The sequence below is a fragment of the Aotus nancymaae genome, unplaced genomic scaffold (genome assembly GCF_030222135.1).
Source record: "Aotus nancymaae isolate 86718 unplaced genomic scaffold, 86718_ANA_hifiasm-v0.15.2.pri h1tg000008l, whole genome shotgun sequence".
Lineage (NCBI taxonomy): Eukaryota > Metazoa > Chordata > Mammalia > Primates > Aotidae > Aotus > Aotus nancymaae.
The window spans coordinates 17,367,391-17,511,464 of record NW_026988419.1 but is presented as its reverse complement, the minus strand read 5'-3'; the positions used below and the strand labels follow the sequence as shown (position 1 = coordinate 17,511,464).

Sequence of the window (144,074 nt, the reverse complement as noted above, 5' to 3'; positions counted from 1 at the left end):
ACAGAAATGATAGTCTGGATGATGCTCCAATTAATTGCTTTCCAGCCCTGAGATGGCACCCCCATGGCCAAAGTTTTAATTAATCATGCCAGCAGATGGGCTGTCATGGGCCCCAGCAGCCTGCTAATGAACTCATTTATTATCAGGCTCTGTCAGTGGGAGGCTGTCCAGGCTTCTGGGAAAAGAAGAAAGACTTCTGACACCAGAGCCCAGGATATATGCAGTTTGGGAAAATCTCTGGAAATACCTTGGCTTTATACCTTTCATTGGTCCTTAGAAAAGAAGGGAAGGTGTGGAAAAGGATTGTGGCTTGGACTGGAAGAAGAGGTCTTGGTATCACAGTTTCTTATCTTAGATGGTGCTAGAGATAGTCTAGCTCTCTGGTACCCCTGGCACACACCTGACTCATGAAGTTAGGGTGACACATGGCATATAGTCTTAAGCAGGTACGTGGCAAGACGCTTGGACTCATTAGTTCACAGAGATCATGCATCATGCCCTATGCAAAGTTGTTGGTTTTTAAAATGATATGATATTTTATGTACTTATGGGGTACATTTGATGTTTTTTTACATGGTAGATTGTAGAATGATCAAGTCAGGAAATTTAGGGTATCTATCACTTTGAATATTTACCGAGTCAAGTATTCCCTCTGTTGTTTCCTTTGCTATGCAGAAGCCTTTTTCTTTCTAATCACTAGACAATATGGAATGCAGAAGCTAGCCTTTTGATTTGCTGAGCCCAATGTGTCTGTTTTTCTTGTCTGCTGTTGAGGTCTTAGTCATAAATTCTTTGCCTAGACCAATGTCCTGCGGTGTTTTCCCTGTTTTCTTCTGGTCGTTTTATAGTTTGGGGTCTTACATCTAAGTCTTTAATTCACCTCGAGTTTTGTATATGGTGAGAGATTGGGATCCATTTTCATTTTTCTGTCCATGGATATCCAATTTTCCCAGCACTATTTATTGAAGAGAGTATCCTTTTCCCAATGTGTATTCTTGATGCCTTTGTCAAAAATCATTTAGCTGTAAATATGTGAATTTATTTCTGGATTCTCTATTTTGTTCCTTTGGTCTGTGTGTCTGTTTTTATACCAATACCATGCTGGTCTGGTTACTACCACCTCGTAATATATTTTGAAGTGAGATAGTATGGTGCCTTCAACTTTTTTTGTTCAGGATTGCTTTGGTTATTTGGGCTATTTTTTGGTTCCATATTAACTTAGAGATGGTGTTTCTATTTCTGTGAAAAATGGTATTACTATTTTGATAGGGATTGCATTGAATCTACATTGTTTTGGGTAGAATGGTCATTTAAATAATATTCTTCTGATCCATAAGCATGGGATATCTTTCCATTTGTTTGTGTCCTCTTCAATTTATTTCATCAGTATTTTTGTGAGTTTTTCCATGTGAGATCTTTTACCTCCTTGATTAAGTATATTCTTAGGTATTTTTTGGTAGATATTTAAATGTAATTGCCTTCTTGATATCTTTCTCAGCTAACTCATTATTGGCATATTGAAGTGCTAATAATTTTTGTATGTTGATTTTGTATCCTGCAACTTTACTGAATTTATTGATCATATCTAAATGTTTGTGTGGGTTTTGTTTTTTTGCAGAGTCTTTAGGTGTTTCTAGATATAAGATAATACCATAAGTGAAAAGGGACAATTTTATTTAATTATTTATTTATTTATTTAAATTCCTTTTATTTCATTCTCTTGCCTGGCTCCTCTGGCTAGGAATGGGAGTGGTGAAAGCAGGTATCCTTGTTCAAATTCTTAGAGGCTTTCAGCATTTCCGCATTCAGTGTGATGCTAACTGTAGGTTTGTCATATATGGCCTTTATTATGTTGAGGTATGTTCCTTTTATACCTAGTTTGTTGAGACTTTTTATCATGAAGCGATGTTGGATTTTATCAAATGCTTTTTCTGTGTCTGTCCAGATATCATATGTGTTTTTCCCTTCGTTCTGTCAATGTAATGTATTATGTTTATTGTGTTGTATATCCCTTGCACTCCTGGGATAAATACCACTTTTATGGTGGGGTTTTTTTGCTTTGTGTGTGTGTGTGTGTGTGTGTGTGTGTGTGCTGTTGTATTTGGTTTGCTAGTATTTCATCGAGGACTTTTGCATCTATGTTTATCAAGAAAATTAGCCTTTTTTGTTGTGTCCTCATCTGGTTTCGACAGTAGAATAATGTTGGCCTCATGGAATGAGTTAGAAAGAATTTCCTCCTCCTCAACTTTTGGAATTTGAAGAGAATTGGTGTTAGTTCTTCTTTGAAAGTTTGGTAGAATTTGGTAGAAAAGCCATCTAGTCCTGTACTTTTCTTTGTTGGGAGACTTTATTACTGATTCAATTTCATTACTTGTTATTGTTCTGTTCAGGCCTTCCATTTCTTCTTGATTCAATCTTAGTGGTTGTATGTGTCCAGGAATGTATCTGTTTCCTCTAGTTTCCCAGTTTGTTTCTAGCACATTATGATCAACTGTTCCTAATAGTTCCTGGTGATCTTTTATATTTCTATGATGTCAATCATAATGTCTTATTTTTCATTTCTGATTTTATTTATTTGGGTTTTTCTCTTTTTTTCTTGGTTAATAAGTAGTTTATCAATTTTATCTACCTTTAAAAAATTTTTTTCATTTCATTGATCTTTGTATTTTTTTAGTCTCTATTTCATTTAGTTCTGCTATGATCTTATTTGTTTCTTTCCTTTAACAAATTTTGTTTGGTTTGTTCCTGCCTTTTCAGTTCCTTGAGATGCATTGTTAGATTGTTTACTTGAAATCTTTCTATTTTATTGATGTAAGCATTTGTTGCTATTAACGTCCCTCTTAGCAATGCTTTTTCTGTATCCCATAGGTTTTGGTATATCATGTTCCCACTGTCATTTTTTTCAAGTAATGTTTTTAATTTCCTCCTTACATTTCTTTCTTAACCCAATGGTCATTCAGAAGAAGGTATTTTAATTTCCATGTATTTGTATAGTTTCCAAAGGTCCTCTTGTTATTGATTTCTAGTTATATTCCATTGTGGTCTGAGAAGATACTTGATATGATTTCAAGTTTTAAAAAATTTTGAGACTTGTTTTGTGTCCTAACATGTGGTCTATCCTAAAGAATGTTCCATGTGCTGATGAGGAGAATATGTATTCTGTAGCTGTTGGATAAAATGTTCTGTAAATGTCTATTAGGTTCATTTGGTCTAATGTACAGTTTAAATCCAACATTTCTTTGTTAATTTTCTGCCTACATGATCTGTCTAATGCTGAGAGATGAAATCCCCAGTTATTATTGTATTGGAGTCTATCTCTCCCTTTAGATCTAATAATATTTGCTTTAAATATCTGGATACTCCAGTGTTGAGTGCATATATATTTAGAATTGTTATATGCTCTTGCTGAATTGATTCCTGTATCATTATAGAATGACCTTCTTCTCTTTTTACTATTTTTGACTTAAAATCTGTTTATTTTATGTAAAGGTAGCTACTCCTGCTTGCCATTGGTTTCTGTTTGCATGGAATATCTTTTGCTATCCCTTTACTTTCAGTCTGTATGTGTCTTTATAGGTAAGACAAGTTTCCTGTAAGTGGAATATAGTTGGGCCATGTCTTATGTGTTTTTAAATTTTTTTGTATATATTCAGCCAGTCTATATCTCTTAAGTGAAAGTTTAATCCACTTACATTCGAGGCTTTTATTGATATGTGAAGCTTATTCCTCTTATTTCATTGATTAATTTCTGATTGCTTTGCATGTCTTTTGTTCTTCCTATTATTGTTATTATTTTGAGACAGGGTCTCACACTATCACCCAGGCTGGATATTGGCTCATTACAGTCTCCACCTCCTGAATTCGAGGGATTCTCCTGCATTAGCCTCCCTAGTAGCTGGGACTTCAGGCATCTGCCACCGAGCCCAGCTAATTTTTGTATTTTGAGTAGAGACAGGGTTTCACCATGTTGGCCAGGCTGGTCTTGAGCTCCTGACCTTAGGTGATCCACCCACCTCGGCCTCCCAAAGTGCTGGGATTACAGGTATGAGCCACCACACCTGGCCTGTTCTTTCTTTCTCTCGTTGTTTATCATTGTGATTTGGTGGTTTTCTGTAGTGGTAACATTTGAGTCTGGTCTTTTCCTTGTTTTTGTGTTTCCTCTACCAGTGGCTTTTATATTTTTGTGTATTTTCATAATGGTAGATATTGTTCTTTCACTTCTGGGCATAAGACTCCCTTAAGCATTTTATTTTTGGGCCAATTTAGTGGTGATGAATTCTCTCGGGTTTTGCTTGTCTGTGAAATACTTTATTTCTCTTTTGTTTATGAAGGATAACTTTGCTGGATATGGTATTCTTGGATGACAGGTTTTTTTTTTTCTTTCAGTACTTTGAATATAGTATTTCATTCTCTCCTGGCCTATAAGGTTTCTGCCGAGAAATCCACTGTTAGTCTAATGGGGTTTCCTTTATAAGTGGCTAGGTGCTTTTCTCTTGCTGTTTTTAGAATTCTCTCTTTGCCTTTGATGTTTTACATTTTAACTATAATGTGCCGTGGAGAAGATCTTTTTGAATTGTCTCTATTTGGGTATCTCTGGGTCTCCTGTATCTGGATGTCTAAATAACCTGCTATACTTGGGAAGATTTTTATCTATTATTTCATTAAATAGGTTTCCTAGCCCTTTCATTCTCTCTTTGCCTTCTGGGACATCAAAAATTTAAAAACTTAGTTGCTTTATGATGTTCCCATATGTCATTGTAGGCTTTGTTTATTCTTTTGTTCTTTTTATTTTATTTTTGTCTGGGTTTTTCAAAAGACCTGTCTTCAAGTTCTGAGATCTTTTCTTTTGCTTGATCTAGTCTATTGTTGGAGCTTTCAAATGCATTTTGTATTTCATTCAATAAGTTCTTCAGTTTAGAATTTCTGTTTAGTTTTTTGTTTTTGTTTTTGGTATCTGTCTTTGGGTAAACTTCTCATTCAGAGCCTGAATTGTTTTTCTGATTTGTTTGTATTATTTTTCAGTATTCTTTTGTATCTTCCTGAACTTCTTTAATATCAGCATTTTAAAAATTATTTTCTGGGCTCTCACAAATTTCTTTTTGATTGGCATCTGTTACTGAAGACTTACTGTATTATTTTGGAGGTGTTTTTATTTCCTTGCTTTTTCATATTTCCTGTGTCCTTACATTGATATCTGCACATCTGATATAACAGTCACTTCTTCCCACTTTTTGAATTTGCTTTTGTGGGGGAAGACTTTTTCATGAAGATGTATCTATGGTATTGATTGGGAAGGGTACTTTGCCTTTGATTTTGTGTGCATGCAGTAGTGTAGTCTCTGTATGTTTTCTTTAGCTACAAATAGCATTAGTGGCACTGTGATTTCCTTGGTAGCTTAGGGTGTGGTTGTTAGTAGAGGCTGTGGTGAAATTTTGCTCGGGACTGGGATGCCTGGTAGGCCAGTCTTCAGGCCCCAGTGGCACCAGCAGTGGGATGAGCATACCTGTCCTTGAGTCCTAGAGTGTCATACACTGGCACCAGTGTGAGCAGGTTCAGGCAGGTCAATTCTTGGGCCTTGAGGTGGCTTGTGCACGTGTCAGGAATAGCAGCAGTGGGCTAGGTGGGTGGGCAGTTCTTGAGCCCCTGAGGAGCAGGTGTGGTATGGATGATGGCAATAACGGTGGTCTCCTCTTTTTTAAAAAAATGATCTATAATTCATATGCCATAAATTTTATCCTGTTGAAGTGTTCATTGGTTAGAATGGTCTTTTTCTCTTCACAGGTGTTCTCTTTACCTAACCCACTATTTTTGCGGAATGAAGTCTGTATATTTTAAAAGTAAGCATACATGGGATTGCTTGAGGTCATGCAGAAACGATTAACAGGTGTATCTAGCTATTTTTGAACTCTTGACAACTGTTTTTTACATTGTACATTGTCAAACACTGAAACCTTTTCCAAAGAGACATGTGGTGGGTTTCTTCACAGTTTTCTAGGTAACAGTGAAGGTTCTGATTTTTTTACCTTGTGAGTTCTGGCAATGTAAACTGTATTTTCTATAAAATTTGACTTGATACACAAAATTTACTCAGCTATTTGTGAAAGTTTGATCTGCAGAATAGGCAATATAAAGGAAATTAATAGTTCACATTTGTATCTTTGCTTTAAAGATTGCACAGCTTTAAAAGTTTTTTTTAGTTTCTTGTTGTTTCCAGAATTACCTTTAGTTATTTGTAATGCAAATAAAACTCTCCCTGTGGGGGAAAAGAAAAAACAGAACATTTTATCCAGTTTGGTTCTGAGATTCTAAGCAGCATCTGATATAGGAACCTAGATCTTGTTATAGACAAATTCTTGCTTTGGAGGATTGCAATATGCCTCTGACATCACTGAATTCTTCCTTTGGAGGATTGTAGTATGTCTCTAAGAGCACTGGGACAAACAGAACCTATCACAAGAATGGTCACCCAAGTATGAGGCAGGCAATGGCCAAAGGGCATCATAGCTAGAAAAGACTGTGGAGAATGTCTGATCCTGTCCCCTCCTTGAGAATTCTGAAGATCAGCAGGGTAAAGCCCTTGCCTAAGGCTACTCAGCTGGTCAGCAGCACAGGTGGACCTGCGGCCCAGGCCTCCTGTTCATTCCGTGTCTCCAGGCTGCCTAAAACCCTGTCTATATCCTGCTCACCCAGGTACCTCAAAGCAGCCTCCCCTGTGTCCAGTTGGCCTTGCTCCCCTGCTATACCAATCCCATCCCTTGGGCTATTTGCATTTTCTTCTACAGAGCAGAATCCCTCTTTTTACCTTCTATAGTTGCGGGGAGGATGGAGAGAATATCTTTGCCCAGACCCCCATCTCCTGCTGTAGCATGAGCCACAGGGTGTAATTGGGCCTGGAGCCAGGCTGCCCACTTGAACTGTGCTCACACAAAGAAGGAGGCTGAGGTCTCCTCATATGTGAAAAGTTCTAGATGTCTGCTATACTCTATGGGACACATCCCCTTCTTTGTTGAACAGCAGGCAGAGTAAACAGAGATTGTTTCGTTGGGCCTGATTTCCTGGTAGCATAACATCATGAATATTTCCTGGTGTAGAAAAGTGATGAGGTTCCCTTAGTCCCTACTGTGAAATCAGAAACTCTCTAAGTTAAGAAGTATGTTCCTGAGTTGACACTCTGTAGCAATGGTACTAAGAGAGAAAACAGGTAATTTTTCTGTCTACTATGGGCCAATGAGATGACCTGCTGAAAACTTGGTTTGTCTTTTCATAAGAATAATAGCAATCACTTAACTAGTACTAACCGTGCCAGATACTGACATAAACACCTTATACAGCTGTCTCTCGGTATGTGCAGGGGATTGGTTCTCCAACCTCTGTGTGTACCCAAATTGGCACGTACTCAAGTCCACAGTAGGCCATGTGGAACCTGCAGAAATGGAGTAGATTCAAAAAGTAGCCCTCTATATATGCAGGTTTCACATCTAGTGAATACTGTGTTTGGTTGAAAAAATCTGCATAGAAGTGGACCCACACAGTTCAAACTCATATTGTTCAGGGGTCAACTCTATACACCAGCATTCCTATTTGGGAAAATGAATCACACAGGGAGACCAAGCAACTTTTCCAAGTTCACACAAGTAGTGGGTGGTAGAAGCCAGATTTATACTTAGATAGTCTGGCTTCCAAATCTGTACACTTAGCCACTTCACTTCACGGTCTCCTTAGGAAGACAGCTTGTCAGTGAGGTGTAGTTGATGTTTCCCCAAGCCTTAGCAAAAGTAAAATGGACCCCGGCATTTTTAAGATTTGCCTCCTTAAAAGCACATTCACACGCTCAAACTGCATTGTTGGAGAACAGAATGAAAGCTTAGGGTTTCAAAGGCTCTCCAGAACTGAAAGAGGCACAGAGACTGCAGAATGTGCAGGATGGGTGCCAGAACCTGCTGTGGCGCCATGCCTTTGGGAAGGTGGATCTTCAGAAGAGAAAGGCCATTTGTAGAACTGAAGGAGTGGACCCCGAGCACTGGGCAGGTCTTTCAAGGTGCCAGGTAAGTAGAGTAAAGTTGCTGGCCTCAGGGAAATGCACAGCCTGACTGTGTGTAGTGTGACTTCAGGAGACATAACACAGAGAGCTAGGTCTCTACAATGAAAAGCAATGGCACACACGTCATGATAGCCAGAAACTGAATTTTTTTTTTTGAGGTGGAGTCTCACTCTGACGCCCAGCCTGGAGCGCAGCGGCACAAGCTTGCCTCACTGCAACCTCTACCTCCCGCGTTCAAGCGATTCTTGTGTTTCGGCCTCCCTAGTAGCTGGGATTACAAGCAGGCACTACCACGCTTGTCTCAGTTTTGTATTTTTAGTAGAGATGGGGTTTTACCATGTTGGTCAGGTTGGTCTTGATCTCCTGATCTGAAGCGATCCACCTGCCTTGGCCTCCCAAAGTACTGGGATTACAGACGTGAGCCCCTGCACCCGGTCAGAAACTGTAATCTGCTTTAGTGCCCGGATGCAGTGGGGTGTGGAATTTCAGACGTGAGCCGCTGCACCCGGTCAGAAACTGTAATCTGCTTTAGTGCCCGGATGCAGTGGGGTGTGGAATTTCAGACGTGAGCCGCTGCACCCGGTCAGAAACTGTAATCTGCTTTAGTGCCCGGATGCAGTGGGGTGTCGTGAGGACTGTGGCCAACTTTAGCTTGTGCCTCTCTAGAAGAGACAGCTGCTACTCAGTGCCAGCCATTGGTAGCCATGTGGGAACATGCATTTCATGTCATTAGATTAAAAAAAAAATTTTTTTTTTGTAGGCCAGGCATGGTGGTTCATGCCTGTAGTTCCAGCAGTTTGGAAGCCCAAGGCGGGTGGATCACTTGAGCCCAGGAGTTTGAGACCAGCCTGGGCAAAACCCTGTGTCTACAAAAAATATTTATATAAAAAAAAAAATAGCCAGTGTGGTGGTGTGTGCCTGTAGTCCCAGCTACTTGGGAGCCTGAGGTGGAAGGTCACTTGAGCCTGAGAGGTTGAGGCTGCAGTGAGCTGTGATCACATCACTGCACTCCAGTCTGGGTGACAGAGTGAGACCATGTCTCAAAAAAACTTTTCTTTAGAGAAACCATAGAGCCAGATTTTATGTGAAATGTCCCCTTGCCTTTTTTTTTTTTTAATGTGGCTCAAAAGCTCAACATTTAAAATTTGATTTGGGGTGGCTGGAAGAACCTACTGTGGGAGGATGGTGCCCCGTGGTTTTACTTCCAGTCAATTTCAGTGTGAACTGACAGCTCTAGCTGGGAGAGGTCCCTTGCCCACATGGCCCTGCATGGCACACAGGGACAGTGGTAGGCAGTCATGGAGCCAAGTAGGTTTTTTTTTTTTTTTTGAGATGGAGTCTCACCTGTTGCTCAGGCTGGAGTACAGTGGTGCAATCTGGGCTCACTGCAACCGCCACCTCCTGGGTTCAAGCAATTCTCCCGAGTAGCTGGGATTATAGGTGCGCACCACCATGCCCTGCTAATTTTTTGTATTTTCAGTAGAGACGGGGTTTCACCATGTTGGTCAGGCTGGTCTTGAACTCCTGACCTCATGATCTGCCTGCCTCAGCCTCCCAAAATGTGAGCCACTGCGCCCGGCCAGGCACATGGTTTTTTAAGACTCTATAAGTCCCAGGGACAGGGAGCACCACAAAAATGTGACATCGATTCCTGCCGATTTGCTTATGGGTGGCTTTAACCTAAATAGGAAGAATTAAAGGAATGTGACCATTCCTGGTTTTCTAGGTAAGGTAAAGAATTCATTCCACTTACAAGTTTCATTGTATCCCTCGCCACAGCCCTGCGAGTTAAAAGCAACCACATTCTGTTAACAGATTCAGATGGGCGGACTTGCCCAAAGGGACACAGTAAACATGATGGTGAATACATGCCCAAGTGATGGAATCAGGCAAATTGGGTTCCTTGGCTCACCATTCAGCTGCCACATGGTCTGGAGCAGCTTAGAGTTTCTAGGCCTCTGTTTCCTCATGCAATAAAATAAGTGTAAAAGAACACCTATTAGATGTGTTGTAGGTTGAAATTCATTAATGTCTAAAACGTGCTTAGAGTAATGCCTCTCTCCTAATGAACACTCCCATAAATGTTAGCCATAACAACTGTTATCCAAGTCCCTAAACGTCAAGCCTAGGTAGCTATTATTTGAGCGCTGTACCTTCACTGCTCCTCACCCTCGTCATTACCATTCCGCCTCTCAAACAGCCTCCCTCATCAACACCATTCCCACTAGGAAATGCTCAGGAGCGGTGTTGTCCGATACAATCACCACTAGCTGCTGTGACTACTGAGAACTCAGTGTGAGACTGGAATTGAGATGTGCTGTAAGTTGTGTTACTGAACTACACACTGGATTTCAAAGTTTTGGTATAAACAAGGGAGCATATAATATCTTATTGGTACTTTATATATTGATTACACACTGAAATGATAATGTTTTGGTTATGTGGGATTAAATAAAAATATGAAAATTAATTTCACCTGTTTTATAATGTGGCTACTAGAAAGTTTAAAATTACAGCTGGGCACTATGGCTCATACCTTTAATTCAAGCATTTTGAGAGACCAAGGTGGGAGGATTGCTTGAGCCTGGGGGTTCGAGACCAACCTGGGCAAGATAGGTACTCAGGAGATGGAGGCAGGAGGATATCTTGAGCCCAGGAGGTTGATGCTGCAGTAAGCCATGATTGTCATGATTGTACCACTACACTCTAGCCTGGGTGACAGAGCAAGACCCTGCAAGCAAGCAAGCAAGCAAGAAAGAAAGAAAGAGAGAAAGAAGGAAGGAAAGAGGGAAAGAGAGAGAGGAAGTTAGTTTGAAAGTACGTTTGTGGCTTGCATTAAATTTTTATTGGACAGCACTTATCTAGCATCTAGAGCATTGCCTGACATAGAGTAGGCCTTCCAGAAACATATGTTGAGTAAATGAATAAACAGCTAGAAGGATATTGAATGTTTCCAGCACAAAGAAATAATAAATGTTTGAGAGACTAAATATGCTAATTAGCCTGTTCTGATCACTATACATTACATGTATGGTATATTAGTCTATTTTCACGCTGGTGATAAAGACATACCTGAGACTGGGCAATTTATGAAAGAAAGAGGTTTATTGGGCTTAGAGTTCCACATGGCTGGGGAGGCCTCACAATCATGGCAGAAGGTAAAAGGCACGTCTCACATGGTAGCAGACAAGAGAAGAGCTTGTGCAGGGAAACTCCCCTTTTTAAAACAATCAGATCTCGTGAGACTTATTCACCATAATGAGAACAGTGTGGGAAAGACCCACCCCCATAATTCAATCACCTTTCACTGGGTTCCTTCCACAACACATGGGAATTCAAGATGAGATTTGGGTGGGGACACAGCCAAACCATATCATATGGCAACATTACTGTGTACCTCACTAATATGTACCATTAGTATGTGTAAATTTAAAAATGGCTTAGCATAAATAAATAATTAAATAAGTACATTAATAAATAGCAAGTTCCATGGAGTTCTCAGGCCTTTGTCTTCTCACTTGAGCTACAAGCCCTCCCTCTGGCTCTCCCACCCCTGCAATGAATGACCACCACAGAGTCTCAGTTGTCATTCATCACCAGACAACCTCTCGGTCCCATAGTCCACAGAACAGGAGCCCTGAGAGATGGAGGGCCTTGAAAAGATCACACATCCGGAAATGACAGAGCAGAGGGTGGAACCAGAATGCCTTTTCCAAAGCCTACATACTGAAACACTACCTTGTTTTCCCAGTGTGTCCCTAGATTTCTATAAACGTGTCTTCACAAAGACAGGTGGAAACTCTCAGGGTAAGGCTAAGTGGTCACATGGGTACCAGGCACAAAATTAGCTCCTAGGAGATCCTGCCATCCCTACCTGTGAAACCCAGACCTCAGAAGTAAAATCAAGCCTAATCCCAACCACCCATCTTATAGGAGGCATTGAGGATGCAGGTCTTGAAGACAGAAACCAACAGTACTCTCATCTGGGGCATTCTGTCATGTATTTAAGTAAAAGGGCCTTGGGGTGCCTTTGTAATAGTGATAATAATATTGAAAAAAAAAAAAAAAAGAGTTGGCAGTAGCTCCTTGGAAGTCTCTGGAATAGTTAATATTATTGATCTAGAGAGGCTGCCAGCTGGCAGTTGCTGAGTTGCTTTCTTTCTCTCAGTTGCGCGCGCGCACACACACACACACACACACACACACACCCCATCACCACCATCACACAAGTGCAGAGTCAGTGCCCAGGAAGCCATGTGCTAGTCAGTAAAAGATTTCGGAACAATACACTTAGAGTCAATTAAATCCAAATGTGAGACAGTTACACAGTGTCATAAAAACATGCAAGGAGGAGGAGCAAGAAAGTCAATGAGCCAAATAAGAACGACCAGGGTCCATAAGAGCGGTGATAACACGTTTTTAAAATTAGGCTGTTGACGTTGTTAAAAATGTTAAAGTGTTGATCACTTTCTAAAAACAGCCATGAGTGTCTTTGTATCTGTTTGTAGAATCTCAAAAGACTTTCTAGGTCACACTCATTGTACCCAAGCCCAGATAATGCAGTAGGTGAGCAGAAGCTGGTCTTTTCATTGAGTGCACAGGGACAGGTGCTGGCCTGAAACTCACAGCATAGCTAAGATGGAGCTAGAAGCCAAGCCTTGCAAGTCAGTGACACACGTCGCTCAACTGCACAGTGGTGACAGGCCATTCCCCCAGAGGCCTGGAGGCCTGAAAAGAGGGAGGAGGCTCCATTCTCATTCTCTTTATTTCTATTTTTAAAAATTTGTTAACTTTTTCAAATGGCTCATCTGTCAACTTGATTCATTCTCATTCTTAACAGTCTAAGGAGGAAGATAGAACAAAACACTTAATTTTCAAAAGAACTCAAACCAAAATAAAGTCAACAATTAGCTACCACTGGATGGGACTGTAGATGTAAGTAACAGAATAAAACACTCATCCAACAGGAAGTAGGACTGGATTTTAGAGGTGGAAGGGGATATCACTTCTGATTTGAGGATAAGCGTCTGAGGGCTGGAGGCACAGTGTGAGCAGATGGATAAGCTGATTGTCCTTGCTGTGGCCCAACATGGATGCTGCAGGATCAGAGAGCACCTGGACGGTGAGCAGCCATGAAATTGCTGTTTAGTCTTAGTCTTTAAGCAAGATGGTAACAGAAAAGCCAGAAAAAGGAAGTCGCTTAGACTGGAAATCATCCTTTCAGTCACGGCTGTTATGGGTGGTTCTGCTGTCTTGCTTAATCAACAGTGTTTTCCAATGAAACTGTATTTACCGTTTTTCCTCAGAACTCCCTGCGCACAGTGTTTTCCCAGAGCCAGGGCGCTGAGCTGTGGGAACTAGGTTCAGCCAGCTCCCTGAAAGCTTCCACCTGCTGGGAGCTCCAGTTGTCTTCCTGACATCGTGATGAACGTGCTGCAGAGCGCAAAAGTGGGGCAAGTGGAAAAATGAATTGAAATAAAGGAAATGAAGCAACCTGTAAAAAGCCAGCAAACAAGACTAAATCAGCAATGAAAGTCAATGAGGCAAACACCATCTGGCCCTGAAAATGAATGGAGCACAAAAGGAGGCCTGGCCTCCTGGGGACTCCTGCTCCAACTGGGCAGAGTTACATTCATGCCTACCTGAGACCAGCCTGGATTGGCAGAAAGTGTTGATGTGTTTTTGTAGAGCAGGATGTTTGGGACAGGTGCTTTCTTCCCTTGACAGTATATCAGGGTATATTTTTTACCTAGTGAAACTCCAACAGGAATGAGTTATGAGTTTCATCAGCACACAGAGTTGGAACTGTCCCTGAGAGGTACAGCTGGTTTGCATCTGACCGCTTGCATTTACTCATTCACTCGTTCACTCACCCATTCTTCCATTCATTCATCTTTCTCTTCCTCTTCGTTTCCACCACCACTGGTCTAGCCCACTCCACAGCACATCACTCCAAATGCTTACCGCGTTCTCCTCTCTGGCCTGCCTCCCTCTGAACCCTCCTCCACATGCCTCCAGAGCCTATTTTCCAAGCCCAAACCTGCTCTGCTCTCCTGATGTTAGTCCTTTAATGTCCCCCCCTGCTGCTGACACACAATGTCCACCATGGCCAAGTTGCTGCCAACTGGCCAACCTCGTCTGCTGCCATGTCGTCCCTCTACTCCATTCATGTGCAATTACTTCCAGGCCCATTAATGAGCTACATGACTCATGCTTTTGTGTGTTTTCTAATGCAGGTTAGAATGCATTCTCATCCTGGAATATTTCCTTTTTGTCTTCTCCCACATTTCCTCACCTATATGCCTGCTGATATATACTTAAATATGAAGACTATGAAGACAAAGTAGTGACCAAGAAAATGTGCCACTCAGACCACTGGCTACAGAGAGATAATAGCCAGTGCCTCCAGCTGCTGCTCTCCTGGTTCTGCTGCCATGTTCACACCAAGGCCACAGTGCCAGTGGGCTGCTCTCAGGCAATGACAGAGTACAACAGGGTACTAAGGCAGCCCCATCCAACAAGACATGAGATTCCTCCAGGGGGAAACTTTGGCTCAAGGGCTCTCCATTGGTCTAGCCAAATCTTATTTGGAACTGCTCCTCTGTAAACAGACTTCGCCTACCCTATCCTCCTTTAACCCTCTCTTCCTCAGTAGGAGTCAGGCCTGCCTTGTGGTCTGAGGGCTCTTCCTGTCCTCAGACTTCCTGCTCCCTCCCCCAATGAATCTCTTGTATGTAACCCTCTGTCTTAGTTCATTTTGTGCTGCTATAACAAAATACACAGGCTGGGTAATTTATAAAGAACAGAAGTTTATTTTCTTACAGTTCTGCAGGCTGGGAAGTCCAAGATCAAGGTACCGACATCTGGTAAGGGCCTTCTTGCCACACCATAACATGGCAGAAAGCATCACATGGGTGAGAGATGGGGGAGGGTGAAGTCATCTTTTTGCAAGGAACCCACTCCTGAGATAACAAACCCAAGATAATGGCATTAATCCAGTCCTGAGGGCAGTGCCCCAATTACTCAAACACCTCCCTTTAGGTCCCACATCCCAACACTCCTGTGGCATTGGGATCAAGTTTCCAACACATGAACTTTGGAGGACACATTCAAACCATAGCATCCTCTCTTTGCATCTGCTTTTCTGTAAACGTGAACTAATGTACCAAGTTAACATCACCTCTTTCTTAAAAACTTTCTTAACCTCCCTCAGGTAGAATAGAACTCTCTTTCACACTCTACCTTGCATGTACTCTCACGATTATAACAATGGTTCTTTACTGTAATTGTCTGTTTATATGGCTATCCCTATGGTCCAGACTGCAGGCTCCATGAGGCCAAGGAACGTACTGTTTTATTTGTCTTATTAACATACAGTGCCTATCATATTCAGATGCACCATAAATGTTTATGAAATGGACAAATGATTGATCTATTTATTCATTTATCAGTTCTCATCACCCTAGACTATTCAGGTACTGAGAATAGGGAGATTAGTGAACAAGAATCCCTGACTTTAACACACTCTTAGGCTGATCAGTGGGATTAGCATGCAGATAATGACATTGAAAGTGAGAGTAGAATAGCTTCTTTCAAAATGGTATAAGCAAAATGAAATAAGAAACCAGAGGAAGGTAAAATTGTTCTCACTGGGAATGGAGGAGGGAGGAGGAATCAGTGAAGGCTTCCTAGAGAAAGTAGCAATTGGATTGGTCCATGTGGGATCTGTAAGGTTAATACAAGGGGTGTAGGAGAGGAAGGGCCTTCCAGGCCAGAGAAACTACATAAACAAGGGGACCAAATGGGGTTGTGACGAGGGCCATTTTGTTAATTTATATCATGAAAGTTTTCAAAGACACACACAAAAAAGAAGGTAATGTGTTTGTTTTACCTTCTTGTTTTGTTGTTTTAGTTAAATAGGGCTTTATTTATTTATTTTTGAGACAGAGTCTTGCTCAGTCACCCAGGCTGGAGTGCAGTGGCACTATCTCTGCTGACTTCAGCCTCTGCCTCCCAGGCTCAAGCCATTCTCCTGTCTTAACCTCCCAAGTAGCTGGGATTACGTGTCCACCACCACGCCTGGCTTTTTCTATTTTTAGTAGAGATGGGGTTTCACCATGTTGGCCAGGCTGGTCTTGAACTCCTGACTTCAGGTGATCCGCCCACCTTGGCCTCCCAAAGTGCTGGGATTACAGATGTGAGCCACTGCGCCCAGCCTTATTTATTTATTTTTGAGACAGAGTGTCGTTCTGTTGCCCAGGCTGGAATGCAGTGGCACAATCTTGGCTCACTGCAACCTCCGCCTCCTGGGTTCAAGTGATTCTCCTGCCTCATCCTCCTGCATAGCTGAGGTTACAGGCACTTGCCACCACATCTGGCTAATTTTTGTATTTTCACTAGAGACAGGTTTCACCGTGTTGCTCAGGCTGGTCTTGAACTCCTGATCTCAAGCAATCCACCCACCTTGGCCTCCCAAAGTGTTGAGATTACAGGGGTTTTATTTGTTTGGTGTTTGTTTACTCTGTCTGATTCCTTTGGGTCTCCATCTGCCTTGGAACTCAGAAAGCAGGCTTCAACTTGTTTGTTTCAGTAGCTCCATGTTGTCAGTCTCCTTGACTGACTTTCCCAAGTCGCATCTGGCAGGCTTTGTGGCCAGGACTGGTGTGTGGGAGGCTTCAGGCATTTGACTGGACAAACAGAAACCTTCGGTGAAGATCCCCAGTCAGTCCCTGGGCAGAGGACTAACTGGCCCCTGAGGGCTGGAACCTGGAGTGGGCACGGGGCATCATACACCTTATCTGCCATCATCTGCTGTTGGAAGGAAAACTCTGGCCTAGGAAGGATTTGGAAGGTGGGAGGAAAGACGTAGGGGAGAGAAGGAAAAGAACCAGCTGCCTGCAGTCTGGATGATCCTGCTTCTGTGCTTGCCAGCCTTGCTTGCAGCTTCGATTGGGCACAGAGGGAGCTGGGCTAGCAGGCAGCCACTCTTAAAGATGACTGGCTGCATCTGTGTGTGGTGCCTCTCAGCCAAGCAGACTCCTCTCAGCTGCATGCTGGCAGCAGAAACTCCAGATCTCTGGTCGTGCCAAAGCCTGTTCTAGAAAAAAACCTCTGATCGGAGGACCAAGGCCTAACTGAAGGTAGGGGAGGCCACTCCTGCAGTCCAGCACAAGGTCTCTTCCCTGCCCCTGCACTTCATTAGATTAGGAAATAAAGTCTAAAGTGCAGATTTCCTTGCTTTCAGACTTTCCTTATCACAGAACCATAGAGACACAGGCAGTAGGAAGCCTCAGGAGTCCTCTACCCCAAACCCCTTAGGGCCCACCCTGCTGCAAGTTCTCAGGAAAGATGACCCAGGACTTCATCCAAGTACAAGGTCGCTATTTTCTAAAAAGATTTTACTCGTTGTTGTTTTTTGAGACAGAGTCTTGCTCTGTTGCCCAGGCTGGAGTTCAATGGCACAATCTCAGCTTACTTCAGCCTCCGCCTCCCAGGTTCAAGCGATTCTCGTGCCTCAGCCTCCTGAGTAGCTGGGATTACAGGTGTGTGCCACCATGCCTGGCTAATTTTTGTATTTTTAGTAGAGACAGGGTTTCTCCATGTTGGCCCGGCTAGTCTCAAACTCCTGACCTCAGGTGATCCACCCACCTTGGCCTCCCAAAGTGCTGGGATTATAGGCATGAGCCACCACGCCCAGCCTACTAATTGTTTTTAATAGTTACTTAATATTCTACCGTAGATATGCACCATAATTTAAAACATTACACAAATACGACATGGATTCACTTTTATAATTAAAATGCAAACAGTATAAGCAGAGAGAAAGTTCCGCCTTCACATTCCTCAACCTCATCCTCTCTCAAAACACAATCACTCTAATCAGTTTGGTGGCATCGTTCCACATTCTTCTGGATGTGGCATTTTAAAATATGAGATGGAGGTGTGGGTTTTGTTGTTGTTCTCCAAGTGTGCGATCATTGTGCATCTTGTCCTGCAGATTTCATTTTTCAATTAACAATGTGATTTTGAGAACTTTCCCTCTCAGTCCTTCCAAGCCTATGACATTCTCTGATGCTGATGGTATCCCATGGTTTCGATATCTCATACTTCATCATTCCCGTGTTGACAGGCATTTAGCTTCTTTCCAATTTGTCTCATTATTACGCTCATACTGCTGTCATTTCCCAAGCTCTTTGTGAATGCAACATCTGCTACTATCTCTCTAGGAGAGTTTCAAAGAAATAGAATCCCTGGGTTGAAGGACATATGTGTTTAGAATTCAGTAGAATACTACCAAATAGCCCTCAAAAACAGCCTGCTAATTCATCCTCCTACCCTCAGGGTGGTGCAGATGCCCTGAGCTGGCCTACCCAGCATCCATCCCATCTCCTTTTCCCTTGGTACATTCCATAGTAGTAGCTGAAAAGGGTAAATGATCACTTTCCTAGCCCGCCCCTCCAGCAGCTAAGTGTGGCTATAAGACACATTTTTGGCCACAGTGCTATACACGGAAGCATCTAGGAGTAGAAACATAGTTCTGGGAAAACTTTACCTTTTCCTTTTCTTTTTTATTTTTGAGATAGAGTTTTGCTCTTGTTGCCCAGGCTGGAGTGCAATGGCACGATCTCGACTCACTGCAACCTCTGCCTTCCAGGTTCAAGTGATTCTCCTGCCTCAGCCTCCTAAGTAGTTGAGATTACGGAAGTGTGCCACCGTGCCTGGCTAATTTTTTTGTGTATGTATTTTTAGTAGAAACGGGGTTTCACCATGTTGTCCAGGCTGCTCTTGAACTCCTGACTTCAGGTGATCCACACACGTCAGCCTCCTAAAGTGCTGGGATTACAGGTGTGAGCCACTCTGCTGGGCTTCAGAGAATGGCAGAGCGCCAGACTTTGGCCAATGCCAAGGGCACCAAGGTTGCTGTGTTTAGGACTTTTTCCTCTCAAAAGTTATGAGGGCATGGGCACTGGGTCAGCCTGCTTCTCTTCTCATCCATAACCATAACCCTAAACCTTCCTGAGCCACGGCTCCTCCTCTTCCCTGAACATCTACTGAGCCAGTGGGCTGGACCTGAGCGTGATGGTGAGGTGTTTTGGTACATGTTATGGGTAACACACTTAAAGAAGAGGGACTCACCTCAACCACCAGTGGTCCAGAGCCAGGAGGATGCTGAATGCTGCAGTTCTCAACCTCAACGGGTTGGCTTGGGCAGGAAGAAAGCCAGTGGATTCTTGGTGCTGTGATGGGCTGCGCGAGGAGTAGGTGGGGGAGGACGGAGGACCCATGAAGGAGGGCCTATGGTGGGACGGGTAGGTACTGAGCTAGCCCACTGGCCACCAGCCAAGGCAGCTCAGACCCTGGATGAGGCTAGTCCTAGATCCTCACACTTGGAGTCATTCCGGAGTCTCACCCAACTGTCCACAGCACCCCAAGCATTGCCCAGTCCCCATGTTCTATTCTACCAATAAGGGAGTGAGAAAGTGTGAGGAGAAGGTTTTGGGACTACTGCATCAATGGTGTAGCGGGATAATTTGAGGAAAGGTAGTGAGGAACAATACAATATGCGTTTCTCCTTCCACCACCGCTGCCTCTCACCTCCACAATACAAGGAATTCTGCTTACAAAGCACATCATTGTCCTTAGAAATTAGTTCTGGTCCTATCAAACCACGCCCCTACCCTCTGCCATGCATCTGGATCTCACAGGCAAAACAAAGAAATGACAGTTATCTCATGGAGACTAAAAAAATTCTATGATTTTGGAGTCTCTGTGTTCTAAGATGGTGACATCTGATTTTCCTGAGAGGTAGGGACAAGACCTCATATTTGTGGGGTCCTCCTAAATGCTGTGGACTGTGACTAGAACCCCCAACCTGCCAGTCTGCACCACTCATTTGGAACCAATGCCAAAAGTCTAATCCCCAAAGAGGATAACTTTTTTTTTTTTTTTAAATCAGGAGACGAGGCCTCTGTGAACCCATATGAATCTTGGCCCTTTCTCCATAAAAATATGATTGAACTATTCCGATTGACCTTTCAGAATTTCATTGTTCTTAAATATAACCAACCCTCTATTATATAGGCTTCATTCAACCAGGATATTATTTGGATAACAGCAAGAATTGTCATGTAAACTCAGTTTTTTTTCTGTAGGGGACATAAATTATTATTTTTTTAGCCCCAATCTCAAAAGCTTTCCTGTAGATCTCTCACATTCTAACCTCCCTGGTTGACCTGACCCAGATTTTCCTTAAATTGGTTGGTTGCCTTCAGGAAATGTGAGGGAGCGGTTATGCTCAAAGCTGGATTGCTCAACAGGTGCAGTGGCTCACACCTGTAATCCCAGCACTTTGGGAGGCCGAGGTGGGCCTATCACCTGAGGTCAGGAGTTTGAGGCTAGCCTGGCCAACATGGCGAAACTCCATCTCTACTAAAAATACAAGAATTAATTGGGTGTGGTGGCGGGCACAGGTTATCACAGCCACTTGGGAGGCTGAGTCTGGAGAATCACTTGAACCCAGGAGGCAGAGGTTGCAATAAACCAAGATTGTGCCATTGCACTCCAGCCTGGGTGACAAGAGCAAACTCTGTCTCAAAATAAAAAATGAAAAAGCCGGATTTCTGGGGATGGGATCCTGGCTGGTGACTATGGGCAAGTTACTTAACCTCTTGGCCTCGCGTCCACATCTGCAAAATGAAGATAAGAATGGCATCTGTTTCATCATGTTGTTGGACCATGAAGTGAGTAAGTACATATAAAGCATTCCATTAGGTGCCTTGCACATAGTGAGAACTTCAGATGTTAGCTAGTATCTTGCCCCATACGTGGGCCATACTTGCAGATGATGTGCAAGGGAACTCCAGGCTGCTTTTCATTGCTCTGCGTTAAATAACTCCACAGGAAATATAGACATTTGCCTGGTGGCACGAAGGCTGACTCGCACATCTGAAAGGGGGCAGTTACCTCTGGTCATCAGGGTGTACTTTTACCTTGCTTCCCAGAGATGCATATAAAATATAAAACCCCAATTTATTCATTTCTGTACCCATAAATTTAATTCCCCAAGGAATGTACCATCCTGTTGTGTGGGGAAGTCAGAACTTGACCTTTCTTTTCTACTCTGCGATTGACCTTGTGTGTTAGAATATAAGTTAAAAGAAGAGGAGGCGTGTCTCCTGAATGTTGAAGGTACTCTTGTACTCTTCCGAGAGAGTCTTACTCATTCCAAAATTGTCATTGAGCACCTACTGTGTGCCAGGGACTGCTGTGGGTCCTGAAAATACGGCAGTAAACAAGGAAGATGAGGTCTTCGTTCTCTTGGAGCTTACATTATCAAGAGCCAACACACTCCAGCATTCTCCAAGAATATGCTATTAATTGCCTCTTATTCTTCAGTACAACATATTCAAATGATGACCCTGAATGGCTGCGAGAGTCTGAAGAGCCTTGTGAGCCACCAACGAAAGATAACATGATGGCCACTGTAGTTTTGATGATATGCATATTTTGTTGTATTATAATACTTCTTTTTGATACTGAATCTTGCTCTATTGTCTAAGCTGGAGTGCAGTGGTGCAATCTCAGCTCACTGCAACCTCCGCCTTCTGGGTTCAAGCAAGTCTCCTGTCTCAGCCTCCCCAGCAGCTGGGATTACAGGTATGGGCCACCATGCCCGGCTAATTTTGTATTTTTAGTAGAGATGGCAATTCACCGTGTTGACCAGGCTGGTCTCAAACTCCTAGCCTCAAATGATCTGCCCACCTCAGCCTCCCAAAATGCTGGAATTACAGGCATGAGCCACTGCGCCCAGCCTTTCTTTCTTTTTAGAAATGGGGTCTTGCTATGTTGTCCAGGCTGGCCTCAAACTCCTGGGATAAAGTGATTTTCCTGCCTCAGCCTCCCAAGTAGCTAGGACTAAAGCATGTGCCACTGCAATCCACTCTGTAATACTTTTTAAAAAAATCGTCCATATAACATATCTATAGCCTCCATAAATGTTTAATTAAACTGAAAGGCCTGTTCCTAGACTATACTGAAAAATAAACACACTTAATCTACATGGTTTATTTGCACCGTGTGATTGGTTTTCGCTTGTTTGTATGTTTTCCTTGTATGTGTCCTTCAGTCTCTCTCCAACTGTGCCTTTCTTAACTCTGGATTGTGGGTCTTATCGGGGAGGAAGCTCTTTAAGCCTGTGCACACTCCACTGATGTTGCTGCCGCACCCACAGCCAGCCCCAGGATGGGGGAGCCAGGTTAAGTTGAAGGGAGAAAGATCTTGTCTGCTGCCTCATAATATGTCCAAGCCCTCTCCTGAGGCCTTAACGTGGGTGCTGTCCTCTGATAGTCAAAGGAAACTGTCAGGGCATTTGAGATCCTAACACCCCTCTCCTGTCTGTGGCTCCCCCAGCCTCTGGGAAATGACTGGACGGAGTGGAGCTCTCCAGACTTCCTCCAGCACCAATGATCTCTGCTTCTAGGATTCCTGGGCAGAATCTTTGGGAGAGCCTGGGACCTGAAGGACTCTGTCTGCTTGGAAGCCAAGAAGAGGCCAGGAGTTCACTGTGGATTCACACACAGGCACACAGAAGGGAACATCCCTGCCTGCCCTGCCCCATCCATACCCTCAAAGGAGAGATGAAAGTGTGCTTGATTTCTTGTCATGGAGGAGAATCTAGGGGTGGAGCAGACACAGGAAGAAAGAAGGCTGTTTACACCACAGAGGGAGGATAGGGAAGAGGAAGAAAAACTCGCATATGGAAAGGGACACTACTGGTAGGGAAAGAAATTTTATTTTCAAGCTTTTAAGAGAATATTACAAACAACAGAGAGTTTTAAAAAACCCTAAAAACTAGTTTAAAAAAGTACTTGACAGTGTCCTTTTAATACCCATGGATGACGTGGTCATTGTGCAGTGACAACCAGAAACTCTGCAGGTGACCACCCAGTGGCTTTCCCTGGCAGGGTCCCCAGAGAGAGTGAGGTGGGGGTCCAGGGGTAGTGCTCCCTGCCAGGCACCCCCGGGCCCACCTGGCAGTGCAGGAAGGACCAGGGAGCACAAAGCACTGAGCATCCGCCCATCTGCCTCTTTGGGGAGGGTTCCAAGCAGCAAGGAATACTTAGACTGGGCTCTACTCCACTCTTTAGGGCGCACTGGCCAAGCTCTTCCCAGCCACTGCAGCTGCTCTCTCGAAAGCCCCTAGATTGGGCGTGCCCTACCATGAGCGGACTGGGTCAGTGTGTGTGCCAAGGCAGGAAGGGGCTGGCATTGCACACGTCCTGGCCATGGTGGGGTTGGGTAGTTGGGAAAGTTGCTCCAGGATTGACAGCTTCCAAAGCTGAAGCCACAGCAGCAGAACTGTGCTTGAAATACCCACTGGAAATCTGTACTTTTCTCTAGGGGTGTGTATGTGTGTGTGTGTGTGTCCTGTAAACATCTTTGAGCCAAATCACTATAAAATAAATTAACAAGGGCAGAGAAAGACACCTTTTCCAAACCTAAGCCCTCTTAGAACCCACCTGAAATCGGGAGTTCCAGGTTGGAAGTTCCTTCAGAAAGGAGACACACCTCTCCCTCTGGCTGCTCACACCAGCATCTCCCTCCCTGCACCTCCCTCCCTGACCATCCACCCCACCATCCCCACAGCCATTTGTCAGCGAATCTTGCCCGTTCAAATGAGCCCAGGAGCCCCAGAGGCAGTGTGGAGCCCCAAAGGCAGTGCGTTGCTGCCAGCTCACGCCTGTGCCTCCCTCTTTCCCAGCTGCCTGCAGGACACAGCCCCAGGAGAAACAGAACAGTGTGAGAGCAGAGCAGACCACAGATGCTCTTCCTCTTGGCCCCCTTGGCCTCTGGCACTGCCACCAGTCACACAGGCTTTGCCCGCCCTCAGCCTCTGCTTCTCCAGGTGCCTTGCTGCGGGTACACTGGGGCAGGTTTTTTCTGCTGGGCCAGGTGCAGCCTGTATCGCACTTTGTTGTCGAGTTTGTGTTGGTTTTCATTGCTGTTGTGGAGAGTGGCATTGACTGATTGGAAATCACAGAACTGCTCCTGCGCCAGCCTCACTCCCGCTCCGACCCTGCACCAGGACTCCCACCAGGCCCCCTACCCTCTGCCTGCTCCCTCTGCTGGCTCCAGGGATGCCAACGCGCCTCCCCACCCTGCTCGGGCCCCCAGTGGTGGTCACGGCCTTCCTTCTGGGCCTCAACTCTCACACTGTCGTGACTCTCATGACCAGCTCTCGGCTGCTGCCCGGTGGACTCCGCTGTTCATGAGGTCTCAAGTGACTCAGGATGTGCAGGATGGTATAAGCACAGTGGTGATGGGACAGAGGGCCTGAGGGGTGGCTGGCAGCCTGGGCAGGGCCCTGCTCAGTGGCAGGGGTACCTGCAGCCTCCTCCTCCGAGGAGGGGATATTGGCCTGGGTGGATGAGGAGGTCCGGGGGTTGGTCCTGCCTCCTGCCTTTTGATCCTCCAGGTCTTTTGTCTTGTCATAGTTCAGCACTTTCCACTGCTGGTTGACAGCCTGCCACCGTTTAAAGATGCGGTACACCGAGGGTCCCTCGTGGATGATGAGACCTGAGGCAGCAGGGTGAGGAGAAACAGAGGCCAAATGAGAGGAAGCGGGTCACTGCCAGGAGACCACGATCTCTGAATCTATGAAAGGAATGGGCATTGGCTCCAGTGCTGAGCCACAGGAGGGCCATCCCGAGATTCCTAGGCTCAGCAAGTCTCTGGGAGGCAGAAGGTGGAGGGGCCGACTCGCCGAGTCCGTGAAATAATTGAGCACCTTCAGGCAGTGCCTTCGCCCACTTCCACCCCACCCCACCCCGTTCCTGCCTCGACAAAATTCACATTCATCCACTGAGGCGTAATATAAATATCTTTTCCTGCCTCTATTATGTATCCATGGCACCCAGTGCTTGGCAGATGTTGAGTGAATTGTGTGCTTTTAAAGCACCACGAAAGAAAGCCCATGGTTGGTCACTCCACACCTGCTAAAGATTGCTGGAAACCCCACTGGTTAGCTCTTTGCACAGATACCCAAATGCTACCGAGATGCAAACGGCCCTGAGAGATATACCCCAACGCTACCGAGATGCAAATGGTCCTGGGAGATACCCCAATGCTACTGAGATGCAAATGGTCCTGGGAGATACCCCAACGCTACCGAGATGCAAACGGCCCTGGGAGATACCCCAACGCTACCGAGATGCAAACGGCCCTGGGAGAGATCGCAGTTATATCTGCCAGAGTCAGTGATAGAGGTGGAAACAAGCTACACCAGGCAGCAAGGCAAAGAAATAATCATTGTGTGCCTACTGTGTGCCAAGCACTGGGGATACTGTGGTCAGCAGGACACCCTCTGAGAGCTTACATTTTCTCGGGGACACACAATGGACGTGGAAACAAACCAATATGACCATTTCAGGTGCTGAAAAATGCCTTAAGGAAGGTAACTGGGGTAAAATAGCCACTGGCTGCGGGCACTGGGATCCTGTTTTAGCAAGAGGTGGGAAAGGCCTTTTGGAGGAGACCACATCTGAGTTGAGACTTAGCTGATGAACAGGAGAGACCCATGCCAAGATCTGGCGAGCGAGCTGTTTGGTGGTAGGAACTCCAAGTGCAAAGGCCAGGAAGTGGGAATGGAATCAATGAGCTCAGAGAGAAGGGCAGCGTGACCAACACAGTGCAGCGGTGAGGAAGTGGAGGGAGGGGAGGCAAGCAGAGGCCAATGGATGGTAGGGCCTTGCAGGCCACGCCAAGGGATTTGCATTCTATCCTGATTACAATGGGAAACCACTGGTTTCAATAGGGGAAATGATGTGATCTAATTCGCCCTCCATAAAGCCCCCTGTGGCTCCTGTGAAGAGGGCCAAGAGGAGTGGAAGACCAAGCAGGAAGCGGTGACGTCATGCGAGTTGGAAATGGCGACAACATTGACCTGGGTCGTGGCGGTGGAGCAGTGAGAAACTGCTGGAGTCAGGCTGGGAGTAGAGCTGAAGACTTGCTGACTGGTAAGGTGGGAGTGAAGAGAAAGATCTGCACAACTCGGAAGCTCTTGGCCTCAGCGGCTGCATGAATGGGAAAACATTTCCTGAGATGTGGCGGGTACCAGGGGCGGGCTATGGATTTGTGTGGTGGCTGCGGTGACCAGATTTGTTGCCTATTGTCGCTGTGGCAAAGTACCACACATCTGGTAGCTTAAAATGGCACGCATGTTTCTCTTACAGTTCTGGAGACCAGAACTAAAGTCTAAAATCAATCCCACTGGGCTGACGTGCGGTGTCGGCAGGGCACCTTCCGGTTCTTTCTGGAGGCTTTGAGGGGGAAGAATCTATCTCCTTGCCTTTTTTCAGCTTCTAGAAATTGCAGTTTCTGCCTCTTACTTGCATCGCTCCAGCCTCTTTCTTCTGTTCTCACCTCTCCTACTACTCTTCTGGCATCAGATCTCCCTCTCCTTCTTGTAAGAACACTTGTGGCTACATTTAGGGCTCACCTTAGTAATCTCGGATACTGTCCCCCTTTCAAGATCCTTAAATTAATCACATTGGCAAAGTCCTTTTCCATATAACGTAACATTGACAGGTTCAGGCGTTGGAACCTGAATGTCTTTGGGGGCCATCGGTGTAGAGGTGGAACTTGAACACCTGGGAATGGCTGAGACCTCGTAGGGGAGAAAAGAAGGCCAGTGACAGAGTCCTGGGCCTCAGACGTTTAGAGGCTTGGTGGAGGCTTTGGTAGAGTTAGGGCCAGTGAATGAGCCTCAAAAGAAGCAACCAAGGCAGGGCGCGGTGGCTCTTGCCTGTAATCCCAACACTTTGGGAGGCTGAGGGGGGTGGATCACAAGGTCAGGAGTTCAAGACCATCCTGGCCAATATGGTGAAAGCCCGTCTCTACAAAAAAATACAAAAATTAGCCAGGTGTGGTGGCGGGCACCTGTAGTCCTAGCTACTCGGGAGGCTAAGGCAGGAGAATCACTTGAACCTGGGAGGTGGAGGTTGCAGTGAGCTGAGATCATGCCACTGCACTCCAGCCCAGGCAACAGAGTGAGACTCTGTCTCAAAAAAAGAAAAAAAAAAAAGCAACCAATGAGGTAGAAGCAAGACCAGCAAGTGTGGTGACCCGAAAGCCTAGGCAAGGGTTGAGAAAGGGTGCAGTGACTTTTTTCAGTGTTATCAAGTGATCAGCTTGAGTAAAATGGGAAATGACCACTGACTCCATGGGCACAGATGGAGGAAGAATGATAGAAATGTCAGGGGGAAAATCAGGTAGTTCTCTTCCAAGTACATCTTCCCCCCGCCACGAAGTCATCAGCTAAGATAGAAGAGATAAGGGAGGAAGTGTTAAAGATTTGTGGAGAGAGGAGAAGGTGGGAAATAATTATCTTGGAATGTAGGAGTGTGAATTTACAAGGGGGATGTGGTAGAATTAGCTCACTCTGTTAAGTGTCCATTTGAGATAAATCTGAAGTGAATCTCAGCACTGATTGTGTGATTTTTCTCCAACCCTTCAAACTGCTTGCCCAGGTGCACATGTGGAAGAAGACACCTGGGATTCACCAGGGTAGACTGTTACCCTGGGCAAGCAGACATGAGAATTAAATGTGCTTGCAAGAGAATGGTTATCATGCTAGGCCACGGAGCCCAGGCTGGGGATGAGGGAGAATAAAAAGGTATAAGGAATCATGAAAGGTGGAAAGTGAGAGGGTCAAGGCCAGGAGGCCTCTACAAAGTTGGAGGATTATTGGAGTCAGTGAATGGGGGGTAATGGTCAGAGAGTGGGATGTTTAAATCCAGATCTTAGAAGCGGTGTGGTTACTGGTGATTATGATTCTAGGATGTGACCATTTGATTGGGGCTGGAGTGTGCTGGAGGAAAAGATCTTTGGAGCACGAGCAAAGCCAGGGCATTGGAAAGATTATCTGCATCAGCCATCCTCAATGCCATTGGATCAAACATCCCCTTTTTATAACCAATATATTTTAACATCCCCGTTCCTATCCTGAAATGAAATTCATAAGCTACTATAAGCTACTATGTCTTGAAAGTAATATAATGTCCTAACAGATAATGTAAAATAAAAATAATAAAGGGAAATCTTTTATAACAAAACAATATGTTTCGGTGAAAATGCTGCAGCGCAACTACATTGAAAAACAGACAAACAAACCCCAGGCATTTCCAAAATGCCTCTGGGGGACAGCCCTGTCTCTGCCGAGCATTGATCTATGCAGGTGCCGAGGACAGGAGTGGGAGGAGTGTATGAGCAGGTGGACAAGAGCATCTGAGGACTGAGTAGGCGGCCAGCAGCCAACAGCATCCAGAAGGGAAAATGGGTGGTAAAGAAAGATGCACTTCGGCCAGGCGTGGTGGCTCATGGCTGTAACCCCAGCATTTTGGGAGGCTGAGGCGGGTCGATCATCTGAGGTCAGGAGTTCAAGACCAGCCAGGCCAACATGGTGAAACCCTGTCTCTAATAAAAATACAAAAATAAGCCAGGTATGGTGACACATGGCTGTAATTCCAACTACTCAGGAGGCTGAGACCAGAAAATTGCTTGAACCTGGGAGGCAGAGGTTGCACTGAGCTGAGATCATGCTCCTACAGTCCAGCCTGGGTGACAAGAGCAAGACTCCCAAGAAAGGAAACAGAGGAAGAGAGGAAGAAAGGAAGGAAGGAAAAGAATGAGAAAGAAGAAAGAAAGAAAAAGAAAAAGAAAGAAAGAGAATGAAAGAAAGAAAGAAAAAGAAAAAAGAAAAGAAAAGAAAGAAAGAGAAAGAAAGGAAGGAAGGAAGGGAAAGGAAGATAGATGGATGCATTGGGGCTTCTGAAGGATGATGGAAGAGAAGTAGCTGTGAGTGATAATGGAAATCAAGAAGGACACGGACCCCACCTCCAGATCACACAAGGTGCAGTGTATTGGAGAAAGAACAGTCACCACCAGTGTGAGGGAAATAGTGTTCTCAGGAGACAGCCATGCTTCAGGTAGGAAAGATGGAGAGAATGCTCAGAGAGGAGGTCGATAATGACAGACCATGAGGTGCAGAGGGCATGGTGAAGGGCTGGGAAGACGGGCTCAGATGTAGGAATGAGCTGAGCAGGAAAGGGATGCTGGTGCAGAGAGTGAGGCTGCCAGGAGCCGGGCCCTGTGCTGGTAGGTGAGATGATGGCATGGCGGGTTTCATCCCACAGCCACTGAGGATCCAGGGGAGGAGCCGGCTCAGAGCAAGCAGCAATGAGTCACCCCAGCCACCTGGTGCTAAACCTCAGCGCCTCTTCAGTTTCCAAGAGGCTGCAATTCTTGGAGAACAGAGCCACCCGCATGGCCACTTTCTCTTCCAGTGTTCAAGCTGAATCTGAAATCATGCATCGCCCAACAAGTCTTCACGGTTCATTGAAAGAGAGGGAGCCTCAGGAGTTTCTAGCCCTTTGTTTGGATCACACCACTTTGAGGATCTAATGAAAGGAAAGACCATTTCCCTGGAGGGGGAAAAAAACCAGACAAATTGTCCTTGTACTAAATCTCCTGAAGATCACTGGTGGACCCTCTGCTCTGGTCTGACAGATGCTGAACAAAGAGACTTCCTTTCTGTCCCACTCTCTCACCCTCTCCCAACTGTACCAACTCCCATCATCTCTGCCAACCTTTTGAATGTGCACCTATGCACCCTTGGCACTGAAGACATTCATCTGTCCATTTATCCCACAGACTTTCTTTGAACGTTGCTATGCTCTTTTCTCCAGACTGTAAGCCTCTTGAAGACAGAGCCCGGACTGGTTAAGTCTCCAGCAGCTAACACAGCACCAGGAGTGTAATGATGACAGTGGAAGAGATGGAGTCTGGGGAAAGAGAAGCGGGGTCTTCTGAAGCCCCAAACTCACCCTTTCCAGTAAGGGTTATTACATTTGATTCTCAATTAGCTTCTTGATCAGACAATTTTATCCTGAGTGAAGAGTGTGACTTAAATTTCTGGCGTGAATGCTGCCTTCCAATTATCTAACTGTCTAGTGTTCAGGAAGTAATTAAACCATTTTAATGGATAGGTGGCTGAAGGTGAGGAGGATGCACCTGTTTTTCTAGATAATGCTTGTTTGGCAAAAGAGGGAAAAGCACAAACTACCTCATTCAAATCCACTCCTCGCAGCCCTCCCTCTGCTCCCTGCTCTACAAATTCCTTATTGATTCCTTGGCTGCTGACATGCCAACAAAACAGGAATAACTGGGGCTCGTCTGATAGGAGCAGGTGACGTGGCCAAGGTTGAAGAGGAGGGAAAAAGGGAAGAGGGATGGGAAATGGCAGTGGATAGAGAAAGAAGCTGGATTCCATTAGAAGAAAGGCTGCTGGTGAACAGAGGCAGAGAAGTCATAGGAGGAGAAAATGGGAAATGAGGGGCATAGTAACATCAGAAACCCAAAAAGTTTTGATAAAGTCCTTTCTAGCTTTTTAAAATTTAATTTAATGGTTTTCTAGTGATCCCCTACAATGCACCCAACCCTGGGCTGTATTTGTGGGAAATCCAGTTCTAGAAGTATCGTCTCCTTCGTCTTTCAAATGTCTCTCCACCTTCTGGGCTCTTCGTCCTCATAAAGCTGCAAGCTCCACAGGTCATCAGAATTCCACACTGACTCCGTGTCCTGCTAGTGGGCTGGGTTAAGTGACATAAGAGTTGCTGACAAGTCTAGAATAATGCTTTTTACCCTTTTTTTGGAGACTAGATCTCTCTCTGTTGCCCAGGCTGGAGTGCAGTGATGCGTTCATGGCTCACCATAGCCTCAACCTCCTGGGCTCGAGTGATCCTCCCACCTCAGCTTCCCAAGTAGCTGGGACTTCGGGTGCACACTACCATGGCTAGCTAACTTCTGTATTTTTTGTAGAGACAGGATTTTCTCATGTTGCCCAGGCTGGTCTCAACTCCTGAACTCAAGCGATCCTCTCACCTCAGCCTCCCAAAGTGCTGGGATTACAAGCATAAGCCACCACACCCAGCTGCCTTTCACACTCTACCGTGCATCAGAATCACCCAAACAACTTGCTAAGACAGATTCCCAGGCTGTAATCCTAGAGGCCTCCTGGCTCAGTAGCTCAAGGCTGAGGCCTGAGAATCTGCATTCCTAAGAAGCCTCAGGTGAGGCTGATGCTGCCTATATGTGGACCGCTAGGCTAGGCCATGGTTTTTATCCCTCACAGAAGGCTCTACATTTTGATCACCAAAAGAGTTACAAGTAATTTAAAAAAGTAATCTACCTCCAGATGTGATAGACATGAAAATGGGAAGAAATGGGAGAGAGAAATACTTCCTCTCCTAGACCCAAAGACCTTTGTACCCCACAACTGAGAGTTAACTTATCAGTGAGCATGTATTAATATTAAGCTTTCAGAGTGTTTGCCACTTACTCATCTTGCAGCTTTAGGTAAGGGACTTCCTCTCTCTGAGACTCAGTTTTCTTATCAATAAACCCTTCTTCATAGGATTATTATGAGATTAAAGTAATGAGCCCTGCATGCCAATACCTGGTGCGGTGCCTGGAACACATGTAACATTCAATGTCACATGATATCAATTATCGTGGGGGAGATTACAGAACACAAGAAAAGCCCACTCATCTCTCTTCCTCCTTCACTGGCAGCCTCTTCCCCAACACAAGCACCTGCTCTTTCATCTCCCGACTGCTCTCCTTCCCAACCCTCAGTCGAGTCACTGTTTATAGATGAACGACATATCCCAGCTAAAAAGTGCTCTAGAAACCAACTGATTCTCACACCCGTGCCTCCTCTCCCACTGCAGAGAGGCACTCTCCTTCCATGCAAAATTCCCTGCTCTCAGACAGCTATTGGGTGAGACCTAGTAGTGTTTTACTCTGAAGCCCTACCATTGCCAAACACCCATCTTCCAGATTCCACTCCTCCACTGCCCAGCCCTGCTGAGAACCTGAACCAAAGCACATATCAGGCAAGGGTCAAAAGAAATGAATATATCTGGCTGGGTGCGGTAATCCCCTCACACCTGTAATCCCAGTACTTTGGGAGGCTGAGGCAGGCGTATCCTGAGGTCAGGAGTTCGAGACAAGCGTGGCCAATATGGTGACACCTCGTCTCTACTAAAAATACAAAAATTAGCCAGGCACGGTGGTGCATGCCTGTAGTCCCAGCTACTTGGGAGGCTGAGGCAGAAGAATCACTTGAACCTGGGAGGCAGAGGTTGCAGTGAGCCAAGATCGCACCACTGCACTCCAACCTGGATGACAGAGTGAGACTCCGTCTCAAAAAAAAAGAAAGAAATGAATATAACTAGCTATTTTTGGTGGGTTCAGGAGGTGCTGCTGGGAGAGGCCAGGTTGACAACATCACCTGCCCAGTATTCTCCAGGGTGCAGCTTTATGCTGGGCACAGGTATGGCCAGGCTGCATATCACATGAGCTATTATAAAATTACAAAGCTTATTATAAAGTAACCATAAAGTTATGAAAGTAGTTTATTTAAGTAAACATGTCAACACCTTTCTATAACTAATCAGAGATGTGTTTTAAAATCCCAAGGATTACCCTTGGAATAGGGTATTTACTCCTATTGGGCTACCCCAGTTCAGAACATTTCTGGAAATTGCTCAATGGAGTTGGCCTTCTGTGACAGAGATGGCTGACTATCCACTAAAATTCCTTACTCTCTTTCCTTGGTATAAGTTGCCACTGAGAAGAAATTACATTTTCTAGCTTTTTGCACCAAGGTGAGACCAGGTGACTGGTACTGAATGTGATCACGAGCCAGGCCGGCATTTAAGAAATGGGTCTAGGGAGCACTCGTTCCATTTGATTTTTATATATTGCCCAGTGAAAATAAAAAATAAAAAGAAAGAAAAAAGAAATGGGTATTGAGGGAAAATGTGTGCAGGGCTGGGGCAAAAGATGACTTATTCATGCTCTCTTTAATTTTCTATTAGCTGAAGGCAAAAGACTCAGCAGCCCAAGGGGCCTGTGGAGCCCAGAGGTGGAAGGAACTTGGGACTCCAAATTGCTATGTGGAAGAGAATCTCCTACTGCTCAGGAACTTCTATTGGGTTAACCATGGATACATAGGGGCTTATTTTTTTTATATATCTGCAGGAAGATACTCTAACTAACACACCTTCAGCTCTAGGTTAGGGGGCCACACGATAAAAGAAGTTTGTTGCTTGATGGCATGTATTAGCTGGATCCCCAAATGTATTGGGATCCCCAAATGTTGCTTGATCCCCAAATGCATAGCTGACTTGAGCATCCACCTTATGTATCACACTGGGGCTATTTCTAGCCACAAACCCACTGCCAACAGGCCACTCCTGAATCTGTTCTGTGCCAAAGACAGTTCCCAAGAGATATTCCTAATATATGTTGAGCTTCGTCAGCACAACTGGGATAAATGAAGTGCCTCTTAAGGGGTTTCCTTGGAAGGAGACAGTGCTCATTTGGCGCATCTGCTTCTAAATCGGTCATCTTCATCTCTAAGCATCCAGCCACTTGGCTGTGGAGATAAGTGGCCATCACAGGAGGCCCTGGGTAGGTGGGAAGGAGTTAACACAGAATCTAGAAAGACATGCAAGTAACAGAACACGGATGGGCATCATCTCACCAGTTTCTGTGGCTCCTGCTTCTTATATAAGTTTTGCGGCCCAGCTCAACATTGCTGGGAAAGTTCCACAGCCACAAGTGTCAGCCTCTGCGAGCCCTGACATCTCAGTGTGGAATTGACATCAAATCCTGGGATGTCAGACCTGGAAGGAACCTGGAGGTTGTCGGGTTCACCCCTCTCATTTTATAGATGAGGAACTAGTTATAGAGAGAGGGAGTAACTTGCCCACGGGCACAGAGGTTATTAGTGGCTGATACTGTCTGGCTCTGGCTCTGTCCCCACCCAAGTCTCATCTTGAATTGTAATCCCGATGTGTCAAGAGAGGGACCTGTACTCCCCACATGTCAAGGGAGGGAGGTGACTGAATCATGGGAGTGGTTTCCCCCCATGCTGTTCTTGTGACAGTGAGTGAATTCTCACAAGATCCAAAAGTGTTTGGAAGTTCCTCCTTCATTCTCTCTCCTGCCGCCTTGTGAAAAAGGTGACTCCTTCCCCTTCCACCATGATTATAAGTTTCCTGAGGCCTCCCAAGCCATGTGGAACTGAGTCAATTAAACCTCTTACCTTTATAAATTACCGAGTCTCAGGGAAGTTCTTTACAGCGGTGTGAAAATGGACTAATACAGTGGCTATTCTGGTCTTCAGACCTAGATCTGCTTCCTAGTTTCTTGTACTGCACTAGGCTGCCTCCACCAAATGTTCCAAGTTTCCTAATCAGGGAATTAAAAGGTGTTACAGGTAGGGTCATTTACAGCTAGGAGGAGAGGAAGGAATGTTTGTAGCACATATATGTTTCGTAGTTAGCATGGATTAAAATTAGGTTTGAAAGAAAAATGTTTGTACAATCCTGCTGCCCCCGCCCTCTGCCTGTTTGCTATAAAATGAGACTTAAATCCCTTCATCTCAGAGGACAGGGCCCAGCCATCTTTAAATCACTGAAAAGAACCTCAGGGGGCCACACACAGAGGAAACTTTAACAACAACAAAAAATTACATAATTTTGCTGATTACCATATTCTACTGTTTTAAAGCTATAGAAATAATTTCAGGAACATTCCTTTCCTTCCTTCCCCTGACCCCATTTCAATCACAAGTTAAAAACAAACATGACAAAGAAGAGAGCCTCATTTTTGCAGAGTTGACTATTTGATGTCCAATCTCTTAGGTCTGTGAAGTAAAAAAAAAAAAAAAAAAATGTTTTCTTGGTGCCAAAGCCCTTAATTAATTTGCTCTTGTTAAATCCTAATAACTTGACCCACTGGAGCAGAGAATGCACCATTTGTTTGCTGGGAGGCTCTGTCAGCTTCTCTGCAGCAGAGGACAGCATCATTACAGATGACGGAACAGGAGGCAGGTGGAATGAGGACATTAGATGTAATCAGATCTTCTCATTGAGGGGGCATGGGTGAGGGAAACAAGAACCTTCAAGAAAAAGCACAGCTCCAAATAAGAGCAGACTTTTAATTATGCGAGGACACAGGTTCTGGTGATTTCTATATCTAGGCTGAGGCTACATTCAGATTATAACAGTTTTGGCAAACCTTTGTTGAGTGTTCCCTCCGAGGGGAATCCAGCCTAATCAAGCGCTTCTTACCTGGTCCCTGATCATTACCTGAGGGCACAGTCCTTTACGTGTGCCACAGTGTTCAAACCTCTGGACAGCCCTCTGATGATGGTGTTATTACCCTATTTCATAGACAAGGAGAGACAGGTGGCAATTCCTCAAGGTCACACGGTTAGTAAGAAGCTGAGCCCTGGGCCATTCTGTAGCACTGCTGCCACTTGGAAAACCCACCACTCTGGTCTTTGTGACTCAGTCCTTCCTCCTGTTTTCTCTTTCTCTGTCTTCACCCATCCCTTACTTGGTTAGTGTCCCCTAGTCCTCTGTCCTCAGCCACCTACTCTCTGAGCACTGCATTATCCCATCAAAACCCACAGCTTCAAACACCTTTTATTGTTCACTTCCAAATATGTCTTCAAGCCTCATTATCCAACTGCCTACAGAAATTTGGGCATGCACCAGAGGATTTCTTTTCTTTCTTTCTTTTTTTTCTTTTGAGACAGAGTCTCGCTCTGTCACCCAGGCCGGAGTGCAGTGGCATGATCTCAGCTCACTGTAACCTCCGCCTCCCAGGTTCAAGTGATTCTCCTGCCTCAGCCTCCCAAGTAGCTGGGACTACAGGCATGCGCCACCACGACCAGCTAATTTTTTGTATTTTTAGTAGAGGTCGGATTTCACTGTGTTAGTCAGGATGGTCTCGGTCCCCTGACCTCATGATCTGTCCACCTTGGCCTTCCAAAGTGCTGGGATTACAGGCGTGAGCCACTGTGTCCCTGTTTTTTTTTTAGACAAGTCTCACTTTGTCACCCAGGCTGGAGGGCAGTGGTGCAATCATAGCTCGCTATAACGTCAAACTCCTGGGCTCAAGTGATCCTCCCATCTCAGCCTCCTGAGTAGCTGGGACTGCAGGTGTGCACCACCAGGCCTGGCTAATTTTTAAAATTTTTGTAGAGATGTGTCTCACTACGTTGCCCAGGCTGGTCTTAAACTTCTTACTTCAAGTGATTATCCTATCTTAGCCTCCCCAAATGCTAGGATTACAGGCATTAGCTACCATGTCTGGCCTACCAGAGATTTTTAACCCTCTTTTATCACCACCCCCAAGCCCATCAGTCACCATCCCTTGTCAGAACGGGACCAATACCCTCAACATCTTCCTCTACATCACAAGAGGGGACCACCTGTGTGCTATAAAAGGCCTCTTCCTCTTTCTACCCTGAAAACAGAGACCTCTTCTTGGTACTGCCTTCTCCTTGCATTCCATAATGTTTCATTATGCATTTTGTTTCTCTTCTACTACAAACTCATGGCTTAGAGAGGCTTTTGCCTTTCTGCCTGGATTTTAGGCTTAAGATAGTCCTCTTGCTTTGGTACCTTTGCCGAGGACATACCCTTTGCTTGTCCTTTCTTCTATCCATTGCCCATCGCATTCTCTGGTTCCACCATGGTGCGCATTCCCCTCTCAAGCCACACCCTGGGACTCTCACTCACCTGGAAGGGACCCAAACAATCCTATCAAATCTACATCCTAAATACCTGTCAGGGTCACCCCTCTACTTCTTCCCCACTGCCACGATGTTGCATCTCTTTGTTTCTTGCTTAGCCTATTACAAGCATTTTCCAATGACGTCCTTCCCTTCCCTATCCTGTCCAGCTCCAACCCATTCTCTCTATAGTTGCCAGAGTTCTCAGTTTAAAATGCATATCTGATCATATTTTCCCATTTGAAATTTTATCAATGTCTCCCCACCACCAGTGGGGTCAAATCTGAGTGACTTAGCACAGAACTCATGACCCTGTGGGATTTGACCTGGCCAACTTCTCCAAACCCATTGCCTATCACCCACCTCCCAGGCTATTTGCATTGAGCCATACAGACTCCCCAATATTTCCTAAACATACTTGGCTCACTCATGTCTCTGCACCTCCATACAATGCTAGTTCTTCTGCCTGAAATGATCTCCCTTCTTCTGGATGAACTTTGATTTGTCTTCGGAAACTAACTCAAAGATAGGGTTATTTCCTTCAAGAAGCCTTCCTGGACTCCCCCAGGACAGTCAATTGCTCTCTGCTCTGCTCTGCCTTCCCCTAGACCGTGCACAGTCTGTCCTGAATTGTGATTTATTTGTAGACTATGAGCTCCTTGAGGGCAAGGAACTGTGTCTTAGTCATCTTTTTGTGAATGTTCTCTAGTTTTGGGAACAAAACGAGGCAGCCAACAAAAGTTACTGAAGAAATAGATGTGACCCCCTCTGACTCAGGTTCCTCTTTCCTGGACTCACACTCACCCCTATGTTCAGACCTAGTCCCAGCTCTTATTACATAGGGTTCAGTGATTACCTTGTCTGCCTCCCCAACAACAAGAAAGATTCTTGAAAGCAGGTAACTTTCTCATTTGAGTGCATATACCCAGGTTCCTCTGAATATACATATTTTTGAGACATGGTCTTGCTCTGTCACCCAGGCTGGAGTACAGTGGTGCCATCATAGCTCACTGCAGCCTTGACCCCCTGGGCTCAAGTGATCCTCCTACCTAAACCTCCCAAGTAGCTGGGACTACAGGCACACACCACCATACCTAGCTTTTTTTTTTCCCCCTTTTTTTGTAGAGATGAGATCTCCCTATGTTGTTACAGCTCAGGCTGTATCAAGCAATCCTCCCACTTTGGCCTCCCAAAGTGCTGAGATTACAGGCATGAGCCACTGTGTCTGGCCTGAATAAATATTTTTAAATTAATGAATGAATGGATTCCCCAAGTTCATGTTAACTGGATTTAGCTTCTCCCACCTGATGACCCTTTCACCAGAGCATCTTATAGGAAGATAAAACATCAAATTTCATCTCAATTTCGCAGGCCTCTCTCTCAACTGATGTCAAAATAGCACGATCAAAAAGGAGATGCAACAATGGCTGACCTCCCAAACCCTGAATATAGGACAGGAGCAGCTGGGGCTCACTGAATTTCTGATTGTTACCAGCAGTTATCCTGTGGGTCAAAATATTACTGGACTAATTTCCCCCTCAACCTGCCTCCCCAACCAAGCTCTGCATTTGCAATTTTACAGAACAATCAGAGAAGAAATAGATAATAGAAAGAGCCCTAATTAGAGCCGGGGGTTCTTGGTTCAATCTTCTGCTCTACCATTTTCTTAGCTGTGTGACTGGGAGCACAGCTGCTTTAAGCCTTTCCTCACCTGTTAAATATGCATCCTAATACTTGTCCTGCTTATCTTTTGGGGTCGTACCCTTAATCGGTTTCCCTCTGTTCTTGCAGGGATGTTGCAGTTGGTTCCAGCCAAAGCAACTTACGTTTGGCTTTCACAGTGGCATGCATTAGTCTAGAAAGTCAGGACCCAAAGCTAAGAGATGCTTTGTCTGTTGAGGCAGCTTGTATCAGTAAATGTACAACCCTGTGGTATAACCAAGTCTAAAGCCATCATCCTCAACTCTGGAGCTGTGCTGCATCAAATAGGGAGCTCAGACTCTCCAGGCAATCATTTCAGGCATAATCCTTTGGTAAGCCCTGGGCCATCCTCCAATAGTCACTGCTCTGGAGTCTTCTCACTGACTGCTAATTGTCCTAAGAGCCAGTTGGGTAGATACAGCTGTGGATGGGGTTGGAGCGGCTCCATGAGCAGCAAGCAGGCAGTGTCTCACACAGCATCCTCCTGGCTTCCCAGCAGGACGTATCTGCAGAGCTGCCGTTGGCTTCCCGCAGAGTTTCTCCTCGGAGCCCCTCCCACTCTCATGAGCTGTCCCTCAGCACACCACTCCCATAGGAAAGGTAAATACATTGTTGACGATTCATTAAAACCAGCCATTTTATGTTTACTCATATTCTTTACTATCTGTGGCCATTTGACAGTCTCAGGGAATAAACAAATTTTCCTTGGTATCTGAAATATAGAGCAAGTCTAGAGACTCATAGTAGCAGATGGTTTTGTTCCTCTTCTCTTACTCAGCCTTTTGAGTCAACACGGGGCCAGATCCATTTTCTTTTCTCCTGATGATAACATTTTTATCTCAGGTGCTGAATTTCTCCACCCATCCAAGGAGCTTGGGCCTATGGATACTGATGCTTTTCGTCAACATTTTTCTCAACCAGCATTTCTTGAGAGGATGCCCCTCTGCTGAAACCCTTCCACCCACTCTCTGCCAGGGAGCCTCCTCTTCCTCTCCCCATTCACATTATCTTCTTCTGCTCTCTCAGAACTTCTGGAAGGAAAGCTTCCCCCTTTTTCGTGGAAGCAAACTAACTTAATCAGGTTTCGAAACCATTGAATGCCTCAAATGTTAGATGCCTCGAATGTAAGACAGATGCCTCCTCTGGCTCTTGCCCTTGTTTCCACCTTCGTGCAGCAAGAAGACCACACTGCGCCTCCTTCTGGTAGTCCCAGCCAGGTCTCTGTTCCCTGTTCTAGCTTCTCCATCTCTCCTTGGTTCAGCACATCAGGTTTGGGTGGCCAGAGGTCCAGGCTCATGGGTGGAGGCAGGAGGTGGTAGGAGAGGGGTGATGGGGACATTTTCTCCTTCTCTCAAAACAAACTGGACCCTGGCTGGGCATTCTGGTTCTTCTCCCCTGGAAATTTGATGAAGGGGGAGTGTGGGCTGTTACAGCATCACTTGGGTTGTAAAGCACCCCTGGTTGATGGGTGCTTCACTGCGAATGCCTGCTGGGAGCCTGTGGCTTTGGGCTTCCCTAGGCACAGTGGCCTGAACTGAGTTTGACTTCTGCAGGAACCCTGGAAATGATGCCCTGATGGACCCTATACCCTTGGTTGTGGGTCTTATCTTCTTGCTCCTGAGCTACTGTTTGGGAGCCAAGACTATAGCTGGGGACTAGGATGTGGAGTGCGGTGAGGACTCCCTCGAGAGGTGAGCCCGACTTGCCCTACGGGAGGCTGTGGTTCCTGTTCTACATTGCCCTGAGTGAATCTAATGCCAACTGTGCTCTCTGGTAGTCTCCATGAGTCAGAATGTCTAGTTGAGCCTAAAAATAAAGATATCCTTGGCAGGCATTGCAGGCTGTACCCGATTCTCCCTCCAGAGAGCCCCTAAAAAGCAGATATTTTTACACCTATTTGTGGAATACGATGCATTTTCCCTCTGCTGGACAGAATACTGCACAGAAGGAGAAGTTGAATTTCACCCTGAAACCACCATCATCACTACTGGTTATCATCATGTTGCCATCATCAAAATCCCCATCATTGCAACCCCAAGAATTTATCTGTGGATTCTCACCATTGCCTGGCACCTCCCACTCTCTTGCAAGATCACATATTACTCCTTTTTATTTATTCTCCCGGCATTTTCCCCTGTGGACAGCCTCTCCTAGAAAAACGCTGAACTGAGAGTCCTACTCTGCTGCGGGAGTCAGAATGCTTCCGTTTCAGAATTTCACATCTGAAAAATGGGAAGACAAATCCTTGCCCCCGAGGTCATGCTCTGAAATGAAATAGGTTCTTATTATAATCAATACAATGATAGAGCTGTCTGAACCCCTTAAAGGTGAGATGGTCTAAATGTCAATAGATCTCACCACTTTTGGATGACACTGAAAGCAATTCGGGTCCCTCTGCATTCCCCTCCCATCCTCTGGCTCTCTCCAAGCAGTCACTGACTTCTCAGCACAGAATGGATAAATTATGGTGTGCTTCTGTATCTGAGGCTATTATTTTTTTCTAAGAAAGAAAAACAATGAAAACTCTCAATATTCAGCCCACTCTGTGTCTCCCATAAATTGAAAGACTGAGTGCCACATGTGTATAAGAAATAGAATTAGAGAGATAGAAGTGGGCCAGGGAAAAGGCAGGCAGCTAGAAAGAAGCCAAGAAAGAGGAGGAGGAGGAGGAGAGATGGCACAGAGCCCTACTCAGAGAGAGACACCATAAGCAGGAGAGACCAGAGCGCCAGGCAAGCCTGAGCAGGAGCACTGGGAGGCTCAGAGCCACAGGGAATAGACCTATGTATGACAGCCCCTTTGTGAGAGGGCCCAGGTGCACTCAAAATCACAGGTGGCATCTGCAGGTTTCCCATAAGTCATACCATGGGACTCCTGCCATTTGGTGCAAGAGGGCTAATGGAATGAGCACTGGGTTGTGAGTCAGAAGACCTCGCTTTTAATCCTAGATAAGAACCTTGAGCAGATTATTTCCTCTCTCTGAGCCCCAGTTCTCTCAGCTGCAAAGCAAGTGAACTAGACTGGTCGATGACATGGTCTCTTCTATATTCAATGTGGTCTTCAAATCTCTAGAGCCATCCATGGTAGCGGGTATTTATGCTCCTCTCTCTTGTCCATGCTCCTTCCAGGGAAGGAACATATTTCCCTGCCCTGTTCTCCTACTGATGTTGGGCTTACTGATGACTTGTGTTAGCCAATAGGCTGTGGGCAGAAGGGACAGTGCACCAGTTCTGAGCAGATGCTTTCAGATGCATTGCAAGTTTCCACAAAGCCCTCTTGTTCTCCTGCATTCAATGAGGAAAATAGCGCATCCAGTAGTCCCTGCTCCTTCAGCCTGGGTCCCAGCATGAGGAGACACTCAGAGCAGGCCTGAACCCAATGTACAATGAGAAGCTAAGCCCAGCCAAGCCTAGAAGAACCACAGCCATCTCCCAAACCCCCAAATGGGAAATACAAGTTTGTTGTAAGGCACTATGATTTTCAGAATTCTTTGTTACTGCAGGCAATGCTGACTAGCTGACTAATACATCATGTGACAAGAAAGCATGTCTCATAGAAGGACACATCAGAGACTGATCTAAAGCCTGCCTCAAGGAGAATGAAGGGCAGCTAGAGGGGCCCCTCCACTGTTTCCCCCTTCCATACCAGAGCTGCTGTAAACCTCCATATGGAGACACACCTGGCTTTTGGCATCAATAATCCAGGGCTCAGCAGGAGTAGGAGGAGAGTTTGGCAGGAGGGAAAAGAAAATTAGAATGTGTCAATGTCAAATTGTTCCCCATTCACAGTCCTCCAAACCTGGGCTGTCTGCTTCTCTCACTGCCTCGATGCCATAGTTAAAAGACTCTTGAACTTGGAGTTGATGTATTGGTTTAGCGAACGTGGAGAGACAACAAGATGGCTTAGACAAGGTTACAAGTTCCAGCATCCCTGGTCTCTGGCTGCTGCAACCAGTATGTAAGTCTCCAGGTTTTTCTGACCCCTAATATTAAAGAACTCCAAAGAAACTCACACAAACATCATCCCAGCCAAATTCTAGCTAATAGATATTTTCCTGCCAAACAGAGAATTGTAGCCTATTTAATACAATATACATACTAATAATGCTCAGGGAGGGCAACTGTGGAACTCTAATGCTCCGAGGACTGTGACTTAGGGGATAATCTGAGAGTTCCAGGGTGGGATGTCTGACCAGTGCTTCCCCACCTCCTTAGCTGCTGGGACCAAGTCTTCAGAGTCAACAGCCGTAATCATCTGTTGCGGGAGGAAAGAGAAAGGCCCAGCCCTTCACCACCCAAACTACATGGTGGAAGAAAGGAAGAATATAAACTTGGGGGTGGGGTCAGGGAAGGAGCAGGATCTAAAGCAGTGGGTTCCAATATTTTTTTTTTAAAAGACTCGGTCTCACTCTTGTCTACCAGGCTGGAGTGTAATGGCGCAATCTCGGCTCACTGCCAACCTCCACCTGCCAGGTTCCAGCAATTCTCCTACGTCAGCCTCCTGAGCAGCTGGGATTACAAGTATCTGCCACCATGACCAGCTAATTTTTGTATTTTTAATAGAGACAGGGTTTCACCATGTTAGCCAGGCTGGTCTCGAACTCCTGACCTCAGGTGATCCGCCTGCCTCTGCCTCCCAAAGTGATGGGATTACAGGCAAGAGCCACCGTGCCTGGTCCAATTTTTTTTCTAACACACTGAAACCTTTAAACAAAACCTTATCTGGAATAGAAATCCATGTAAATACAAGAACAGAAGCCATGAAGAAACAGGAGTGAGAATCTGAAGCCTCTCTGTGAAGCATCGTTTTCCATTCCCTGGTTGGGATGTGGGAGCCTGGACCTGTGCGTGGGGCCCAGCACTACACACAGCTGGAAAACCACTGGACTAGAGAAACTCAGGGCATTAGAACAGGCTTAGAGAAAGCTAAAAAAAATGCAGGTAGTCGGGGCAGATTCGATCATGGCTGTCTCTAGGCATTTTGCTGTGAAGAGAATGGAATGAAACAGGCAGGCCTCCTTGTCATACTTGGCAGTGTGGTGTGCACAGTGGAGAGGAAGTCATGCACATCCTGCTTGAGGCGTATAGACAAACAACCTTTCTCAAATCCTCCTAGAGGCAAGCCTCATCTTTATCTTCAACTGTGCACGACAAATTTGTTTGGGAAAGATCTAGATCTTCCTTCTTTGCCCTGCCTCCTCCCGCTTCCCATCTACCCCTTGAATCCAAGTCTCTGGCCTCTCCTGAGCTCACAGGTCTCCAGCCTCTGACCATATCTGCTTCGGCCTCCCACAATGGGGGACGCTGAGGGATCTGTCCATCCCATGAGCACATGGGTCCCCACTTCCCATGGAGACAAGCCCCCAGACCCACCTATGCACACCACGTCCATGAAGCCATACATCCCGTAGCAGATCTGGAAGAGGAGGTCTTGGCGCTGCCATCTTGCCGAGGGGCTGAAAGTGGACCAGATGAGCCAAGAGATACTGGCGATGAGGAAGAGGGAGCCCAGGATGGCGGCTGCAACCTGAACCTTCTCAATGACCGTCAGAGAGATGGCCTGCCACTGTGGGGGAAAGAGTGGCCAGTTAGCAGTCGCTCAGATGCCCTCATCCCATTCCCACCCCCTTCCGTCTACTGCTCCAATAGCTCACCTCTGATATAGGATTTAAGCCAGGGCTTTCCAACCTGTGGTACAATGGGCATTTTTCAGGTTTCTGAACTTCACATTGAAGTTTTGATGCAAAGGAAACCTCTGTCACACCAAATGATCACAGTCCATTGTAAGGAGGGGGCTCTAGGAGGGCATGGCTGGAAAGGAAGACCCTTAGACTTGATTATGATATGGACAGAGAAATGGAGGGAATGTTGAAAATGCAGAGCTAGTGTGGGTGGCGTTCTAGGCTCCCAGATGATTCTTTTCAGAGCAACAGAGTCTATTTTCTCAGTAATAGGTGTTGAGCGAGCACAGGCCTTTTGTTTCTGATCTTTTGGATTTTTTTTTCTTGCTTTCTACAACATCACCTTGCATGCCACTTAATCTATGTGCTAGAGATTACCAATTCTGTAGACAAGGGAATGAAATGTGGGGAGAGAGAAGAAAAACAGCTTATAACTTACTGAATGTATATCAACACTGATATTTCATTTTTTAACAGAAAAAGCACTGTGTTTATAGCAGTGTTGACACATGGGTTAAAGTCTAGGGTGTTGGTGAGTTTCGACTCTGAAATTCTGTGATTCTATGGCTGGTCCAGGCAGTACAGGTCTGAAGGAGCCAGGAGTTAGATTTTTAACTTGGGGTTTATTCATGCACTTAAGGAATATATATCGAGTATTTTCCATGTGCTGGCCACTATGCTAGGTGCTGGCAATAAAGCCCTAAGTGAAAACAGACAAGGTGCCTGCCCCTATGGAGCTTATAGTCTAGGGACCTTAGACAACAATATAATTATTTGCACATGCGATTCATCAAGGGTAAGTCAGGGAGGAACATGACACAGTGAGAGCCTGTGATAGGGGGATTCAAATTCCCAGAGGAAGCAATGCTTGAGCTGACTAAAAAGTGACTAGGCGAAGAAAGGAGGGAAGACCGCTTCCGGCAGAGGGAAGAGCGTGTGCAAAGGCCTGTGCCAGAAGAAAGCATGGGGAGGATAAAAAGCCTGGGAGAAGGTGAGAGTGGGTGGAGTGAAGACAGTAAAAGAGCTTGTGGGGTGAGACAACTGGAAAAGGAAGAATGAGAGATCACACAGAACCTTGTAGAACAGGCAGAGACTTTGCGGTTTGTTCTATGTAGATGTGATGACATGAATGGTTTTAAGCAGAGGACTGACAGGATCAAATTTGGGAAGGTGGGGGGAAGGACATCTTCTGATCGGAGAGATTTGCATAACGCTCTGCCAAGAACACCCCCACAAAGCATTTCACTCTGAACTCGGAGGAAAGGCAGCCTACTTTCACTCTGCCCACAGGGAGACCTGGATGGAAGCATTGATTCATTCTGGCTGCAGCTGGGATTGGCCTGGCCAGTGGCCCCCAAGGAATTGTAACTGTTGGGAAACGTGTCACTGGCTGGTCCAGACATACGACATCAGCCTCTACATTTAATTATACAAATAGCCTCTCATTACAGGTAATTGGGCCTTTACATTTTCTACCGTTTCCCCCAGCCTAGGGTTACACATAATGAACGGATTTTCCAGAAGATGACTTCATCATACAGACTTCTTTCATGCACAACAAATGCTTTTTCCAGGGCCTGCCCACTGCCTGGAAAGAGGGCTTCTGGCTGAGTTTTTGTTTCTACCATTGAAGCATCCATCATCCTCACTTTCTCCTGCTCCTCTAGACTTCAAAAATGCCAAATATAGAGGCACAGAAAGCTTCTCTTCATCTCTAAGCCCCTTCTACCAGCTCTGAAGCCAGCTGTGGAGCCTAAATGGGGCTCCTGACTGTAGTGTGAAGTGTGACGAACGAGCAGGGCGGGTGCTATGGACAAAGCACTCTCGTCCTGTCTTTCCCATATGAAGCTCCACAGAGATGAGGGAGTGAGCGAGCTCTGAAAACTCACAGGAGGGCTGTGAGGGGGAGATGGGCACCCAGGGACCCAGGCTGCCACCAGATCCCTACTGTGATCTCAGTATCATGAGGCTTCTCCATCCCCTGAGTTCTTATCCTGCAGCACCAATGAACGGAGAGACAGGGGGAAGAGCACAGAGACCGGATGTTGTGTGTCTCAGAACAGGAAGGGGTGCTGAGCAAGGCATCGGATGACCCAATCCTGATTGGGCTCTGCTCCTATGCACTGAGTGTAACCTAGGAGAAGTCAATAAATCATGAGGATCTTCCATTTCCTTTCTGTAAAATGGAAAGAATTGGTCTTTCCAAGTTCCTAGAGTGTTATGTTAAATGTAATCACTCTTAAACCAGTGCTTTGAAGGGTATTCTTCATGATGTTCTAGCAAAAATACAGATCGCCATGTCAAGGCAGGGAGATCCCCAAACGTGCCTGTGCCTGGGACTCCCATCCACTGATCCGTCCGCTTGCAGTGGGGCCTGCCAGCTCCATCCTACACTGCAGATGATGCAGCTGGGCTGGGGCATAGTAGCCCAGAAGTTGCCCAGTGTGCTGAGCAGGCAGCTGTCTCACATGATGCTGGGCCCGAGGAGTGCAGGACACACAACTGAGACAATGTGGACCACAACCACACAACATTGCTTCTAATCCAAACTACTTCATTCTTCCTGTGCTATCCAGAAGTGAGATGGCATTTGCTAAGCACACACCGTTGCATTTCCAGGAGCAACAGAATCAGAGGGAGCCTCCAGTAGTGAGTGTCAAGAAACCCACAGAGGAAGACAAAGTAGGAACTCAGGAATAGACTCATAGATCTGTATCGCTAACACTGCCACTTGCTTACCTGACTTGGGAGATTAGAATAACCTTTTCATTTTTTTATCCCCAGGAAAAACTTATCCCTAAATGCATTTTCACTTCGTGAGTCAAGGGTACAGCCAAGGAAGGGTGCTTTGGGGTGGGCACATGGCTTTGGAATCTGACCCTTCCTTGAGGCTTGAGCCAACTGAAAAGGAAGGGAAGGGTTAATGCATTCAGACCCCTGCTGGAGCCCAGAGGACGTGGTGGAGTCCACTGTCTCGTGACACTGCTATTTTAAGACACTTCGAGATTTTGAAGTGAATTGAAGATGGAACCAGCAGCAGGGAAAGGCACCTCTTTATGACCCCTTGGTATTCTACTAAGAGGACTAAGGTGCCTGGGGTTTTTAGTGCCACCTTCCAGAAATGACCCCCAACCACAGCACACTTGTGTGTGCAACACACACACACATACACAGACTCATTCCTGGGAGTGCCCCATGGAAAACTCCATGGGGTCTAAAATAAGACACCCTGGACACCATAGCTGGGGTGTTTCCAGCTTCTCCTTCATGCAAAGACCCCACCCCCACCATCCCTCCCACCCCCCACTCAGCCCTCCTGGGCTTTCAGGACTGCCCCCCACCCACCACACCACCCCAGAGAGGAGGAGTGAGACTGTGCCAGGAGCTAAGTCCCCATCCTCCCTCTCATGCTCACTAATTGATTATGTGGCAGCTTAATTGGCTGATCTTGCATATGTGGAGGTATTTTCAGAAGCAAAATGCTCTCTGTATGTGTGTGTGCCTCGAAGGAGAGCTGTTTGATTTGGGGCATTTGTGCAGGTGGCACAGGCCCACCAGCTCCTCTGGGACAATAGATGAGTCAGGGCAGGGATAGAGTGCTGGGGCAGGCAAAGGAATCCTAAGTTCTGTCTGAATCTGTGTGGCAGGCCCTCATTCCACCCTGGCCCTGCCTGCCTTTCCACAGTAGCTTTTCATATTATTCTCTCCTCTTCTTCTATTTTTTATTGCTCATATTCCCATTTTTCTCTGCCTCCCTCTCCTGTCTCTTCTGTTTTTCCCTCTGTTCCTTGCCACTGGAAGTGTGGTCTCCAAACCAGAAGCATCAACATCACCTGGTTAGAAATGCAGAATCCCAGGCCCTGCTCCGGACCTACTGAATCACAGCCTGCGTTTTGACAAGACTGCAGATGAATTGCATGCACATTGAAGTGTGAGAAGTGCCACTGAGGCTGTTCTTATTTCTTCTTTGCCAGCCTGTACCTTGATCTCAGTCCTTCTCCTCACCCCTCCTACCGCCTGTCTTTTTGTATCCTGTTCTCTTCTGCCCTCTAGTCTTTCTTTTTTTCTTCTTCCCTCCCTCCTTTATTTCTTCCTTTCCTTTCCTTTTCCTCTCCTTTCTGCATTTATTTATTCATCAATTCACTTACTTATTCCCCCTTTTTCCTCTGATCCTCCACACTGCTTTCCTTCTGTATCTATTTCTCTCTCTTTGCCTCATCTCTTCCTCTTCTTGGTGAAGCTTAAGAGAAAACACAAATGTCCTTTCCTCCCCTCCTGCCCCACGCCACCCACCGTGCTTGCCTACCCAGGCTGCTCCCTCCTTTTCTTCACACTGCCCTGAATCTAAGCTGAAGAGAGCCTCCTGCTGAAGCAGGTGGTGTGGAAGCTCCAGGCCCAGCCTCCCCGCCGGGCAGCCCTGGGTTGTACCTGCAGAGGATTCTTTGTGCTTATGGCGATGACGTGGTACTTGTAGTAGCACAGCTCGCAGCTCCAGCAGCCCCGCTCGCTGATCCACTTGATGAGGCAAGGCTGGTGTGTGCACTTGACCGAGCCATCGCAGCGGCACGGGCTCAGCAGCTCCCCCTGCAGGGAGAGAGCACATGGTGATGAGGCCGAGCCTCACAGTGGCTGGTGGGTGGGCCGTGGGCCAATGGGTGGCAGCTGCAGCCTGGTTTGGGCCACCCAAGCAGGTCACGGGCTTTGTTTGGGGACACCAGACTCCAAAAAGGAGGCCTGGGCTCCAGCACCTCCACTGTGAGAGCCAAGCCACGTCGGTCAGCACAACCAATAGCTCTGAGCCCCTGCTCCTACTTGATACACCTCAGTACTGTGAATTCCTAGCGTCTACGAAGATGAGTGGGCTAGTGCCTTCTGCGGAAGCCTCTGCTGTTCACTGGGGGGTGTCAGGCTCCAGGAGCTTCTCTGTAAAGGCTTGCCCAAGGGTTGCAAACTCAAATGCTCTCAAGGCCAGGCAGGCACCACAGGTGACAAAAGCTAGCGGGTAGGGTCTGAATTGGAAGGCTCAGACCCAAGTTAAAGGGACAGCCACCATCAGCTCTAGGCAGTGTAGATATGGAGATCTAGTGGGGATCTTTATGTAAAACCTCCCAGTAGTCAAATAGTAACAATTGGGTGCAGGCTTTTAAAATACATGGTGATGATCATTTTGGCTGAGTGTAGAGCTCTGAGCTCTGGTCTGGAGCCTTTGCAGTCTCCTGCAGGCCAATGCATAGAGATCCAGCTCTTCTCAGCAAAGCCTCTTGCCCTCAGTCCCCAAGTGAGAAAAACATGGAGACAGGTCTGAATCCTAGGGATCTAGGAGGTTGGGCAGATGCCCTCACTGAAGGCCTGGGTTTCTCCAGCCACTCTTGGGCCTGGCTGGGGGTAGCTGGGAAGCCCAGCCTGGAGGAATTGGAATCAGAGGCAGAGGACTCAACTGAGCAAGATGGTGTCAGGGTTTGAAACTCCCTGTGAGTGGACTGCAGTGTTGGGCAGATGGCCGTGGCTGAAACCTGTGTTTTTTGTTTGTTTGGTGTTTTTGAGACATGATCTCGCTCTGCTGCCCAGGCTGGAGTGTGGTGGCACAATCGTGGCTAACTGCAGCCTTGATCTCCTGGGCTTAAGTGATGCTCTGGCCTCAGCCTCCCAAGTAGCTGAAACTGCAGGCATGCACCACCATGCCTGGTTAATTTTTTATTTTTCTGTAAAGATGGGGTCTCATTATGTTGCCCAGGCTGGTCTTGAAGTTCCGGATCTCCATCTGCCTCTGTAATCACGCTCTTGGCTGTAGACTGTAGAATCAGCCATTCCTTCTAAGAGTCCTGGAATCATCTTTCCTTTTCATTTCAACTCCTATCACTCAAGGACCTCACTGTGACCTGAATGAGGTCTGGAATGTCCTTTTGCACCTGGTCTTTCTGTCGACTGTTATTCTCCGTCTTCAAGATGATTTGAATGTTGCCTCCTACAGGGAGTGGCCCCTGACTTCTCCAGGTTCAGCACAGGGCTTTGAACTCTGAGTGCCTTATGCAGAGTGACTTGGGCACATCTCTGTTAGCATGCTTGGCATGTCATTATGAGGATCTAGGCATATCCCTGTCTACCCACCAGAGAAGCCCCAGAAGGCAGGGTGAGGTGTTCATCTTTGCACACCTTTCCTCCTGTGCAAAGCCCTATACCCAAGGGGCCAGGCCCTAAATAAGTTTTCATGTTTGAATAAGTACATGAAAAAATGTGTCTTCTCAGGTTGCCTGCACTGCCTTGAGGAACAGGAATGAGAATGCCCACTCCACGAGAATGGGAACCACATCCATTTTATTCACTCTGGGGACCATCTTGATCAGTGCCTGGCACTCTGTGTGTATTTGTGCAATGAATGAACTTGACAGAAATGCTCAGGTGCTCATCTGTTGAGAAACATTAACTTTATCCTGCCCCCATGGCTCCTTTGTGGAGGATACCTTTTAGTTTGTAATCAGTGGTAAGCAGGTAACAGCTGCCTACCTGGTATATTCCTGGGTTATATGTCTACGTAAAACACCTGTGTATTAATAAGAATCACCTGTCAAAGAGCAACTAAATACGTGGATGACTCTCAGCTCAGGGCCTTCAGTCTGGAGAGCTATAAGTCCCACAGGCTCTCAGGCTGTTGGTCCCCGGGATAGATCCACTCTGTTGGCTATCTGGGTGTCTGCCTCTCAATACCTTCAGCCCTCCTGGTTGGGGGTCTCCTGACTGAGCTGGTTCTTGGTACTCATCCCCATAAAGCCCTCCTTGGTTCCCCTCTCTGCTCCTCCAATATCAACGGGCCCCCTTTGCTGTGGCTCCAGGCCCTTCCTATATCCTCTGTTATAGCACACCCCTATTTGCCCCTCACAGGAACGATATCTCATCCATCTTTGCAGCCCTAACATCTAGTAAAGGGCCTGGTAAAGTCTGATACTCAATTCAACTTTGAGAGATGAATGCATGCATATCTGTTTGATGAACAAGAGGTTTTGCTTCTCTAGGACATGGCCAGCCTTTGGCTCCAGGTAGGCAGCCATCTCCTGGAGAAGAGAAGAAGCGGGAGATGCCCACATTGCTGGGTGCTAGGTACACCCATCGAGGCCTAAGGGCCCTTGTACTGAGGTGCTGCTCTTTGGCTCTGAAAAGGAAACAGGAGGGGGTGAGTGGAGAGACGTGCTACAGGAGGGGCGAAATTCCTCATTATTCGTGGCAGCATTTCCTAGGCTCATTAATTCTAACAGGATGAGCTGGGTTTGATTAATCGGGTTGTTAAGCAGCCATGTCAAATTGCCCATCAGGTAAGAGACATTACTTCTGGTCCCTGGCAATGGTGCTGAGCGACAGTGAAGTCTCCACGCCTTGCTTCCCAAGCAGCAGCCAGGAGACAAGGCAGGAAGAGCTGCTGCCTGGGGCACAGCTGATAACAAGACCTGGGCTCTGGTTGTGGGACCATCAGGGCCCACGGGAGCCCCCCAAGCCTCAGCATGCTAATCTGGGTGGAGAAAGGAGGAGCATGACCTGGCCTGGTCCCAGTGCCTGGGTAAGGATCAAGAGGCCAGGACTATGCTGCTTACCCTCCAGCAAAGCATTCATTTTCCTGTAGGGAGAAGAAAACCCCAAAAGGCACCACAGGGACTTGCTTCTGGCATTACAAATATTAGAAAGTAAGGATGGGCCATGCATGGTGGCTCATGCCTGTAATCCCAGCACTTTGGGAGGCCAAGGCGAGCAGATCACTTAAGGTCAGGAGTTCAAGACCAGCCTGGCCAACATGGTGAAACCCCATCACTACAAAAAAATACAACAATTAGCGGGCTTGGTGGCATGCTCCTATAATGCCAGTTACTCAGGAGGCTGAGGCAGGAGAATTGCTTGAACCTGGAGCAATAAGAGGTTGCAGTGAGCAGGGATGGCATCACTGTGCTCCAGCCTGGGCGGCAGAGCGCGACTCCATCTCAAAAAAGAAAAGAAAGCAAGGACAACCAACTGTTAGAAAAGTTTGACTTTGATAAAGGAAGTGATCCGGGATTTGCTCTGGGGGTTGGGGGAAATCCAGAAACAAGCTATTTTAACTTTGGCATTCAGACAAGTTTTGTAGGTTATGATTTAGTGTATTTCTATGTACATTTGGGGGAAAGCCCATAATCTTTTTAGTGTTTGGAGCTTCCAAAAAGCTTTAACTGGGACTCTTCGCCAACTTCTCCTGGTCAAACCTGTATGTTGCCAAGAACAACAGAAGTGGAAATGAGCCGGACGGATTCAGGCTAGACTTGGGAAGATGCTCCTTGCAGTAAACTGTATTCAAAGCCAAAATGGTGCTGCGTGGACACTGAGATGAATTCCCTCCCCATCTGCCCTAGTAAAATTCTCTCAATAAGAGAGATATCCCTAATGGAGGAGAAAGGTTAAATGACTCACACAAGGTCACATGGCTGTCAGAGTCTCAGCTGCACCACCCACTCTGCTCACCCTGCTTCCATCCTCTGGTTCCTGCTGCCCCACCTGCACCTGTGCCTGTTAAGTCTCCCCTTCTCCAAATCCCACCTCAATTCCTGGTCCAGCTCTGACCCTCAGCCAAGTCTCCCATCATCACCCGCAGTCTGGCACTTCACCATCTTCAACTCCTCTGCGATTAGAGCTGTTCCTACATACTCCATAGAACTGAGCACATCAGCGATGTACAATTAAGGCGTGCTTACTAATTGAACAGGCCCCAGGGTGTGGGAAAGGACAAGCCCCTCTGGCCCAGCTCCTGAGGCTGCAGCATTTGAGCTGGGAGGATTACCATGTTCTTGTCTGCAGAGCTCAGCAAACTCCACAGATCAAAGGGGCTCATTAAATGCGAAGGGCGCCAGACGCTTCCTCAATGATCTGCTCAGAGTCTTGGGGCCAGAGACTGCCCTGAGAATAACTGAAACAAGAAAAATGGGATCTTCCCTAATCACCGGGCCCCCAAAGGACACACTGTGGAGCAGTCATTAAGAGCATGGTTTTGGGAAACAGCCCCTTCGTTTTTGGCGTCTCTTCACCAGCTGTGCAAATTTAGGCAAGTCTCTTAACCTCTCTGAGGCTCCATTTCTTCATCTCTCCTTTATAAGTAACTCTTACCTCCGCAAGATTTTTATTTTCTTTCCTTTGAGACACGTTCTCACTCTGTTGCCCAGGCTGGAGTGCAGAGTAGCATGATCATGGCTCACTGCAGCCTTGACCTCCCCAGACTCAGGTGATTCTCCCACCTCAGCCTCTTGAGTAGCTGAGACTACAGTCACATGCCACCATGCCCAGCAACATGTGTTGTATATTTTGTAGAGATGAGATTTCATCATGTAGCCCAGGCTGATCTCAAACTCCTGGGCTCAAATGATCCTCCTGCCTCAGCCTCACTGCCTCAGCCTCCCAAATTGTGGGGATTACAGGCGTGAGCCATTTTGCCTGACCTGTAAGGATTAAATGAGATCATGAATGCAAGGCTTTGACATGGTGCCTGGCACAAGTAAGTCCTCCTGGTAAAATATTACAATTCTAGCTCACATGTCTGTAAGAACTTTAATTTCATAGTTTTTTTCTACCACAGTTCTATTTCCTACTGTCACTTTAAGACAGGTGAACTAGGTAAGGAAGGGAGTGAGTGCCTAAGAAAAGAATCAATCAAGTCACCAAGAGTGGTAAAGACGAAGGAATTTTCTAAGAGAGTCTGCTCTTCTGGGAAGGATAAGGGACCCTAACTTCTAGCCCAAGATTGTTCCTTGTGTCACCATGGGGACACTGGGAGCATCTGGAGAACCTTCTTTTCAGGGATGCCAGACAGAAGAAGAGTGCAGGCCTCTTGTATGGGTTAAGTGGGGTCGTGCTAGAGGCAGGAGGCAGGCAGTGACCCTCTAGCCTTGGTTGTGATGGAGCTGGTGGGAGGCAGAGCAGACAGATGTATTCCGCTCACTGCTGTAGGAGACCATAATATGCCTCCCCAAAATATGAAGGCGTGTTGAGCTAAGACAATTAAGAAGCAGCAGATTCAGGAGAACTCTCTGCTCTTTATTTGCATAAAGCAGGACATAGATTTACAAAGACAAATCTATGTCTTTGCCTCCCCCTTTCCACCAGGAGAACAAAGTAAACATTGAACACAGCTTTAGACCCTCATCAGCCTCCAGATGATAGCTACCAGAGGAATATATATATATATATATATATATATATATATATATATGAAAATGGAGAGAGAGAGAGAAAATTTTGGAGATGGAGACAGAGTCTCGCTCTATCACCCAGGCTGGAGTGCAGTGGCGCAATCTCAGTTCACTGCAAGTCTCACTGCGATAGAGGAATTTATATTAACAAGCTTTACTAACTAAAGTTTTTCTGCCCTTTGTTTTATTTCCCCCCAAGTCGCTGCCCATAGAGACTCAAAGTCCTTTTCCTTTGTCTTGTCACTTCTCTAAAAATACACTGTGTTTGTTGAAGATGCTGTATTAACCAGAGTTCTAAGCCAGTGAGTTACCTTTTGTTGACGTTTCTCCCACATGATACACACTGCATACACTAATAAACTTGCTCTTTTTTCTCTTGTCAATCTGTCTTTTGTTACAAGGGCCTGTCCCAACTAGAAACTTGTGATGGTTGAGGAGAAATTGTTTCCCTCCCAACACTGCCGATGACACAGCAAGCTGCTTGTTTCTCCATTCATTGATTTCTTTCTGTTTATTTTGAGCTTGTTTCATTTTTTGCCTCTTTCAGTCTGAAGGTCTCGCTTTTGGAGTCTCTAGGTTACCTGGTTGCCATGGTAGTGACAGGCAAATCAAAGACTTCCCCTTCTACCCACACAGGTGCCAGGCATCCCTGCCACTGAGTAGAAAGAAAGAAATAACAGTCTAGTGTAGCAAAGACAGTCCTGTGCATGCTGTAGTTTGGAAATCTGAGAGAACAGAACAAGGAGACAGGAACACCAGCCTTGGGGTGCAGTTTAGGGACCTATTCCTTTAAGAAGACTAATATGGTGGTTAAAAGCTTGGGCTCTAATCTCAGGCAGGCTTGGGTATATCCAAGCTGTTACAATCTGTGCGACCCTGGGCAAGTTGCTTAACCTCTCTGGGCCTTGCTCAATCATTATTTATTCATTAAATATTCATCTACTATGTTCCAGGTTTTGTTTTAGGTGATAAGGATACTGCAGGGAATGGAACTGACTAAAGTTCTCTAGTCAAGACAGACAATAAGTATGATAAAAAGTAAAGTATATATACCTAAGAGGCTGTATGTGCTATGAAGAAAAATAAGCAGGGAAAAGGGAAATGGAATAGAAGGGAGCGGGGCGGTTGAAATCCTACATAGGATTGAAATCGTATGTATGAAGGCTTCACTCAATGGAGGTATTTGAGTGAAGACCTGAGGAAAGTAAGGGAGCAAGCCATACAGTATTTGGGGGCTGAGCATTCTAGACAGAGGGAATAGCAAGTGCAAAGGCTCTGAGGCAGAAACATGCCTGGTATGTTCTAGGGGAACCAAAGGGGCTGTGTCTCTGCGGTAGGTTAGAGGAAGAGGAGCAGGAAATGAAGTCAGAGATATAACAGGGATCAAGAGTCAGGGGACAGATCAGGCCTGATCTGTGGATCGCTTTGAGGACTTGGCATTTGTGAATGAGATGGGCAATCGTGAGTTTTTTGAGCAGAGGAGAGTGACATGATCTGATCACGTTTGACAGGATCACTGGCTGCTCTATTGTAAACAGACTGGTGGGAAATAAGGACTGGTGTCGTGTTCATCCGGGTGAGTCCTGATGGTGTTTTGGACCACTATGGTAGCAGAGGAAGTCCTGAGAAATGATCAGTTTCAGGATCTATTTTGAGGATGTAGATGTTAAGATTTGCTGATGGACTGGATGTGGTGAGGAGAGAAGCAGAAATGTCAAGAATGGTGCTAATTTTGACCTGCACAATAAGGATAGGGAGTTATCTTTAATTGAGATGGGAAAGACCGAAGGAGATGCAGGTTTTGGAGGAAAGATTGGGAGCTCAGTTTTAGAAGTGTCAACTTTAAGGTGCCTGCTAGATATCCAAGAGATGTCAAATAAGTACCGAGAGCTATGTTAGTCTGGAGTTTAGGGAAAGGTCCAGGCTCAGGATATAAATTTGAGAGTCACTGGTGTACAGATGGTGTTGAAAGCTATGAGTCTGGATGAGACAAGCAAAGCAGTAAGTGTAGGTGGGAAAAGGAAGGGGTCCCAGAGCTGATGCTAGAGGATGCCAATGTTTAGAAGTCACGAGATGTAGAAGAACCAGCAGAAGAGACTTAGAAGGGAAGCTCAGTGAGATGGCAAGAGAACATTTTTCTAAAAGCCAAGAAGAAGACAGTGTTTCAAGAAAAGAGGGAGCAATGGACCTTGTCAAATGCTGCTGATGGGAACCAAGCATTAACCATGGACTTGGCAAGTTTTCTTTCTGGTTTCTTCTATTTTCTTAGTGGAGAGTGAAGATTGGGGAGGAGGTCCTGGAGGTCTGAGGACTGGTATAAAATAGTCATCCAGGAGCGTTCTAGAGTGATTAGACTAGAGAAATAAAGTATGCTTGTGGGCAGCACTAAGTGTTCTTTCTATTAAAATAAAATAGCTCATCTGTGAAACTGAGGGAGGAGGATGGTAAGAGACTCTGTTTAGCTCCGGGCCTGGCACACAGTAAGCTCTCAGTAAATGCTGGCTAATAGGTAAGAGTTTATAGCAGACGTCCTCACTTCTGAGCCTACGCTCTCACCCACTTCAAATGCTGGTCATTTTCCTGGCTTCCTTTATTTCTCCTCTCTGTAACATTTTCTCATTAATAATTCCATTGTTACAAATATTTCACAGGTCTACATACAAACACTTTCACAGACATTAGACCACCTACTGCCTCAATAGCTAAATGAGGATAATAACAATTTCCTTCATTTTATAGGTGAAAATAGAGAGGTTGTTACTTGCTCAAGAAAATGGGAAAGGAGGGCTCTGGAACCAGTCTGTCCATCAAATTTACCCATATCCTCTCTGCCCACTGCAGGATACCTGCCTTCGTCTCGACTCCCATCCACAGCAGCCTGTCCATCAGATCCTTGCCTTCTCTATCCCGATGTAAGAGATGGCCTTGCTGGCTCCCCTGTTATGATATCAACACCAAGACAGAACCTCTATTGTGCTTTCCCCTCAGTCCCTTTTCTCTGAACCAGTTCCTGGCAGGTAATATTTATTGAATATTAGTTGATGTGTGTTTATGTTAGGGGGTTGAACAGCACGGGGTTTACTTCCCCTTCACTCTTTCTTCACAACCCCACCCTTGGTGAGGGGGAGATACCTGTTAAGACAAAGTTAAGGGACAGAGAGTTTTGGAAGCATAGCAACCCATTAAAGTTTGCCCTGAGATGGAGTTCACATTAGCAAGGAAATGTCCAGTTGCCTTGTAGTTGTTCCACTGTGAAGACTCAGAGAACCTAGAGTTAAAATAGGAATTTCCCCTCCAGGGTGGAGCTGGAACCTACGTGTATTGGTGTGGGGAGGAATGGGCATAGGAGTAGAAAATTCACTAGATTTGTGGAGGAGAATAAGGAGAGATGACAGAGAAAGTGGGAATTCTCCAGTGTCCATCTTAGATCGTCTCTGTGATGATAGGCTTGATAGAAAAAGTACTATTTTGTATCTCTCCTTGGGCTCCTATATTTGGGGGACCAGCTAACAATAAGGCTTGCCAATAACACACACACACCCAACTTTATTGGCACAACCAAACTGTGCGTGATATTGACCAGCTATTTGTGTCTGTAATCTGGGTTGGTGGAAAAGGTTAGGGAGGGAGGAGACAAAAGGGAAGCACCAATTGAGCCAGTGCATAGAAAGAAACTAGGAGAAACCAGAAGATTCCAGTGTCTTCTTCCTTCAGGACACCAGGCAGTAATTTCTTCATTCTACAGACCTGTGGGAGGTCAACGTATCCTGGTATCAGGATCAAGAAAAACGACCTACCATGAAGATCTTTCCAGCAAAGATTGTGGAGGAGAGATGAATGGAGAAGGGTTTGACGCCTGCCGCCCTAGAGAATGATAAGTGAGTTTCCCCCTTATCTGTGGGAGGCAGGCTGGCTGGCAGGATGACCTTCAAACATCCCCCATGGCCCTAGAATCCACTGCTGTTCACAGACCAGCCATTCTGAATTCTCCGCGTGTGGTGTCGGATAGTGAGTGAGCAGCTCTTTGTTTTCTGGCTGGAGTCCTTCCCAGCCAATCCTTTAGCTGCACCACCCATCCAGGGTATTTCACATGCTCCCTTCCCAGACAGCTCACGCCGGGTTCTCACCTCCCTCCTGATGGCACCAAGGCCAAGTCTTGGCTTCAGGAGACTAACAGTGTGTTGACACTGGCAAGAGGAAATAAACGATTGTTGCAATATAATTTGATTAGAAAAAGAAAGAACTCTATTACTGGGGAAAAAAAGATTTAAGGCCTTAATGAGCTGTAGTTAGCTACACTAAATTCAATTAACCACATAATTATTTCTAGTTCTACTCTCCTGCCACTAGCTTATTTTCACACAGACACACACACACACAGACACACACACACACACACACACATTCTTAATTTGCTTCCATCTTCATGGAATATTTTCCAGACTTTCTGCTCATGATTTTAATGCAAAAAAAGAATGTAAAAAGAGACAAGGAAAACAAACAGATCCAAGCCAAACCCTCCAAACTGTGTTTTTCATTTTCACAATAATTGTTTTGTTCCTGCTTCCCTCCCTATAATTTTACTGGTATAAGACAAATGTACCTATTCCCTCTAACTGCCTCTAAATTTACTCAACTGGTACTAGAAAGAAGAACTTAACCTTACAATAATTGAATTTAAATAATATCCAATTCTATGAAGTCAAACATGATCTGCATAATAAACAAACCAAGCTATATGGGGGCTGGCGGGAAAAAAAGCTCACATTTAATATGTATATTCATAATCATATCTGTATTTCTAACGACCTAAATGTATAATATACTGTCTGTCTTTCTGCATAACTCATCATTACCATCACCATTGTTACCAAACAACTACAATTAAAGACTGATTTGCTGTCACTCCTCCCCCTGGCTAAATAGAAAAACATAATTTAGATAAATCTTGCATGACCAGAATTGGGTTATTTGCATATGGTGGGCTGGGCCTGTTTCCAAGGTTTCAGCCACTACACTGAAATTTCAGGGATGCCAGGTCAGCATGTTCTCTTTCTTTCCCAGAAGTGAAGTCAAGGCAAAGGCACAGGTCCTCTAGCAAGTTAAGGGGCAAATACTCTTGCTTCTTACGAGCAGCCCTCTGTGATCTCTGCACACAAGCAGAGGGATTCCAGCCTCAGCTGTGCCAAACCCTCATGGTGTTCTTTGCAGGAGCTGTGGTAAAATTCTTGAAAAAATAATCTGTAGCCACTGTAATTAATATCATTCGGTGTGTTCAGGGGAAACGGCAGATGTTGCAAGTGCAAAGGAGCTGTGATGGCAAGTTACACTTCACTAATGTTCCGAATCACAGCCTTAGGCACTTAGAACCACTTCTGTGTATCACGGACCCTAACAAAGCTGGCGGGCGGGGGTGGGGGGTGGGGGGGGGGAAGCAAGATCTTTCCTAGGAGCCAATCTCAGCACTGCTACCCTCTCTGGCTGGTGGCCCCAGGCTTAAGCAATCTAAGTCCTGATTTCTTGGTTCTCAGAGTTCAGCATGCATAAGAATCACCTGGGAGGCTTGTTAAGCATTCAGAAGCTCAGGCTTCACTCCAGAGATTCTGATTCCATGAAGACGCACCCTTCTCTTGAAGCAAGGTTGGCTGAGACTCATTTTGTGAAACGCTGGACCAGAAACTCCTCAGCAAACCTTCTGTCTCCTACATTACTTTAAGACTCATATGTATACAAAGATAAAAATAAATACCAGTAGCTGTAACTTACTGAACCAAGTGCCAAACCCTGTATGCAAGCATCGACTGCTGGGTTCAAATCCCAGTTCTTCCACTTGCCAGGTGAGGGATGTTACCCACTCCAACCCCCATCCACGCCGTCTGCAGCTCTACCGCTCTGCTAGCACTTCTGCTGTTGCAGCCTCTCTTGGTAGCTCACCCTTTGAACGTGTACTAGAGGCCAGGTATTGTCTTGAGCACCTGACATGCATGGGGTAATACAGCATGGTTAGTGGGGCCTGCAGACCCAGGCTGGCTGGGTTGAATCCTTGCTGACCTGAAGTGAGTTTTCTCAGGGGTAAAGGGGGACCAAAGATACTTCTTGCCTTCCAAGGTGCTCATGAGGATTCAATGGGGTAACACAAGTGAGGGTTTTGTTTTGTTTGGTTTGCTTTGTTTTGGTTTGGTTTTGAGACAGGGTCTCTCCCTGTCACCCAGGCTGGAGCGTAATGGCGTGATCTCAGCTCACTTCAGCCGTCAACCTTCTGGGCTCAAGCGATCCTCCCACCTCAGCCTCCTGAGTTGCTGGGATCACAGGCATGTACCACCATGCCCTGCTAATTTTGTTTTTTTTTTTGTAGGGATGGGGTCTCGCCATGTTGCCGTGCTGGATTACAGGCATGAGCCACTGCACCTGATCGTAAGGCGTTCTTAGGACCCTGTCTGACACCTAGGTAGTGTTTATTGTGGGGTCATTGTTGGCTCTCAGGTACCCACCTATCCATACTTCATCTCTTCACATCCTAACAAAAGGAGGTAGGGAGAGGACTATGCTCTCTTGCCTTGTGGACGAGGAGTGTCTTCAGTGTTCGGCCTTACCAGGCACCTCACTTTACTGCCTTGTAAATGAAGTTCATCAGTCTGAAACCTGAGAGTGCGTAGTTGCCTGGGAGCCTAGATCATGCGTGTGGGTAATAACTGCTGAAAGCCAGGAGTCTCCAGGTGTGGCGAACAGCCCTGTTACGTCAAGTGGGGGAAAGACAAAACAGATACCCCAGCCCTTCCTTCACCTGCTTGCCTCCGTGTTTCTCCCCAAGGCTTCTTCCTGCACGTGTGTGTTTCTACCTCCTGTGATGAGGGAAACAAACAGGTATTAAGTTGTGAATGTTTACAGCCATCTCCTCTCTTTACCTCCCGGCTTTCAGTTAGGGCTGTGAGCTGGTGTGTTTCTAGGGCCAACCGGGGTTTCCTTTTGCCTACAAAAAGTGAAAGCAAGACCCAGAGGGTAAAATGATCTGCATGGTAAAGAGTTTAGCAAGCAAAGGGGAACAGGAGAAAGAAAAAGAAATCTTTGCTCTATAATTTTCTCTGCTCACTTTATAAAGACGTTGCTGTAAACATTTAAATTGTTTTTCAATTCTTCCTCTATATGGGACTTGTATTTCTTCTTCATTATCAGCTTCATCATTATGCTCAATTTAAACTGAAAAAACTGCCACCCAGAGAGGGCACTGGCCTTTCTGAGGGTGGTGAAATGGGGCAGCACTGAACTAGAGAAAAAATTCAAGACCAAACCCTGCTCTGAGCTCAGAGCGCCAAAGGGCAGGTCCTGCGCCCGGTGAGATTGATGCCTCCCGTTCTCGCCAGGTGATAGCCATGCCAGAGTCTGCTGGAAACCTGGCCCAGTTCATTTCACACCTCTCAAGGAAACGTACTATTCCTGAAATCTTGGCTCCAGATCCCTGTCAGGAATAAGCATGCTAAGTAGAATCTGAATTACTATGGCGTGTGAATAGACTTCGGTCTGTTGACTCCAAGCTTCTGCTAAGCTGCTCCAAGTGGCTGTAGCTTCTGTCATCTTGGCAATCTTATTTTCTGTTTCAAAGAATTCTGTATTCCTTGCTTCTAGAGCTGGGAAGGGCCTGTTGGGAGGTCTTCAAAGGTCCTCCTCCCCTCCCCCCGCCTCTGGTCAGACTGCTGCCCCCAGCCCTGGCAGATGGAAGGGAGCCCTGGATTCTTCCTTGCTCACCAGTGCCTTCCGGTTTTCCCATTCCGATCCACACATGACAACCAACATGGGACAGGGCCAAAGCTCATGGAGCAGCTCACACCTCTGCACTCAGGGCTCAGGGGAATATTTATGGACCAGCATTGTTTCCCTCCAAAGAAGAGAGGCCATAGCCCATGGTCTTCTTTTAGGAGCCATTCAGCGGCATTGGTTGAATGCTCTGACTCTTAGCCCCGGTGTTGAGAACTCAGGAGGGCTCCTGCCCATGAGACATTCACACGCGAGGACACATTCTCTCCAATCCAGACAGATTCTCAGCTTTTGCCATGATTTTTAGGCCTGCATTTCACTTAATTAGGACCTGGTATATAACATATTACCTTTTTTATTTCAGATGACTAAATAGTTAAGCAATCAATCAAGACCTGCTGTTCTCAGTCATTTTCTGGGACTTAGTGACCAAGTTCACGTTCCCCATCCTCTTATGCTTCACAATTATTTAAATCTTCATTCATCTTCTGCTCAGCCATCATCCATCCACCCCGAAAAGTTCTATTTTTAAATTCTATTCTCATGTCATTGATCATTTCAACTACTTTTTTTCCAGACTTTTACCAGTCTTTTAGGTGGGGGTCTTTTTTTTGTTTGTTGTTTTGTTTTGTTTTTTTGAGACAGGGTCTGGCTCTGTTGTCCAGACTGGAGTACAGTGGCACAATATGGCTCACTGCAGCCTTGACCTCTCAGGCTCAAGTGATCCTCCCACCTCAGCCTCCTGGGTAGTTGGGACTACAGGTACATGCCATCATGCTCAGCTAATTTTTGTATTTTTTTTAGAGATGGGGTTTCATCATATTTCCCAAGCTGGTCTCAAACTCCTGGGCTCAAGTGATTCACCTACCTTGGCCTCCCAGAGTGCTGGGATTACAGGCATGAGCCACCATGTCCAGCCTCTGTTAGGTTTTTAAGGTATGTTTTCCTGCTATGTTCAAGCCATGGCTATCTATGCCCAGAGGCTGCGAAGGAAAAATGATTCCCATCTCAAAAATATCTTAAAAATATGTACAGATTTATTATAAATCAAAATTTTCCTTATAACTACAGCCCCTTCCCACACGTATAATTCCCCCTAAATCAGGAACATAATGTACAGCCTGTTTTTAACTTGTATTTTTCCATTCACACTATGTCACAAAAAAATTCTCATGGTGATCTGTGATTTTGCAGGTCCTATCCCTGAGTTTCCTGAGAAGACAGTCCTGGAATGGAATTACTAATTCAAAGGGCATTTTAAAGGCTGTTAATACGTGCTGCTAAATTGGTCTCCCGGAGGGTGACACCAATTTCCATCTACATCATCTGAGTGTGTCACTATCTGCTGCTATTGCCGCTCATTCCAGGTCTTGTCCTTTCTCCTCCTTCTCGTGGGCAATTGTCAACAGTACCACCACTGTGACCCTGAAAAGAAAGGCTCAGAAGACGTAGAGAGTCTGTTTTTTTGTTTTTTTTTCCTACCTTTCTTTGTACTGTAGGCAAAGAGTGGGATGTGGCTGCAGGACTGGGGAAGAGCTAAGTCAGAAATGAGCAGCAATGCAACTGTGGCAATCTTGGTGGGGGGGTCTCAGCCATGAAAGAGAACCAGGGGGTGCCTAGCCCCATGGAGGCTGCAGAAACTTAGCCTGGGTGCTTTGCCTTCTCTGTGGAACTGGTGGGTGAAAGGAGTGACTTGGAGTACTATTGTCAAGAGTCTCAGCATAGTCAGTCCCTGAGATGGCAAACTTTAGGGCAAAGACACCTGGGCTGAAAGGTCCCATATTTAAAACCTGTCAGCCAGATAACTGCCCACCATTGCCCTGTAAGATACCTAGATATGGGAACCCCACACTCTTTCCCAATAAGGCCCTTATGTGACTAAAACACTTTGTGGTTAAAAACATATCTTAATCTAACCTGTATTTTTTCCTGCTGCAATTTCAACCTTTTCCTATCTTTTCATGGTGAATGAACAACACACAGGCTTTCAGATCAGACAACTTCTGGCTCTGCCATTTACTAGCTGTATCAGTTAATATCAGCTGCTGACTTCACTTCTGCATATGCATTCCAAAATTAGTGTCTTAAAATAACAACTACTTATTACTTTTCACAAGCCTACAAGTTGGCTTAGGGGTTCTGCTGAACTGGCTTGGTTGATCTTGGCTGGACGCACTCATGCATCTGTGCATTGGCTGGACACTGTCTGATGCAGGTTAGGTTGATCTTCCTCTGCCTCATGTCTCTTATCATCCAGTAGAATTGCCCAGGCCTGCTCGCCTGAAGGCAGAGGAGTTCCCATGAGAAGGAGAGGGCAAGCACTTTTCAATGCACAAGCACTTGTCAAGCCTCTACTGCATCAAGTTTGCTAATGTCCCGCTGACCAAAGCAAATTATGTGGCTTACTTCAGAGTCAGGGTGGGTAGGCATTACCCAGAGAAAGTGGCTATAGGGAAGCATGAAGATCTAGAGCCATTAGTATAATCAATCTACCACATTAACTTTGTGATCTTGGGCAATCTCCCTAACCTGGCTGAGCTTTAGTTCTATCATCTATAAAAGTGAAGAGTTTTTGTGGGATTCTTTGCTATATGTAAAATGTCTGCCACACGATGCACATGCCATATTTATTTTTCTCCTCCTTTTCCATCATTTGAATTTTTTCTTAAATGCATTATTATATATATATTTTTGAGTTGGACTTCCTCTGTTGTCCAGGTGAGAGTGCAGTGGCATGATCACAGCTCACTGCAGCCTCAACCTCCCAGGCTCAAGTGATCCTCCCACCTCAGCCTCCCAGGTAGCTGGGACTACAGATGTGTGCCATCACATCCAGCTAAATTTTTTTTTTTTTGTATATTTTATAGAGGAGGGTTTCATTATGTTGCTGAGGCTGCTCTTGAACTCCTAGGCTCAAGTGATCTGCCCACCTTGACCTCCCAAAGTATTGGGTTACAGCATGAGCCACTGTGCCTGGTCCTTAAATACATCATCTTTATGAATTACTTTCTACATTCAAAGCTCCAAAATAATAATAATCAACATTATTCCCATGGCTTCTGTTGAATTCCCAACTCCTAGCCTGTGCCTAATAAAGTTTGCCCTCAATTCATTCCAATGCGCTGGAATTTGGTGACTAAAGGAATCAAGGAGTATCTCCTCCCTTTGTTCCTGGGACCATCCAGTTGTGAAATGATCTCTTGGCTTTGTGATCTGGGTCCACTACCACAAATGAAATAGAAAGTAGTTAACACATTTGCATTAACTGATGACTCTTAATAGAGGCAATAAGCTGGGAAACCCCCATTTCCTAATTTAAATGTGGCTTTGGGGGTAGGATGAGTATTCTGGCCTCTCCTTAGCTAATCAGGCTCCAGAAGGGACATTAATTGCAGCCAGCCCATCCTGCTGGGGAGACCCAAGGCTGCCAGCTCCCTTGCTGAGAATGGAATAGAATTTTAATTGGCTGTGAAAGCATCATGGCAGGAGGTACAGGAAAGAGTTGGTCTGCTCCCCCAAAGAAGGTGAGAGAAGATCCAAGGGAAAGGACACAAGCAGGTGCATGGCAGCAAGAAACCCCTGTTCAGGGGTCTTCCTGGCTGCAGCACCACAGTTCCAATTCCAGGGCTAGACTCTAGCCTAGGTGAAGGACCTTCTCACACCGTGCACTTGGGTGATCAGCACAGGAGCACGGAGCCTGTGAATCTTCTCATCTCTGTGCTTTCCCATCTTCCATGAGAGAAGCACCACATAGTTACTGTCACTTGTATTGCCAATCTTCAACTTTAGAGAGCTCTCCAAATGTAAGCTCAGCTCCCCAGTGGTCCTGTGCATGTGCCATTTGTCGATTTGCATGGTTTGAAGCAATGGCAAGCATTCCTGTAGTGTTGTTTCAGAGCAACGTTAATTTATTTCAGTCAAATAAAATAATGTAATTATGTTTAGGGAAAACTCGTTCTCATGGCAGTGAGTATATCCTTTCTGCCATGGCAATTTCTGGAACACAAATATACAAAAGAATGACACATAAAGGTCAATAGATGTGACTATGAAAAACAAGAAAATGTAGCTTTCTAGCATAAATGTACAATGATGCATGTGGTTTTTGGAGAATGTTGGACAAATTACTTAACCTCCTGCTACCTTAGTTTTCTCATTATTACAATGAGGGCAGTAGTATTACTGATCTAATAAGGCTTTTGGAAAGAACATCCAATAATGAGATGTAAAGAGCTTAGAATAGTGCAGAGTCTTAATAAATATGTTTTTGTGACTCCTTCTAGTGAAGTGACATAGAGAAGGGGGACCAGTCATTGACACACTCATGCTCTGTCGACCTAGTGGTAGAATAAATCTGTTGACAAAAAGCAAAGCAGAACCATAAAAAATATGCAAGCAAAATCATTGCCCTCAGAGAACTATTTTGTGAGACAAAAGCTTGATAAATATTCAGAATTTGCAGTAAACTCTACTTCATTAATACTTTAAAACTCACAGCAATAAATCATCACTTATAACAACTAAGCAGTGTTGTTTTTATTGTGCCTTTTGATTTTTATTTTCAAATTTTTACTGAAAGTTTATTACAAACTCAGTAAGGAAGGCGAGCAATACATTGAAGAGTGCTATTGAAAATGGCATTTTAGGCCGGGCATGGTGGGCGGATCACTTGAGCTCAGGAGTTCAAGACCAGCCTGGCCAACATGATGGAACCCTGTCTGTGCTAAACATACAAAAATTAACCAAGTGTGGTGGCGTGCACCTGTAATCACAGCTACTTGAGAGGCTGAGGCAATAGAATTGCTTGAACCCTGGAGGTAGAGGCTGCAGTGAGCTAAGATTCCACCACTACACTCCAGCCTGGGTGACAGAGTGAGACTCCATCTCAAAAAAAAAGTAATAGAAAGAAAAGCATTTTATTTTATAATTTATAAAGATATAAAGGATCCTAATTTGTGATCCTTCCAAAAAACATACCTCAATAATTCCATTGCTTCTCTCACAGCTCCCTTCTCCGTTCATACTTCCTGTCTCTTCATTGAGGAATAAAAATCCTCATTTAAGCTCAGAACATAGGAATGAAAACAGAAAAAAAAAAAAAAAAGAAGCGAACAATGAACAGCATTCTCTTTGAAATGACAAGAACTTCATCTCCAGAAAAAGCAGACAGAAGTCCTTGGCCTTTGGGAAAAAGCTTGGGGAAGATGGCATTGGTTCATGTGCTTAAAAGGCAGAACAGGCCTCCCACGACGGGAAACAGCTCAATTCCCCTCCACACCTGGTCCTCAGATCATGCTTGGGTACCCCGGCTCCTGTGCTTCATCTCTCTTAACTGGACCATCAATGCTTGGGAAATGAGCAGGACAGCCATTTAAAGAGGTAATTGACTGCACAAATCAGCTCACCCCTTCAAGGAATCGCTTTTCTCACACTTTCTGATTCTGTAATAGGTCAGGAGGTAGGTGGAGACAGAGCTGGCTCTTTCCCTGATGTGCAGGGTCCTGAAATGAAGCATGGCTGGGCCACTTGACTGGGAGTGCAGATACAGAAGTCAATGCTTGTGATGCAGAGAGTGTCGATGCCCAAAGCAGGTGCATCTCTGATGGGGTAAAGGATGAAGAACAAGCTCCGAGAAAGGTTGGGTAAGTTTCTGGCTTTCAGTCTGGCCCCTCCACCTGCCAAGTGAGCAACTCTGTTTGTCTTTCTTGGGCTGGTGTTTTTCTCATTGGCTAAATGGGATGTTTGATAAATCATCTCTATTAGTCTGACGGTTTTTGAATTTTAAAGATTTTATAAATTATACAAAGGTTCTGTAGATGAAAAGCAACACCAGATTCCAGGAATTGCTTAAAGGTGAGCTAGGGCAAAGGCACAGAAGCAGGAGTTCTTTGTAATGGAAGGGAGCAGCACACTTCATGGGCAGGTCAAGAGGTCATCTGGAAATGGCATCACTAGCTACTGGAAACCTCCTACCCAGCCCGGGACCCTGAAACAGGGAACTTGGAAAGAGAAATTTAGGGTTGTGCATCTGCAGCACAACAGAGGGTGAGACATGGTCATGGGAGTACTCAGGGTGCTGGAAAGATTTGCTGCCTAGAGTAGAAAAAGGTAGATTTCTATTGCTCACCCCAAATCATTTGGGGTGAAGCTTCTGATTCACTTCTTCATGCTTCTTAGATTTATTTGGCTTCTCATATATGCATATGGATTCTAGAATGAGTTTCCTTGACATAGGGACATAAGCACTCTAGGTATTGAAAAGGAGCATCTTCAATTGTAGCTATAAATCATCTTTCTGGTCTCTATCTTGATTTCTTGTTAGCTTTCTTGGCTTGAATTATGACTTTACAGGATATGAATACTCAGGGGTAAAGGGCCATTAAATCAAAGTTCCAGACTTGCAAAACTGACCCCTATATCCCTCAGCAGAGGAAAGCGAAGCTGTTTGTAATGACCGAGAACAAATACAATGGTTTCTCTCGGCCCGAAATTTCTCTTAAGGTTGATCACCTCTTCACTTATTCTAATTATCCTTGCACTCTCATTCAAAAAGGAGACTCATCACTCCTGAAATGTATGTGATATAAGCCCAACATAATGTATTTTTGTTTTTATTCCATCTTTGTTTTTGCTCTATAAATCTCCATCAGTCAAGTCTGTCTTAGACCCTAGGGCAGTATAGAAAACATTCACAGGGAGGCGGAGGTAGGTGGATCACCTGAGGTCTGGAGTTTGAGACCAGCCTGGCCAAGATGGCAAAACCCCATCTCTACTAAAAATACAAAAACGAGCCAGGAATGGTGGCATGTGCTTGTAGTCCCAGCCACTCAGGAGGCTGAGGCAGGAGAATCGCTTGAACCTGGGAGGCAGAGGTTGCCGTGATCTGAGATCACACCATTGTACTCCAGCTGGGCAACAAAGCGAGACTCTGTCTCAAAAGAAAAAATAAGAAAACATTCATAGACTGCATGGAAGTCATTCAATTCAGCATGCAAGTATCCCATGCATGCTGTTCCTAACCATTCACTAGCCTGTCAGTGACAGAGAACTTACTACCTCACAAGGGTACACAGTGCATTAAAAAAAATAGTTCAATCAATAAATGTTTGCTGGAGAATTTAATAAATATTAGATTACAAGCTGTAGGAGGGCAGGACTATGTGTAAGGCATTATTAAAGAGGCATTGTTAAAGATGTGAAGATAATCAGGATATCTGGTGATGTGTCTGCAGTGGTGAGACTGGTATACATGTGGAGCCAGGAAAGGAGATAGGAGGGTATCAGTTCAAGGTTATAGGATATAGTTGAAGGTTCAAGTATACCAGGTCTGTTTGAATGTTCACGTGGTCATGGTCTATGGCCTGAATGCTCTTTCACAGCAATTTCCTCCATCACCTGTCCCACCTCCATCTTCTGGGATAAATCCTTATTCCTATTCACCTTAAGTTTCACCTTTCTTGCTCTGGCTCTAACGCTGAGACAAAAATGCCAGAGGCAAGAAGAATGGAAGAGAGGAAGAGAAAAAGAGAACATGGGACAAAAGAGCCAGCCTGGGGTGCTAAGGAGCTGCCAAAAGATTCACAAGAAAAGTAGCAGAATGAGTGGGCAGGCCCTCATTGCCTGAGTCACTCCAGCACATGTTCACACCCACCTTAGACTCTGTGCCACTAATCAGCCTAGTGTTGTCATAGGCCCATGTGGAGATGGAGCAACTTGCATCATCCTGGTCAAATGAAAGAAATCAAGGGCTGATTGTCCTTGCTAACCATCTCCCTGTACTCAGCCCGTCGGAGGAATGACACCACATAAATCCGAAACATAAAGAGACATAAAGAGGCAGAAGGACTGCACACATCTTGCCTTGGCATCCCATGTATCTAATCTAAACATTCTCTGTTCCCCAGGAAATCCCAACACATTACCTAACCACACCCCACCCTCCTGCACCAAAACATTTTTTAATAATAGTCATCATCATCATTATTACCATCATTATTGCCATAATCATCATTATTGCAGGGATTGAGTTCACCATTTCACCTCCAAGGACATTTTGATTCTATATTTATACATGCAAAGTTTTAATTGAAATTATCTCTGCATTGATAAACTCTCATTGAGAACCTATTTTCCAAAGAGAATTCTCTTAAGTCAGCTTAATTTTTGATCAATCTTTTAAAATGTAAAGCAGTTAAACTGTTTCCATTTTTTTCCCATTTCTAATTTAACTTTACTGAAACTTTTCCTCAGGATAAATCACTTTATAAGTAAAATAGGCATTAACCACTTGATTAGTTGATCAGTTTTGGGTCTGTATCAAAACTTACTAATTATAGTTCTGTCAATGAAGACTTTATTGTGTGGCTTTATAATCTTTCCAAGTCTATTTTTTTCTAGATCAAAGTTTGCAGATCTGAATTTTGTCAAGAAGTTGTCATCTTCTGCCAGATTTTAATAAACCATAGCTTTGACTGAGGAGGGTGGTTTTGGCCACTATCAGTTTTATCTTATATTGAATATTTCTAAACATCATCAGAGTGAAGATGCCCTGCCATATAATAGCAAGGGTACGTTACTAACAGCTTAGTACATGTGGGCCTCAAGTAAACATTATCTCATTTAATCCTACAGCAATGTTGAGGAGTGTATATTATTATCCCCATTTTACAGATAAGTGAACAAAGCTAGAAATGAGGTCACTTGCCCAATCTCACACGAGACTATGTGATAGATCTGGGAATTGAAAACGAGGACTTTGGGTGTTAAAATTCTTTTTTTTCCCTACTGTACTGTTTTTTCTAGTGTCTCTCAATTCATTCATAAGTATACTGTGTTCAATGGCTGTACATACATCTCATAACACATTTTGCCTGTTTTTGCCTACCTCCTGTTCTGTCTCTCTCTCTCTCTCACACACACACACACACACACACGCGCACACACACTTTGTGCTTCCAATAAAGCACAACAGATTGCCAGTGTGCTCCTGGACTCACCCCGGGAGCAGCACAACAACTTCTCTCCTCCCTCCCTGGTGGGTGAGTCCCACCGCCACCCCAGGGAACCACCTGGGAGGAGCTCCCACGGCCAGCACGTTAGGTGGGCCCTCACAGGTGTGCCTCTGAGTTCCCACTGGGAAACCTGAAGGAGGCAGCCCCGCAGGGACTCACAGGGGCTCAGTCCGCTGGCTGAGAGAGTCCATCAGTGTTATTTTATTTAGAAAGGAAGAGCATGGTTTTTCAGTGGAGCACATCCAGACAGTTTCCTTTTTTACAACAAATTACAAGAGGGGTGGGAAGGAAAGGAAATGGAGGAATAGAGGGAGGGAGAGGGGTTTCTATTTTTAAACCCTTGCCAGGCATTAGTTCTGTGGAAGTTTCTGTGAGGAAGGAAGAAGGAAGAAAAGATGGGAGTGAGCGAGGGGTAACTGCTGGGAGGGTAAGGTCTAGGGAAGCGATTTTCAAACATCCTTTTTTTTTTGGAACTGGAATCTTTTCTCCAAAGGTATCCTATGACGAAATGCCAATATAAAAGACAAATAAAAGGGGAGCTGTGTATCGCCATGAACGTAGGCAGCTTCCTGACTCCTGCCCACTTGGTTTCTCCCCTGAGCACGTGGAGCGCTATTGAAAACAGGTTGAAACCATTTGTTGAGCAGGGTAAGGGAAAAGGATCACATTTCCATGTATTTATTCATTCGTTCATAAAATACTTATTGATGCCTAGGTGCTGAGGTGGGAGGATTGCTTGATGCCAGGATTTCGAGACTAGCTTGGGCAACATGGCAAGACCCCCATCTCTACAAAAAAAATTTAAAATTTAAAAATCTTAGCCAGGCATGGTGGCATGCATCTGTAGTCCCAGCTGTTCAGGAGGCTGACATGGGAGGATTCCTTGAGCCCAGGAGTTCAAGGCTGCAGTGAGCTATGATTGAGCCACTGCACTCTACCCTGAGTGACAAAATGAGACCCTGTCTCAAGAAAACAAAAACAAAACCCCTAAAAGTTGGGGAAAATATGTGTTTAGACAAGACAAAAAGGCTGGGTGCGGTGGTTCATGCCTGTAATCCCAACCATTTGGGAGGCTGAGGTGGGCAGATAGCTTAAGCTCAGCAGTATGAGAGTATCCTGGGGTAACATGGTGAAACCCCATCTCTAACCCTCAAAAATACAAAAATTAGCTGGGTTTGGTGGTGTGTGCCCATAGTCCCAGCTCCTTGGGAGGCTAAGGTCAGAGGATAGCTTGACCCAAGGAGGCAGAGGTTCCAATGAGCTATGATGGTGCCACTGCACTCCAACTTGGGCAACAGAGCCAGACCCTGTCTCAAAAAAAGAAAAGAAAAAAAGTTAGGCACATGGAACTCTATCCTGGATGCCAGGCCTTACTCCCTAGAATCTGTTTCCTGTATCACCCACCCTGAATGCTGATGATAGGCCTGTGCAATCCACAAAGGCAGATGGCACAGAAGAGTCCTCCAGTGTGCCTGGTACTGCGTAAGGTGTGGCTTGTGGGCCAGGCTTACACTCTGCTTCCTGCACCCTGAGCTGTGGTCCTCCCAACTTACTTATGCTTCCCAGCATTTGCCCCCTGAAAGTCCTCAGAAAGAGATCTTGCAAACTGATATAGGAGCCCAGACTATGACGTTTGCATGCTGCCCAGACAGTTATATATCATTCATAGCTCATTAACCCGAGCTAAAAATAGAAAGCCACTGCCATAGCCAGCTGTGAATCCTCCAGGGGCTGATCCTGGTTTGACTCTAATTATACAACCTGCTTAGCAACTCCCGGTCCCCTGTTCCCAATTTTTCCTCTTCTTTTTGAAGAAGGGTGTGGACATTCAAACCTATTCATGGTTTTCACGTTTGCTCCTTGCAAGCTGCAAAAGCAAAGTACTTGGAGAGGGAAGAGAATGGTTATCATGGTCAAAATGAAGTCTTGGGACTAGTTAAAGATTTCCATCTATTTGTCTTTCGGTCCATCTTCACCCCAACCACCAGTCCCCTACAAGCATAGAAAATGGAGAATTGATTCTAATGGCAATGTATCTTCACAAGGCATTTGGTTCTGAAGATCCCATGGCATTTTAAAGATGGTTTCTGGAAAACCTAGTTAATCCTCACAGTGTGTCTTTGAGGGAAGAGGTTTTGAGCTGCATCTTCCCTGAAGCTGGAACAGAATAAGACAGGTGAAAATTACAGCAGGAGAAATTCAAGCTAGAAGAGAGGTAGAATTACCAGATGGTATGGACATGAAATAGATTACCATGGCAGCTGGTATAACTCTTTTTCCAAAATATTTTTAACACAGGCACGATCTCCCTATAGTGGACATAGGACACTTTCCTTTGCTTATCCTGTTCAATTCACGTGGTCCATGTGAGGCTAAATTGTACTGACCACACCCAAGTTCCTATGGTGTACATATAACCCCAGCCTAACTAATCAGAAGACTCCTACCCTGGGACACAGTGATTGGTTTAGGAATGGGTTACACGACCCAGACCATCTAAGGAGGGCTTCCCAGGGATTTTACTTTAGCTTTATTGGAAAAACTATTTTAGTCTGAGCTGAGTTTACGAGTTATGAGCTACAACATAAACTTGGAGACCATCTTGCTTCCACATGAAGAGACTGAGCTAGACCCAGCTACACAAACCAAGGGATGAAAATAGAAAGAGAGGCCTTGGCTGTAACCATGCTGCAGTCATTCACTTCAGCTTCCCTGTTTTTGGTAATTCATTTTAAAAAAATGTTACATGATGTAGTTCCACTTGGCTTTCTGCCCCTTGCAGCCAAAAGAGCTCTGATATAGCTCCATTTGCCTGATTCCAAAGCCCAATCTCATCCTAGCCATGAACACACACACACACCACCTGTCTAGAATGGCTTTGGTGCCTTCCTGCTTGAAACTGAAGAGCTGGCAGGAAGAGGGGATGATGACAAAGTAATTCCTCTAGGATTATCCTTCCCATTTTATGATAGGCAAATAGAACCACTGGCCTAGATGAGACCCTGGAGGGCACCTACCCAGTGCAATCACTGAAATGGTGCCAGGCCCCTCTCTACTTTGCTATCAAGTAGTCACCCAGCCTTGACCCCAGTGATGAGTATCCATCCTTGCTGAGGCTGCTCTTTCACTTTGGGGCAGTACTCATCATTAGACAGCTCTGTCTTTTCTTTTTTTGAGGTGGGGTCTCACTCTGTTGCCCAGGCTGGAGTGCAGTGGCATGAACATGGCACACTGCAGCCTCAACCTTCTGGGCTCAAGCAGTCCTCCCACCTCAGCCCTCCTGAGTAGCTGGGACTACAGGTGCATGACATCATACCCAGCTACTTTTTCTAAATTATTTGTATAGACATTCTCCCTATGTAGCCTGGGCTGGCCTTGAACTCCTGGAATCAAAGTGATCCTCCTGCCTCAGCCTCTGAAAGTGTTAAGATTACAGGTGTGAGCCACCACACCCAGCCAGTTCTTTCTTAAACGGAATCAAAATTTAGTTGTCTGTTATTTCCAGTCACTTGCCCTCTCTTCTGGGGTGATGCAGGGCAAGCTTGCTCTCTGCTATATGATAACCTTCAAAGTACTGGTGGGCAGCCAGTCTGGCTTCCTGGTCCTGCCATGTATTCCAGCTACTCTTCATGTCACATGGTTTGATGTCTCTTTATAAAGTCACCTTTTTTGTTAACCCACTTCTGAGGGTATGTGGCATTAAAGAATTCATCCTTCACAAGACAGGTGTTAGACTGACAATAGGAGTATGGGAGGTCTCTTACTCCCCTTTCCTGGATTCCACACTTCAGCGAGGATAGACTAGGACCACATTAACATCACCAAGTGATGGGAAGGAGTGGGGAAGGATTATTTTACATTACATAGTAATATATTGGATTATAAAGAATTCAAAAAATATTAAGAAGAAAACTGAATATTACCTATAATCCTACCATCTAGAGATAAGCACTGCTAATATCTTATTATCTCTCCTCTAATCTTTTCTCTATTCAAATATATATATATAATTTTAAAATAAACTTTAGAATCAAATTCTGAATACTTATTAGATTCAGGAGCATATCCCATGCCATTAAATAATTCTTGGAAATATTATTGGTGATGGCTCCATAATAGTCCATGCTGTGGCTGGATCCTAAATTTTTAAATCACATTTTATTTTTTTTATTTTTTTATTTTTTAAACAGAGTCTCGCTCTGTCACCCAGGCTGGAGTGCAGTGGCGCGATCTTGGTTCCCAGGTTCAAGTGATTCTCCTGCCTCAGCCTCCTGAGTAGCTGGGATTACAGGTGTGCACCACCGCACCCAGCTAATTTTTGTATTTTTAGTAGAGATGGGGTTTCACCATGTTTGGCCAGGCTGGTCTTGAACTATTGTCCTCAAGTGATCCACTTGCCTTAGCCTCCAAAAGTGCTGAGATTACAGGCATGAGCCACTGCAGTCAGCCATAAATCATGTCTGTATTGTCAAACACTTAGGTTTCCTCAAATTTTTGCTTTAATAAACAACCACAGTTTAAACATTTTTAATAAAGATTGATAGAAATAAGACTAGAATGCTTTGGGAGACCAAGGTGAGTAGATCACGAGGTCAAGAGATAGAGACCATCCTGGCCAAAATGCTGAAACACTGTCTCTACTAAAAATACAAAATTAGCTGGTGCACACCTGTAGTCTCAGCTACTTGGGAGGCTGAGGCAGGAGAATTGCTTGAACCCGGGAGGTGGAGGTTGCAGTAAGCCGAGATCGTGCCCACTGCACTCCGGCCTGGTGACAGAGTGAGACTCCATCTCAAAATAAATAAATAAATAAGGGATTATAAATAAGTAGGGTAAGAACTTTTTAAAATTATTTTAAATTACCACATTTTGTGCTAGCACAAGAGTAAGGACTATTGTTAAGGTTCTTGCATCTTATTAGCAAATTCCAGCCCAGAAATGACTTAGCTATTTATTCTCCCTTCCATAGTGTATGAACTCTTGTCTTATCACTTTCTGCTCAGGATTAAGTATTACAATTTTTATACTGTAACCAATGTGCTAGGAGCAAATGGTATCTAACTACTGTTTTAAGTTGTATCCATTGATTATTTATAAGGTTTTTTTTTAGGTTTGATGAAATAATTTTTTATTAAATTTTAACTTAGATTCAGGAATACACGTGCATGTTTGTTACATGGGTATATTGTGTACTGATGGGGATTGAGTTTCTAGCATACCTGTTTCCCAAATAGTGAACATTGTGTCTATCAGATAATTTTTCAACCCTTACCCACCTTCTGGAGTCTCCACTGTCTATCATTTCCATCTTTATGTCCATATGTGCCCATTGTTTAGCTCTCACTTATAATTGAGAACATGTGGTTTTCTGTGTCTGAGTTCCTTTACTTAGGATAATGACTTGCAGCTTCGTCCATGTTGCTACTAAGAACATGATTTCCTTCTTTTTATGGCTGTGTAGTATTCCAAGGTGTACATATACCACATTTTCTTTATCTAGTCAGCTGCTGATGGTCACTTGGGCTGGTTCTATGACTCTGACATTGTGAATAGTGCTGTGATGAACACACAAGTACAGGTGTCTTTTTTAATATAATGATGTCTTTTCCTTTGAGTAGATACCCAGAGGGGATTGCTGGGTTGACTGGCACTACTATTTTTAGCTCTTTGAGAAACCTCCACGCTGTTTTCCATTGAGGTTAAACTAACTTACATTCCCACCAACAGTGTATAAGCATTTCCTTTTCTTCGTATCCATGCCATCTGTTCTCTTCTTTTTATTAATAGCCATTCTGACTATTATAATATGATATCTCATTGTGGATGGTTAATGATGTTGAGGATTTTTTCATGTGTTTGTTAGCTGCTTGGATGTCTTCTTTTGAGAAATGTCTATTCATGTCCTTTGCCCAATTTTTAATGGAGTTTTTTTTCTTGTTGAGTTGTTTGAGTTCCTTGTAGATTCTGGATGTTAGTCATTTGTCAGAGGCATAGTTTGCAATTATTTTCTCCCATTCTATAGGTTGTCTGTTTAATCTGTTGATTATTTTCTTTCGCTGTGCGAAGTTTTTTGGTTTAACTAAGTCCCATTTGTCTATTTTTGGTTTTGTTGCATTTGCTTTTGGGATCTTCATTGTAAATTCTTTGCCTAGACCAATGTCCAGGGAGCTTTTTCTTGGCTTTCTTCTAGGATTTTTATAGTTTCAGGTCTTACATTTAGTCTTTAATTCACCTTGAGTTAATTTTTGGGTATGGTGAGAGAGAGGGGTCCAGTTTCATTGTTCTGCACCTGGTTAGCCAGTTATTGCAGCACAATTTACTGAATAGGGTGTCCTTTCCCCATTGTTTATTTTTTGTCAACTTTGTCAAAGATCAATTTGTTGTAGGTATGTGGCTTTATTTCTAGGTTCTCTATTCTGTTCCATTGATCTATGTTGATAAAACAATCTTAAAATTGAATAAATTTGGTTCCTCTATGTGACTTCCATTGATTTTAGAGGCAAATGGCATCTAATTTCTCTTTTAAGTTGCATTCCTTTGATTATTAGTAAAGTTGAACATTTTTAGTTCATTAAAACAGGGTTTAAATGGAGTAAAATTGATTCTTTTACTATTTTATTCCTAGTGTGTTACTTTCATAAATTAGAAAAGAATTACTGATACTAAATTCTAAACACTAAAAGGTATGGCTTCTCTAGGTCTGATTGTAAAGCTCCCATACCCACTTCACAGGTCAGTTTTGAAGAAGCAAATGGCAGGTAACATGAGGTGGCACTTGAAACTTTACAATCGCTCTTTTTTCTGGCTGGAACCATGGAGGGTGTAAAGAGAAGAAGAAGAAGGTTCCTGCTGTGCCGGAAACCCTTAAGAAAAAGCGAAGGAATTTCGCAGAGCTGAAGATCAAGCGCCTGAGAAAGAAGTTTGCCCAAAAGATGCTTCGAAAGGCAAGGAGGAAGCTTATCTATGAAAAAGCGAAGCATTATCACAAGGAATATAGGCAAATGTACAGAACTGAAACTCGAATGGCGAGGATGGCAAGGAAAGCTGGCAACTTCTATGTACCTGCAGAACCCAAACTGGCGTTTGTCATCAGGATCAGAGGTATCAATGGTGTGAGCCCAAAGGTCTGAAAGGTGTTGCAGCTTCTTCGCCTTCGTCAGATCTTCAATGGAAGCTTTGTGAAGCTCAACAAGGCTTCAATTAACATGCTGAGGATTGTAGAGCCATATATTGCATGGGGGTACCCAAATCTGAAGTCAGTAAATGAACTAATCTACAAACGTGGTTATGGCAAAATCAAAAAGAAGCGAATTGCTCTGACAGATAACGCTCTGATTGCTCGATCTCTTGGAAAATATGGCATCATCTGCATGGAGGATCTGATTCATGAGATCTATACTGTTGGAAAACGCTTCAAAGAAGCAAATAACTTCCTGTGGCCCTTTAAATTATCTTCTCCACGGGGTGGAATGAAGAAGAAGACCACCCATTTTGTAGAAGGTGGAGATGCAGGCAACAGGGAGGATCAGATCAACAGGCTTATTAGAAGAATGAACTAAGGTGTCTGCCATGATTATTTTTCTAAGCTGGTCAGTTAATAAACAGTACCTGCTCTCAATTGAAAAAAAAGAAAGAAAGAAAGAAAGAAACTTTACAATCACATGCAAGCAAGTGTCCCTGTCTTTCTCTTTCTGTCTCTGACAGCTCTCCATCTCTTTCATCTTCGTTCACAACTATTGGACATGATCCCTAGATAAGGAAAGGGTGTAGAGAAGTCTACTTTCTCAGGGTTGTGAAGGGGGCATAGATTTTTCAGTGCTTTCAAAGGCTGATGTGAATATTGTATGAAACACATCAAAGATATCTGATTCTTCTGCCATTTAAATGATTTGAGCCAGCCAGTAAATACCATTAATTAAGGATCCACTCTAGGCTAAGCCCAGAAATAAGCATTATGGGAAGCACTTAGAGCTAAGGCAATAATGGAGAAAGGGAAGTCACTGCAAAGAGAAGAGACAGTGGGGCTGGAGAACAGCAATAACAAGAGTCATTGATTCTATTTCCCTCCTGCATCCTAGGTCTTATTTCTTGGTGCCAGGTGAAAGGCGGTTATAAAACAGCTAGTCTGCATTTTGTTGTATGTTAAATCACAAGATACTGTTTAGGAAAACTTAAATTAGGCCTCTAGTTTACACCTACACCAAAATTAATTCTAGGTGAATTTATCATGCAATGAATTTTAGCAAATGTCTTTTGTACATCTACTGTGTACCAGTTGCTAGGTTAGGTTCTTAAAATGCAAAACAGATACGGTTTCTGCCCTCCATGTAGTGTTAAATCTAGTTAGGGGTGCAGATATTAAATAAGTAGACAAATTATGTAACGACAATTTTTATTTTATTTTTTTTTGACAGTCTCGCTCCATTGCCCAGGCTGGAGCGTAGTGATGCAATCTCAGCTCACTGCAACCTCTGCCTCCAGAGTTCAAGCAATTCTCTACGTCACCCTCCCGAGTAGCTGGGATTATAGGGACACACCACCACACCTGGCTAATTTTTGTATTTTTGGTAGAAATGTGTTTTTGCCATGTTGGCCAGGCTGGTCTCGAACTCCTGGACTCAAGTGATCCACCTGCCTCAGCCTCCCAAAGTGCTGGGGTTACAGGCATAAGCCACTGCGCTCGGCCTGTAACTATAATTCTTGATAAAAGTTATAAAGGAAAACAATAGGATGCTAAGAGAAACCTTCTTTAGGTTATATAACCAGGAAAGACTTCTCTGAGCAGATGGTATTTACTTTGAGATTTGAGAAATGAGAAGGAGCCACTCAGTTGAAGAGTAAAGGAAGATCATTCCAGGCAGAGGGGGCAAGTGGTAAGAAGACCATGAGAGTTGACAGAGCTAGAAAGAAAACACAGATAAATATTTTTACAACCATGGAACAGAGAAGCCCTTCCTAAATGTGATTCCAAAAAAAGCTGGAACCACAGTAGTCAGATGACATCAGAATTTTTAAATTCTTCATGGCAGAAACCACATAAAACTAAAGACAAATGGTAAACTGGTAAAAATCATTATAACTTGAACATCAATATATCATCGTCCTTACTAGACTGAAAATACTTATAAAACTAAATATCAGAAAATGAATACTCCCAAAGAGGGAAAAAAGGTCAAGCAAATTCACAAAACAAGAAACACAAATAATCAGTAACACTGGAAATCTTCTTAGCTCTAGCAAATAGAGACATAAACCTTAAACCAATAATGACATACTATTTTTTACACCTGAGATTGGCAAAGATTTAAAAGAATGGTAATTCACAGAAGCAAGTATTCTACTCTCTGCTAGTCGGTGGGAATGTGTATTGGTATAAGCTTTCTAGAAAACAGAGAACAAAAGCCTTAAAAAATACACATATTCTTCAACTCAGAAAGTCTCTTGCTAGGAATTTGTTGAAGGAAGCACTCTCAGTTCTGCAGAAAAATTTAACTGTCAGGATGTTCATTACACTATATTCTATTATGATTAAAATCAGACAGTCTCAGGAGACTATATTCATACGATGGGATACAGTGAAATTCTTAAGAAGAATTTTGTTAAATTTATATTTTATTGACATGAAAATGCATTCAAGACGTTGAGTAGAAAAGTGCAGGTTACAAAACAGCACTTTCGACAGGACTGCATTTTGTTTTAAAATACCGTATATATGCATAGAAATGTCCTTAAAATGTTAACAATGGATTTCTCTAAGCAATGAGATTACATGTAACTTTTACTTTTTATATCTTTATATTTTACATGACCTTTTTAGAATGAGTGTGCATTCCTGTTTATACCATGAAAAATTAAGCTGTTTTCTTACAAAGTGAGTCATGCCAGTCGCCTTAGGCCAGAAAGAACTGGAAGAGGATCCCGTCTATTTCGCTTCCTGGGAGCAGGCCTGTTTGATCCACATCACCAGAGCCCTCCAGAGCCGGGCTAATCCCTAAGGGAGACGATATGCTCCACCAGGGCCTTCCTATCCCTGGTTTAGACACAGTCGCCGTCCACGTAAGCCCCCTGCTCAATGTTGCCTCTTTTCCTGGGAAACAAAGCCCTTTGCTGCTCTGATTCATCGCCCGGTTGGAGGCCGAGTCAGCGCAGCTCAGACGCAGGTGTCTGGGGTGACACAGCGCGACACCGCGCCTCCGGAGTAAGGGCAGTTCTTCCGCCTTCGAGGCTGTGAAATGTCAGGCGTGATTAGAAAGGTCACTTGTCTTGACAGCTCTCTGTGCTTCCCGGGGAGCAGCCTTCCTGCTGGGAACATTCTTAATTGTGCTTTCTGCCGTGGGGTCCCTGTCTGCTCACGCCCCTTTCTAAAATGGAGGCCCTGTCTTCCTCCCAGTTCCTCCTGAACCCCGAGCACGGTGGTGGGGGGGTGGGGGAATTTCGAGGACTGCATCATCTTGCAAAAACGGGGCAGCTCTCTGATTCAAGGAAAGAGACGAAAGGCGAATTTCTAGAAAGGGGTATTGCATAGCAGAAGAAGGAAACTTCATTTTTGGAGAAATGAAATAGGTCCACATCCTGGGAAATGGGAGGCAGAAGAGGGGTGCGGCGACCGGGTCAGAAGAACAGAAGCACAAAAAGTTGGCTTACCCCCAAGTCCCAAAATCATACCAGTAGAGTCAGGAACTAAGAGTAGTGTCACGGTACTAAGTAAAAACTGAACACTGAGGCAGAAGTTCCTAAGCTGCTGTGTACTTCTCACCCCAGCCCCAGAATTTCTGATTCTGCAGGTCCGAGGTGTCGTCCAGAAATCTGCATTTTGTTTTCTGTTTGTTCGTTTTTGAGACGGAGTCTCACTCGGTCGCCCAAGCTGGAGTACAGTGGCAGGATCTTGGCCGGGTTCAAGCGATGCTCCTGCCTCAGCCTCCCAAGTAGCTGGGACTACAGGCGCATGCCACCACACCCAGCTAATTTTTGTATTTTTAGTAGAGATGGGGTTTCACCATGTTGGCCAGGATGGTCTCGATCTCTTGACCTTGTGATCTGCCCACCTCGGCATCCCAGAGTGCTGGGATTACAGGTGTGAGAAATCTGCATTTTGAAAAAGGCACCACAGGTCATTCAGAAGCAGGTGATCTGTGCACCTGACTTTGACAATCCTGGCTTAAGGAATGAGGAGAGACTGACTAGTCACTGGGCACATCAGAGGAATCCAAGGGGGAATTCCTTAAATTTTGCTCAATGGGAGAGGATAGGAACATCTGAGGAATCTAAGGGTAACCAGCATGGGGTGAGGTGGGAGAGGGGACTGCCTGCAAGCGAGGGAAAGGATGGCACTCTCCAACCTTCTAGCCTCTTCAGCCAAGTTGGTCTGGAAGGGGCTCCTGAATCTGCCAAGTCCAAGCCTGTTATGAGTAACTCCCACCTCCCAAAGCCATACTCTTTCATTGGTATCTTTATAGAGGATCTGCTCTCCACTGATACAATGCTGGACAATTATCTTATGGCAGAGCTATTGGTTGGTAGTGTTATTTTCTTATCTCATAGAAGTTTCTGGGGTAGTGGGGATATTTTTGTGTATATTTAGTTTTTATCATGTCTTGTCAGGGAAATGCAGCAGGAAGGTTGGGCCCTAAAACATTATATCCAACTTTCCTAACCCTCTCTCCTCCCATGAGGAGCCAATTTGGGTGCCCATATGCAACTTCAGCTTCCTAATCTTTTTTTTTTTTTGAGACAGGGTCTTGCTCTGTCGCTTAGGCTGGCATGGAATGGTGCAATCTTGGCTCAGTGCAACCTCTGCCTCCTGGATTCAAGTGATTCTCATGTCTTAGCCTCCTGAGTAGCTGAGATTACAGGTGCAAGCCAACACGCCCTGCTAAGTTTTGTATTTTTTAGTAGAGATTGGTTTTCACCATGTTGGCCAGGCTGGTCTCAAACTCCTAACCTCAAGTAATCCACCCACTTTTGGCCTGCCAAAGTGCTGGGATTACAGGCATGAGCCACCTCGCCTGGCCCCTAATCCTTTTAAAGCAAACTTCTTTTATACCTCTCTATAAGCAGGTAAAGTAAAGAAAGGATATGACCAAGTCGTGTGGTGACGATGTGAAGGATATGAATGGAAGAGTAAACAACAGACATAGAATAGAGTTCTGCAGTTCCAGGACAGTTTGTGCTGATGGAGGACAATAGAAAGATTTCAGCCATTGTGCCAGCTGTCTGACACTGAGAAGGTAAAGGGAGTAGGTGTTAAGATTACTGGAAAAACGAGAGTTCTGCCAAGCAAATGCAACCAGCACTTCCCAGGCTGATCTTAGATACCAGCTGTGGAAATGACAGTGTGTTGCTCATTGCGGAATCTTTCCTTCTTACAGCAGGAAGCTCGATTCAAGTCACCAGCAAGAAAGCAGAGTGGCCTTCATGTCTTTACTCTCAAAATTCTGCAGGTTAGTGCCTCAATCTAAGTTTTCCTTACCTTGGCACAGGTCATCCTTAAATGAATGTTACAACAAGGGAAGCAGGCATTTCCTCACCACCTCTGTTGAGCAAAATGGAAGGGAAAGGGAGCTGAAGCAGAAAGCATCCTTCGCCGGGCAGATGAGTGCCCCTCCCGGGTCAGCCAACTGCCGTAGGGGATGGGGATGTAGCAGTGAACAAATCAGACAAAGCCCTTGCTCTCGGGGGACTCATTCCAGCAGGACAAGATGGACTTTAATAAACAAGTACTTTCAAAATATATATGGGAGGGGTCATAAGTGCTATGAAGACACTTAAATCTCAATAAAGGGATGGAGAGCAATGGAAAGTACCAGAGGGGTTCAGGGAAAGCCTTAGGAGATGAAATTTGAGCAGAGACTGGAAGGAAGTCAGGGAGTGAGCTGTGTGAATATCAGAGGGAAGATCAGACAGAAGAGTGCAAGTTCACAGGCCCTGAGGTAGGAGCAGGCTGATGTGAGAAAAGGGGCAGCCATCAGTGAGGAGAATGGCAGGAAATGAAATCAGAGAGGTGCCAGGGGCTCCACTGCTCAGGGCCTTGCTGTCATGGTGGGACTTTGGATTAACTTACAGAAAGCGCTTACAGCTAAAGAGATTCCTCCCACCCCCAAACTTTAATGATGTGACTAAGAAAAATCATCAAAGCTACTTCCTTGGGGATTTTAAAGACAAAGATTTCAGAAAAGGGACACACAAAAATGAAAGCAGTCTATGTTGGGGAGATAGGATTATTGATTTTCTTTTTTCCAAAAGAAATAAATTTGTGATTGCTGCAATACTTCTGGAATACGAAATATATTTACCTTAAGATAAACCTATCTGTCAGGCACAGTGGCTCACACCTGGAAGAGGCAGGTGTGATCACTTGAGGTCAGGAGTTTGAAACCAGCCTGGCCAACATGGTGAAACCCCATCTCTACTATAAATACAAAAATTAGCCAGGCGTGGTGGCAGGTGCCTGTAATCCCAGCTACTCAGGAGGCTAAGGTAGGAGAATTGCTTGAACCTGGGAAGCAGAGGTTGCAGTGAGCCAAAATCGCACCACTGCACTCCAGCCTGGGTGCAGAGTGAGACTTTGTCTCAAAACAAAAACAAAAACAAAAACAAAATCTACCACCATAGGGGCAATGGGTAGAGGGGTCTTCTATATCCCCAGTGCTTGGAATTATACCCAGTGCACGGCAGACACTCATAGATGCCCGTGGAATCACTGAAATGAACCTCTGGAGATGGGTTACATATTCTGCCTAGAACAAGAGAATAAGAAACTCTCCAGGCCCTACCTGAAGCAACCCAGTATAATCCTTGATTTATCTCATTCTTAGAGTTTTTCAATTTTCAAATTATCCATGCCCTATGGAAAGTTTGATAATTAAAGAAACACTATGATTTTGAGCAAAGAAGCTATAGAATTTTTATTGGCCTCTTGGGAAACATAATAAGCCTCTTCTTTGACTTCAGGCTCTGGACTTTCTGCTGAAACTGGTAATGGGAGAAACAGAATTGAATAAGGAAATCTACACTAGAAGCTGGGATTTAAGTCCCCAGCCCATCACTCACACTGCCTCCTTCCGCAAGGACTGAGATGCCAACCTTCCCAGGCTCACTACTCTCAGGATAATGGAACTAATACTCCCAACTGCTTGGCCTACCCTCACAAACAGCACTCGCCATTGTCATCTAGAAAGACACATTCCTCATCAGAGCCTTCACTTGCTGCCTGGCTGGTCCTTGATATGTTCCTCCAATCTGGAGGCTTCCATGAGTTTAGAAGCTGAATTATTAGTCAATGCCTTGGTTGTTTTTCTTCCTCTCCCCAGTGGGACGGGTAGTGTCAAAGGGAGAATAAAAAATCTGCTACAGAACCAGAATGACTGTAAGACACAAAGATACATTTAGGGAACATAAGGGACTCATTATTAAACAAACCCATAAACTATATCAGCTGTTAAGGTATTCCTCCTTCCATATTTTCTGAGAAGCAAATAAGAAAGGAGGATGCCATGTATTAACTCTTTCTGACCCAGTTCCTATGAGTGCTTTATTCCCTGTCTCTCTTATGAGGATCCAGTTTAGTGAATAATAAACACTTACACTGACTGAGTCCTTACTAAAGGCAAGGTCCTCTAATAAGCATTTCACATTACTTAACTCATTCAATCCTTTGGGGAAGATATTATTACCCCCATTTACAGATTGAAGTAACTGAGGCTTTGAGACATGAAACCATTTGCTTATAATCACACAGCCAGCAAATGGGCAAACCAGGTTTAAAACAGAGGTCTACCCAATTCCAAAGCCCATGTTTTAAGCCACCACCATATTATGCAGCCTCTCAGAGCAGGTAAGGATGTACAGTCATAGCTTCTTTTTTTTTTTTTTTTTTTTTTTTTTTTTTTTTTTTTTTGAGATGGAGTTTTGCTCTTTTTGCCCAGGCTGAAGTGCAGTGGTGCAATCTTGGCTCACCACAACCTCTGCCTCCTGGGTTCAAGTGATTCCCAATTCTCCTACATCAGCTTCTCAAGTACCTGGGATTACAGGCATGTGCCACTATGCCCAGCTAACTTTTATGTTTTTAGTAGAGACAAGGTTTTACCATGTTGGCCAATTTGGTCTCGATCTCCTGACCTCGTGAACTGGCTGCCTCAACCTCCCAAAGTGCTGGGATTACAGGTGTGAGCCACTGCGCCTGGCAGTCCTTTTTCTTTAAGTAAGATTTTGGAAAATTTCTCTGAAGTTGAGTAAGAGTGAAGAAGAAAAATGATGTTGGAATGCCAGAACTATAATATACAGTTCAAAACTAGAATGTTGGAGTGAGACAAGAAGTTCTTTTAGCCCAGGAAATAGGCTTCCCACTGTCTGTAGGAAAGTCTTAACTCTTCAATCAAGACTCCAAGGCTTCTCACAATCTGGACTAATTACCTCCCATCCATTCATTCAGTCAAACAAATATTAAATTAGACACCAACTATGTGCCAGACAATAGGAATGCAATGGTAAATACAAGTAGAATGGCCCCCACTCTCATGAAGCTCATCATTTTGAGGTGTATGGATATATATACAATTAATATAAGTATATCAATAACATCTAAAATAACATGAAACTCCAATGGTGGTAAGTTCAATGCAAGAGAGAAATGTGGTGCTGTAGGAGGGGATTGGTCTGTCCTTGAAGGAGTGATGCTTGAGCCAAGATAGGAATGATGGCTAGGAACCGAGTCGGCAAAGAGGGGAGGAAAAATGCTAATGGAATCATCCACCCATCCTGTCCTTTCTCTCTCTCAGCTTGCCACAGTGGAAACCTGAATCTTCTGAAATGGAGATGGGCAATATAGGTGATGGATCCTTTGGGTGTCCTCCTTCCAAGCAAATGTAGCCCTGGGAACACTGGGAGTTTTGTTCATTGAAAATAAAGAAGAGACAAGGTGACTGGTGTTACAAAATGAGAATAAGGACATTGGTATTTTATCCTCTGATACGTCAGTCTTCTGGACTTCTTGGTTATGCTGCTAATCAGGCAGGACAGCCATTGTCCCATATGCTGCATTTGTATGACTCAGAAAAAGATGCCTGTTCCTCCAGGAAGAACCAGCCTTGGGCATCTAACTTGAGGAGGAGAACATGGGCTCAATTTCTATTGCAGTGACTGGCTCCTCTAACCCAAACCAGCTACTCTTGTCCAGTGAACAACCTGAACATCCACACATTGTAGACCTGTGAATAGACCTTTGTTTTACAAGTTGCTGTGACAGAAATGGCTGCAAAGTGAGGACTAAACTGACCGCAAGCATTGTGCACATTGATATGTACTTAAGGGTGTGTGTGTGTGTGTGTGTGTGTGTGTGTCCTGGTAAATAAATGTGAATTGCTAAAGATGTCTACAGAAGTTCAAGGTGGGTAACAAGAATGAGAACCAACAAAGGCAGCATCTCCTAAAATGTGTTTACCAGGATGAACTTACCAGGAGAGAATGAAAAAGCAAGAGGTGGACTTCAAGTCATCAGGAGAGAAGAAAACTAAAACCAGACGATTGGCCCACTGGTGATGAGGTGCCTGGAATAATCGGAGAATTTGAAGGCTGCCTTGGGGATCCCTGGAATCTGGCCCAATCCTGGTTTACAGCAAATGTTATCAACTAGGGAGTCCATCGATGATCTTCAGAGGAATCTCTGAACCTCCTGAAACTATTGTATTATTTTCATATATGTGTGCATACATACTTTTGCTCTGGGAGGGTCTTAGCAGTCATCAGATTATCAGATTAAAAATTGGTCTCAGCCGGGCGCAGTGGTTTACGCCCGTAATCCCAGCACTTTGGGAAGCAGAGGCGGGCGGCTCACCTGAGGGGACAGGAGTTTGAAACCAGTCTGGTCAACATGGCAAAACCCTGTCTCTACTAAAAATACAAAAATTAGGCCAGGCACAGTGGCTCACGCCTGTAATCCCAGCACTTGAGGAGGCTGAGGCGGGCAGATCATGAGGTCAGGAGATCGAGACCATCCTGGCCAGCATGGTGACACCCCACCTCTACTAAAATACAAAAAAAACAAAACAAAACAAAATTAGCCAGGCATGGTGGCATGCGCCTGTAGTCCCAGCTACTTGGGAGGCTGAGGCAGGGGAATCACTTAAACCGGAGAGGCAAAGGTGGCAGTGAGCTGAGATGGCCCCACTGCCCTCCAGCCTGACAACAGAGCAAGACTCCATCTCAAAAAAAAAAAAAAAAAAAAAATTAGCTGGGTGCAGTGGTGGGTGCCTCTAGTCCCAAGTACTCAGGAGGCTGAGGCAAGAGAATCACTTGAATCCAGGAGGCAGACGTTGCAGTGAGCCGAGTTGCCTGGGTGACAGAGCAAGACTCTGTCTCAAAAAAAAAAAAAAAAAAAAAACTGGTCTCAAGATATACAGATGACCTGGCTGGGTAGGTGAGAGTGCATTTTGTTGAAGATGGAAACATCATACTGTAAGATGTCCTGTCAGAAAACAAAGCTATTTACTATTAAGCCAAGAAAGTTGTAATTTTTCTTGGAAAGAAGTTACTAATGCCTCAGAAGAAGCTTTTTCCTCTTGTACGAAGTCCAATCACCTTGCCCATAAAAATCCAATGGTAACTCTCTGAGTGGCTTGGGTTTTCTCAATGAGTGTACCTAGTATTGAATAAGCAGAGTGTGTTCCTCAATAGATGTTCAAACTGATACTCTAGTAAGTGATATTTACATTCTGTCAACCTCCTTAAGTTTATAGTAATTAATTTTCTCCTTTTTTGCAATCATCCAAATGAGTGGGTGAGAACTGGACCCTGGAGTCTGTCAATCTGAAATGCAAGATATGGCTCTTCCAGATACCAGTTGGAAAGGTTGGCATGTAATTTTATCACCCAGAACTTCAGTTTCAGCATTTGGTAAAATGGAGATAATGATAGTGTCTAGTCTATAAGATACTGTGAGGATCAAATAATCCAATTATTCTGTGTAAGGAACAGTGTTTGGCATATACTAAGCTCTGATACAGGTTAGAATGAGACTTTACTCCCTGCCTCCCTTTTTAAGTTTTGTTTTTTCTTTGTATTTTTTAAAAATTGAGATGTAATTTACAAACAGTGAAATTCAGATTTTAACTGGATAGTTCAACAGGTTTTGACAAATCCATGCCTCTTTTTGATAAAAGCCTCGTGACCTTCCTATTGCCTATATTCTAAAACTTTTTGTTTTCTAAATACTGGATTATATTACAATATACAATCTGTCCATGAAAATTCTTTACCCTCTCCTCTCTCCAGCAAACATATTCTATTTTTTTTCTTTCTTTTTTTCCCCTCATCTTAAAGTCTGTTTCTATAGGTTCTACAATAGCTCCTCCCCCACCCCCAAATTTAAAACCCAGAAGGACCTTAGTACAGTCATTTTGCCCCTTTCCTGCATCCTGGAAAGTCTATGGATAAAAACCACTTGGTTTTATTTTTAGATCTCCAGGGAAAGCTTTTCTACAACCTCTCTCAGTCGCCTGTTTCAGTGCTTAGCAACACTTAACTAGAAAGCTCTGGCCCTGTGTGTCCCTGGCTTTTAAATGGGTAATAACCACTAATTTTGATATAATGCTTTAGAAAGAGCCATGAAGTGAGATCAGAAAGGAGGCAATGTGGAGTAAACCTAATGCCACATAAATGAGTGCATGTGTGTCCTTGTTGAGAACAGTGGGATTTGACCCGAGATTGTGCCCAGGCAGAGGGTAAGCACTGCGCAGCTCTGCTCTCACTGTTCTACAGGTGTGAAATTGTATTTACAGTCACCAGATCTTCAGATTTTCTTTCCAGGCAAAAAGGCAGAAATTATTATTTTATGTGAAATATTTTTTAACATTGGCTTGCTAAAAAATAAAGGAAAGAAAGCTCTCTGTAGGTGAAGAAAACATGTCTGCTGCTTACGCATAGCCCATAGGTCAGTTTATAATCCCTGTTGTAGTTTATATGTGCTTTTACATCTACTACATTATTTAATCTCGAATATACCTGTAGGACAGGTAGGTAAGGAGGTGTACAATCCTGATTTTTTTTTTTTTTTTTTTTTTTTTGAGATGGAGTCTCACTCTGTTACCAGGCTGGAGTACAGTGGCACAATCTTGGCTCACTGCAACCTCTGCCTCCTAGGTTCAAGCCATTCTCCTGGCTCGGCCTCCAAGTAGTTGGGATTATAAGCACATGCCACCATGCCCAGAAAATTTTTGTATTTTTAGTAGAGATGGGGTTTCACCATGTTGGCCAGGATGGTCTCGATCTCCTGACCTTGTGATCTGCCCAACAATCCTGATTTTAAGAGAAAAAAACTAAGGCTCGAAAATATGAAATAGTTGTTCAAACTGTACATCTGGCAGAACCTAGGACTTAGGGTTCCGTTTCACTGTGACTCCTGCTACATCCCAGCTTTGCCCTCCAGGGGTCCTTAGAGCCCTTGTTCACTTCTTAGTGAATGGAGACATCACCCAGAGTTTATCAGTTGTTTATGGAAAATGCAGGAAAAAATGAGGGGCAACTCAAAGAGTAAATTTGGGTATAAATATAATAGAATATTGGTTGCACAGAGCAATAACAATGACATCTTCTGGGGGATTGAAGATTTGTAGAATTAAAAGCTATGATAGACCGGGTGTGGAGGCTCACACCTGTAATCCCAGCACTTTGGGAGGCCAAGGCGGGCGGATCATGGTTATACTGTATGACAAAGGGGACCTAAGGTTACTAAGCAGCTGAGTATAAGAACATTGTTCTAGATCATCCAGGTGGATCCAGTCTAATGACATAGGCCCTTAATAGTGAAAGAAGAAGGCAGGAGAGTGGATCAGAGAGATGTGATGTGAGGAGTACTGACTGTTGCTGGCTTTGAAGATGGAAGAAGAAGGCCTTGAGCCAAGGAATGTGGTAGCTGCTAGCCAGCAAGAAAACAGAAACTTCGTCCTTCAATCACAAGGAATTGAGTTCTGCCAACAACCCAAATAAGCAAAAAATGAATTTTTCCCCAGGGCCTCCCGAAAAGGAGGTGATATGCTAACATCTTTTTCTTTTTCTTTTTTTTTTTTGGCCTTGCTCTGTTGCCTAGGGTGGAGTGCAGTGGCATAATCATAGCTCACTGTAGCCTCCAACTCCTGAACTCAAGTGATCCTCCTGCCTTAGCCTCCCACGTAGCGAAGACTACAGTTGCATGCCACCATGCCCAGCTAGTGTTTTCAATTTTTGTAGAGATAAGGTCTTGCTCCCTTGCCCAGGCTGGTCTCAAACTCCTGGCCTCAAGCAATCCTCCCACCTCAGCCTCGCAAAGCACTGGGATTACAGGCATAAGCCACCACTGTGCCTGGCCTGAAGCTATCTAGTTTGTAGCGATTTATAATAGCACAGCAGCAATGGAAAACTGAGACAGTCGTCAAGGAGGCAAGAAAATAGGACTTTCATAAGAAATAGGCTGTTTTATCAGAAAAGAATTCACTAAAACATGGATCCTCCAAATAGCCCATTAGTGGAATAAGTCAATAAATGTACCCAATTTACTGATTTACAGCAACGCTGAAAGTAGCCTTTGGATTCTGGATTGCTGTGAGGAATGATGTGGGAATGGAACCTTCAGAACTACTCCCACTGTTCAAATGGCTATGTGTTATTTCCAGTAATCATGTATGATTTATATGTTGCAAAAAAAATCGAATAATATCAACTTGGTAGCAATTTTCAGAAAATCTATATAGCTCACAATTAGGACAAAACTGGTCAAAATATAAAAAAGAAGGTATCAGTGACAGACTAGAATCACCAAATCTGGATATAGATTCACTATAAATATGAAATAACTAAGGGAGTCAAACACTAATTGGCTCCAAATAGTAGCTCAGAAGACGGGCTAAGCAAGAACAGGGCAGAAACCATCAGAAAGATTTAAAATAAAAGCTGATATGCCATTGAGAAATTGATAAAAGAAAGCCCCAAATGACTAAAGATTGGAATGATAGAAAATGGCATGCAGGAGTCCAAAACAATCCTGTGAATTCTTCACAGGAGAAATGATGAAATTTAACTATTTAATTGCTAGAAATGCATTGAGGTTACACACAATCTGAGGAATTAGCAAATAAATGCTAAAAATGCATGTAATTGAATAAATTTAGGAGACATTGACCAGCATGCTAAAGAGATCAGAGGAAACAATCCCATCTAATATGAAATTCTGACATTTTCATGTCTAGCAAGGAGTTCTTGGGATCTGAGTACTTAGTAGCAGTTTGCAGAAGAGTTGACAAAAAAGAGTAAACTATTCCAGGCAGCGAAAAAGGAGTACAGAAATCCAGGAAAGATTATTATAATGAGCAGTACAATGAGTGCCTTGAATACAACAGGCATTAGTAATCAAAATACAATAGAAATATATAAAATACAAAAATATTAAGGAAGGCCAAATACAGTGGCTTCTGCCTGTAATCCCAGCACTTTGGGAGGCCGAGGCAGGTGAATCACTTGAGGTCAGGAGTTCAAGACCAGCCTGGCCAACATGGTGAAACCCCATCTCTACCAAAAATACAAAAATTAGCTAGGCATGGTGGCGTGCACTTGAATTCCAGCTACTTGGGAGACTGAGGCAGAAGAATTGCTTGAACTGGTAAGGCAGAGGTTGTAGTGAGCTGAGATTGCTCCACTGCACTCCAGCCTGGGCGACAGAGTGAGACTCTGTCTCAAAAAAGAAAAAAAAAATTAAGGAAAGATAACAAGTCAACTGGTTACTAATCCAAAAAATGACAGACAATTGCTAAGCTAAGCAGGGAACTAAGAAGCGGCAGTAGCACCCATATCATGTATTAAATTTTGTTCACTAATTGCTAGAAATAAACTGAGAAACTATGGAGAAATTAGCTGAACACTCAAAAAAATTTTAAGTGTGGCAACAGAAAATGGCATTAAAAAAGAATTCAAAACAAATTAGTAAAAACTGAAAGATTCCCGTTTAGAATGATAACATTCTGGTGTCTAATGAGGAAATACACTTTTGAATATTAAAGATACCCACACACAAAACCCCATCATTTCAACAAACTGAGTACTCGTAATGCCTGCTGTAAAGACAAAATGAAAACCTGTCCACTCAAACTTGATGGTGATCTCCAAAAACCACATGAAAACATTCCTATGCAGTAGAAATTGCTTCACAGCTATGTTAATCAGTACATTTGTTATATTATTTATTCTGTTAATTGGTAGTTTGAAGACTTGGCTTTGGCTTGTTCTGTCTGTCACTCCATCTTCCTAACTGGCTATTTTGCAAATTGGTTATTTGATGAATTGATTTTTGGCAAAATGGCTTTAGATCGATTCAATATTGGTAAATTCACGCAAACCACTTCCTCCATGGCAAATGGGAAAGGCAAATAGATTCAAAAAAATAAAAAAGCTTTCTGGAAAGCAATTTGGCAACTCTTGTCAGAAACTGTAAAAATGTGCATATTCATTGACCAACAATTCCACTTCAAGGAAATTATTATTAAAATAGTGGCTCACATCTGTAATCCCAGCACTTTGGAGGCCAAGGTGGGCAGATCATCTGAGGTCAGGAGTTCGAAACCAGCCTAGCCAACATGGTGAAACCCCATCTCTACTAAAAATACAAAAATTAGCCGGACATGGTGACACACGCCTGTAGTCCCAGCTACTCAGGAGGCTGAGGCAGGAGAATCCCTGGAACCCGGGAGGCGGAGGTTGCAGTGAACTGAGATTGCGCCACTACGCTCTAGCTTAGGTGACAGAGCAAGACTCCATCTCAAAAAGAAAAAGAAAAGTTAAAAAGGAATGACAGTGTGAAAGAAGATCAGTTTACATCGATTTTATGATAGAATTATCAAATATAGTGAAATATTAAAGACAAGTTAAATTTCAATAACAGCTGTTAGATAAATGGATCAGCGGACTGTTATGAAGCTTTAAAATTTGTGCTGTGAAAGCATATTTGATGTCTTGAAAGGTTGTTCAAGGATTATTGTTACGTTTTTAAAAATCTGTGAAACAGACTGATACTACTTTAATAAAAACAAAACAAAACACAATGCCATATGCATGTGACTGAGTGGACAAACTCCAAAATATTTAGTTACTTTGGGGTTGGCATTATGGATAATTTTTTTTCTTTGTGTTTACCTGAATTTTCTAAAATTTCTACAATAAAAATATGTTATTCTTTATAAAAAGAAAAAGAATGTTTAATTATTCATTAGCTTAGAAGCCAGGAGACCCTTCCAATGTATATGACCTTGAATAAGCCACTGTACCTCTCTCCCAGCCTTCATATTTCTCATTTTCCTTGAATTTCACATCTCTTTCCTGGTCTTTTCCTTCCCTTCTTTAAAATTTGGTTAGTGACTCACTACTTCTAGAAATTCATATCCCACGAACTCTAGCGTTGCTTAGAGGCTGTTTTGAACAGTTACATGTTGTATGCCAACATACAGGGTTTGCATCCGCTAACTGTCGAGTGGCAGGCACTCAAGAAAAAAGGACACTCTCAGAAGTTCATACTCTAGTGGAAGAGACAGATATTTGATCAGAAATGGTACCACAATGTGGAAAAACACACTCATAAAAGTATGAGCAAAGTGGTCTAAGATCACAGAGGTCAGCAGTGACTTCTTGAAGAGGTAGGATTGGAGTTGGATCCTGGAGGAGGGAACACGATGAGCTTGCAGTTATTGGCTTTGACCAGGCCCTGTGGCATAGACTTTTCATGCCTTATGTCATGTAATCCTCCCCGCAATCATACCAAGCATCCTCTTCCCTTCCCAACTTTTTCTTAAGCAGTTTAGATCACTGAAGTGCAGGAGGGTAAGTAACTTGCTCAGGTGCTGTGCGATCGCTCCTTGCCTTGCCCTCTTCTGCTCTCTCTCCCAGAGCACTGACCCCTGCAATCTACACTTCCTAGACACCATTGCCAACTGGTTCAGCCAAGTGGGAGGTAGGAGGATGGGAGTTAGGGTGAAACCATGGAAGTTTCTGCTGGCTTCCTCACAGCTCCAGGTAGCAACTGCAGGTAGCAGCTTCAGCAGTGGCCATTTGCCTCCTAGGTTTCAGCTCCCATAAACTTCAATATCCCTTCCTCAGTGGTCTCAGTTCCCACCAACCCTGGATTCTCAGGTTCTAGTAAGCTACCTCCTCCTTTTATTCCTCCAGCTTAGGCACTGCCTTCCCACATTCCATCTCTGCTCCGCCTCAACCTCTCCTGTGTGGACGTACAGCTACACTGCCACCTCTATAACTAGTTCCTGATGTTAAAATCCCCATGTGAACCATCCAGCATGGCCTGCGTTCCTGAACTGATCCTGATCACAGAGTCACACGGCTAATCATTGGCTGAACTAGCACACTCATGGCTCTTGGGTTCCAAAGTCTTCAAAGATGACGGCCCATATTCATTGAATACTTACTAAGTGTCAAGGTCTTCAAATGGATCATCTCTTTAATCCTCACTACCACCCTACCAAGTGAGTGCTCTTATTATCTCCCATTTATAAGAGAAAAAGTTGAGGCCAAGAAACTTTCCCAACAGGCACAGCAAGCAAGTTGGGGAAGGAAGAGTGAGACCCAGGCAGTTGGAATCCAGGACTTGTGTTCTTAGCCGCTCAGCTGTCCCCAGGTCAGACAGGAAGGAGCTGAGAGATGGGAGAGATTCCTAAGAGAGGTGAGAATTAGAAAGAAGACACGGGGAGCCTTGGACCAGTCTTTGACCTCAGGATTGCAGTTCCTGAGCTGTAGTTTGACAGGGTAGACCTAGTCACCAATCCCCTCTTTCCTGGTGCCCAACAGCAGTCTTGTCATACTGGGCATCTGTGGGAGAAGAAAGTAAAGAAAATACGCCAAGAAATCCAAGGAGCAGTGTTCAATGGCCCTGCCCTTCTCTGTACCTCCCTCTGCTCCTCATCTCTACCCTCCTACTTCCCATGGTCCTCTCCTCTCCATTGGGAAAAGCCCATAATCCCCTGGGGAAATCTACCCATCCTTCAGGCTCCCGCTTCCTTGGCATTTGCACATCACAGGGAGTGCAGGTTGCTCTGACTCTAATTAGCAGGTGCTAAGCAGTTTCCACATTTCTTAGTAAATATGTCAAAACACAAAATCCATTCATTCTTTCCTCTCCCCCACCCTTCCCCTCCTCTTGTAAAACATGCTTTTCTCTCTTTGTTGCTCAGTGGAGAAGTATTTTTCTTCAGCAAGAGTGAAAGTGGCATTAACACAGGGAGTCTGGCAGTTTTACAATCCTTTTCAAATCCTCATTTGCCCTCCTGGTCATTCATCCATCTGTTCATTGGTTCATTCATGTGCCTGCTATGGAGCAGGCACTGACTTAGGGCTTTGGGTTTTATTAGGGCCTCTCAAGTATAAGGCTGGCATCAGCAAGGATCCTATAGAGACCCTCCAGGAGATCCCATTATCACCCAGGACTCAGCCAGGATAAGGTACCATGGAGCCTCAGGGGACTTGCGCACTTAATTTCCACCATCTCTCTGGGCCTCCTGCTGGGGTGACTGGAAAACAACTCCTTAAATCAAGTAACAGCTGGCTCCCTCCCTGCTGGGCTCTCCTCCCCAGCACCCACCCCCTTTCCCTCGAGTCCGCTGAGTTGGAGAAGCTAAATTTCCAGCCGTTATCCACCTCTCTCTTTCCCAAACCTCCCCTGCAGCCTTTCTTTCCAAGCCCTTGCCCCAGACAAAAGAAACAGGAAGTCGAGAGGGTGGGGCTGCTGTTCAGACCCATCCAATCCCTGGAGCTTCTCTGCAAAGCCTGCTGCCAGATTCCTTTGACAGCCTGGGTGCTTGGAACCATGCTTAGCTCTCCTGGCCAGAATGAGGGACCTCAGAGAGGGCTGGGAGGTGGAGGCGGGAGGTGGAATTCCCCATCTGAGTGTTGTTTGTTATTTAATTTAGGGTGACACATGAATATAAACCTCATAATGATTTTGAAAGGCTGGCAGTTCAGTTTCATCCAGGAACTCACACAGGCCTCCCCAGCTCTCACCCCGTAGCCTTCTGAGGCTATCTTTAGAGAAGGGAGAGGAAGAGGCCTGGGTGCTTCCAGGCTTGAGTCAAGGAACCCCATCCAAATCCAGTCAAGGCAGCAATTTTGACTAATTCCAGCAACACCTTCATTTGGCCTTTGTAAGTAGTCCCCCACTCCCTCCCCGGGCTGCTGCCTGCAAGAGTCTTAGCCTACCCTCTGTCCAGCCTTCCAGGGCTGGCTGAGCATCTCCCATGCCCCTAGGACCTCATGGACAAAAAAGGAAAGGAAGTGGTCCCTGCTCTGGAGGAAGAGCTCCTGGCTGTAGGAGACAGAGCTGGATAAGCCAAATATTTCAACAGAGAAAAGAGAGTGCTGGGGTAGGGACAAGGGAAATATAGTATATAAAACAGAATGTGGGGGTCACAGAATAGGGGCTGGCAGGGCCTTGGATGCTGCACTAGCCCAGTCTACTCAGTGATATGAAAACTGAGGCCCAGAGAAGTGAGGCGCCTTGCCCAAGGTCACACAGCTGGTCACGGTGGACATAAGAGTCACACTGAAGCCCCCTGGCTTGGAAAATTAAATGTCCAGGTTATGAACTACTCCCAGGTGTCAGTCAGTTCCTCTTCCTCCTCCTCCTGTCACTCTCCTCTGGTCCTCCAGCATTTGCCCTCCCTGAGTGGCCCAGCCCGGGAAAGCAGTTGCTGGAACTATTGGGAGGAGGCAGTGAGCAGCGCCAGCAGAATCATTTCCATTAATTTACACCATTTGCAGCTCCTCCAATCTGCCTGCTCCCTGCCGGTTCTTCCATGTCCTGACTGAGATGGCTGTTCTGTTTGTTTCCATTGTCTGAGAAATAAAATGGTTTTGATTACACCCACGGTCTCTTGTGAATGACTGTACTCTGGCTACCCGCAAGGCAAAAGCCATCAGCTGCATCCCTCAACTATGGCTCCTGGAAGAGGTCTGCTTGCCTCTTCCACAGGGGCTTGAGCCTGAGCCAAGGGAGCAGCGCAGACCCCACCCCACCCACACCCACTGCTAATGCAGACAGAGCCTGGAGAGAGGGAGAGCTGTGGAAAGGGTAGAATCTGGAGGGCCGTCTTCGGTTAGCCTCAAAGGAAGGGGAGGGTAAGGCCAGGGAGAGGAAACTAATGTTTTAAGGGCATACAGCAAAACTCAGCCTGCAAAGTCAAAGTCTGAGTAGGCCTATTACCTACTGTGCATGGGACCCTGTTCTCAAAGCTGAGGACCAAAGCAGTGAACGGAGGACAGCAGCTTCGGTGCCTCCCAGTGGGAATGTTATTCTAAATCTTTAACCACTGGACTTGCACAGACACCAACCCATCAGCCACCTAGTAGCCAGGTCCCAGGATCTCCCCGACTGGGCTAGGCATTAACCCTTTAGGTGCTGAATCCTAATGAGGTGGGGAGGGAGGGGGGTCCCAGGGAGGGGCTGAGGCAGCCAGGATGTTGGAGTCCAAGGCAGCAGCTGCTCACCAACCAGCAGAGGACTGCAATATTACAGCAGCATTAAATATCAGCCATATACCCAGAGGGTCAGATAAGAAGGTTGGGGATGACCGTGGCAAACTCATCATCAGGGGCAACCACTATTCAGCAGCGGCCCATAATTCCCTCATGGGAGGAAGCGGCCCATTGATTCTGGATCTTCCCGTTTTTCAAAAGGAGTCCGATCTGGAGCATGTATGTAGAACTTTTGATTTTAAAACATTTGTTTACATGCCCAGACTAGGCCAAAGAAAATGTATCTTTCCCCATAGGCCCCTGAGAGACCCTAGTTTGAGCCCTCTGGCCTTAGGATACCAGGAGCTGTGCTGAACCTTAACTGCAGGTAATTCCTCACAACTTCCTACTAGGTTCATGTTCCTCCTCTTGAAAGAGGAGAAAACTGAAAATCAGTTTTCTATGGGGTGATGGGAGCCCACAGGGGAACTCATCTGGAACAAGAGAAGGCAGCTGGTTGAACCCAAATCTGCCTGTCTCCAAGGAGGAGAAAGAACCCTCTCGGGTGCAAACATGTTTCTGTGCTCCAGTCAGCACGTGTCCTGTTGATGATTGGGCTGGGGCTGAGGACAAGTCAGCAGAGGGACTAGCAAGGTTGCTGGGAGTGGCTGCCATGGGCCTAGGATGCCTGCAGGAATGGTGGGAAGGGGTATGAATCTGCATGTAGAAGTGGGAATGGGGTAGATGTGTTAGAGAGATTCTGGAGTCATTCTTGCGGGAGGAATGAGAGGACTTGTGTCTTAGTGAGGACTCAGAGACCCCCCAGGGTGGGCTGAGGTTTGTTTTCTACACTCCTGCAGAACGACCCACATGCTACCTTCTCTGCATTGGCCCAGGGAACTGATTGCTAAGTGTGGTTGCACAGGACACCCTCCCTTCCAGGATGCCTGCTGCTCCTGGGTTCCAGTCCAGTTCCTTCCCAGGTCCCGGGTGGAGCCACCAGCTGGTAGGTGGGCTCTTGTGATCACCTTCAGCAGGACCACACTGTAGTGACCAGCATGGGAATGAGGTGGGGCTGCAGGAAGGGTAGGGCAGGCAGAAAGGACTGCCTGGGGAAGAAGCATGGGGACAGAATCATGCATGTCTGTAGAAGGAACGGCGACTTGCCCCCCTGTCCCAAAGGACAGGGACTAGTGGAAAGTGAAGGCTGAAATGGCAGGCTGTGACTAAGTTGAGGGATTCTTAAGGCACAAGGACCAGAGTTGAGATATTTCATTCAGCAGGCATTTCATTCAGAGAGTCATGGAAGGTTTGCTAGTGGGGTATCTGTCTTAGTTCAGGCTGCTATAAGAAAATATCATAGACTGAGCGGCTTAAATAACAGACATTTATTTCTCCCAGTTCTGGAGGCTGGGAAAGCCAAATCAGGGTGCCAGCACGGTTGGCTTCTGGTGAGGCCTCTCTTTCCAGCTTGCAGACAGCTCCCCTCTTGCTGTATTCTTACACGGCTGAGAGAGCTTTAGTCTCTTCCTCTTCTCATATGGACACTAATCCCATCACGGAGAATCTATCCTCATGACCTCATCTAAACTCAATTACCTCCTAAAGGCCCCACCTCTCCTAATACACCACATCAGAGGTTAGGATTTCAGCATACAATCTGGGTGATGGGGGCAGGGCTCAAACATTTAGTCTATAATAGCATCGGACACATTGTGAGGCTGGAAGCTAATATTTGAGCTCCTAACTTGTGCTAGCCCCTTTATGTATCCTTTATCCGGCGTTTTATATATGTGTGTGTGTGTGTGTGTGTGTGTGTGTGTGTGTGTATGTCTCCATATTCCTCTAATTCTGAGAACAGCCCTGTGAGAAAAATACTAAATGTAGGACTATCGAGTCTCAGAAATGTCCAACAATGTTCCTGAGGTCATATAGCAGCTGGTAAATGATGGATCAGGATTGTAACGAAGCTGGAAGCATTTTGTGAAACTAGAGGTCAGAAGAATAGCTAGAAGTACTGTCTGGATATCAATAGCAATATCTGTAACTGCAATTGAGGCAGGAGAATCACGAGAGGGAATGAATGCTGGAGACCTCAGAGTGGGACCTAGTGATTGATCCGGTATGGATGGGGCCAGAGGAAGAAGCCACAGAGGATGGAGCAGGGGAGGGAGGATTGATGGGAACCCTGGCGAAACCATTAACAATGTGTAGAATTTGGGAGAGAGCTCAGTTTTCAGAAGATAGTCTTACTATGATTTTGGAAATGTGTTAGTTACAGAGGAATGAGAAGTGTCATTTTTACTTCCCAGTTTGGCAGTACAGAAAGACAAACTGGAACAGGAACTTCCCAACTTTTTAACTCATCCACCACCAAAAAAATATATACATGTAACAATACTTGCTCTTCTTCCACGTAATGTACTGTGACTTTTCCTATCCTAGTCTACTCAATTTCATGGTGGGGGCGTGGGTGGAGAAGGAGAAGGCTGGTTGCAACTCAATCACAGAATTGATTTCATGACCCAAAAATTGGGAAGGGCCAAAAGTTTGGCTAAGACTTCACCAGAAGCAGGGTGGACTGGAGCAGCCATTCCTCATGGTCACCACACACGGACATAATGAACGGCAGAACCAAGAGAGGAACTCATACTGGCAAGAATGGGAAATTGAGAATGTTTAATGTGCAGAGAAATCAAGGAGGACAGGGCTTCTAAAAGGCCCCTTATTTTTACAATGAGGGCACCAGGGACCTTCCAAGGAACCATTTCAGTCAGTAGGGGAGGTGGAAACAAGACTGGAAAATAGAAGTGGGCATAAGGAGATGAAAGAGAGAGAGGTGTTAAAGACTTGCCTACATGCAGAGGGGAGGGAGCCAGCAAAGAGGAAGTGATTGAAGGTGTCCCATGGTGAGCTGTGTGGGTGCAAGTGCGGGTAGTAATGGATGGAGCCAAGTCCACATGGAGATGGAAAATCCTGGAATTAGCTGGGACAAAGGGCACTTTGGGAAAGAGGGAGGGTGCTTCTTTCTCTGATAGGGAAGGGGACAGTCTAGGTAAGACATTTAGGGAAGTGAAGAGGCAGTGATGGCAAGCAGAAGGGGGAAGATGATGGAATGTTGGAATGTGAATGGCTGACCCCAATTTTCTCAGTAACGTAGAAGTCAAGGTCATTTGCTGAGAATGAGGTCGGCAACTTCATGTGAATGAGAAATGTTGGGAACAGCTGTTAGGAAGCACCAACAAGTAAAGAAACACAAGACAGGCTGAATAGTGGGAAGTCCAGTGTAGATGCCTTGGTCTGTGAGACCTGTGGTTTGCTGGTTCGGAGGGCCTCTGCTCTCTCCCATGGATAATGCTAAAGCATGGCCCCTTCTTCTCCCCAAGGTTACATATCCAGCAAGGGTTCAGGGAATGTTGTTGATTCCCTGCTAAAAGGCCAAACAACACAAACTATTACACTCTAATTTTTTATTTTTTTAAGAATCTTGCCTCTAGGCTTTCCAAAATAAGCTACTTCTTTTGGATTTCTGATTCTACTTCCAATAAATCTCTTGACAGCACAGCCTAGCCCATCTGGACCAATCAATCAGCCTTCATCATCAAGCTGTATTTTTCTCCACTTCCCTCTTCCTGGGATTTGCAACCCTGTCTGCACACTGGAATAGCCTAGGGAAAGTTAAAAATGCCAATGCCTGGTCCCACCCCTAAGGATTGACTTAATTGGTCTGGTTTTGTGGCTGGGCATTGGGAAAACACTGCCAGATAATTCTAATATGCCAGCTAAGAATGAGAACCACTGACCCCTTTGCTACTCAAAGTGTGATCTGTGAATCAGAAGCACCCACAAGAGCCTGGATTCCTGTTTGAAATGCAGAATTTCGGGCTCTACCCCAGATCTAAGAAATCAGAATCTGCAATTTAACAAGGACTCCAGGCAATTCATATGCACACTGAAGCCTGAGAAGCTCTATGCTAGAGATCTAATGTCTTAAATCCGCCCACTCTCTGTAAAATCAAATGGGAGGGTCTCGGAGATCACACCTCCTTATCTCTGAGCAGCCTGGCAAAGAGCTGATGTCTGCTTTTCCCTAGAGTGTGAAAACAGGCACCTATCAACCAATCACGAACAAGTGCTTCCTGACATCTCAGCAAGCAGACACTCAGTATTTGAGTGTTGTCTCTTGGGCTTAACAGTCTACAGTGTAGTTAGCTGGAGCATTCTTGTAAGATGACCAACTGTCCTGGTTTGCCAGGGACTGTCCCAGTTTTAGCACTGTAAGTCTCACATCCTGGGAAATCTGTCAGTTCTGGGCAAACTAGAATAGTTGGCCCCTCTATGTCAAGTAACATTTTGAACTGATTTTAAGCCCACCACCACCACCCACCCACACCCGCACAGACACCCCATCAAAGGCAAGCTCTGCTTCTTCGGTACCCACCACCCCCTCATGAACACACATAGCCAGAAGCTTTGGCATTTTGTGCATATAGTTAATGCTTTAAAATGTTGGTTCATTCATTCAACAAAAATTCATTGAGTGTCCTCTGTGTGCCAGCCTCTGTGCAATACAAAAGTAGACACAACACCTGCCCTCATGGGGATTATAGTTTAGAGGGGAACACAGAGTGATGCTATGCAGTGGGGTGAGCGCTGTGATCACTGGAATGAGTGTAGGGATCTGCAGAAGCTCACAGGAAGAGCACCACACATGTGTGCCAGAGAGGTCTGAAGGATGGAAGAAATTAACCAGGTGGGGGCAAAGGGCACAAGTAAGGGGGTGAAAGTTTCTAAGCAGAGGGAATAGGGGTCCACAGGTTGGGACAAAAGAGAGCATGGCCCTGTGAACCTGAAAGAAGGTCTATATTCCTACGGAAGGTACAATGAGAGGTGGGAGGTAAGGGTAGGCCATGAGTTTAGAGAGGTAGGCAGAGGGCAGTTGATAGGGTTTGAGTCTGTGTCCTCATTCAAATCTCATGTCAAATTGTAATCCCCAGTGTTGGAGATGGGGCCTGGTGGGAGGTGATTGGATTACAGGGGTGGATTTCCCCTTTGCTGCTGCTCTCGTGATAGTGAATGAGTTATTGCAAGATCTGGTGGTTTAAAAGTGTATAGTACCCTCCCCTTCTCTCTCTTCTTCCTGTTCTGGCCATGTAAGATGTGCCTGCTTCCCCTTCACCTTCTATTATGATTGTAAGTTTCCTGAGGCCTGCCCAGCCATGTTTCCTGTACAGCCTGCAGAACCACAAGCCTACTAAACCTATTTTCCTTGTAAATTACCCAGTCCCAGGTATTTCTTGATAGCAGTGTAAGGACGGACTAATATGGCAGCCTATGAATGACACTGTAGAACAAGTCGAAGAGCTGTGGCATCATTCTAAGATAAGGGGATCCACAGAAAAATTTAAAGCCAATTTTAAGAAGCAGATTTGAGTGAAAAATGATCAATCACTCTGCAATTCTGTACAAAACAGAACAGAGAAAATAAAAATGAAAGCAGGAAGTCAAAACAAAGGCTTAGTAATCCAGGGGCAAGAGAGGAGGGTAGCTTGAACTGAGATGGTGGCAGTATAAATATCTCTTGAATTCATTCATTACACTGTATCCAGAGAGTAGAAGGCATAGAAGAACATGTTGTTTGAAAAATGCCCTTGACAGAGAAAGGGTGACAGCAAAGAAAGAGAAGAATTGGGGATTATGCATGGGTTTCTTTTTAAAAAAAAAAAAAAAAACTTTTTATTTTGAATTACTTCTAGACTTACCAAAAAATTACAAAAATACAGTTTTCATACACCCCTCATTGAGTCTTTCCTAATGTTAATGTCAGAGGCATTGGAACCAGAGCCACTCCATCTTGAATAGGGGTTGGGTAAAATGAGGCTGAGATTTACTGGGCTGCATTCTCAGGAGGTTAATGCATTCTTTTTTTTTTTTTTTTTTTTTTTTGAGAAGGAGTTTTGCTCCTGTTGCTCAGGCTGGAGTGCAACGGCACGATCTCGACTTACCGAAACCTCTGCCTCCTGGGTCAAGTGATTCTCCTGCCTCAGCCTCCCAAGTAGCTGGGATTACAGGCGTGTGCCACCAGGCCTGGCTAATTTTGTATTTTTAATAGAGACAGGGTTTCTTCATGTTGGTCAGGCTGGTCTTGAACGCCCGACCTCAGGTAATCCACCCACTTCAACTCCCCAAAGTGCTGGATTATAGGCGTGAGCCACGACGCCTGGCCAGTCAAGGCATTCTTAGTGACATGATGAGATGGGAGGTCGGCACAAGATACAGGTTGTAAAGATCTTGCTGATAAAATAGGTTGCAGTACAGAAGCTGGCCCAAACCCACCAAAACCAAGATGGTGACAAGAGTGACCTCTGGTCGCCCTCACTGCTACCCTCCCACCAGTGTCATGACAGTTTATACAGATGCCACGCAACATCAGGAAGTTACCCTATGTGGTCTAAAAAGGGGAGGCATGAATAATCCACCCCTACGTAGCATATAATCAAGAAATAACCATCAAACTGGGCGACCAGTAGCCCTTGGGGCTGCTCTGTCTATGAAGTAGCCATTCTTTATTCCTTTACTTTCCTAATAAACTTGCTTTCACTTTACTCTATGGACTTGCCCTGAATTCTTTCTTGCTAGAGATCCAAGAACCCTCTTTTGGGGTCTGGATCAGGACCCCTTTCCTGTAACGTTAACATTAGACATATTCCCTGTACAATTATCAGAATCAGAAAATTATGTACAAACTAAAGACTCCATTCAAACTTGATTAATTTCCTACTAACTTCCTTTTTTTTGGTTCCAGGATTTCACATTGCATTTAATTGTTTATCCTTGGCCTTCTGCCATCTATCACAGTCCTTCTGTCTTTCTTGTCTTTCAGGATTTTGATACCCAGAAGACATCAGTGATTTTGCTGACTGTCCCTCAATTTGGGTTGGTCTGGTATCTTCGAGATTCTGTATCTGAGAACAAAAAGGTAAGCTCCTTGAGAGCAAAGCTCTTGTCTCATCGCTCAGTGACTCCTTCCCAGTGTGGGGAGCAGTAACAAATTCAGTGTACATGCTCAATGTGCTGAAGAAATGACGGAGAAAATGACATGCCAACCACAAGATGGTTAAAAGCATAAGTTTCAGGGATCGCTCCTCTCCTGTCTTAGCAGAAAGGGGAGAACACTGGTTAGGAAAACAAAAACAAGTTTTTCTTGGATTCTGAAGGTATCTAAATGCCTGATTGGCTTCGATTGCAGTAATTACATTACCTTTCTAAGCCTCTGTGATTGCTGGGCACAGGGCTGTGTAAAGGTGAACTAGACACGTGGAACAAGCTCCTTGAGCTCATGGTTCACCTGGGAGAAGGAAATGGAGGTTTCGTAGGTACATAGTGACAACAGGGCAGGCTGCCTGCAGTGAGTGCTGCGGGAGCACAACTAGGGATGGTGTGAAGTGCAGGAGGGAGGCTTTATGGGGGAGGTGACGTGCGCCAGGCTAGGGCTCAAAGGAGGTTGAGCTTGGACTGGTAAAGTAAGAGAGGCCCCAGGGCGAAGAAAGAACATCTTTGAATGGGAATGAATGGCAGAGAGCTATGGAGTCTATTTAGAGATGCAGGCAGTGGGGCTGGCCAGAGTATCTGGTGGGAGGTTGGGGTGATAAGGCTGGAGGCTTGACCAAGAGCTTAGGGCCAGACCTTAGGAGTGCCTGGTTGTCACTGTGCTGAGGGCATTTAATATTTTTTCATGGCAATGAGAAGCAGCAGAGTGAACTGGCCAAACTCTTTATTATATAGGGTCACTGGGTCAGGTGGTAGCCTGATGCTTTCCTCCCAATTTCACTGCAAGCGACAGTGGGTGGAGGCAAAAAACTGAACATGCTCAGGGGCCTCTGGGCCTTGCCCTCCTGTCTTCTGACACTCAGCAAGTGGATTTCCTTCACCTGCCAACATCATCTTGCTTTGCCACATGATAACGTGATGCAACACGACCTCACTATGCCACAACACAACCGTACTATGCCACACCATCACCACACTATGCCATATGACTGTGCTGTGCCACAACAACACAACCATGCTATGCCTCACTGTCTCATCATGCCACACCCCCTCACACTGCTACACCCCCTCACTCTGCCACACGCCGTCACTCTGCCACATACCACTGTGCCACACCCCCTCGCTATGCCACACCCCCTCATTATGTCACTTCACTATGTCACACCCCCTTACTATGCCACACCCCCTCACTGTGTCACACCCTCTCACTGTCACACCCCCTCACTATGTCACACCCCCTCACTATGTCACACCCCCTATGTCACACCCCCTATGTCACACCCCCTCACTATGCCACACCCCATATGTCACTTCACTTCACTATATCACACCCTCTCACTATGCCACACCCCTCACTGTGTCACACCCTCTCACTGTGCCACACCCCCTCACTGGGTCACACCCCCTCATTATGCCACACCCCTCACTGTGTCACATCCTTTCACTATGCCACACCCCTCACTGTGTCACACCCCCTCACTGTGCCACATCCCCTCACTGTGTCACACCCCCTCACTGTGCCACACCCCTCACTGTGTCACACCTCCTCACTATGCCACACCCCCTCACTGTGTCACACCCCTCACTATGCCACACCCCTCACTGTGTCACACCCCTTCACTGTGCCACACCCCTCACTGTGTCACACCCCCTCACTATGCCACACCCCTCACTGTGTCACACCTTCTCACTATGCCACACCCCCTCACTGTGTCAACCCCCTCACTATGCCACCCCTCACTGTATCACACCCCCTCACTATGCCACACCCCTCACTGTCACACCCCCTCACTATGCCACACCCCTCACTATGTCACACCCCCTCACTATGCCACACCCCTCACTGTGTCACACCTTCTCACTATGCCACACCCCTTCACTATGCCACACCCCCTCACTGTGTCACACCCCCTCACTATGTCACACCCCCTCACTGTGTCACACCACCTTACCCACACCATTATGTGATGCCACACAACTCACATGTGCCATGTGGCACATGACACCATCACCACTGTGCCACACCACCACCCTGTGCCATACCACCTCACTGTGCTACACCATCACAGTACACCACACCAGCACATGGCATCACACCACCTTACTGCACCACACCTCCACCCCACCTCACTGTACCACTCCTCTGTGTACACCAGGCCACCTCGTTTGACAGATGCCTGTGTGCCCCTTCTCCCTCACCTCTCTGGTCTGCTGCTGCACGTGCTCCTACCACCAGCTAGGGTCTCTGCTGTCTAGGAAGCCACTGGCCTCTGACTCATGCAATCTGAGCATGCCCCTCCCTGTTTTCTGCCCCTGATGTTATTGGAACATGGTTTTTCTCAACATGGTCATCATGATTTTTATGACAATCATTTGCTCACACACTTACCTCTCTTGTTAAACCGAAAAGTTATTGAGACAGGGAACCATATTTATTTGTTGGATTCCGAGGGCTAGCACCATACTTGGCACATCACGGGTATTTGAAAAATAGCTACTGAATTTAATTATGCTTAATTAAACAGTAGAAGAAGCATTGAACTTGGAGCCAGGAGCCCAGAATTCAAACCCCAGCCCTTCCACCAACGAACAGGTTACCCAACACTCTGAGTCTGCCTCTCATCCATAGGAGAGGAAAGAGGTGATAATCTCAATTTCATAGTTTTCATCTGAAGGACGCTGTTATATTTCTGGAGCATAACAGCTCCCATTGCACTTACCTCACCTGTAATTGTTTATTCAGAGTGAATAGTTTCTAGAGTGGAAGCATGCAAAGAAGCACGGTGATGTCTGGCATCATCACGCACAAGGAAAAGGATCTCCTGGATGTCTGAAGTGGAAATGTAGTGGAGAAAGGACATGAAAGTTGATGAAGAAATTGTCAACATTTTCCTAGAGGCTGGAGGCTTATCCGCAGAGAGAATGCACGAGCTCCAAGCAGAACCACGCCAAGAAGCTTGGCTGGTCTGAGTGCAGTGGTATTTACAACTAATTCACCACAACCAGTTATGAATTTCTTTGATCCTTCTCCAATCCCACTACTTCGCTTGACTAGCCTTTAAAAAATTAGTAAATAAAATAAATTTTAAAATAAAAAAAGAAGAAGCCGGTCCAGTTCAGCCCAGGGGCCAAGGCCGCCAGGACCACTACCATGAGCTGAGGACCCACAGTTCTGCTGGACATCACTTCTAGGTTATAAATTCCTTGAGAGTGGAGGCCTTGTCTGTTTTGTTTGTAATGATACTACCCTGGCTAGCGACAGTAACACAGACACCTCACTTAATGTCTCTGGACCTTGACTGACTCATCTCAAAGATGAAGGAAGGTCCTTTTCCCAACATGCATTATTCTATAAATAACAAAACCTGTTAACCCTTTCCTGCATGAGAATAAGTAGTAATAATGCTGATGGCACCTGGGAAATGATAATTTTACAAAGACCAAAAAAAGGCAAATACAGTACCTTGATTGTTCATCTACCAGATCCCTACAGGTATGAGCAAATGTAGAATGATGGGAAGGACTAGAAAATTCCAAGTTCTGAGAAAACTATGGGTTATGTGCTGCATTTCTGACATTTTTTTTTTTTTTTTTTGGCTCTCTGTCCAGAAAATGGCTTCTAGGTAAAAGATCTGAAGTAAAAGTATTCATGGGTCTTGAAAGAGATGAAGTTTACCAACCATGTTGGAGGAACCTTTACACGTTCAGGGGCTTGGGGTTTCTCCCTTTCGTCAACCTGTTGCAGTCTTCAGCAGCCTGACGTGGTTGTCACCCTAGTGATCACCTCAAATGGAGGGACTCCTGTGTCCTCCTTCCTCAAGTGGACTAAGTAAGGCAGCCTCCTGGTAGAAGCCAGGCTGGGCTAGGTTAGAGCCTGTTCAGATGGACCTCCCAAGTCAAGAGAAACTCAGCAGCTCCAGCAGATGCTCCAGCAAGGCCGACACAGCCCTACTGCCCAGGGTGCATGTGCGGAGAAAGGAGGATGAGCAAGTGTTAGTGTATGGAAGCAAAGTGGGCCTTTCCCTTCCTCCTGGGGGTGACATTTATTTCCTCCCTCTGAGCTTTTGCTTTTTGTTGTTGTTTTTTAATAGAGACAGGGTCCCACTATGTTGCCCAGGCTGGTCTTGAACTCCTGGGCACAAGCCAGCCTCCCACATGGGCCTCCCAAAGTGCTAGGATTACAGACATGAGCCTCCATGACCAGACCCTCTGGGCTTTTGGAAAAGCTCCTCCTTCTACCTGGAGTGCGTTCCACTCTCTTATCTTGCCTAAATTCAGGTTTACCATAGGTATCACGTCTTATGAGAAGCCATCCCTGACCCTCCTCAAGCCTGCCCTCCCATAGCAACTTGAGCAGTCCTCAGTCCTTACCATACAATATCTTAATTCCTGCCCTGCTGTCTCAAGACTGGCAAAGCACCAGGAAGACAGGAGCTGTGTTCCAATTCACCATGGTACCCAGAATCTTCAAGCAGTTCTGGCACAAAGCAGCTGCTCAATAAATATTTGCAGGATGGAATGAACTAGGGATTTTATTCCCCTTGTGTGGGAGAAAGATAAAACAAGTTGATATCACAGTTTAAATAAAAGCCACCCACCACCTTCTACAAGATATCCTGTAGTCTGTGAAGCTAGAACTTCATTTCCTGTGCATTTTCTAACCACAGAGCCTAACTTTAAACAACAATCCTTCAATATAAAAAAAATTGAGGTGATGTTCAAATGCACTGCCAAGTAGCCTGATGTTTTATAAAGACTTTCAACAAAAAATAAAAGTTACGAGGTTAGCCCCAAATTCACTAGAAAATAAAATTGACCATAAACTTTCACCCATTCTCTTTGATCTCTTCCATTCTCTAGACATTCTGGTAAATTAATCCTTTACTACAATATATTAATATGTGGGAAGTGAATAGATGAATAGTTCTGAGGCTGGAAAAGGGGTGAAAGATGGAAGAATTTATTTCTCCTGAAAGGTGCAGATGTATTCACTGATATTTTCCAGCCTGAGAATAGGAAATCCCAGCTTAGGGATTTGCCTTCTACCTTGAACATGCCCCCTCACCTCTCTGGATCCTAGTTTCTTTCTTTTCCTTTCTTTCTTTATTTCTTTTTTTTTTCCCTGAGATGGAGTCTTACTCTGTCGTCTAGGCTAGAGTGCAGTGGCGCAGTCTCAGCTCACTGCAACCTCTACTTCCCAGGTTCAGACGATTCTCTTGCCTCAGTTTCCCAAGTAGCTGGGATTACAGGCGAGAACCACCATGCCCAGCTAATTTTTGTATTTTAGTAGAGAAGGGGTTTCACCATGTTGGCCAAGCTGGTCTCAAACTCCTGACCTCAAGTGACATGCCCACCTCAGCCTCCCAAAGTGCTGGGATTACAGGCATGAGAGACTGCACCCAGCCTCCAGTTTCTCACTTCTAAAGATCAGGAAAACAATGCCTACTTTTCCCTCCCACCACAGACACATGAGCTAGTGGCTCTGCATATGTTAAATGATAAGGAAGCGCCTGAATCCACAAGGTTTCTTCCAGACCCTCCTGGTGGCTTCCAGATAAAAACTCCATTCAATCAATCAAGATGGCTGGTGTGGTGTTACTGCTCCCAGGCAGGTGGCTCCAAGCACATCCAGACCCCTAGGCTCCTATTACAGAAAGGCCATTAGGGCCAACCCCAGAAAGGCTGGGCTTAAGAGGACTAGTTGCTAGAGAGGAGTAAGCACATCTCTCTCATCTCTGCACCCTACCCTACATTCTGGGTCTTAAAGCACAGAGAGCAATTGAAATGCAATGAGAGAGAGAAAGGACTAGGCTGAGGAGGAAGGAATACATTTCTGATGAGGAGAATCAGGGTTCATCTCTTATTGCCATATTTTGGCATACACTTTGACCTGGAGAATTTCCTTAACTGCCTCGACTCCACCTATTCATCCTTCCTCGACCACTCAAAGTCGGTCCCACCTGGGGTCCTTCCCTAGCTCTCGCAGGCACCACTAGTCGCCCCTCCTGTGCTGTCCTTTAGCACAACATATTCAACCCTGGTCCCTGACAGTCACTGTGTCTTGTGGCTGCTCTCAGCACACCAGACTCTTGCCCTAGACTCTGAGGTCCCCACCTGATCTCTACATTCCTGAGGCCTGGCACCCAGTGGTGTTCACTCAACCTCTACAGAGTGAATGGTTGCTGCTCCTTTTACTGCCACCAGACCAGGTCAACCAGAAAGGAAACAGACAACGGGACATTTTCATCTCTAAATCACCACCATGGGGGATGGAAGATCCCTTAAGAGGTCATCAAATTGATTCCCCTCATTGAGCAAGACTGGTGAATACCTGGTGGGACCCACTCAGGTCCCCTCTGACTCTGGTCCTCAGCATAATTGTGCCCAAAGCTATCTTGCCTACTCTTAGCTAATTTCACCTGCCTGTTTGTGAAACTTATTTAATAATTGTATTTTTTTTTTTGAGACTGAGTCTAACTTTATTGCCCAGGCTGGAGTGCAGTGGCACCATCTCGGCTCACTGCAACCTCCGCCTCCCAGGTTCAAGAGATTCTCCTGCCTCAGACTCCCAAGTAGTTGGGATTACAGGCTTGGGCTGCCAAACCTGGCTCATTTTTGTATTTTTAGTAGTGATGGGGTTTCATCATGTTGGTCAGACTGGTCTCAAACTCCTGACCTCAACTGATGCACCTGTCTTGGCCTCCCGAAGTGCCAGGATTACAGGCATGAGCCACTGCGCCCGGCCCTAATAATTGTATTTTTATAATCTTTTTATTACCCAAACAATATGGAAATTTTCAAGCACATATAAAAGTAGAGAGAAAAAATTAGAAAATTAGAATAAACCCCCCATGTACCCAGCACCCAGCTTCAGCAATGACACGCACAACCAATTGTGTTTTATTTATAGTCACTGGATCATTTTGAAGTAAATTCCAGCCTCCTGTCAAAGACACCTTTTTTACTTGAATTGCATTTGTAGGAAGAACAAAAATTAATTTAAATTAGGAGGAACCTCTCTCCAGGGTCACTTCCCAATAAGTGGGCCTTTTGTTAGTTTGGTTTTTGGTTGAGGGTAGAAAATCCTTGAAATCACCTCACGTACTCCTTCTAATACTCAAACTGATTTTTCACTTTTTTGTAGGTAAATGCGTAATGGATGTCAAAAAGCCAGAAATAAGACAGGAAGTACTGCACAGAATGTCTGCACTGACTTTGCAAAGACCAGACCCTCTGGGCTCTTCCTCGAACAAAGATACACAAAAGGCTGGAGCAGCCAAATGGGCCAACCCCTGGAGTGCCTTTTCCTTTTGTGTTAAAAAGTTGCATTCCTTGCAGACCCAGCCTACTCCCACAACGCCTCAAGTTTCTTCCTCCCTCCCACCCGCAAGCACACATCCAACAGAAGGGACACCTCTGCACACCCACTGGCTGCCTACACTCATTCACCTGCCACTGCCCGGTTTCGGCAGTTGTTTTCCAAACCAGCTGAAGAACTGAGAACCCAAGGACCAGAAAGCTCTTTTTGCTCTACAGAGGCTTAAATCTGTGTCTCCTAGAGGGATCACCACGGAATAAATCAAAATATACAACCCACATTCCTTCAATGCGCGAAGGCAATTCTTTGGGGGTGTCAGGTTAAGAAGTGTTCAAGAACATTGCAGAATGGCCAATGCTGTTTGTGCTGATGATTATTTACTCTGTTTATATGCTGAAGGGCCCTTACTGGGGAAACTTTTCTGCCCACTCAACACTGCACTGCTCAGGTGTCACTCCTGTCAATCTCAACGCATGCAGTATACTTATACCTGGGGAACTGCGTGAAGCATGTCTATCATCCGCTTTGGACAGAGGGAGAAGGGGAGACTGGAAAGGGCTCTACAAGCCCTGTGTTCTTATCAACCTTGCTAATTTCTCCAAAAGCGTCTCTGACTCCTTGCTTTTATTTTCCTTATGCCAGGAACAGTCTTCATTTTCTATTTCCCAAATTCTTTTCCCTTTTCAGTCTTTAATGTCCAATTTTTAGGCCATTTTTCTAGGGAGACATCTGCTATTGGTAGAAGGAGGCATTGGATTTATATCAGCCGCAGGTGTGACTAGGGCATCATAAGGCATAAATGAAAACAGCTGAACTAGAAGCAGCTTGGATAGTCCAGAGCACAACCTCCTCTTTTTATAAAAGAGCAAATAAGAACAATAACTTGTAATACTTACTGCATGCTTAATATGGGTCAAGAGGTGTTTTAAAAGCTTGCCATGTGTTTTCTTATTCATTCACTCACTCTACAATTATTGAGGTAGAGACTTCTAAAACTTACCCATCTCTGGAAAAAAAAGCTTTCCTCTTTTTGCAAACACCCAGAAGTATTATACTCCCCACGCTTGTTGCTGTTAGGCAGAGCCATATTCATAGATCCAGCCAGGGACTTGAAGACAAAAGTGATACGTCATTCCTGAGCTGAAACACTTCATTGTTGGGACTTAATGAACTGTGAGGGATTGAGCTGTGTACCATCTGTTGCATTGCTCTGGGACTTAGGAGAAGGAAACCAAATGCGGAGAAATGGGAAGCAAGCCCTAGATTTGTCTTCAGTCAAGGATACCCACAGAACATAATTCAGGTGTGGGAATTTATGGTTGTATTACTCGGGGAAATTAACATTAGCTGGGTAACAGACAAACCCCCAAGCTTCAATGTCTTAACACAATAGGTTAGCATTTTCCTCATGTCAGAGCCCATGTTGGTCAGACTTTTCCATCTCATAGCTATCCCATCTAGGACTTATAGCTCTCAGATCCCTGAGGCAGGAGAGGAGAGAGATCCAAGAGGCATCCCTTCCTACCTCTGCCGTGGGTGACATGCCACTAGTTCCTAGTCACATGGTCCTGTTGTAACCAAGTACCCTATTTTTCTAAAAAAAGATAATGAATTATTATTTTATCCTCTTCTTTTCTCTTTTCTCTGTTTCCCCCTGTTCCCCACTTCCTACTTAGTCCTTTAGAAAGGCAATTGTAGCCTTTTACCTCCTCTTCATCAGGCACTCCCTACAGGGCAAGTTCACCTAACGATGTGCTTAGAAGCTCAAGTGGAACTCCCACCCGTTGCCTGGAGAGGCAACAGTCAATCTACAACCCCAAGTATGCACACTACAAAATTCTCTCCCACCTGGAGAGCTTCGAGCACATTTACAGTCTAGTTCTGCCCATGAAGGTCCCAGCAGTCACCAGCTTGACCACCCAGTAGATTGGCACTAAGACGAATTATGCAGACCTCCACCTGCTTGCTTCCTCCACTGTGTACCTTTCACGCCGAGACCCCATCTAAAAGAATCTGCTTTCTGGTCTAAAAATGAAGTGGTATCCTTAAGGCAAGAAGCCTGCACTTCTTCCCCTAAGCTAGCTTTGGAATAAAAAGTCATTTTCTTCATAGCAGATCTTGCCCTTAACAATTGAACTCTGCAAGTGAAGAATGACTGAACTTGCATTTTTTATTACATCATACCCTCCCAATTAACTCTTCTCTCCTGCTCTAGAGCCCAAATCTCTGTTTTTTGTTCCAGAACATCAGGTCTGCTGAATACATTTCTTCTCCCCATTTGGTTTCCTACTCATATACAATATTCCTGAAGTAATCACCTACTTTGGAATTCTCAAAGCCAGAGATTGAGAATGTAGATTCCAGGGCACTACCCTGGGATCACAGCCTGGGACTCCATGTATCATCCCCTTCCTAAAGCACTTCTTGATGTCCACAGATGTTTCAAAATTACTTTAAAGTATGTAGCCAGGTCAGAATAACTTCAGTCGCTTATACTTTTTGATGTATTCATGTACCATCTATACTATTATTTTCTTCAAACTTAACATTTGCCTTTAAATGTCTCACATTTCTATTTCAACAAATTTATTTCTAAAGGAGACTTTTTGTCATTGCCATAAATGAAAAACTGGTACCATTTGCCATAAAAAGAATAGACAAACTCTGGGATATCCATGCGATGGAATATTATTCAGCGCTAAGAAGAAATGTGCTATCAACCACAAAAAGACACCGAGACATGGAGGAAGTTTAAATGCATATTACTAAGTGAAAAAGCCAATCTGAAAAGGCTACACACTGTATGATTCCAACTATATGACATCCTGGAAAAGGCCAAATATTTTGCTGGGAGATCAGGAGTAGAAATAGGGAGATGAATAGGTGGTAGAGCAGAGGAGATTTTTAGGGCAGTAAAACCATTCTATATGATGCTGTCATGGTGGATACATGTGACTATACCTTTGTCAAAACCCTTACAATGTACAATACCAACAGTGAACCTTCATGTAATCTGTGGACTTTGGGTGATAATGATGTGTTAATGTAGGGTCAATTGTAACAAATATTCCACTCTGGTGGGAGGTTTTTTTTTTTTTTTTTTTTTTTTTTTTTTCTTAGAGACGGAATCTTGCTATGTTTCCCAGACTGGTCTCAAACTCCAGGGCTCAAGTGATCCTCCCACTTCAACCTCCCAAAGTGCTAGGATTACAGGCATGAGCCACTGTGCTTGGCCAAAGTAGGGAGGTTGATGGTGGGGTAGGACGGAGTACATGAGAACTCTCTGTACTTTCTGTTCAATTTTCCTGTGAACCTGAAATTGCTCTAAAAAAAAAACGAAGCCCATTAAAAAGAAAAAAAAAAAGTATAGACACATATACAAACAAAACAAGGTGACAAATTCTAGCTAAATGTAAGTGTGTGTCCGAAGACTCTGAGTCTAATGCCTTCTCTCTTTGTTTATAAAGCAGACTGACATCATTTGAAAGGTGTTAAAGACATATTATCACTATGGTGAGATTTTGTCCTAGACATATCATGAAGCATGAGAGCAAACTGAAAAGGGAACAACGTTCTTATTTGGGATCAATGTTATTTAACATCATGTCTATCTGGGGCTGTCTATCCCATCCCAGGCTTTCAGAAACACTAGTCCAGGGAGGACCCTCAATGCAAATTGCTTGCTCTCACATACTGGGTGAGCGTTTCCTCTGCCACTTCTTCTGCATGCTCGTCTGTATGCATGGTCTGCCCCTGACCTCTAGGGACTCAAAGTCCAGGAAAGTGTCTTTCTATGTAGTTCCTGCCAAGGAGAGAGTGCTGCTTAAAAAAGATCTGTCAGGGACACGGTGATGATGGAGATGGATAAAGACAACTATGTTGGGAGTGAGGGACCCAAGGAAGAGAGGACAGAGTTCAGCTGAGTCAGACAACACAGAGGCAGAAAGTCTGCTAAACAGAGACTGGGTCAAAACACGCATCCCTGATTGTCAAGCACAAAAACTGCTTGGGGTTTAATGTGATGGAAGCATAGCCTTAGACATCTCATTTTTTTAAAGACTCCAGTGAGAGAGGGTAGTCAGAAAAGCAACAGTGTGATCTGCGGGCTCCATTCCAGGTCTCTGAGACACACTGGTGGGATGGAGTAAATATCGCTCCCATTCAATTAGTAGCTGCTGTGTGCCTAGATCTTTAATGCATCATGTCAATTCCTGACAAGTGTTCAAACTCAGTATTTTATCTCTGTTTTATAAACAATAAAATCGAGGTCCATAGAGGTTATATAAGTTTCCCAAGACCACTCAGCTGGGCAGGGCCCTAAATGGGAGTGAAATCCATGTCTTTTGGACTTCAAAGCCCATGTTCATCCCACCATTCTGCAATAGAAGAAGGAAGTGCAAAAAATAAGGAAAAATGGTCTGAAGTCAAGATAATGATCACTATGATCACTGGAACAAGAATCATCACTATTTGTCATTATAGAAACAGAAAATGAGGTTGGATGAGATTGCAAGGGGTCATCCATACCCTGTTGCTTGGCCTTTTAGTGTATACACATACGTGTGCACACGTGCATGCACACACACACAAATATGTCTTCTACCACACACATTCTAGGGACCAAAGATGGCACTATTAATCTGGAGTGAACATGTGTGAGTAGGGAGGGGAAAGGATTAGCACTATGCTAGCCACTGGGGTGGCTTCAAGAGGGTTCTTTCAGAGACATTGATGTTGATTCTATTCAACCACGTCCAAAACCACCTTTTCCACAAAGGAGAAAAATAATTTAATCTGTTCTTCTTAACACCTCTATGGACAAGTCCTGCAGAAATCCTCATGAGTACAATTTTCTGAGTCCAAGACTGGAGTCCTTGTATTCCCTTTGTGGGGCATGAGGTCATTCTTGGATCACAGAGTTGGACAGAACCTATATTTGCAAACTCCCCCCTTTCTTTCCCTGACAATTTGCATCTACCTGGATTTCAAATTGTAACTTACTCAGTTTTGCTCTTTTGTCATGAGACAGTCAGCCCTGGGTATACCCCACCTTTGCTTTTATCATACACAGAAGGAGGTATCAAATGTGTTCTATATGCACATGTAAACTCTGGCTTACATATGATATATCTCGAGAGGGGGATGGTATGTAGCTTGGGCCATACAGTATTGACTTGCCAGCTCCTTTACATCCAGGCTCACTTCCAACTTGGCTTCTTTCCCAGCAAACAAGCAGCAGCTCGCTCATTCCCACACTCCTTTGAGTGTCTCCTCTCCCTCCAACCTCCTCTCCCTCCCCCATCTCACAGGCCACAGCTGGGCTTTTCCAGCATACCAGCTGGAAAAAGGGGCAGAAAGAGAGGAGAAAGACAGAGTCCCAGTCTCTCTCATTTTTGTCTCCCAGCCTCTCCTAAATTCCATATTTCACAACTTCCTGCCCTGCTGGTCTTAAGTAACTTTCTTGGTGAGGGTGCTCAGCTAGAAGCCACACCCAATAAATTGGTCAACTCACCCCAGGCTGCCACTGGTAAGTGAAAGATTACTCCAAAGTGAACAGTGTGTAGAGAATCTACAAACAATTGATTTGAGAACTGCTCCACAACTGTCAAGACACAGGCATCTCCACTCCTCTCACTCCCAGCTCTGCCTGTGAAAGTGAGACAGATGCATTCAACATTGTATTCGTGTTTATGCGTGAGCAAGTGCGTGCATGTAAGATAACTGTATCTGTGAAATAGCCCGTCACCCTGTGATGGGATTTTAACATCCTTCCCTCATCTCCCAGTAAAGAATTAGAGCTTTGTTAAGAGCTGTGAGTGAAGAAAAGATTCTTGGAGCTTACAATTTAAGTAGGACCAGGACTGGCAGAGAAGTAGGAACCGAAAGCTCACAACTCTTGGAGGTAACCAGGCTCCCCCTTTCCCAGGATGGTCTTGCATCCCTGGGCCCATGATGGTATCTGTTGCCTATTGACCATGAAGGACTTGCTCTTCCATCATGGTTTGTGGATGCTGAAGATTTACAATTGCAGCAACAATGTGGCTGGCAACAACTTAAGATCTATGAACACCAGACAGAGACTGTCCTTTCCAATCTTTGCTGAAGATATATTTGTAATCTTCATGTAATGCCATGTAATGTGTATACTGGGGCTAGATGTCCTGAGATGAGATGACCCCTTGAATTGGAGAGGGTGAGGGGATCATCTGTTTTTGCTTAAATTAAAAGTCTCCCTGGACCCCAAAATGATCCTATTTATGAATTCCAGGTCCCAAGCACAGAAGGGGATCTTGAGGATTATCTAGTCCCAGGTCCCCATAAGATTTCCCTTTTAAGGCAGCCTGTAAGATTTTGGGACAGCCTTGATAGAAAGTTTGTTCTAATAGTGAAACCCAAGTTTATTTCCCTGGAAATTCTATCACTGTCCAGGGTTCTGCCCTGTGGATCCTTTCTGCAGAGCACAACTTTAGCATTTGACACCATTTTTTTCCTAAATGTTCTCTTTCCCCCAGTTCTCCTACCTATGAAGCTGCCCACTGGATGAGCTCCAGAAGCTGGTTCATTCAGTAAATACTCACAGAGCATGAAGCAGGTCCCAGGTAGTGGGTTGAGAGCTGATGATCCAGCAATGAATAAACATACACAGTTCACTTCCTCCAGGGATCTTATAGTCCCTTTGCAGTGCTTCCCTTAGACTGAGGCAAGGGCACCGCTAGCTTTACAGGACCCCACTCTGCTGCCCCTTCAGCTGCACCTCTCCCCACAGTGTAAGGAGTCTGAAGGGTCAAGGAACTTTGCCTCTCTTCTGCAATATGCTCCAATTACCCAGAACCCTGGAATTCCTGTCCAGATAGCCATGAACTTGCTCCCAGAACCTGCAGAACTCTCTTCTTTGGATCCATAAACTGTTCCCTCTCTAGCCCAAGGGCAGAGATTGAAGCAAGGTGCCACTGTTTGGGGGATGGTATGGACAGAGCTTGGACAAGCCAGCTGAACTGTCTATCCACGTTGGTCCAAGGCTCCTTGGTACAGGAGTCAGCATTGGAAAGAGAATCGGAATGTCCTGTAGACCAAAGGACAGTTATCCCCATTTGGCTAGCACAGAATCCAGAGACATCTCAAAGTTCTAAATTCAAACCTGTCTTTCAGGTTGTTTTGAAGCAGTATTTTTCAGGAAAGGAGGAGAGAATATATTTTGTTTAGCAGTTTGTTAGCTGGACTTATTACTTTAAGTTTTGGCCCGTGGTATGTGAATGTCCATTTATACTCCTGCCCTGAGGCCTGTAAATGTTAGGGATGGGTCTCTTCCTTGTGGAGACAGATACTAAAAAACCACACAAAGAAATATGAAATCAAACCATAGCACAAAAATGACTAAGTACACCATTTAAGTCTCTTCTAAAATGCTCTACCTGAGCTCCATTCCCAAGTTCTCATTGCATCTTAGGGTCTCCAGATTGCCCCAGCCCTGTAAGCCATATCTTATTCCCCAACTAACCGAAACACTGACTAGAACATTCTATACTATTGTTGCCCCTTCTGAATACAGAACTCCAGGGAAGCCAACTCCAGAAAGAACAAAAAGACAGATGAAGCCTGCTACACTTTTCCAGACACATGTCCTACTTTCCATTAGGGTCAGAACAGGTGGCCTCCCACCCTAGCTTCTGACTGCCGTGGTGGATTTCATCTTTGTACTTACCTTTAGGCACTCCACAGCTGCCCAGCCGGGAGGCGGATTCACCTCTTTTCAAGGTAGCCATGTGCGGAGTGCCTGGAGGTTGTTCCACAAAGATAAAAAACACCATGGCAGTCAGGTGTGGGGGTGGGGGACAAATCTCTTCTGATTCCATCTGTCTAACCTCAGCCTTGCAGCCTAAATATATTCTCATTTGGCCTTCAGCAGCAATAGAGAAGCCTTCTCTAACTAACTGCAGATAAAGTGGCAAATTCTACCACTTGTCTTTTTGAACAGGCACCCCGCCCACTAGCTGCTTTTAAACATGCATCTCTTTCTTGTGCCTGATATTACTGTAATTCACTCAGCCTCACTGTCTGTGTGTTCTTGATCTCTATCAACCCCTGTGATGTCTGGGTTAGATTGTGACACTCCCAGAGGGCAGGACCACATCTACCCTACGTCTCTGGACCTTGTCCAGTAGAACAGCAGGCAAGAGGTAGGTGCTTAATAAAGACTTTGATGATGGAAACAGACAAGCTGTACTCTGTGCCTAGAGCATTATAAGTCTGCAAGAAACAGTCCACATCCATGCCACAATCATAGTGGCTTCCTGACAGCCTGTGGGCTGGGGCACACTTTTCCTTTTAAATAAGGCAGGAAAAGCACACTCTTGCATCTAAGATAGTAATAATAACAATAACAAAACACTATGGTGGCACTGCTCTTATAGTATTGACTGATTTGATGCTCAGAATAATCTTGTGCCATGGGGACTATTATTTATTATTATCCCAGTTTAACAAATCAGGAATCCAAGACACAGACAGGCTGTATAACTTGTTCAGGCCTCCAACCAGGGCCATCTGGCTTCAGAGAGATCGGCTTAACCACCATGGTACATTGTCCTGCAAAGTAGGCTAGTGCAGCTTCAACCAAAAAGGGAGAGTGAGGGGGCTGTGAGCTGGACTCTGGTTCTATAGTCTCATGGGTCCTGACCCCTCTTCAACATAAATGGATGGTAGCGAGGAGAGTGGCTACTCGGTAGCTTTCAGCATGGAGCCAAGTAGGTTCTCAAAGCAAGTGTTCACACCTATCCCTCTCTTTCCTCCTGTCTTTTTTTCCAGCGTGCTAAGCTGGTTCACATTCATGCTTTTGAACTTGCTAGTTCCTCCACCTGAAATGCTGTTCCCCTAGAGCTATGCATTGCTGGGCCCTTCTCATCATTTAGATGTCAGCTCAGATGATGTATTCTTAGGAAGGTTTTTCCTGATTACCCAATCTAATGTGGTGGTACCTTTCCCACCGCCTCCCTTTCATTTCTTTCTAACTCATTTTCCTTTTAAAATTGCACCACAGCACTTAAATCACCTTATTTACCTACAAGTTTACTTGTCTATTTCTGTGTCTCTACTAGAATGTCAGGTTCAGGAGAGCAGAAATCTCATCTGTTTTGTTCACTCCCAAATATTCATGTCTGGAACAGCAACTGGCACACTGTAGGTGTCCCCAAAAATTTGTTAAATCAATGCATACATCAATGAATGGATGCAAAGTCCTTTGTAGACAGGTGCAAAGGTGAAACTAGCTGGATACTCTTGTTGTTCCTCACCACAAATATTGCAAGCCCTTGGCAGGAAAAGATCAAATATTCATTTTTTGGCAGCCCCTATAGCAGTAGCAGATGATTAAGGTGATGGGGACTGCGGAGGTGGGGGTCTGCTTAATTCCTCTTTTTGGACAGAGATAAGACCAAGACATTCAGCTACTAAGATTGCAGACCACATTTCCTCCAGGGCCATGTGTAGACAATTGCTGGACAGCTCTCTCCCTGAACAGAAACTAAAATACAGAAATTTTAGCTTCTCCTTTCTCCTTCTCCTCCTCCTCCTCCTCCTCCTCCTTCTCCTCCTCCTCCTCCTCCTCCTCCTCCCTGTCCTTCTCTTTCTCTCCCTCTCCTCCTCTGCTGTTTCCTCTGTCTCTATCTCTGTCTCTATCTCTCTCTTCCTTCTCTAGAGTTTCCCTTATCTCCTCTCCTTTGTCTCCTTCATAGAAATGCTATGAAAAAAAAATAAGAAGTGGGAAACTGTGTTCTTCACATCTAATGTAGTACTCACATTGCTCTTATTACTACTATAACACAATCCAATTAAAGCTTCTTGGCTCCTGCACAGATAAAGTAAACCCCCAAAACATAATAATCATATTCAGGAAGTGCTTAATTTGATCCAGTCTTAATGCAGACATTGCCCCCTAATCCTCCCACATAATAGAGCCCATTCCTTTACTGGTGTTAGCTTTTTTATTTAAAGCTTTATTTATGACACAACATCAAAATAATGAACAAGAAAGGAAAGCTTCTAACCTCTGACCAGATCTTGTATCACATGAGGGCATTTCACAATATTGCCAATGATCCTTTTTTTTTCTTTTTTCAATAAAATACAGCTTTCTGTTATTAAAAACATTTGTTCATTATATATAAATATCTTCTAAAATATTTTTACACTTGCTCTCTCCTGGACCCTCCCAACACATCTCTGAAGAAAGAGGGGCATGAAAATGTGTCTCCAAAGCACGTAAGTTGGAAAAGAAGCCAGAGGCATAAAGCTATTTGGAGAAGTTCACACAGCAGGGGAAATATTATCCCAGGGCACCCCCAAGTCCTGCTGTTTTCTAGAGACAAGAGTACTCTTGCCATAAGCCACACTCCCAGCAGCCCCTGTGACATGCAGACCTGAGCCCATATGGGAGATGAAAGAAACGCTTTAGGAATTTAGGAACTGAATAAACAATTATTTTGGAAAGTATGAAGTACTTGATGAGGGGCAAGATTCTGATATCAAAGTGAGGCACCCTCTTGTCTGCCAAGCCACTCTAGCCTTTAGCTCTGCCACAGGCTGGTGCTGGAAGTGGAGAGAAGGACTGAAGGAAAGGCAATCTGGAGCTTTTTGCCTAACAGGAGTTTTCACCTCTGGACAACACTTTATTAGATACTTAGGTAATCTTAGTCACAAGAAGAAAGAATCCAGCCCCCAGTATCTCAGAGACATTTATTCACACTGAGATCTATACCATTTTCCCTCATAATGCCAGGCTTTAGCTCCAGGCATCACTGGTTCCTAAAGTTATTTGTCTATTGAGAGCAAAGAGAAAAAATAAATGAAAATACGAGCTAAGCCTGCATCTTACAGAGCACACCCTCAGCAAGAACCAGAGCCAGTCGAAGCCTAGCTTGGCATCCTGCTGCACTGCCATTTGCTCAAGGAGTATCCAGAAGTCTTCCTGCTCTTCAGGAAACTACTGAAGAAGTGGCTTATGGGAACACATAACCTTGCCCACCTTGCAATTGAATATTCCTTCTTCAGCATCACTAACTGGGTGAGCCTTTCTATCCGGGATTCTTTAGAGTGTTGCCACATTCTATGGTTCTTGAAGAATGTACACATGCCATCCAGCATTGCTGACACCAGATTGTAGGTGAACTTGGGAGAGGTATCTGTGAAAATGTGAATGAATATGGTAGGGAAAACCTGCTAGACTTGGGAAAGCTCTGGTCCATGAGAGAGCTGGCATCCCTTATTCTGGATGGGGAACATTTAAAGGACTTTCTAAGTCAATACACTTTATGTCTGAAAAGAGAAATATTGGAAGCCCTTGGATATTGCAAGCCCTTCCCATTTACCTGCCTGTTTTCAACATAGAAAGATTTGAGTCTGCCAAGAAGTGTCTTAACACACCATGTAGTCTTGGACCTAGAATCCCTCTCCATTTCCTCTTCAGTCACTAGAACATAATGCTGAGCATGCCAATGTGATATGAAAGGAGCCTGCCCACAGTGAAAGAACAAGCTTACTGGATTTCAACCTGTGAGAACAGGGAAAGAGAACAAGATCTCAGCATACTCTCAGAGAAGGAAGAAGTTGGGATATAGGACTGAAGGTGGGCTGGAGGAAATGTTACTAATGACAAATTAGATAAAATGATATCTTGGCAACCAGTGTGAATGTACCACCAAGTTTCTTCACTCCATTACTTCTAGATCTTCTATTCTGAGGATGTTTGTGAAATTTGGGGATGGAATCTACGACACTAGCATTGGAAGGAAAATGCAAAATCTAGAACACAAACGAACCACCAAACAGGCTCCGCCAGGAACCAGACACTCGCTGGGCAAACTTAACCACAAGAAACAGCAATGAGGGGCTCTTAAACACAGAGTCCTCATACCAGAGACAACATAACGGTTCCCCAGGGCAAGCAGGCGAGTAGCAATCTGCAAGACCTGAAAATACCACAGGAAGCAGGAGAAGGGAAAAGGGGACTCACCTGTTCAGGCCCCTGGAAGCAGATGCGGCAGAGTGGGGTCCTCATACCACTGTCCACGCTGCTGCCCAGTGAGTAGCGATCCTCGGTCTTCTCCTTACAGAAGTCATCTGAGGAGGCACTGCTGAGCAGCGAGGCAGGTGGCTCTGTGGCTGGGCCACCCCAGTCATCTTCCACAGAAGAAGGTGGCAAGGGGGGTGGAGGTGGCACAGGAGGGGGCTCCCTGCCCACCACTTCTCGGGGGCCCCTCCAGCCTGCCCACCCCCCGGCGCCCAGAGCCGGAAGGGTGTTGTTGTTGGCCGCCAAACCGGGGGGCTGGGGGTCGCCGTGCATGGGCAGGGGCGCTTGAGGAGGGCGCCGCAGTAAGAAAACCTTCAGGTCATTGAAGAGCATGCGGCAGCGGCACTTGAGGAGACCCTGGTGGCGCAACATCTGGGGGGCTGGAGCACACAGTCCACAGCAGTACCAGCCACAGCAGCAGCACCACCACCACCAGAGCAGCCCACACAGGGGCATCAGCATGTGCCCCGTGGAAGCAGAGAGCCCAAGAGGGGCGGCCAGAGTCTTTAAAGAGGGGGGCAGGACAGGTTTGGGGGTCCACAGTGGATCTGTGTTGTGGGGGGAGTCTGCTTTCTCACTGGCTTTTCTTACAACCCCTCCAAGAAGCAAATAAATTGCTCCCAGGACTGAGAACTGTGAGTCACTGATTCTGAACTCCACCTGGAAAGCCCAATAACAAAAAAGTTTTTCTTGCCCTCACACGCCCACTCCAACCTCCAACTTTGTTCAGGGTGTCTCCTTTCCGCCTTTGACCTGAGGACACTGGTAGGAACAGGGAGATAGACAGAAGTGTGGCAGAGGGGCCACTGGAGCCTTAAGATCAATGTCGAATTGTTTAAAAGTTCCCCAGGAAAGGATTATTGGGTTCTTCTCAAATTCCTAGGCAGTGAGAAATCTTTCTTTTATATAAAAGGGTAGGAACAACTGTAAATCAAATTTGGAGCGGATTGAGCTAGGCTTAGAGAAAACTAGCTCAATGAAGAATTGAGGACTGCATGTGTGAGAGAGAAAAGATAATTTTTCTCAGGTGATAGAGGTTAGGGGGAGTCAAGGTAGGGTAGGAGAGAAGATTGGGAGAAGTTTTAATTCTCCTGGGCAGAAAACTGGGGCAATTAACCCCCAGAAGCACCAGAGTTGCTTTTAAGAGAACAGTTGGGTGGGGGAGGGGGTTGCAGGTGAAACCGGGCTAGGGGCTTGTGTTTTGCCTCTGCAGCCAAAGGGCTACCCAGAAGAGGGGAAAGCCAATTAGGAGAAGGGAGGTTAAAAATACAGGGTTGGGGAGGGAAAAGGATGGGAGAACAAGAAAAGATCGTTTAACCCTTGCAGAGGCGCCTCCTTCCTGAGCTTGAAGATCCTGGCTAGAGGAAGGGTGTGTGTACCGGGGTGAGAGGGCGGTGGAGCAGAGAATAGGGGTAGAGGAGAGGGGCGTGTGGGAGAGAACAGGAGAAAGGAGTGGTTACATTATCTCAGCCCCCAGCCCACCCCTGCTGCAGTCGGCAAATCCGTGGCCCCCTCCCCTCGGTTCCATCAAAGGTCCCTTCGGGCGAGGGGCAAGAGCCGCGAGAAGGGCAGGTCCGGGCGGGCGAGTGGCCTCGCCTTCTCCTTGTCCTCCTCTGGGTCGCGGTCGCCCTCCTCCTCCGGCTCCGGGTCGGCCCGCGCCCGCAGCTGCTGCTGCTGAGGCGGCGGCGGAGGCGACTGCTGCTCGGCGTCCGGGTGTCTCCGGGGCGGGGGCTGCTCCGGCTCGTCCTCTGGCTGCTGCCCGCCGTCCGGCGCGGTCGCGACTCCGGCCTTCATGATCCTCCTCCTCCTCCCCCTTCCCTGGGGGCCAGCCCTGAGCCCCCGCGCCCGGGCAGCGCTGCCATGCAACCAGAGGCGAGAAAGGCGTGGGGATGGGGGCGGCTGGGGAGTGAGGGGGGGGGGTAATAAAAAACGAAATAATACTAGTGGAATAATTCGGTTCTCAATCAGGCAAGAGTGCTTCTGGAGGGTGGGGGCGGAGGAGGGCGGCTGCCGGGTCCGCTCGGCAGCTCTGCCCCCGCTACCCCCACCAAGGGCGGCCTCGGCCCGCTCTCTGCCCCCCCACCCCGCCCCTTCCTCTTCTCCGCCGCCTCTGGCTGGCTGGGCTCGCTGTTGCTACCTCTCCTCGCAGATGCAACGAGGTAAGGCTTGTTTGCGGTGCCAGCTGAAGGTGGGGAGCGGGGAGCGAAGCAGTGTGGCCGAGGTGGGAGGCAGCCGGCACTTGGCCCCAGCTTGGTTCTCGCGACTCCCCAAAACCATATATAAATATATCTCTTATAAAAGCCGAGAGGAAGCAAATCAGATTCCAGGCTGCTGCCAGGTGTTGTCTCGTCTTCCGCCGTTGCTCAGCACCCGCCGCTGCCCCCCCCGGCTCAGTTCCCAAAGGGGTGGCGCTGGAAAGGAGGTGGCGGGGCGGCGAGCTGACCGTCCGAGAACTGGAAACAGGGTTCTTGCAGCGAGGGAGGCTCTCGGCTGTCTCCGCCGCCGCCGCCGCCGCTGCTGCATTCAGCACCCCGGGCGAGTGGACAGTTCCCACCCAGACCCCGCGCGTCACGCTAGTGGGGGCCTGACGCAGACGCCGCGGAGGGATGGAGGAGGGAAAGGGGATGAGAGGAAGAGAAGCTAGAGGGAGAGGGAGCAAAAGGAGGAGAGAAGAACTGTGCGAGGGAAGGGGATGGGGAGGGACCAAAGGAAAGGGAGGTAACGAGGAGAGGGAGGGATTTAGGAAGGGAGGGAGGGAGCGAAGTGAAGAGTAAAAGAAAGAAGGAGAAAGGGCACGGGGAGGGAGGAGAGCAATTCAGGCACTAACTCTTGCCTTTTCCCTCAGCAGGAACGTGTCGGTGTGGAAGGTCTGGTTGCAGAGTCTCTGCCCGCTGTCCACTATCACAGCTCCCCTCATTGCACATACAAGACACAGACACCTCTCAGCCAGAGTCCATTCTCTGTTCAAATAACATTTAAAGTAGATCTCAGTCTGCAGGCTTTCGAGGAGATGAAGTTTTGTGACTTCCACAATGAAGCTGGGACTTGATGAAGATTAAACCCCTCATGACTAAGACCTCATGAGAAGGAAATGCTTCAAATTTTCAAACAGGGAGGAGGATGCTAGTACCATTTGTCAACTTCTTCATCTAGAATTTAAGCTCCAATTGACAGGGATAATTTCTTCTTTTTGGTCCATTTGATCCCATGTGCCTAAGTCAGTGATGGCATGTAGTAAGTGTTCAATGTGTATTTGTTGAATACACATTTGGTGGCTTGTGGCCACCATCGCCACAGTCATCATGACTATAAGTCACAGTTCTCTTTCAATTGTGAATAGTAAGAATCCAGAGGAAGGGTGTGTGTACCTGGGTGAAGCAATATTTCAGCTTCGTCTTCACCAGTATCCCCAGGCTCCTCCCTATTCAAGCCTTTCACTGAGCCGCTGACAAGAGGTAATTTTAAATGGATTTTAATTTCCTCTCCTATTTCTGCTTCTGACTCATGTCACCCTACCCCATTTTTCTCAAGGAGTTTCTAGTGAGCAGCAAAGTGCCCCTAAATGTGAAGAGCAAGAAAAAGAAGGAAACTTAAAGTGGTCTATATAAAACCTCAGTATTTGCAGCTGTAAACACTGGTCATTGAAAACTTAGTATTCTCTCTCCCTCTCTCTCTCTCTCTCTGTCTCTCTCTCTGTCTCTCTCTCTCTGTCTCTCTCTCTCTCTCTTCCTCACACACACACACACACCTCTAGGGCCATAGAGAAGATATGCCAGTGATTCATCCAAACAGCCATGGTATGCCTTTAGAAGTATTGGAGCCATAAACAGAGTAGCATGCAAAATTTCTGCAGCAAAATATCATTTTGGAATGAAGTTCAGTCCAATGAGTCATAAGAAAACTACCCCATTTGCTGCCATCTCTATGAATGATTCATTCCTACAAGCTCTAAGAAGAAAGGACCTACGTCTCAGTCTTGGTTAGCCCAGCATGGCTACTTGTCTGAATCATGCCCCAGGACCCACCATGGATGCTGAGACCCAGCCCAAGGTGATTGGTTTAAAGATGATACTAATATTCTTAATAACTACAAAATCATAGTTATTGATTGATATCAGCACAAAGACTGTGCAGCAACAGAGAACCTCTTTATTTTAAAAATTCTATCTGCTCTTCAAGAAAATATTTTGTGTTCCACGTCACCCTGTATCTGTCTCTGGCATTGCAGAAATCATACTCTATAATAATTATGTCACCATACATTCATCTCCCTTTGTATGACTCAGAGCTCCTTTAAGCCTGGGGTCAGAATTTATATTTGTTTCACCAGCATATAGTGCAGCACCTGAAGTTTAGTAGGTGTTCAAGAAAATTGACTCTGAATAAATAAATGGCTTTTTTGTTTCAGTGAAGCTACCATATTTCTCCCCTTCAGCCTAGACACATACATGTGAGCATTCCCACATATGACTGAATAAAGATATTCTTTATCTTTATAAATATTAAGATATTCTTTATCTAAATAAATCTCTTTATTCAGTCATATGTGGGAACGTTCACATGTATTCAGAATATGCTTTACCTAAAATTGAGTGTTAGGGTTTTCTGCTCATTAAATTCTAGTTCCAAGTGTGTTGTGCAAGTAAATTAGGGCAGGAGATAGAAAAGCCATACAAGACCTATGTTCAGAGTCATAGAAATAGATGATGTCCATAACAAGACTGCCTTTTGCAACCCTCCCACTGAAAGTGAAAAGATTTCTAGAAACAGAAAACTATTAAGGACAAAAAGTGATGACAGAATTGCCTTCAGAAAGATTGACAAGCAGCCAGGCATGGTGGCTCACGCCTGTAATCCCTGCACTTTGGGAGGCGGAGGTGGGTGGATTTGCCTGAGGTCAGGAGTTTGAGACAAGTCTGGCCAACATGGTGAAAGCCTGTCTCTACTAAAAATACAAAAAAAAAAAAAAAAAAAAGTAGCCAGGTGTAGTAGTGGGAACCTGTAATCCCAGCTACTTGGGAGGCAGAGGCAGGGGAATTGCTTGAACTAGGGAGGTGGAGGTTGGAGGTTGCAGTGTGCCGAGATCGTGCCACTGTGCTCCAGCCTCAGACTCCATCTCAAAAAAAAAAAAAAAAAAAAAGATTGAGAAGTGTGAGAGGCCTGTTTTGAATATAATGTAAATCTTGTAAAACACCTCACTGAGTTAGAGTCTTCTTACATTATTATCTAATTAGGAGCCCCAAAGTAAAAATTCCATTATTGTCTAATGAGCCCCAGAGTAAAAACAACCATAAAGACCATGTTACATCAACGGGTTCCTATTTAGACATTCAAAAAATATTTACTGAAAAAGCCGCCAGGAAAAAATTTAAAAAAATAAAAAATAAAAAAATTTAAAAATATTTACTGAACACCCATCATAGGTAAGGCATTGTGTTGGAAGATGTGGGGAGGACAAATTTGTTGGAATTGCATCCTCGAGGGTCTAGAAATAAATATGTACATAATCATAATATAAAACATAAAATAGTGTTAAAAAGCATGAAAAGTTTGGGGAGTGTTCAGAATAGGGAGAGAATGCTTGGCGGCAATTAGGAGGTGGGAAGAGTTAGGGGGAGATGGAGATAGATGCCAGAGCTCTGGGGAAGCCTTTTTCAAGAAGTGACACTTGAACTGAGTTGAAATATGTGGAATTTAGAGGAGGGAGGCATATTTCTGGCAGTAGGAGCACTGAATACTTTAGGTTTTCCATTTGGCTATGGTGGAAAGTACTCAAAGGTAAGTAGCTAGAGGAAATGTCAGAAAGGTAGGCTGGAGCCAGATTACAAAGGACCCTGAACGCCACTCTGGGAGAAGATTTAGTCATTGACCAGGTACTTGTTTTAATGGTTTTAAAGATTTGGAGCCGAAAGTGAAGGGCAAAAATAAACTTTATCTCTGAGCAAGTTAATTAACTGGATGGAATTTCATTGCTAACAGGTGGGAAGCAATCAATATTTTTCATTTCACGCCAGAAAGTTCTCAGCTCCTTAATAGATTTATTCTTTTAAATGAGGTTGTTTTCAGGTATATTTCATTACATACAGAGATGCTGAAGTCATAAGAATTAGAAGAGGAATAGAGGAATGAAAAGCTCCAAAAAACAGTCTTCAGGAAGAAATATTAGGAGACTCAGAGATTCAGAAGAGGCTCATTATGGAGGCCATTGTACTTGCTTCTCCAACAAAGAGAGCTCTAAAGGGAACCTATGCAAGTTATTATGTCTTCTTTACCTAGAAAGACAGTAATCCAGACTAGAGGGAATTTTTACAGACCCTTTAAAAAGAGAGAGTTAGAATAATTGGACAGCTCTGTGACTAAGATCTCATTGCAAAGTAAGTGTCAGATAGGGGCCAGAACTCATATATCTCTCTTCTAATCCTCAATACAATTTGCCTTCTACTATATCACATTTGACTTTCTTCAAACACATAGCTCCTCGAGAATAGGTGCAGAATTGTGGTCAATAGGCAAACTAACAGCTACCATGTACTTTCCATATGTACTTAGAAGCACCTGGGCACTTACTAAAAATATAAATTCTTGGGTGCCACTCCAAGTCTACTGAATAAGAATTTCTTGGGAAACAACCTGGAAATCCACTTTTTGACAAATGCCTTACCCAAGTGACTTTTGTGAACCTCAAAACACCTTGGATGAGACATGTAATTTTTCACATTTTTGGGGTAAGAAAACTGAGTCTTAGGGAAACAAAACCTAAGGTTATGCAGTTGATAAATACCAAAGCTGAGATTCTAACAAAGGCCTCTCTGAACCTGAAGTCTATACTCTTCTTACTATGAAACACTGCCTTTTTAATTAGATCTCCAGGTGCCACATGGAATCCCCACATAGTTATCTGTCTGCCATACATGTCCCATGTGAAAACATAGTTCAAATTCAAGGTAAGGTGTTATAGGGAGCTTCTTAAATGACTCCCAATGATCCCTGCCTCCTGGCATCCATGCCTTTGCATAATTACCTCCTCTTAAGTATGGCTGGACCTAGTGACTTGATTCTAGTAAGCAGAATACAGTGAAAGTGATGGGATGTCACTTCAGAGATCAGGATACAAAAGACTGTGACTTGGCTGGGTGTGGTGGCTCATGCTTGTAATCCCAGCACTTTGGGAGGCCAAGGCAGGCGGATCATTTGTGGTCAGGAGTTCAAGACCAGCCTAGCCAACATGGTGAAATTCCATCTCTACTAAAAATACAAAAATTAGCCAGGCATTGTGGTGTACACCTGTAGTTCCAGCTACTTGGGAGGCTGAGGCTTGAGAATCACTTGAATCCAGGAGGCAGAGGTTGCAGTGAGCTGAGATTGTGCCACAGCACTCCAATCTGGGTGACAGAGTGAGACCCCGTCTCAAAAATATATATAAATAATAAGAAGAAAAAAGGCTGTGACTCGCATCCTGCTGTACTTGCTCTCTCCGGCTCTTCCCACTTGTTCACTCTGATGGAGACCAGCTGCCATGGTGTGAGCTGTCCTATGGAGAGGCCCATGTGGTGAGGAACTAAGAACAGACTCCAGCCAACAGCCGGCAAGGAACCAATGCTCTTAGTTCAATAGCCCTGCGAGTGAGCTTGTGAGTGGACCCTTCCCCAGTTGAGCCTTGAGATGACGGCAGCGTTGGCTGAAATCTCGATTGAAGCCTTATGAAAGCTCCTGAGCCAGGGGTGCCACAAAGCTGTGCCTGAATTCCCAATTGACAGAAACTATTAGATAAATATCGTTATGTTAAGCCCTCTAGATGTGATCACAGCTGCTGCCTCCAAAACACGTACACAGAGATAACTACCTCTCAACCAAAGTCCACTTCCCTGCTTAAAAACATTTTGAACAAATATCAGTCTGTAAGCCTTGGAAGAGATAAAGTTTTCAGAATCCCTCACTGAACTTCAGAACATGGTGTAGATATCAAATGACCATGGCATGTGGTGAGATGGAAACTAGAGACTTATTTACTTGGTGTAGACCGAGTCCCTGGTGACTAAGAACTCAATAATGAAATACTCCAAACATGGAAGGGGAATCTCAGAACTATCTTCTGTTTCCTCTTCTAAAATTTAAACTCCATGGGGCAAGTATTCTTGAGGGGATCCATTTTGAGCCTATGTGCCTAGATCAGTGATGGGACATAGCAGGTGCTCAGTAAAAATGTGTTGAATGGGTTGTCTCCACCATCACTGTAGTCAGCACAATTCCAAGCCTAGTTGTCTTTGACTTACAGATTCCAGAGCAATATTGTAGCCTCGTCTTCACCAATATCCCCAGCCTCTTATCCAAACCTTTCACTAACCATTGACAAGAAGGTAATTTGAAATGGATTTTAATTTATTCTCCTATTTCTGCTCCTGACCCATGTCACCCTACCCCGTACTTCTCAAGGAGTTTCTGGTGACCATAAGATTGTCCCTAAATGAGAGGAGCACACTAAGTTTTGGTGTAATTTGCTACACAGCAATTGATAACCCATACATACGGGCACAGAGAACACAAATCACTATGCCCATACGTTCCGTACCTCAAGGTATGCTACCCTAACTTCAGACAGAGTTTGATCATTCATAAGGCATTGAAAGTATAAATGTGAGAGCTCATTGGGGTGAGGAGCAGGGAGTATTTTGATATGCTTAATTGGTGAGCTTGAATTCATGCTCTAAGATTATCTTAAGGATCACCTGCAGTGCTCATTAAAGGGTCAGATTCCTGGGTAGACTCTCACCTCCAAAGATGCCAATTTAGTACAGTGTAGGATTTAAGACACGCACTTTCGACTAATTCCTTGGGCAATTCTGAGACAGGCAATCCCTGAGCTCCCTTGTGAAAAACACCGATTTAAAAGGTAAAGCCCAGAGCCAGGACCCCACCCTTCAGTTATCAACCACCATGAGAGCAGAGCTAGCCACTGCCTGCCATGAGTTAATATTACTCTCTAGACACGAGTGAGTAAAGAGCAATTTCTGGATCAATGTCAGAAAGAAGCAGCATAGTGAAACAGAAAAGATGCTGAACCGAGATTTGTTCATTCGGCACTGGAGCCCTAGACCCCCCCGGTGATAGGTGTACTGTAGGGAGCAAGACAGGTGAGGTCCATGCCCTTACAAAGTTCATAGCCTAGTGTGAAAGATAAGTAAGCAAGTAAAATAAGTTAATTTCCTATGTTGATAAGTGCCATAAGGAGACTAAACACAGCAATGTGATAGAGAAGCACCCACTAGAATGTGTGTTGACAAGAGGAAAATAGATGGCAAGGGCTACGATGGCTTCCCTGAATCTAGACTTCAAAGAGAAGGAGCTAATGATGTGAAGATCTGAGGCTGTTTTCAATCAGAGAAGTCAGCAAGCGCAGAGCCTGAAGTGAGAGTGATGTGACACATTAAGGGAACAGAAAAAAGGCCAGTCGGAGGCAAGGGAACAAGGGGCGGGGTAATGGAAGATGAAATGAGAGAGAGGGGCAGGAATCATGTTATGTAGGCTCCTGTAACAATGAGAAAAGAGACTGCATTTAATTGTAACTGAGCTGGGAAGCCACTGAAAGATTTTAAGTAATGGATTTCTATTTTGTAAGACATCCCTTTGGTTGCTGAGGAGGGAGTGGACTGAAAGTAGGCAAGAGTGGAAACAACTTGGCTGCTAATCAGCTGGATGGCTCCAGAGATCAAGTACACTTGGGGCCTCAGTTTCCCAATCAGTAAAATGTTTGCTTGGCACCAAAGGAGCAGTATGGTTCCTTCTAGCTTCACTATTCTGTGAATACACCATGGTAGCCTGAATTTGAGCCAAGCTCTTACATGTGAGTGGAAAATAGGTCTCTGGTTTCCATCTCACTGCAAGCCATGGTCACTTGATATCAGCTCAGCACTTCCTCTTCCTTTCCAAGGCTCCTGACTGGTGCCTGAAACCACACAGATGGTCTCCTTGCCTGTCACATCCCAGCCCAGAGCCATCTGCTGGGGTTTCCAGTTTGGGGATGCTCCTGGGGAGAAATGACTGGCCAGTCTGCTCTGTATCACCACCAGCCCTGCTACCCACCTCCAGCACCACCCTGCTGCCTACCACCAGCCTGTGCAGGCTTCTTTGAGCTCTTTTCTGGGAAGGCAAATGGCATTATTAAATATTCAATACGCCTGCAAAGAGGCAGTGGACATGATAGACAGAACCTGCTTTTCAATTGTGCTGAGAGGGCAGCTGCCTACTCAGAGTGAGGCTGGGACAAAGGAGGTGTGGTCTCAGCCCGTGCTTCCCAGGGCTCCTCTGATGTGTCCACCCTATATGTGGTCCCAGACATAAGGGCTTTTATCTTTCATGGGGACAAGTCCCTCTACAGACCATTCCTCATTGGTGACATATCATCTTGTTCAAGTGACATGTGACAATGTATGGAATTATAGATGTCTGAGACGTATGTGTACACATACATACATAGTTCTAAACAGAAATGTAATCTGTATTTACCTCAAATTCCCCCAGTTCATATGTGTACAATGATACCCACATTCTGCAAACATTAGCCATGTGCACGTAACTCATTTTAACACAGGTATTGCCTCTTGAAATAGCCACATTCTGCAAATGTTAGCCATGTACACGTAACTTATTTTAACACAAGGCCCACTTAATGCAATGCGGCTTTAAAAAGAGCCTGTTTTAAATGGCTACCCAATGGGCACATGTAGCTTGATAGCCAGACAAATAGAAATATTGATTTTTAGATACAGACACAGCAATAATAAAACCTTTCATTTATATACTCTCCTTCTCCTGGGAATTTGCAGGATGTGTCACATCTCCCGTATGCAGAGAGCCCGAAAGTTTATCTATGCATGAGATGTGAAGCAGAATCAATATAAACACAGAGAATGTCCTGTAACGTTCTAGTTAATGCTGCCTATGCACCACATGCACCCTAAGCATCTGAATGCACACACCATCCAAAATATAAATTACAACAAGAATTTGCATGTAATATCATGCACATGCATGCTATGTGACTATGTCTTAAGTAACATTACCTGGAGATTAAAAAAAACACAAACTTTGTAAGTGCATTTTCATTTCTACCTTTTCGGATTAGGTATAGTTATTGAAATAGAATACTATTACATGGTTAGATAATTGGGTAAAAATCCATTAAGAGATTCGCTTAAGATTCACGCAATTTGCTGTATATAGATAAATACCTCAACATTAAAAATTAAGAAAAAGTTTCCTCTTGAAATCCAGAATGCTGTCTCATATCCTGGGCCTGGGGTAATAAAGAGTACAGGCATACCTTGCTTTATTACATGTCACTGTATTGCACTTCACAGATCTTGCATTTCTCACAAATTGAAGGTTTGTGGCAACCCTATGTGGAACAAGTCTATCGGTGACATTTCCACAATAGCCTATGCTCATTTTGTGTCTGTATGTACCATTCTGGTAATTCCCATAATACTTCAGACGTTTTCATTATTATTGTATCTGTTATGAGGATCTGTAATTCGTGGTCTTAGATGTTATGATAGTAATTGTTTTGAGGTGTCATGAACCATGCCCACGTGAGACAATAAATTTAGTTGATACATGTTGTGTATGTCTCGATTGCTCCACTGACTGGCCATTCCCTCATCTCTCTTCTGCTTCTCAGTCCTCCCTATTCTTTGAGTCCAAAACATATTGTAATTAGGTCAATTAATAACTCTACAGTGACCTCTAAGTGTGCAAGTGAAAAGAAGAGTTGCATGTCTCCCAAGTTAAATCAAAAACTAGAAGTGACTATGCTTAGTGAGGAAGTCATTTTCAAAGTAGACATAAGCCAAAAGCTAGACCTCTTGAGCCAAACAGCCAAGTTAGGAATGCAGAGAAAAAGTTCTTGAAGGAATTTAAAAGTACTACAGTGAACACACGAACAGGAAAGCAAAACTGCCTCATTGCTGATATGGAGAAAATTTTAATGGTCTGAAGAGAAGGTCAAACCAGACACAACAGTCTTTTAAGCCAAAGACTAATCCAGAGCAAGGACCCAACTCTCTTCAATTCTGTGAAGGCTGAGAGAGGTGAGGGAGCTGCACAAGAAAAGCTGGAAGCTGGCAAAGGTTGGCTCATGACCCTGTCTTCATAACATGAAAATACAAGGTGAAGTAGCAAGTGCTGGTGGAGAAGCCGCAGCAAGCTGGCCAGAAGATTAGCTAAGACAATTAATGAAGGTAGCCACACTAAAATCCACATATTTTCAGTGTAGACAGAACAGACGCCATCTAGGACTTTCACAGCTGGAGAAGTAAGAGAAGTAATTGCCCAGCTTTGAAGCTTTAAAGGACAGGCTGACTGTCTTGTTAGGAGCGAATGCAGCTGATGACTTCAGGTTGAAACCAGTACTCATTGGCCATTCCAAAAATCCTGGGGCCCTTAAGAATTATGTTAAATCTACTCTGCCTGTGCACTATAAATGGAACAACAAAGCCTGGACAACAAGGCATTGTTTAGAGCAAGGTTTACTAATTTTTTTTTTTTTAATTGAGAAAGAGTCTTGCTCTGTCATTCAGGCTGGAATGCAGTGGTGTGACCTTGGCTCACTGCTATCTCTGCCTCCTGGGTTCGAGTGATTCTCCTGCCTCACCCTCCCTAGTAGGTGGGACCACAGGCACTCGCCACCACGCCTGGCTAATTTTTTTGTTTTGTTTTGTATTTTTAGTAGAGTTGGGGTTTCACCATGTTGGGCAGCCTAGTCTTGAACTCCTGACCTCTGGTAAACTGCCCGCCTTAGCCTCCCAATGTGCTGGGATTACAGGCATGAGTCACCATGCCTGGCTGGTTTACTGAATATTTTAAGCCCACTGTTGGGAAATACTGCTAAGTTCCTTTCAAAAATATTACTGCTCATTAACAATGCACCTAGTCACCCAAGAGCGCTGATGGAGAGATACACCAGGAGATTAATGTTGTTTTCATGCCCTGTTAACCCAATATCCGTTCCATAGCCCATAGATCAAGGAGTCATTTTAACTTTCCTGTCTTGTTGTTTAAGAAATACATTTTGTGAGGCTACAGCAACCATACACAGTGATTCTTCTAGTGGATCTAGTTAAAGTACATTGAAAACCTTCTGGAAAAGATTGATCATTCTAGATGTCATGAAGCACATTTGTGTTTCATGGCAGGAGGTCAAAATATCAACATTAAACATGAGTTTGGAAGAAGCTGATTTCAACCCTCATGGAGGATCTTGAGGGGAAGACTTCAGGGCAGGAAGTCACGGCAGATGTGGTGGAAATGGCAAGATAATCATAATTAGAAATTACAGCCTAAAGATACTACTGAATTGCTGTAATCTTATGATAAAACCTTAATGAATGAGGAGATATTCTTATGGATGAGCAAAGAAAGTAATTTCCTGAAATGGAATCTACTCCTGGTGAAGATGCTGTGAACATTGTTGAAATGACAACAAAGGATTAGAACATTCCATACACTTAGTTGATAAAGCAGCTGCAGGGCTTAAGAAGAGTGACTCCAATTTTGAAAGAAGTTATACTGTGGTTAACATGCTATCAAACAGCATCACATGCTACAGAGAAATCTTTCTTAAAAGGGTCAATTGGGCCAGGCAAGGTGGCTCATGCCTGTATTCCCAGCATTTTGGGAGGCCAAGGAAGGCGAATCACTTGAGGTTAGGAGTTTGAGGCCACCCTGGCCAACATGGTGAAACCCCTTCTCTACTAAAAATACAAAAATTTCCTGGGCGTGGTGGTGGGCATCTGCAATCCCAGCTACTCTGGAGGCTGAGGCAGGAGAATCAACCTGGAAGGCAAAGGCACAGTGAGCCAAGATTATGCCACCGTACTTCAGCCTGGTGACAGAGCAAAACTCTATCTCAAAAAACAAACAAACAAAAATGAGTCAATCAATAAAGCAAACTTCTTTGTTGTCTTATTTTAAGAAATAACCACATGCCAGGTGCAGTGACTCGTGCCTGTAATCCTAGCACTTTGGGAGGCTGAGGATTGCTTGAGCCCAGGAGTTGAAGAGAAGCCTGGGCAACATAGCAAGATCCTGTCTCTACAAATAATTTTTAAAAACTAGCCAGGTGTGGTGGCATGTGCCTGGGGTCCCAGCTACTTGAGAGGCTGCAGTGAGCTGTGATCGTTCCACTGCACTCCAACCTAGATGGCAGAGTAAGACCCTATCTCAAGGGAAAAAAAAAAAAACCCACCGCCACTCCAACCTTCAGGAACCACCAGCCTAACTGGCCACCTGCTATCAACACAGAGACAAGACCCCCTACCAGCAATAGGATTATGACTCGCTGAAGGCTCAGATGATCACTTGCATTTTTAGCAATAGTATTTTTTAATTAAGATGTGTACATTGTTTTTTAGACATAATGTTATTGCACACTTAATAGACTACAAGATAATGTAAACATAACTTCTGCACTGGGAAACCAAAAATGTGTGTGACTTGCTTTGTAACAATATTCATTTTGCTACAGTGGCCTAAAAGTGAATCCGCAACATCTTGGAGGGATGCTGGGATGCTGAACTTACTACATGGGCCACTTCTCACAACTCTGTTAGTTCAGATGAGGTGGAGCATTGAGTCTGGATTCTGATCATTCCTGGTCATGTCAGCTTGGCCACATCATTCCCTGTGTTTGCTTCCTCAACCACAAGCAAAATAGATCAAACCTCACAGAGCTGCAGAAAAATCAAATGAAAACATTAACGTAAAGCACTTTGCATGATGTTTGGCACATAGTAAGTACCTCTCAGCAACAGTGAGCTCTTTCCCAGATGATCTGACAGAGCCAGAAGCCACTCAGTTCAAAGCATTATTTATGGGACACAACCTCTGTCCCCCAGAATCTGTGAAAGCAAAAAAAGGATTATACGTAAGCAGAGTCCTAATTATTCTTAATGTCCTGTTTGTCCAACTCCATCCACAACAGTCGGTCTCCCAACTCCTCAGCGAGTCATCATATTTTCTAATGTCCTCAGCAAACAGCACAACCTTGTTCCATCACCAGCTTCCCCATCTTAACAAGCTGCTACACCTCTGATTGCCCTTCCTAATCTAGAGATTCTACCTCCCCGTCCTGTCCTTCCCAGCAATTCCCCTTCTTATACACCCCTGCAGTTACGTACACCAGAAAAACTAGCCCAATCAATGTTCTCTTGCAATTCATTTACGGGGGAAATGAGAGAGTGAGTAGGCAGAGTGTGTATGCACATGTACAGATGTGTGTGTGCACGTGCGCGTGTGTGTGTGTAATAGATACCAGGTATGCTCCTCAGGGCAAGTCTCTTGACCTCTCGGAGCCTTAGTTTCCTCATCTAGAAAATGAGACCATTCACTTCCATACTGAAGGGCTGTTGTGAGGATGGAATGAAAACACACATACCAAGTAAGATAGCATAATACCTGGCATTGACACTACTGAAGAGAAACACATTCATGGTAAATAACAAGGAGCTTGCTGCAACTTTCTTAGGAGAAGATTTGCAGTTCTATTGGGCAGGATAACTCCTTATTAGTTAAAATTAAATCTACGTACCTCCTTGAGAATTTCCTCTCTGAGTGTTTTCATTGAGATGTGGTCCTGGCTAGGGCTGGCAGGATTTGTGCGATTTACACATACTTGTGAAATTCAAGCACATTATCTCTTGCTGACAGACCATAATGACTGTAATAAACATGGAAACCTCTGTTCTAATAAGTAATTACAGTTGACAATAAATGTGTAAACATGATGCTAATTAGGAAATCCTCTCATAGCTCTTTCCAGTGTGGGGACACGTGTACACATGCCCAGGAATATGGATAAGATGGGGCACTCTATGTTCTCATCCATAGGTATATAAAGATGTGGGCAATAGGTACCACCTTCTTTGTCAAATCTTTTTTTTTCTTCCAATAAAAAGTATTATCTTTTTCACTCCAGAAAAAGAGGTCATTTTAGCATCTTGGTTTCCTATGTAATCCCTTTAAACTCAGGTTTTCTAGTAACCTTGGGGGACTGTGATTTATTACACAAAGTGCCTTTAGATCCATGAATACTGGCCTCATTACCTGGGTTCTTTCCAAACTTAGATACAAAGACTCAGCCTATAGATCCTTGGGACTTGAGAACAGTAGGTGATGGAAGGCTGAAAGGAGGAGGTGGTTAAGATTAATAAACAGTGTTAAACCAGCAAAAATTGTCTTTATTGAACCAAAAAAAAGAGATAAACCACACAGGGAGAAAATGACCCGAATGGAGGCTCTGTCCTGCTTTCTGGCAAAAGGGCTGTTGCTTGAAGCTTCTCTTCTAAAGCAGACAGAATTTCCACTTCCACTTCCCTAGAGATGGGCTGCAAGTTATTTTCAGTGAGAAGCAGCCACAATTAACTCCCTGACCAAGAGCAAAAATCCTGGATGCCCTATGTGTAAACATTTTTCTAAAGATTCTTCTCTTTTTATTTTAATTTTTTTTAACTGATGTGGGGAGCAAAGGAAAGACAAGCATGATTTTTTGCTAATTCCTTTTCTAACATTTTTCTTCCTTTAATAATAGTCCTCATGAGTATGACTTTCTTCTCTTTGTCCCCTTTCACTCATCCTTCCAAGGCCACAACTTCCAAGAAATTTCCATGGATTAAGAGACAGGGAGGGGAGAGAGATCCAAGATGGCTGATCACTAGCAGCTCGGGCTCGTAGTTCCCAGTGAAAGCGCAGAGAATGAGAGGACACCACACTTTCAGACGAATATTTGTTGCTCACGGAGCAGGAGATTCCCAGCAGAGGAGCCCCACGTGTTGCCAGGGCGACTCTTGTGGCCAGCGCAGCAGTTTTGCTGGTGCCTTAGCGCGCCAGTTTTTGGTGCAGAGTCCGGAGATTCCCGGGCAGAAAAGCACCATCCATCTTAACACCGCTGTTTTGGCCGGCGCAGTGGTTTGCTCAGATTTCGGCACTGGGAATCAACAAGTTGGACGTCTGCTCAGAGACCTAGTTAGAAAGTCGGTAACTACAACGACAACAGACAGATAAATATATAATGAAGGGAAGAAATCAGCATAAAAAGGCAGAGAATACTCAAAATCAGAATGCCTCTTCCTCTACAGGGGATCGCAATTCCTCATCAGGAATGGAACAAGGCTTAATAGATTACGAGTGTGTTCCAATAACAGAAGCAGGTTTCAAAACGTGGGTGATAAGAAACTTCTGTGAATTAAAAGAACTTGTTCTAACCCAATGCAAAGAAACTAAGAACCTTGAAAAAAGGTTTGACGAAATGTTAACGAGAATGGACAATTTAGAGAGGAATATAAGTGAATTGATGGAGCTGAAAAACACAACACGAGAACTTTGCTAAGTATGCACAAGTTTAAACAGTTGAATTGATCAAGTAGAAGAAAGGATATCAGAAGTCGAGAACCAGCTCAGTGAAATGAAACGAGAAGACAAGATTGGAGAAAAAAGGATGAAAAGGAATGAGCAAAGTCTCCAGGAAATATGGGACTATGTGAAAAGACCTAATTTACGTTTGATAGGTGTACCTGAATGTGATGAAGAGAATGAATCCAAGTTGGAAAATACTCTTCAGGATATCATTCAGGAAAACTTTCCCAACCTGGCAAGGCAGGGTAATATTCAACTCCAGGTAATACAGAGAGCACCACAAAGATATTCTTCAAGAAGACCAACCCCAAGGCACATAACTGCCAGATTTATTAGGGTTGAAATGAAGGAGAAAATACTAAGGGCAGCCAGAGAGAAAGGTCAGGTTACCCATAAAGGGAAACCTATCAGACTTACAGCAGATCTCTCAGCAGAAACCCTACAAGCCAGAAAAGAGTGGGGACCAATATTTAACATCCTTAAAGAAAAGAACTTTCAAACTAGAATTTCCTATCCAGCCAAACTAAGCTTTATAATCGAAGGAAAAATTAAATCCTTTGCGAACAAACAAATACTTAGAGAGTTCACCACCACCAGGCCTGCTTTACAAGAGCCTCTGAAAGAAGCACTATACATATAAAGGAACAACCAATATCAGCCTTTCCAAAAATATATCAAAAAGAAAAGAACATTAACACAACGAAAAATTTACACTAACTAATGGGCAAAACAGCCAGCTAGCATCAAATACCAGTATTAAAGTTATATATATTCTAATCGGATAAAAAGCCAAAACCCATAGGTATGCTGCATCCAGACCCATCTCACATGCAACGATACACAAAGACTCAAAACAAAGAGAAGGAGGAAGATTTATCAACCAATCAGAGAGTAAAAATAAACAAATAAATAAAAAGCAGGAGATGCAATTCTCGCCTCTGATAAAGTAGACTTTAAAGCAACAAAGATCAAAAGAGGCAAAGAAGGACATTACATAATGGCAAAAGGATCAATGTAACAAGAAGAGCTAACGATTTTATAAATCGACGAGATAGAAAATTAACAAGGACAACCAGGACTTGAACTCAGACCCGGAACAAGTAAACTTAATAAACATTTATAGAACTCTCCACTTCAAATACACAAAACATACATTACCACCTCACACCTATTCCATAAGTGACTACATAATTGGAAGTAAGTCACTCCTCAGTAATCGCATAGCATTTCATAGGTTTAAATGAAATATTGGTTGGCTGCTCGTTTGTTATTTTCTTCCCTTATTCCTTCCTGTTTACATCAAGTATAATTATTGGTATAAAAGAGGTTTTCAATACCCATTAGTAAACTGCATTCTAGCCTGGGCAAGAAAGCAATACTTCTATTCTCTCTCTCTCTTTCTTTTCCTTTTTCCTCTTCTTCTTTATTCTTTTTCTTTCTTTCTTTCTTTCTTTCAAAAAAAAAAGAGAGAGACAGGGAGAAGCAGTATTGTCTAGTGGTTAAAGACACTGACTTTTGATTTAGAAAAACTTTGTTTTGATCCCAGCTCCCTCACTGTTTCAGTCAGGATAGGTTAGGTTATGCTGCAGTAATGAACAGCACCAAATTTTCAGTTTCTGAACACAATAAAAGCTTATTTTGCCTTTATACCAAGTCAGCACAGGTCCAAGTGACTCCGTAGGGCAACTGCCTCCATGCAGTGGGTCAGCAATCCACATATCTTTAATCTTTGGCAA

General features: G+C 44.8%; 1 protein-coding gene and 1 pseudogene across 1 annotated transcript; one reads left to right on the top strand and one right to left on the bottom strand.

Annotated features, from left to right (window-relative positions):
* Positions 1-22,807: 22,807 nt before the first annotated feature.
* MARCHF4 (membrane associated ring-CH-type finger 4) lies at positions 22,808-127,611 on the bottom strand. Its single transcript, XM_012446332.3, has 4 exons — positions 124,876-127,611; positions 48,502-48,657; positions 43,766-43,958; positions 22,808-24,616 (listed from the first exon to the last, which is right to left on the bottom strand). Exons 1-4 carry the CDS (start codon positions 125,392-125,394, stop codon positions 24,249-24,251), a joined length of 1,236 nt encoding a protein of 411 aa, XP_012301755.2. The 5' UTR covers positions 125,395-127,611; the 3' UTR covers positions 22,808-24,248.
* On the top strand, positions 77,840-78,672 carry LOC110567668 (large ribosomal subunit protein uL30-like; annotated as a pseudogene).
* Positions 127,612-144,074: the final 16,463 nt, after the last annotated feature.

What these genes read in the sequence shown, in the direction of transcription:
- MARCHF4 (XM_012446332.3), bottom strand. Translation starts at nt 125,394, where the DNA reads ATGCTGATGCCCCTGTGTGGGCTGCTCTGGTGGTGGTGGTGCTGCTGC. An exon ending in GCTTCCAGGGGCCTGAACAG is followed by an intron (nt 48,658 to 124,875) that starts GTGAGTCCCCTT and finishes CTCTCCCTGCAG; the next exon opens with GGGGAGCTGCTGAGCCCGTG. An exon ending in GCACAAAGAATCCTCTGCAG is followed by an intron (nt 43,959 to 48,501) that starts GTACAACCCAGG and finishes TTTCCCCCACAG; the next exon opens with TGGCAGGCCATCTCTCTGAC.